A 144,179-nucleotide genomic window follows, 5' to 3' on the forward strand; every position below is an offset into this window, starting at 1 on the left:
TACTCAGGATACGTTTGGTGAATAAATGGCTGAACACGACTCCAACAGTTGGAAGTAAACATCAATCTACTTGCTCCAAATACGTTCATCAGGTGTATTTCTCTGGGATTGGAGTAGCCAGGGGGCATAGGGGGTTTGGGGACCCTGAAGGAGCAGAGGAGAGGACAGAGCAGGGGCTGAGGCGGCCACGCGCCACAATTCACCTGCCTGGCAGTGGGCCAGGACCAGGCCTGGTCATTGTGATCAATACTAGGAGGATTAAAATAGCAGGCAAGGGGCGGGCCCGGTGGCGCAAGCGGTTGGGTGCGCGCGCTCCGCTGCGGCGGCCCGGGGTTCGCTGGTTCGGATCCTGGGCGCGCACCGACGCACTGCTTGGTAAGCCATGCTGTGGCGGCGTCCCATATAAAGTGGAGGAAGATGGGCACCGATGTTAGCCCAGGGCCGTCTTCCTCAGCAAAAAAAAAAAAAAAAAAGAGGAGGATTGGCGGATGTTAGCTCAGGGCTGATCTCCTCACAAAAAAAAAAAAAAAAAAAAAATAGCAGGCAAAAGAGAGAGGACTGGAGAGGGAAGGGATATCGCTGGATCCTGGATCACTTAGATGACTTCTCTGTGAACAAATACATTTTTAAAAAATAATTGAGGTGAAATTCACATAACATAAAAGTAACCATTTTACAGTGAGAAATTCAATGGCATTTAATACATTCACATGGTTGTGCAACCAGGAGTGTTGGAAATGTTTGGGACCTAGAGAAACACATATGTTTCATCCTTTCCTCCGACCACCATTTCACAAAATATCCCTTCAGTAAATGAATACGCTCCACGGCTATCCCCACTCTCAGTCTGGAAGCAAATGTACAGCCTAAGTTTGAGAATTGTGTCCAAATGCCTGTGAGATTTGAATTCCACCTCGTATAATTCTGATATAATTGTGTGATGCTGAGAGAGGAGTTGGAAAGGCAGATCAAGTGGACGACAATAGACTCAGACTGAAACCCACATTTCTGTTCTGAAGTTTGGGACAAGAAATACTTTTATGGTGGCTCTTCTATGTTTGACTTCAGGTGAGAGAGAACACACAAAGAAATTCCCTTATTTAAGGGAGTAGCAATGAACACACACCACATGAATAGTGTAAGATTGTGCCTGATTAACCTCCACTTGACCTCCTAGGGGAGTGTGTGTGTGTGTGTGTGTGTGACAATATATATCAATGTGATATCTTCAGAAAAAAGTGGTAGATGTTGGTAAATCTTAAAATATGTAGTTATGATTCTATTTTCTTCACATTCTCTTTTTTTTTCTTTTCTTTTTTGTGAGGAAGATCAGCCCTGAGCTAACATCCATACTAATCCTCCTCTTTTTATTTTTTTTTTTGCTGAGGAAGACTAGCTCTGAGCTAACATCTATTGCCAATCTTCCTCCTTTTACTTCCCCAAAGCCCCAGTAGACAGTTGTATGTCATAGTTGCACATCCTTCTAGTTGTATGTGGGACGCGGCCTCAGCATGGCTGGAGAAGCAGTGCGTCGGTGCGTGCCTGGGATCCGAACCCAGGCCGCCAGTAGCAGAGCATGCAAACTTAACCGCTAAGCCATAGGGCTGGACCCACATTCTCTAATTGTTAAAATACCCAATATGGTACCATGCAGAGACCAATATTGGCTAGGGAAAATACAAAATTACAGTCTAGAAATCTGTCTAAATATCTGACGTGATTGACACAAAGAACGGATTTCTCTAAAAATATTGAGACCATGTGACTATGGATTAGTTGATGAATTATAATGAATGCAATGAATGCTCTAAGGGGAGGTACCTCAAATCTGAAAAATTACAATTGGCAACCCATGCTAATATATTTTATTATTTTACTCTTTTAAGCTTTATTTTTAGATGACATTTCTTCTAAAAGAAATTTATGTTTTTATTTCTTTAGAATTAGCCACAGGTATACACTCCGAGACATGGAAATACCTCTCAACCTGCCATGACCATCCTGTCACCAAGGTAAGGCTGTCCTCACATTGTTCACAAATGCCTGGTCCAGGCTAATTTTAAGTGACAAAGGAGAAGAGGCTGCCACCACCCCCATAGACAATGCTCTATTGTGATGGAACGAACAGACTCTTAGGAGGTTTATCCTGATACTCAATATATGGTTTCCTTCCAATAACATTGTCTGTTGCTTGCTCATTTTAAGGCATGACTTAAGCGATGCTGTGAAACCAAACCACATTTTCTAGCTCCTGTAAGAATTCAGTGCTTCTGAGTATTAGCTTTGTTTTCTTAGTGACATCAGTTTGTTTTAACACTCCCATTAGGGATTCTCTTGTGAGAAGAGACGTAAATTAGGCTTTACTTTGTTTATTCTGAGTTTGTCATAAGCAGAGTTTTGATGAAACAATCTTTGAAACTCCAGAAGACCCTACACACTATGGTAGCATAATCCAGTTTCTCCCGCACTATCGCATCTGACATCCCTCTGAAAAAAATGACTATTTTAGGCAGGAGACAAACAGGAGGGAAAGAAGGGGTTTGGGGGTGAAATTGGGGACAAATGAGAACTCCAGCGCTTGGGTGAAATGTATCTGCTCGCTCAGTGTACCGATTCTCAATCTTCCAGCTTCCTCTACTTTTCCACCCCATTTGACTGCCCCACCTGCAAGGTCAGGGGCTCTGAGGAGCAATTTATAAACTTGCAGCTCATATTGTGGTTGCAGCTCCAGGACTGACACGAAATTAAATCAGTCTTGAGTGCTGTAGGATACAAAAGCTACCTTCCGAGTGTACCGAGCCCTCCACGGCTCCTAATAAATCTTGGAAAGGTAGCCTTCCACCAGTAACCGCCCAGGTTCTCCCCTCACAAAATGACCTTGAAATGGAAACAACGACGTTTTCTTTGAGCCCATATTTCATACCATGGAGAGACAGACGGACATGGAAACCGCGTTCCTAAGCACCCTTTTCCAACTCTGGAACAAACCCTTTGTGAGACAATGTTAAATGAGCCCTTAACCTTCTCCTCCACGTTTCCAACTGTTGGGGTCACGTGGTATGAAAACATCCATGAAAAGTTGACTGTACCCACAAAGTTTCTTTATTGTTTTTCAAGAACAGAAGGTAAGCCTTTAAAAAGTCAATAAGCGTATAAATATGCCTTTGCTACAAATGTGTCACCGCTCAATTTCCCAGGACACTGAAGCTTATTGCTGGAGACTCATCAGGGTGGCTAAGAAGGAATCAAAGTGGATGCTGTCAGATGGTGACGTTGAATTATACCAGATGATAACTCACATTTTATTTATTTATTTATTTATTTTGTGAGGAAGATTAGCCCTGAGCTAACATCTGTGCCAATCTTCCTCTATTTTGTATGTAGGTTGCCACCACTGCATGGCTGATGAGTGGCATAGTTCTGTGCCCAGGATCCGAACCCGAGAACCCGGGCCACCGAAGTGGAGCTTGCTGAATTTAACCACTACACCATGGGACCAGCCCCCTGTGATGGTAATTTTATGTGTCAACTTGGCTAGGCCATGGTACCTGTGGTACCCAGTTTTTGGCCAAACACCAGTCTAGATATCTTTGTGAAGGTATGTTTTTAGATGAGATTAACATTTAAATCATTAGACTTTCAGACTTCTTTTGGACCCAAGCTTTAACATCAGCTCTTCCCTGGGTCTCCAGCCTGCAGGCAGGCCCTGCAGATCTCAGATTTGCCAGCCTCCACAATTGCATGCACCGATTCCTTAAAATAAATTGAGAGAGAGAGAGACTGAGAGATAGATAGATAGATAGATAGATAGATAGATAGATAGATAGATAGATGGATGGATGGATGATATTTCTCTGGAGAACCCTGACTAGTACATCTCCGTTTTACAAATGATAAAACAAAGCCCTAGAGAGATAAAATAATTTGCCATGGGCCACACAGCTAGTCAGCACCAGAGCAGAGTGCGGGCTGCTCTTTCTGGCATCCTCCTTCTAGTCAAACTAGAGCCCATGTGCCTCCTAGCCTGTGGCCAACAGCCACACGAGGGGCACGTGAAGAGTTGGTTGTGTTTAATCCTGTCATCGGTTTATTGGAAAGCTTTTCGCTGCAGCCTGTGTGAGGGAAAACGATTTGCTCGGGATGAATGTGGCCACCAATGCATTCCTTCCCTTAATCTAAACAGAGCCTCAGACACACTTCATTGATCATGCCTCTAAGCTGAAAGGTCGCCTTAATGCTGGCCAGCAAATATTATGTTTCTCAGGCAGCCCTATGCTGTCAACCACATTTCCTGATCTACTCTGATTAGATATATAAACAGCTTCAGTAAAACAGAGCCCAAGCTTTGCTGTTAAAAATATAAGATAAGGCTTCCATAAAGATTCATCAACAGCAGAGACGCTGTCTAAGTTAGGCCTGAACCCTCAGAGCTCACAGCTTCTTCTTTTGGTATTGTAAGAAGGTCAGTGGGCAAATAACCATGATTTATAATCATGTTTTAATAGGGGCTGGTGCTCCGGCTAAGGGACACACTGGGGAGAAGAAAGGGTTAAAATAATTGAGCAGGGTCACAAAGTGGTCTTGCATTAACGACCCAGCACATGATCGACATTACTAAAAGTTACTTAGTTATTTTGTGTCTGCTAGCAAGTGTGACCCTGTCCCAGCTAAGAACAGGGACGAAGGGGCTGATGCCTGCATGGTGCAAAAACATGAAGGAGGAGTAAGGACTTCTCTGAAACTCCCAACAAACTAGTCAGTTAGGGAAATGAAGCAATCAAAACCACACATTTTAGGGGCTGGCCAGGTGGTGTAGTGGTTAAGTTTGCACGCTCCACTTTGGCGTACCAGGGTCTGTGGGTTTGGATCCCAGGCGTGGACATATGCACCGCTTATCAAGCATGCTATGGCGGCGTCCCGTATAAAGTAGAGGAAGATGGGCACGGATGTTAGTCCAGGGCCAATCTTCCTCAGCAAAAAGAGGAGGAGTGGCAACAGATGTTAGCTCAGGGCTAGTCCTCCTCACACCCAAAAAAAAAAAAACCACACATTTTATACCTTCATCCATCATGCCTGCTTCAGATACATCTCGTACCATAGACACGTGCGAGGCAGGAGAAGTTTCCGGCATTTTATTATAGATATGTACGTTTAATTGGTATGCGTTTCAAAATACTCCTCTAACATTCGTCCTGAGGGTGGACTCGATGATCTAAAGGATTTTTCCAGCTCCAGTTCCTTTGAATGTGAACATGTGCCTTTTCCAGATAATTTTTTGTATTTGTTTTCCAGAAGGCAAAAAAGGGTTGTCAATATTGGTTTTAAAGAGGAAAAAGTAAGATGAGACTATCCAAAGTTGCTTGGTGCGAAAATGTCAGAAGTTAACATACTAGATGAAGTTTTAACGTGCTCTGATATTTATAGATAACTTCTAAAAGACATTTTGCTCACATAAGAGCTGACTACTCCCCACTTTAATGATCACTTGCAATTTTCCGAAACTAACCAACACAATCTCTACTCAATACTAAACATAACCAATGACAAACATTGACGGTTACTATGTACCCAGCACTGTTCTTTACACAAATTAGCTGAGAAAATCCTGTCAGCAACCTAAGAGCTCGCTGCTTTTTTCTCTCTTTATCTCAGTCTATGAAATTATACATGGTAAATTTATACCTTTCTCGAATTAAAATAATATTCTTCCAGGCTGATGCCTGGTTTGGGTTAACGTCAAATACAACTGTATTTTATTTTCCCAAAATAATAGGTTTATTTTCTTGGAATTATTGTAACCAATGGTTCCTATGTCTGGCTGTGCATCAGGATCACGTGAGGAACTTTCCAAAAACGCAAGTTCCTGGGCTTGACCCGGACTGCTGAACCTCTGCGGGCGGGACTCAGGAATCTGCATTCTAACAAGGAAGTGATATTTTTATTCCCTTCTCGGAAGTAACCGAGTCACATAAGGTTAAATAACAGCCTGAAGTTACACTGAGAGTGAGTGGAAGAACTAAATGCAAACAGAAGATGACCGTAGGGTTTTTTTTTTATTATTGTACTTCAGTTGGTCTTAATACTGTTTGTGTTTTTATAACAAGCAACATATTTTCTTTGTACAAGGTACTCAAACACTAAAAGCTAAAGTGACGTTAGGCTGCACTGAGGGCACATTTGGGGAACTTAGGCAACCCCTCAGAGGCTTCCGGAAAAATGAGCACCTGTGGACTGTCTTTCATTCTTTTCTTTAGGTAGAATATCCTTAGACTTGGGTTACACACGCAAATGGGTTTCCAATATTAGATTGACCTGGAGAACCCCTCAGACAATTGCGAGTCTACGAACACAGCTGTAGAGAGATCTGGGATCATCCGTGTTTGGGAGGAACAGACATAACCCTGAACCTAGAATTAGAAGCCCAGGGTGCCAGTGCTGTTCCATCACTTCCTATCTGCTCAACCCTGAGCAAATCTCAGGACTGCTTTGAGATCACTTCTAGTTTTTCCTTTGAAGTTTCAGGGGCACCCTGAGACTCAGGGCTCCAGGCATCCTCTGAAAGGAGGGCAACAACTTCCCTGAACGAAAGCTCAGAACAGACGTTCAGGACACGCTTTCATGAGCCCATTTCTGAATAAAAGCACATTCTTCAAGAGGGACAAAACGTGAATCTCTGATAAAATCCAGGCATGGAGAGCCTTAGAGAATGTTCTCACTTGTAGTTCAGATTGGCTTGCTTGACAGGACACCACCTCTCCCGGCCTTAGGTGCTGGGGAATGACAGGGTGCGTTTAGCTTTCCATCTGCGGAATGAACGTTCTGTTCTGCGTGTCATTTTAAAAGTTCCTGCAACATAGTTCCCCACATTTTCTAAGGAAAGGAATTTTATATTATAAACGTTACACCCGGGGCCTTTTCTGTAACAGTAAATTATTTCCTTAATTTTGTCTTAATTCCTAAGTACACAATGCCGAGATAAACAGATTCGGCCTTTTACTATTTAAATCTCTGAAGTATTTATATATAAACCCAGGAGCACCGCTATCCATAGTGTGCAGGGTGATAGGGATCAGGTTAGTCTGCCTTAGAGTGCATTCTTTGGTTGTAATTTCCTGTTTATTCAAGGTAAAGAAGGGTCTTGCTACCACAGACTGGAATCAGACACAGGCCATTTGCACCCACGAGAGCTGAAGTTACAAGGACCATCTCTGTTTTTTAAACAAATTGTTTTGACTCTAACCTCTACAGGGTTTAGCCCTGCCCATTTCCTCATCATGTTTATGCTCTGTTGCACTATTTACATATTTCTCCCAAAACCCTATGATTGCAGCTGCACACATTGTGATTTCTTTCCACTATAATGTAACACCTTTTCCTTCTATATCACATCCCGCAACTGCTACCTATGGCATTGCCAAATCCATTCTCCTCCGCTGTTCGCTGTCTGTTGATTACCTAGCAACATCTGCAACAAATGTGAAGCTGCCAATGATTCGATTTACAAAATAAAGAAATAGGACAATTCTTTGCATCCCTAGCTTCATGAAATGCAATTTATCCTACCATACCTGTTAAGTTTAGTTAAACTGAAAGAAATGTTAGTCTCCCAGACTGAAGTGTGAGCAACTCAACTAACGAGGCTGAGCCTTGCAAGTCCTCTGGGCCTTCACCATTATTAGCACAGTTAGGGCCCTGCATTGCTGACTACTGCCCTGCCTTTGTGCCCTACTTCTTGTTGGTAAGGTCTTTCAGAATGCAACTGCGATTGGTGATTAAGCTCTTTGCCTTCAAAGCAAATACCCAAGAAACACTCATTTTTGGTTTCTGACTAATCTTCCTATTTTCAGATGCAATGCTGACTAATCTTCCTATTTTCAGATTCGATGCTGAGTGGACTTACAGAAATGCAAAGTAAGTAGGTAGTTTAAGAATTAGCAAAAGTTCCTTAGTGAGAAATTGATCTAGCATCGAGCGACATCCACGTGGGTCACTAGAACACATTTCGAGAATATCTTATAATCTTACAACTAGATCTACGAATGAGCCCATGCACAGTGCAGGAGATAAATAGGCTAGATCTTCTGGAAATTCTAGAGAACAGTTAAGTGATGACCCTTTTCATTTTCTGTTTCTGTTCTGATTCAGTTTTAACTCTTGCAGGGTGTTAGAGACTTTTATAGGGTCCTGAATATTGCTCTTCTAATCCGATGTTTGTCAACCTCTGGCTGTTGACATTTTGTGAATAATTCTTTGCTGTGGGAGCTGTCCTGTACATAATAGGATGTTTAGCCTCATACTCATTAGATGTGAGTAGCGTTCCCCCCGCCCCCACTGTGACAACCAAATGTCCCTGTCCCCCATTCTCTACCCCCCATTGATTACCACTGCTTTCATCCTATACTCCTCAAGTCATAGAGGGCAGAGTAGGGAGCAGGATGCAGCTCCACCGAGCGGGTAAGGGTAGGTACTTCCAATGGGCCACGTGGAGACTCTACAGAAGGGAGTCAGCCACTACCCATCTTGTAAAAGACCCCTCCCTAGAGGACTTCCAGCCAGGGATGAGGAACTTAAGCCAAAAAAGGCTGGATATATGATATTGAATATAAAAGGTGGGGAGACAAAAATGACCAGCAGAGGAGCCATAACTTACACAATTTGAGGTCCCCAGCAGAAGACTCAAGAACTCACAGTATCATCCCGTGAGAGAGTCTGCTTTGGAAGTCTGCCATACCCAAGGGCATCGATATTAGATTAGAGCTGCACTAATCAATTAAGACTTCTCCTGCTTTCCCCTTCCTGTAGGAACCAGAGGCAGCATACTGAATGTGGAAGGAGGGATTGAGGAGGAAAGAGAGGAGGGGCCAAAGTATGACACATCCTGTCCACACTCCAAGCTTCTAAGGCAAGCCAGGCTAGGATAAGGGAAACGTTAAATTAGGTGAGAACCTTTCATTTTCAGAGCAAAATTTTTGTTACCTAAAAGTGACTGGAAGATTTTCACTAATGAGTGAAAAGAAATGAGTCCTCAGAGTACGTTTGTAGAGTCACACTTAAAATTGCTTCCAGCTTGTAATTTACCAAGTATTCAATACTATAACAGGCATATTACCAACTTTGAGATCTTCAAACTAAATGAAAGCAACACACATTCTGCATTCAACTGCCATTATTCATAGGAAAATAAAATGGCCTAAAAGAAGAAAAATATTGGTTTCTGTTCACAGAAGGTTGTGACTCGAACGTTGTCCCATCTCTACCCTGTTTTGGCTTTCTTTCCTGTAAACAGTCAACTTTCCTGGGTATTATGTTCTTGCTTCTTATGTTTCTTTTCATGTCTTTAGCCTGTATCCCATAGTGATGAGACACATTGCTGCCTACTCTCCTCTGTAGATGTGGTAAGGGAACAGCCACAGAGCTCCTGCTGCCTCCAAGCCTTTTAAAGGACACCTGAATAGGTGGGGCTGTTTTCCAGGAAGACAACCAAGGTGTAGAGAGGTCTAGACAAAATATTTCACTAAAAATATTGAGGGAAATGGGCTTATAGAGAGAGAGAAGGGAATGAATTGAATAATAAAATGCCCAATAATAATCTTTCAATTTATAAAATCAAACTGGAAAAATTTTGTGCTAACCAAGAAGTCTAGTTAGAGCAGGAGTTAGAAGCAGCAGATATAAAGTTAAACATGAACCACCATTCTAAGACTTTGCCTGTGCTGGTGATTGGATGGCTATTCATCAGGAAAACACTAGAAGAGATCTTAAATTGGGCAAAAGAAAAAAAAGTAGATGAAAGTGTCATTATTGTAGTCAATTCAGTTATTGGTGGTATTTATTGGAGGCTGCTCTGGGGCAGCCCTGAAGTCGCTGTTCATTACCATCCTCACCGGCATTCCCTTATTTCTGGCTCTGAGAAGGGCTAGGCCTGCTTTGTCCTCAGACTATGCCCTACCCTTCACCCTCAACCTTGGCCTGTACAGGAAGGCAGAACAGGGCCCCTGAGTGTAGATGATGAATAAACTCTGCCTTTGCATTGAATCACTAAAAGATTTTGCCTTTCTTCTGTGCTATCAGATACTGGACAAGAAGAAAATGGACTTTTTCCCCAGGTTTATTGAGATATAATTGACACATAACATTGTGTAAGTTTAAGATGTACAAGGTATTGATTTGACACATTTGTAAATTGCAAAATGATCACCACCATAGCTACCACATCCACCCTATCACATAGTTACCATTTCTTTCTTGTGGTGAGAACATTTAAGATCTACTCTCTTAGCAACATTCAAGTATATTAAACAGTATTATTAGCTATAATCACCATGCTGTACTTCTTTTTATTTATCTTCCCCTTTTGGAAGTCTAGTCTCTCGATCATGAACTTCAGCCCCTGGCCTGCCTTCTGTTCTTAAGCAAACACTTTCAGAGAACTAATGATATCAGTGTAATCATTTGCTGTGTCCACATTCTGGGAGAGACAATAACTTCAGGAGCTCCGGCTGGACCATCAACCAGGGAAGCTCATGCTCTGCACCCACGTGCTGTTCCTTGTAATAGGCACTCAATAAATATCTTTAGAATAAATCAATCAGTCAGCCAAGAAAGCTTAATTTTATCTTATTTTAATTTCTGGGGAAATAATTTTGTTGTTGCATTTTTGTCAGTAATAGAATGAAAATATGTTTTTAAAATAATGTCTATCAGTTAATTAGAAGGATTAATGTTGTGCTCCTTAGCTGATAACTGTCACAGTAGTGAATTGTGTTTGCCAACAGGATCTGTAGAAAGAAAATCAGTTGAAGCGTTGTAAGTAGAAAAAGACCAAAGTAGAATTGCAACACAATTTGCAGAGGCTGAACAAAGGAGAGCTCAATTTACATCCCGTTACTATAGAAAACTGAAAGTTACTTAGAACAGCCTGGCACATACGAAATGCTCAGTAAGTGCATTACTGAGCATTGATAAGATGATATCATTATCATCATCATCATCCCGTGGTAACAAGATAATTTTAAGCGGCATTCAGATAAGACATTAAATAATGTCAAGTTACACATTGATGAAGTTATTTCCTTTTTAATTTGATTTCAGTTATTCTGATAACCTCCAGAAGAATGTTGCCAGGTGGTACTGGTATATCTTCTACACTAGACCTCAAGCTCAGAGCTGGAATTTAATAACATTGTATTGTTTTCATTGTATTTATTTATTATTTTTATTGAGGTAACATTGGTGTATAATATTACATAAATTTCAGGTATACATCATTATATTTTGATTTCTGTGTAGAATACATCATGTTCATTGCATTTATTTTTATCACCGCTTTCTGTTTATTACAAACAATATTGATTTTTATTAATGGTAGTGTTTCAAGTTTCCTTTAAAATAATACATATTTATGGGCCGGCCCTGTGGCTTGGTGGTTAAGTGCGTGCGCTGCCATGCTGGTGGCCCGGGTTCGGATCCCGGGTGCACATTGAGGCACCACTTCTCCGTTCATCCTGAGGCCGAGTCCCACATACAGCAACTAGAAGGATGTGCAGCTACGACACACAACTATCCAATGGGGCTTTGGGGGGAAAAAATAAAATAAATAAAATCTTTAAAAAAAATAATACATATTTATGTGTATAAAGCAAGTCGATTTAAAGAAAATGTGAAGTTCCTGTTAGGACAGGAGGTATGTAGATCAGGCAAAATCCTGATGGTGGAAGGCATATGTCTAAGGAGTTCCCACAAAGGCCCCAGTCCGTTCAATTTTGCAGATCTCTTAAACTGAGGCAACTTTGAGGTGTTTTTTTTTTTTGGTATTCTTTTTCTTTGAGCAGCTGACCAGCGTGGCTCCACCATTTCACAGAGCAAGTGTATCTTTATGGAAGCCTGAACGGAGCTGGAGCTGGTGGGAAGTAGAAGAGGGCTGAGCGGTCAGATCCCCGGTTCAAGAGGTGCTGCCCCCCGCAGCCCGCCGCACTCGCCAGTAAGAGCACCCCGCCAAGCCACCCGCCTTCCTGCTTAGGGTCCCTCGACCTCTCCGAGAGTCAGGGGAGTCTGGGCTGGCGGGCTGCCCTGCGAGAGCTGGGGAGCATCACTCCCGCGCCACCCGGGGTGCGGGCGGCCGGTGGGCGAGGGCTGGGCGGGTGAGGCGGGCGGGGGGCGCGGGCGCGGGATGCTCGTCCCCCGGCGCCGACTCCCGGGTCTGCTGCGCGTGGTCGCCTCCGGACGGTGGCGGCGGCAGGCTGAGTTGTGCGCAGCTTCACAGATAAGAATCCCGCACCGCCCTCCCCTTTGCAGGTTAGGATTGTGACCCCCTTTCCTCCTGCAGGCAGCGACCCTCAGGGGCCTAGGCTCACTCTTTGCAGGGGGCTGTTTCAGTGGCTTAAAGGGAACCTGTCCTGCGTATCCCACCTGTCTGAACATCCTGCCCCTAACCGCGGTGTGCAGACCCTTCGCGGGACTTCTGTCCCATCTCTCTCGGCTTCAAAGCCACGGAAGCCGGCGAGAGAGGAAATGACCGTGGGCAGGACGTTTCCTCCAGCCCGGTAACCCAGCCTGCAGAGAACCTGCTTCTTCCATTCAGCGCCTTCGGCCTGGGCGCTTAAAAAGTAATAAAGAAAGTATGCAGGCCAAGATGTCTTGGTTCCATTTCCAGTGCCGTCACGAAGGAGCTGCGTGACCTCAGACGAGTGAGGTTACACGAGTAACCTTCTCTGGACGTTAGTTAACTGCATCTGAAAACGGATGGAGTTGGACCACGTGACTGTTAAGATCCCTTTCAGTTCTGACGGTCCCAGATGCTAAACTTCTGCTTCCTGAGGATTTTTAAAAATATAACACAATCTCTTCCCTTAGGAATATTATACACTTTTAGGGAACAAGACTAACAATTAGAAGACACATACCACAGACTTGTTTCACAAATGGCAAAACGAAAAGAAAAACTAATAAAATATATATTTAAAAGACTCAAAAAAAAATAAAAATAACAGACAATATTTATTGAGTCCTCCAAGTGCAAAGCATTTGACTAGGAATTGATGACAACGACAACTAAATAAATACAAGTATGAACTATGGCCCCTGTCTTCAAAGAGCTTATATATATGTGACATTTCCATTAAGGCATATAAATGTGAAAGAGCAGAACACAAGGCAGCACTAAGATGAAGACTAGAGAAACTGAGTGTTATGCACAAGATAGAGCCAAAACTATAGTTGTGCTTAGAGAAGGAAAAAAATAATGCATTTCATATTTCATTTGGATGATAACTAAAGCAGGGAAACAAGGCAAGAGCGGATCAGCTGATTTTTTTGGGGTTCTATGTCAAGACTCAAGACAGTCCAAATATGTCCATTATTAATGACACCCAAGTCCTATTTCCTAATAACTGCTATCATTCACTGCCATCTAGTGTTAACCAAATGAATCTTTTCCATATTATTTTGTTTTCCTAAATTTCTTTCCTAGCCCTATGTATTCAGCTTAAAATGGAGCATGCAAGCCGTCTCTCCTGAACAGCTAGTCTAGTGGGGTGAAGTCTGTGTCCTGAAAAAACCATGTGTTTCCTGCCCACCCAGAAGCACCCTGTGGCTTAGGGTCTCCAGCTTATTCTCTGTTCATCTTCCCTGGACCACCGTCATTGGCACCAGCCTTCTTTCCATGGCCTTTGTTTTCAGACACCATAATCTCATAAGACTAGATGCATCAGTTGTTAGGCAGAAAGTTTCTAGTAGAAAGAGAAAGTCTATAACTCACAAATACATTGGAGAGATGACTAAGAAAAGTACCTCTCCATTTTTGCAAGTGACTTTAAACTTTTACTCTAATAAAACTCCACATCAAGAGAAGGCTCTTAACTTCACATTTTAGAAATACTTGTGTTCCAAAGGCTCTGAAATATTTTCTAAAAACCAACTAAAGTTTATTTAGGTAAACATCAAATTGCTTTCATGTTTGTCTTATAACTTAACAATAGTAAATACATCTCTGGGCACGTATGGAAATGACCTTTGTTTCAAATGTCTCCAATTACTTTGTCCAAATGTCCCCAATTTGTTTCAAATACCTCCAATTGCTCATATAAAATTCCTATTACAGTTGTTTTAGTGAACTTGTTAAACAACAAAATACTATCCTTAGACTATTTAGAAATAGAATAAAAAGAAAATAATTTACTCATAATATTAAAATTGAAATCATCTATATTTATAAAACACTATCTTAAGTATTGTAACTCTGTCAAGCTTCATTTTGAGTAATTTGTATAATCCCTTAACAATAGTGAAACTAAAATATAGAAAATTCAAAATCACAGTTTATAAGAGAGAAAAATTATTGCTATATTCCCAGATCTTCAGAAGTAAGCATATTTGGAGGTTGCATTAACTTCCACTCTCAGGTTGTAGAGATAGGAGAATGAACCCAGCATTTGGTAGAGAGACATTTTATATTGGTAATGGAAGATATGCTGGAGCAGAAAAATCTCTTGTTCCCTTCATTTAATTCATTCACTCTTTTCCTCTCTGTTTCAGTTTCTTGATAAGGCAGTTTTATGCTTACCTGAAGATGGAGATTTTCATCCAAACCCTTAAGCTGTTTTTCATTCTTCTGATATATTTGTAAGGCTGTTTTGGCTCTAGCCGCTTGAGACTGGATTTTGATGCCACTTCTGGAATCTAGAGTAAATCCTTCTTGTACTGTCATCCGTTAGTTCAGCAATCAGTGGTGTGCTAGGCCTTCCCACACCAGCTTGAGAGACTAATGTCAAATTTTCAGGAATTTTGCAAGTACCCACGTATCTCTTTTTTTTCCTGAAGTTTTTTGATTCCTGAGGTTATCAGAGCAGGAAGAAAGTTGCTAACTAGTCCTTATTTGATTAAGCATATTGATAGCCAGGGACCAGCAGCTACTGAATTCAGGGAATGAACAGAGCATCAGGAGACAAGAGGAGAGAGAGCTCTGGAAGTGAAAGTATAGGCAGTAGGCTATGGATGCTGTCAACTCACAAAGAGGGAAGGTAGCCTTCTTTAATAAAACACACACACACACAGAGTCCAAACTTCCAAAGTTGGCTCTAGAATAAGTTCTGCTAGTTGGGAAGAAGAGAGTGATGGACCCTGCTCTGTGATGTCTGCCATTAGAGTACGTACTGCTACCTCTACCATATTGGCCTTAGGCGGGATCTGCTTCATCATTTAAATATTCTCACCTAAGTGTGCCCAAAATCCCTTGACTCAATAACTGGCCCACAGCCTGTTTCACAGGAATAAAATGTTCAAAAATAAACTATAGTAAATTCTTGAGAAAGAGGAGAAATAAACACACAGAGTGTCAGAAAACTAAATAATTTGGCTTGCAAAAAAAGTGTTTCCTCTCTGGGGGCCTTCAGCTGTTATCCCATTCCCCATGGACCTCCAGAAGGAGAAAGAAGGCCTTGCCTGAAATACGTCATTAACTAGTTTCCAGCGTACTTCCTTACCAACTGGTTTTCTCTTTAACACTTAACCTCTTGCAAACCCTCGTAGATATTTGTGCCATTTCAAAGACTAGGTTGAGCAAGGTTCTCTCTACCATTTAGCTAAGACTCATCCTCAATAGCTACATCTGGAGGATGAACAAGCCATTGGATCTCTTTAAAAAAATTGATTTAGCTGCCTTAAAGTTTGGGGGTGGTACCTTACTTAAAGTGCCAAGTTTCACAGTAGCATTTCCCACATTTGACCATAAATTTTTCTTCAATGACATATCCAGCGGTAATAGCGAAACAATCACTGAAGCAGTGCTTCTCAGATTGTAACGTGCATACGAATCATCAGGCAATCTTTTTATTTTTGTTGAAGTATAGTTGACATACAATATTGTGTTAGTGTCAGGTGTACAACATAGTGATTCAACATTTATTTACATTGCAAAATGATCACCTTGATAAGACTAATAACCATCTGTCATCATACAAACAATTACAATATTGTTGACTATATCGCCGATGCTGTATGTTATGTCTCCATGACTTATTTATTTTATAACTGGAAGTCTGTACCTCTTATCCCCTTCAGCTATTTTACCCTTCCCTCCATCCCCCTCCCTTCTGGCAACCACCTATTTTTATTCTGTATCTATGAGTCTGTTTTGTTTTATTTTGTCTGTTCATTTGTTTTGTTTTTTAGATTCCACATGTAAGTAAAATCAGGTAGTATTCTTCTTTCTCAGTTTGGCTTATTTCACTTAGCATAATACCCTCTAGATCCATCCATGTTGTCACAGATGGCAGGATTTCATTCTTTTTTATGGCTAAGTAATATTCCATTGTATATGTATACCACATCTTCTTTATCCATTCATCTACTGATGGACACTGAGGTTGCTTCCATATTGTGGCTATTGTAAATAATGCTGCAATGAACGTAGGGGTGCATATATCTTTTCAAATTAGTGTTTTTGTTTTCTTCAGAAAAATACTCAGAAGTGGTATTGCTGGATCATATGGTAGTTCTATTTTTAATTTTTTGAGGAACCTCCATACTGTTTTCCATAGTGGTTGCACCAATTTACATTCCCATCAACAGTGCATGAGGATTCTCTTTACTTCATATCCTCTCCAACACTTGTTATTTGTTACCTTTTTGATAATAGCCATTCTGACAGGTGTGAGGTGATATTTCTTCTTTTTTTTTTTTTTTAATTTTTTTTTTGTGTGTGAGGAAGATCAGCCCTGAGCTAACATCCATGCTAATCCTCCTCTCTTTTTGCTGAGGAAGACCAGCTCTGAGCTAACATCTATTGCCAATCCTCCTCCCCCCGCAAAGCCCCAGTAGATAGTTGTATGTCATAGTTGCACATCCTTCTAGTTGCTGTATGTGGGACGTGGCCTCAGCATGGCCGGAGAAGCAGTGCGTCGGTGCACGCCTGGGATCCGAACCCGGGCCGCCAACAGCGGAGTGCGCGCACTTAACCACTAAGCCACAGGGCCAGCCCGTGAGGTGATATCTCATTGTGGTTTGATTTGCATTTCCCTGATGATGAGTGATGCTGAGCCCCTTTTCATGTGCCTGTTGGCCATCTGTCTGTCTTCTTTGGAAAAATGTCTATTCAGGTCTTCTGCCTATTTTTTAACCAGATCATTTGTTTTTTGGCTATTGAGTTGTATGAGTTCTTTATATATTTGGACGTAAGGGAGTTACCCTTCTTATATATTCGGATATATCAGACATATCATTTGCAAATACAGTCTCCCACTCAGTAGGGTGCCTTTTTGTTTTGTTCATGGTTTCCTTCACTGTGCAAAACCTTTTTAGTTTGATGTAGCTCCATTTGTTTATTTTTGCTGTTGTTGCCCTTGCTCGAGGAGACAGATCCAAAAAATTATTGCTAAGACTGATGTCAGAGAGTTTATTACCTATGTTTTCTTCTAGGAGTTTTATGGTTTCAGGTCTTACATTTATGTCTTTGATCCATTTTGAGGTTTTTGTATCTGGTGTAAGAAAGTGATCTATTTCATTGTTTTGCACATATCTGTCCAATTTTCCTGATACCATTTATTGAAGAGACTGTCTTTTTCCCATTGTATATTCTTGCCTCCTTTGTCATAGATTAATTGACCATATAGGCATGAGTTTATTTCTGAGCTCTCTATTCTACTCCATTGATCTATGTGTCTGTTTTTGTGCCAGGTGTACATACTGGATATATGTCTTGGTTACCATATCTTCATAGTATAATTTGAAATCAGGAAGCATGATACCTCTGGCTTTCTTCTTTCTCAAGGTTACTTTAGCTATTTGGGGTCTTAATTTTAGGATTATTTGTCCTAGTTCTGTGAAAAATGCCATTGGTATTTTAATAGGGATTGCATTGAATCTGTAGATGGCTTTGAGTAGTATAGATGTTTTAACAATATTAATTCTTCCAATCCATGAGCACAGTATATCTTTCCATTTATTTGTGTTGTCTTCAATTTCTTTCATCAGTGTCTTGTAGTTTTCAGTGTACAGATCTTTCACCTCCTTGGTTAAATTTATTTCTAGGTATTTTATTCTTTTGGATGTAATTGTAAATGGGATTATTTTCTTAATTTCTCTTTCTGATAGTTTGTTGTTAGTGTATAGAAACACAACTGATTTCTGTATATTTATTTTGTATCCTGCAACTTTACTGAATTCATTTATTAGTTCTAATAGTTTTTTGGTGGAGTCTTTAGGGTTTTGTATCCTGTTGTCTGCAAATAGTGACCATTTTACTTCTTCCTTTCCAATTTGGATGCTTTTTATTTTTTATTTTTTTCCTTGTCTGATTGCTGTAGCTAGGACTTCCAACATATGTTGAATAAGAGTGATGAGAGTGGGCATCCTTGTCTTGTTCTTGATCATAGAGGAAAAGCTTTCAGCTTTTCAACGTTGAGTATGATATTAGCTGTAGGTTCGTCATATATGGCCTTTATTATGTCGAGGTATGTTCCCTCTGTATCCACTATGTTGAGGGTTTTTATCATAAACGGATTTAAATTTTGTCAAATGCTTTTTCTACATCTATTGAGATATATGATTTTTATCCTTTGTTTTGTTAATTTGGTATATCACGTTGATTGATTCGTGGATATTGAACCATTCTTGCATCCCTGGAATAAATCCCACCTGGTCATGGTGTATGATCCTTTTGATGTGTTGTTGAATTTGGTGTGCCAATATTTTGTTGAGGATATTTGCATCTATGTTCATCAGGGATATTGGTTTGTAATTTTCTTTTTTGTGATGTCTCTGTCTGGTTTTGGTATCAGGGCAAGGCTGATCTCATAGGATGAATTTGTAAACAATCCTTTCTCCTAAATTTTTTGGAATGGTTTGAGAAGGATAGGTATTAACTCTTCTTTAAGTATTCAGTAGAATTCACCTATCATACCAAGCATCTTTTCTGACCACAATGGTGTGAAACTAGAAATCAGTTACAAGAAGAAAACTGGAATAAACACAAGCACATAGAGGCTAAACAACATGCTACTAAACAACCAGTGGGTCAACAAAGAAATCAAAGAGGAAAGCAAAAAATACCTTAAGACAAATGAAAAAAGGAAACACAATGGCCCAAAATCTTGGGGACACAGCAAAAGCAGTTGTAAGAGAGAGAAGTTTATAGCGATACAGGACTGTCTCAAGCAACAAGACAAGTCTCAAATAAACGATATAACCTTACGCTTAAAGGAAAAATAAGAACAAACAAAGCCCAAAGTTAGTAGAAAGAAGGAAACAATAACGATCAGAGTGGAATAGAGACTAAAAAAACAATAGAAAAAATTAATGAAACTAAGAGCTGGTTCTTTGAAAAGATAAACCAAATTGATAAACCATTAGCCAGACTCATCAAGAAAAAAAGAAAGAGGGGTCAAATAAATAAAATCAGAAATGAAAGAGAAGTTATAACTGATACTACAGAACTACAAAATATCATAAGAGGTTATTATGAACAATTATACGCCAACAAACAGGCAATCTTGTTAAAAATGTAGCTTCTGCTTCAGTGGATCTAAGGTGAGTTCTAAGATTCTGCATTTCTAAGAAGCACGCAGGGGATGCCCCTTCTGCTGGTCCACAGACCACACTTTTAGTAGCAAGGCATCAGAACATTCAAGAGTCAAGAAGAAATATTTGGCATCTCAGTGAAAGAGCAAATGACACCATTGAAGCATATCCTATGCACCACGAGGACAAGTTATTTAAACAAGTATTCTGTTTAGAGGGAATGAGGGAATATGAGGCAAACCCATATGAAGAGCAAGTTTTAGAGGGAGCAGAGAGCAAGACTAAATTTAAATAGCTTAACCAGGGCAGATCTCATTCAGCTGAAGTTTAGGTGGTAAATTAGCTGGGGAAGGGACACAGGGATGATTAAACAGCCCTTCAATTGGCATATGGATTAAGGTAGCTTCATTTTTGTCATTAAAACCCTGGTAAGAGGGGAAGAAAGCCAGGCCCAGGATTGGTTCAGATTTAGTTATTATTTTCTCTTTCTATCCACAAACTCAAGCTCCCTGGCTTGTAAATTTTTTAAAACTCTTTCATTTATTATTGAAAATGGGATATTAATGTTAGAAATTGGAGGGGGAAAAATGGACTGGGGTCAAAAGACCTAACCTGAGTCAGGTAAGGAGCTAACACTACAAAATATAGTCAGATACGTAAAGGCTTCGTCAACCCTCCTATCTCCAAAGACCCAGCTTTCTGACCAGGCCCTGTTCTAGTCTGGGAACTTAATTTTGGCACCTGTGCTAGTCCAGCAGCTGCTCATCTCTGCTAGCTGCCTTGGCCTAGCAGCCTCTTCTCTCCTGGTTCCTTGGCAACTGTGTTTTAATAACCTTTGTGGGTCACACAATTCATAAACGTAGAGCTGGGATTAGGCTAATGGAGGTGTGATAAGATTCTCTCATATTTCTACCAATGATTCATTTCTACCAGTTATAGCTTGACATATTTTGAATAACTTATTTGAAACAAAAAGGTTAATAACTCATGACTTCCTAATAGATCAAAACCTTATCAGTGTAAAGCAATATTTTTGCCTAATTTTATAATTTTTCTCTTGAGTTCTTTGCGTTAAGTTTATTTTATCACTCCTGGTGTTTACATTTTTAGATTTATCTTTGATTATCTTTCTATAATGCTAGTTTAGATTATTCTCTAGTAATTACATTTCTTAACCCTCATGGAGAGTATTTTGCCTTTTACTGATGTTTATATTTGTGGTCAGAATTGACAGGTTTTATTTTATTTGTGTAGTCCTGTTTATGTTTTTGGATTTTTGTGGATTTTGATGTTTTCTTTTTTAAGCTCTTTTTATATTGCTTGTTTTGTGCATTTTCTTCTTCTTTTTTAGTGTACTGATAGAGATTTATTCTGTTTAAATTAGGTTTGTGGTTACTTAATTTTTAAAAGAAATTATCTACTCTATATTTCTTTAGTTTCAAATGTCAGGTATGAAACAATTTTTTTCTTTGAATAGAATTGACTCCTTGCTAAGAAAAATGAATGATTTAGTATGTTTACCATCCCCTGTTCGCCACCCATAACCGTGAAATGCAAACAGTTTGACATTTTTTCTAGCTGTCAGAGCTGTCAGTGATCAATTCTGAAAGTATAATCTACAGCTAGGTAGCACTGGTTTGGTATTTGAAATGAACGCAGTGGAAATTTACGAATGGGTTAGTCATTTTCCCGTAAACATCTGTGTCCTATGTCAGACACATCTACGCGATAACCTTCGTGATCTCTTGGAACATTGGTTGATTAGTGAGAAGTCATAGGTGTCTCTTGTTCCGGAGTTTGGGCTCAGGCATGATCAGTTAAAAATAGGTTATAAAATATCATAAAACAACTATCCCGTGCCCAATAGGACCTTAGAAAACATTCGTGTCTTCATGTTTCAGCCCTGTGTTTTGTTGTTCTTGTCTTACCTAGTGGAATTGTTGCACATGTCAAATGGTGCCCCTCATTATAGTGAAAAATGAAACAAAAGATGCTTTTTTTCTGTTACTTTACATCTTGAAATAGCCAAAATATATACACAGGGCACCACAAGAACAGAGAGTTTGCTTTTTTCTAACTTGTTTTAAAAGTGCAGTGCAGACAGGCTAAATCCAGCTGGGAATTCTGTGGGTCACCAGTGTCATTAGCAGTGCAGAGTTGAAACCCCTGTCTAGAGCTGACTTGGTAGAATATTTACAGGAAAAAGTTAAACTGGAAGTGTATTTTTGTTTGTGTTGCCTTAAATCTTCTCCTTTGAAGGTTATGATAGTTGCTTAATGACTAAGTGGTTACTTTTTTCAGTGATACATTCCTTGTTTAATTCAAAAGCATCTGATACTTCTCGTCTTAATAAAAAATTTTGTTACACACATAAAACTGCATATTAATAGAACAGCCCAAATGTGTTGTCTTAGTATGCTATTTACCCATCTGATTTGTGTCATCTGAAATACACTGTTTAAATAAGATTTTACATTTGAAAAATCATCTTCAGTAGTAACCCTCAGTATATTCACTTGTAAATAGCTTGTAGAATGTCATTTTTCAGGATATGAATATATATGTCTATACCCTTGTGAGCTTAAAATCTGCAGCTAATTACTGTTTTCTGATACTTTGTGTATATATACGTGCAATATTTTTCTCTGATAATGATTTCCTAAAATATTTATTTAAAAGCAAATATTAGCAATAAATGAAAACATTTAAAATTGTACTTATTTTTGCAATTGCCATTCTAAATGGTTTAATCAAAATACCCATGCTGACTTTTCCCCCACTTTTTCCCACACGTCCTTTCCAAGCAGGTAAGGACCTGCCTCTTAGGAAACATTTTACCCCAGCAGCAAAGCTGTGCCTAATCTGAAAGGCCTACCCCACGTCTTTGCTCTAGTAGCGTGCTTTTCAAACTAAACCACCTTACAAACTAAAAATAGAACAAAATGACTACTTTAAGCAACTCAGCACTTTTTTGGCCCTCTTTTATTCTGTTTTCGAAGTGGGTTATGGTAATTGTGTACCAATCTTGGGGAAAACTAAAAGCAACAATTCCGTCTTTCACAGATTCTTCTCTTGCTGGATCTCCAAGTGCAGAACTCTAACGGCCCCAGATATGGGGTTCTGCTCATGTGAGTAGAAGAACCATTTGGTTTCATACGTTTCCCATCTTATTCAAATTTGGATGAACAAGTAATTTTTAGCAAATTTATAATTGGGAAAGTTTTTAAAGTGACACTCGATGGTGGTAATTGCATACATTTTCACAGGTGGTTCAGTATTGCAGTTTTCCGGGATTTTTCTGGCTTCTGTAGCACACTTGGCATTTGAAAGGTAAAAGTATCTGGGTCATCGAGCTGCCTAAGGACCACCTGCCATGCTGGGGTGGAAGAGACTTGAGTCCCTTGCTGAAGACTGCAGTTTGGCTGACTGGTGTCATTCCTTCACAGGATCTAACCAGTATCTCAAGGGCTGAGGACACCACCCAGCGTCACAGTAAACTTGGGACTTGCAGGTTTATCTGGTTGTAAAAGATTTTGCATCTGCCTAAGGTGTCCTGAAAGTAAAGACGTCTGCACTCTCCAACCCCAGCTCCTGGATTGTTTCCACGACGATTTCCTCAGACCGTGTTGGCTTCTTCAGAATCAGCGCTCTGTGCCTGCCCAGCGTTTGGTTCTTGACTGATCTGGAGTGGTTTTGCCATTACCAAGTCGACTTCTAGACAGGAAAACAATTGCCTTTGTTAAGCCACTTGGTTTTTCCCCCATATTTTCCTCTTTTTGTGGAATTCCTTAACAGGAGACCTAAACTGAGGATCCTACTTTGCCTTGTACCATGCCTGCAGCAGGTCTTGCTGAGAAATTTGAGTTCTGAGACCAAGTGTTTCTGTGCGGCTGTAGAAGATGTGGTTATTATTCTAACAGATTACTGAGCCTCAGTATCGCTTCCAAATTAGATCTTTGCAAGCTTGTTTAGAAAGTGCAAGTGAAACCTTCCTTTCTGGTTTTGCTGGTACTGACACACTGCTGAGACCCTTTCTGTCCATAATAACTTTCTGTCCAGCCATAATAACCCTACTCCTCCTCTTCTCCATCAATTTTTAAATACAACTGAACAATTGAAGTTACCACTGATAACTTTCTCCTCTGAGAGTTTTCTTCCTCAATACTCATTTTTTTTTCAGATTTGGTTCTAGAGAGGGGATTATATCTCCTTTAAGCTGCTAAGTACTTCTAATTCACATAAAAGGACCATTTTATACACCTGATTTTTCTGTGTACCAATTTACTGGCAGCCTAAATACTGTAATGCTACAATTGCAATTGAAGCCTCTTTAAATTACCACCACCATCTACCTTTGCCTTTGCAAGTGACCAATACATTTCAACAGAAGAACGAGCAGAATCATATGTAATTGGCACTGTAGGTTTTCCTGAGATAAAGATCCTCCTGCACAAAACGGAAGTTGCTATCAATGAGGTCTTCTGTTCCGGCTCAGTATCAATCACTCCTCTAGAGGGCGCTGGTGTCATTGTTGACATTAGTTGGGTTACAGCTCAGTTATCTTAGTTCTCCTTTTGCCTCCTAAGAACGTGTGGAAATGCTCTGATCCCTGTTTTAAAGTTAAACGTTTTAAAGTTAAACGTTTCTTAAATGTACTTTGATAGGTTTTTTGTGTGTGTGTGAGGAAGATCACCTCTGAGCTAACATCCATGCTAATCCTCTTTTTTTTTTTTTTCCTGCTGAGGAAGACCTGCTCTGAGCTAACATCTATTGCCAATCCTCCTCCTGTTTTTTTTTTCCCCCAAAGCCCCAGTAGATAGTTGTATGTCATAGTTGCACATCCTTCTAGTTGCTGCATGTGGGACGCGGCCTCAGCACAGTCAGAGAAGCGGTGCCTGGGTGTGTGCCCGGGATCCGAACCCGGGCCGCCAGTAGCGGAGCATGAGCACTTAACTGCTAAGCCACAGGCCGGCCCTGATAGGTTTTTTAAAAATCACTTTCTACCATGGCCAATGATTATTTGTTTTGGAAGGATGCAACTAATTTCCAGGATGCCTTTTAAATCTCATCACCCTTAAAAATCAGCCTTTAAAATAAATCTGTGGCCTAAACACATTTAGCAGATAAAAAGAGAACCTGGAAAATTCCTATATGTACTAATATTTATATCTAGTCTTCAAATGATATGTTTTATTTTCACCATCTTCTTATAAATCACCATCTCTTGAAACAGATTTCAGACCAGTGGAAGGACTGTCTAGATATACAGTATCTAGTCAGATTAAAAGAAGCAATTTTCCCGTTGAAGTTTTTACAAATTACAATATGTCACTTGTGATCTGCTAACATAGGGAGTCATGTCAAGTGCACAAATTAAACTATATTTGAGAAATTTTGGAACCAAACTGGGAAAAAAATCTGAAATAAGATATAATGGCTGAATTTTTAAGATAGTCCTTGTATAATTCTTACATTTCTCAGTTTGGATAAAAAGGAAAAAAAAGCTTTAAATAAATGATTGTTCTTCTAGGTCTTTGCAAATGCCTTACTCTTCTACAACGGCTAGTATTTGTTGAGTGCTTATACTACGTGCCAATTCACTCTTCCAAGCATTTTACCTGCATTAATTCATTTAATCCTCAATGCAACTCTATGAGGTATGCACTTTTATTATCCCCATTTAACAGAGAGTTTAAGTATCTTGTTCAAGGTCACACAGCTAGAAAGTAGTTTGACTTGGAGCTGACTCACGCAGCCTGGCTTCAGAGCCTACACACTTTCTTTCATTATGTCTGTAGTGTCTCATGTCTCCTAACCTTCAAATGCACTTACCTATGAATGTTACATCGCAAATATCTACTCAGTAACCCTTCAAGTATAAAGTGCCTGAAGAAAGAATTATCTTTCATTTGATTTTCATTTAAAAGACAGTATAGCTTCATGAGAAAAACACAGAATCCACAAGTAGATGGCTGAGTTCGCACCCCAGCAATGTGACTTTGAAGAAGCTACTCAACCTGGAGGTGTCATGATTTCTTTCATAAAACAAGGCTGATGATAGCAATGGTACCTATCACATATGGTTGTTTTGAGAATCAAATGAGTTAATACATAGCACTTGGAGCAATGCCTGATGCAGAGTAAATACTTTATAAGCCTTTTTCTTGTTAGCGTTATTTAATCTGCTCATATCAAAATGTCTAAAACGGTTTAAAAATACTCAGTGACAATGAGCATATAACTTGATGAGCAGATAACTGGTGCTCTGTTGATGTTAGTGATTTGAATCTGAACCAAAAACAAAGGTAAAAAAATATTTAATCAAATCAAATATTTAATCAGTTTCTCTAAATGTGAGATTTTTATTGTAGTATACACATTCCAAGATTTGTTTGGCTAACGAGATCCAGAAATACCTGGGAGCTTCAGCTTATATCAGGCTGCCAATTAATTAACTTCTGGGGAGAGTCCATAAGTAATTGTTATGGCATGAAAATTCCAGTGTTTTATTACCCACTCCACCTCAGGTAACTCAGTTCTCCTAAACACACTGCAGCATTTATTGATGTAGGTACTCCGCATGCATGATATTGTCCAATCCTACCAACACCGCGGGGATATATGCTCTTATCACTATTTTAGAGACATGGAAGCATATCCAGAGTTGCTCAAGCAGCAGTAGTTAGGGTCTGCATTGAGGCTCAAGTTATCACAAAGCACAAACTCTATTGCCCATGCTAACCACAGTTAAAATCCATAAACAAACAGATCGAAGCAGTGGAAAAAGGAAGAAAAGTGGTGTTTTAGGGTCTCTTCCACCAGTTCGAGGCAAATCATTCAAGTTCTCAAGGGCACAGGGTCAATAGAACAGGGACACCGAACTACTTTTCTGAGACAGGCTGAACTTGCAGTATCTTTCAGGCCTATGATAGTTATTATTTTCTGATTTTTCTTGTTTATGTATATGTATTCATTGAGCATCTAATATGTGCAAGGCCCTGTGCCAGGAGTTACAAAAGATGAACAAAAAATGAAACAGGGTATAATTCTTTGGATCATTTGAGACTAATGATGATAGTGAACCATGGACCACAGAAGTCTGCCCCCTAGTGGCAGGCCAAAGTGCCAGAGGAGAAATGCAGCGGGGCCAGTTCAGAGGAGGCAGGGAGAGTCATCAACTGGGGCTTTGGGGAAGACTTCATGGTGGAGTGCCATTTGAAGTGAGCTTTAAAGGAGGTGGAGAGAGGACATTCTGGGGGGAAGAGAGCACAGGAAGAGGCAGGGAGGTGGCAAACCATGAAGTGTTTTGATGAAGTAGTGATCTTTTGATTCGGGTGAAGTGCAGAATACTGAAAGATAAGGCTAAATTAGATTGCAGTGCCAGGTTAAGTAGATTAGGTTGCTTTTGAATGAAAAGGAAAGTCTTTAAAGCTTTTTAGCATGGATGTGAATGCTCAGAGCTGTACTTTAGGAAGATTAATCCGTACGGTAGGTCAGTTTCGAGTCTAGGGGCCTGAGAGAACACTGGTACCATTGATGGAAAACAGGAAATCAGAAGGAGCTGGTTTTACCACCTCCCCATTCACAATTATATGTATTTCATTTGAAAACTACGGAAATGCAGAACTGGACTTTGGGAGAAGGGACAGACGAGATCATATCAATTTGTCAAACATAAGTGAAGCTGTGCTATGGTGATTGCAAAGGAGTGTGCCAGGGAAGGTAAAGGACAGATCTCAGGGATGTAAACATCTAGCTAGCAGGCACGAGAAAGAAGCCAGTAAGAGGAGAAGTAGAAAAGGAGCAGTCAGAAAAATAGTGGAAGCAGCAGGAGAATGCAGTGTTTGGGGGTAATAAGAGAGAATTTCAGAAAGTAAATGATGACTCATTAAGTTGTAAGATACAGGTAAGATAACCTAATTCAATATTCCCCACAACAGGTGTGGTGTGGTGTTGCACACATTCGTGGTGTTCAATAAATGTTGAATGAAGATCTATATTGTGCAATGCTACACAAAATTTGAGGAGTGTAAAGACTGTGGAAAGACCATGCATTTTCATGATCAGGACATCCCTGGTTATTGCCAACCTTTCTGTTTTAAGGAAAATAAAGGACAAAGATCTTCTTCATAGCAAAGATTAAGGCAGGTACAACACTGCCTCTAGGCCATATGTTCTGTTGGACCACGAATGTAAAAATGTCTGTTTTGTTCATATTACATATTGTCACTCAGAATTCTGCCTGTTTGTATGGGTGAGTGTGTTTGAGAATATGTGTGATAGTGGGAGGCGGAGACCACCAAGATGTCCATCCCCAGAGAAGAGATGAGCCCAATGTGAGGGTGCACACAATGATAGTATGCAGCTGTCAGAAGCCTTGTATGAGATGGACTGATGGTACCACAGTTGTATCTTGCAGATATAGTGTCCAAGGGAAAGAAATAAGAAAGAGAACAAGAACCACAGCACAATAACACCTATGTAAATAAACACACACATGAAACAACGCTGTTCAACATAACCCAAGGATACATGTGTGGGCCAAGACGTGCATTAGAATGGATGTCTCCTGGGGGTAGTGAGGGAATAGACATAAGAATCAGGGTGAAGGGGAAAATAAAACAAGAGAAAGACCTTGAAAAGATCAATCATGAGGTGTTTGATTCGTGCTTTGTAGTGGACATCAAAAGAAAAAAGGGGACATATGAGGGAGGCACTTTTTGCAAATTTCAAAAAACTAAATGCAATAAAAGGCTCACACAATACGCAGTGGAGTGACTACATAGGTTTTACATTTATTATGATCATCGGCAAACAAAAAAATACAGAAGTAACATATGCTATCTATAGTAAAATTCATGCATATCACAAAGCCTATTAACTTGGGCCTCAATTCAAAGTGACATCAGGTGTGTTGGGAGCAGCACGAAGGGTGGGGAAATGTATTATGGTCAGAACAGGGTACACAGGGTTCCACCCACAGGATCTTCCAACACAAAAAAGCATACCAAATGGTAGAACCCAATCTGATTCTTTATTGTCTAATACATTACATATTATATAATTATCAAGCAGGAATCCAGTATCGACATTTGTATTCTAGCTTAACAGTTACAGTTATTACTCCTTATCATTAAAAATGTCATTCTAGCAATTAGTTTTCTACCCATTCAAACAATGAGAGGTAAAGTCCAACTTGAACATGTCAGCAAGTATATTCCCAATACATAGTGACTGGCAGAAAATATGAATATATATATATAGAGAGAGTTTATTTTTATATAGAATGCAGGAACCATGATTTCACATGTGGTGAAATCAGAATCAGATTTCTGCTTTTTCCTCACTCTTTCCAAATTGGAAATTAAACTCCCGCAAACCACCCCCGCATCAGAAGCCCTGTTGCATTGGGTAATTAATGCTAAGGGCAGTGTGTTTTTGCCTTTACTGCTCTCAACACAGAATTCCATTTGCTGTTCCTTTGTTCTAACTGCTCTTTTTTAAACCTGTCTTGAAAAGAACTATGGTTATCTTCATCCTCCGTCTCAGAGATGATTTCCATCTTCTGAATGATGAGTTTAATGAGTTCATGCTGTTTTTCCAGAAGAGAAGTGAGATCCTTCAACCTAAAAGAACATACACATTTCAGGAATTCATATTCAATTACCCTTTTAGATCTTTTGAGTGCAGAAAGGCATAGGTACTAGAAGTGTTCTGTATCAGATGAACTGTGCTCAGGTTATAGCCTCACAGTAGTCATAATCCTTCTAAGGAATACATATTTTTAAAGTTTAAGTGATTTTCCTAAGGTTACATTGTTAGTTCATGCCAAGTTTACTTTTGTTACCATTTTAAAGATTAAAACACTGTTGTGCAGAAAGGTTACGTGACTTGCCCAGGGTCATACAGTTAGTAAACAGCCCAGTAAGCTTTTGAACTCAGTAAATAAACCCTGAAGCACTCATGCTTAACCACTGTACACTATATAGCTTATCGAGGGATCCTCAAAACCTTTTAGAGCTTTGATGTATGAATTCCAATGGCTCACGAAGAATGCGGTTCACTGATGGGCAAACTCACTGGTGAACAGCAGCAAATAAGTTGTTGCGTCTAAAAAATGTCTCATGATTTCCAATATACTAGCAACATCAGTCAATTAAAGCATGACAATATATGAGATATGTAAACACAGATATACAGTATAACCTTACACTATGCATCAGTTAAGAGTTTTAAGTTTCTCAAATACAGATAAAAGGAAAAATACCGGTATTTCTGCTTCAATATTTCTGTTTCTAAAGATGTATCAGCATTTGGTATTTCTTGTCTTGCTTCTTGGGTGCAAAAGATATAACAATACAAACGCTATGGGATAAAAGATTAACAGTTACTCAAGTTGAACTCAATTCAGGAACCAGTTCTTGGACTTGTGCCATAAATCAGCTCCCAAGCCAGGCACGCTGGCACCAACACTCTAAGTCACAGCCGTGGCCCTCAAGGAGCTCAGGCCATTGAGAGAAACAGACATGCAAAGAGCTAGAAACAAAGTCATACACATTATAATAGAGGAATGCACAAGATGTATAAATAATATAGACGAAGGAGTAAACCCAAGTGTGGGACTGTTTAGGAAAAGGTTTAACCAAATCATTTTACATTTTCTCATGAAAAAATGAAAAATTATAAGCAGTGGTATTCCATACAGGATTAGTTGTTAATCCTCTAAAACTGCTCTGCACCCTTAATCAGCACAATGGAATTTTACATGGAGAAATTTCCGAAATGCTATTTTAGCATTTTTTCAAATTTAGTGTCTTTTAAACCATTGGTGGACTGGAGAGGGTCAAGGACAGATGTGAAATGACCAGGAACGAGGTGATTCTAGAAGTCCAGGCAGGAGAAGATGACCGCTTGCAGAGGCCACCCAGGAAGTGGACCAGACACGCGTTGATTAGGTGTGAGGAGAGAGGGAAAGAGAGAGGATATGTCAAGAATGACATCTTACACAGGCACATGGATGACGTTAACTGAAATAAGAAACTTTGGAGAAGGATGGGGCTTTTTCACTCTTTCCCTGTAGGGTATGTCAGGAGGGTGGAGGGAGGACCATGAGTTTGTTTTGAACACACTGAATCTGAGGGACCTTTGAGACACACCAGTGAAGCTGTCAAAGAGACAGCTGGATACAGGAGCCTGGAACTCAAGGGAGAGCTCTAGGCTAGAGAAACAAGCTGTGGAGCCTTCTGTATTCAGGAAGTAACCGCAACCACAGATATGAGTGAAATCAGATTGGAAGACAGTGCAGACTTACAATGAAGCCTAGGCTGATACTCAGATTGACTGTATCATTTTAGGACTACACAATGGAAAATTAACCTACAAAGAACTCAGAGAGACTATTCACAAGCACGGGAGGGAGCCCAGGCAAGGTTAAGATTAGCATCCAGTACTTTTGACTCTTAGTAGGGTCCCTTTTCCATTATAACACAACGGCCTTGCTTAGTCTTTGACACTTTGTATATTTTCTATAATGTACACTCCCCACGTGTGTGTGTGTATCTGTGTATATATACATGTGTGTTCTATATATGCACATACACACATGTATATCTGCACATATATGTGACATATGACTAGGAAAAACAAATGAGGTGTACTTGCACTATAAAAAAGATACTTAAAGGGTATGGCTGGTCCACCTGCCCGTCTGCTCTCACAGGGATACGGTACGTATTTAACACGATGCTGTGGATGAGCCACTTGGAAGAGGAGAACAAATGTCTCCCTCCCCACTGTCCCTCACTTTCACATTGTGGGGAAATCATGCACTTTTTTTTTTTTTAAGGCACAATTATTTTTTTCCCAGAGGCAGAGTGATTCAAGGTCTATAAAAGAGCACCCTGAGGGATAACACGATGAATGAATGCCAAGCAGACCCATGGTATTTATGTCAGTATTTGTTACATATACTTACTAATAACGCTCCACCATATCGGGGTCTGTTGGGATACACAACAATGGATTTCTGATCCACTTTGTGTAGGAACCAGAGCGGCAGCTTCTTCTCTAAGCTGGTATGAAGTTCCACCTAAAGTGCATTTTGGATTTATTGATAGGAATCATTAATCAGCATCTGGAATTCTGACACTGCACCGAAGCAACTGTTAGTACAGCAAACTGAAAACAGACTCCTGTGTCCTTGGTTCTGCACAAGTAGCTGGGCTGGCCAGGTTTCCTTCCTCCCTAGCTCACCATCACCTACATGCCCCTACCTCTCACCTCGTCCACTCACAAGACTGGGACAGCAATCTGCAGGCGGGGGCAAGCTGTTTAAAGAAGGAATTCAATTTAAGTCAGCAGATGTGTACTGTTCAGAGACTGTGACTGACACTGGGGCTATAAAGAATAAAAAGACTTAGTCCATACTCTCGGGTGTTCTAATACTACAGAATGTGCACAGCTGGGAGGGTGGATGGCATGGATGTATACCTACGACAGGAGAGAGGGAGGAGTGCGTAAATGGAGGAATACAAAGGTAAGCAGTGAAAGAATTAGAAGCTGCATGTCTAAGAGTATTTTATAAATTTTTCACGCTGTGCTATCTGGTGGAAAATGGTTTATCCATGACGTATCTTGAGTATAATTTTTATTTTCACAGATAGATACAATCTTTTGTCTCCCTTAATGTTTTTACCTTGAGTTTATATTTAGTTTAATTCTCATATTTTCAACTTTTCTTTTTGTTTGCATTTGCCAAATTTCCTTTGACTCTTTTTGTATAGCCTTTGTATCTGTTGTTTAGCTATGTTTATTGTAATTACCATGTAAGTGAGATTTTGCTTTCTAATCTAAGACCATATTTTTTTAAATGTTCGGACATTTAAGTGATTTACATTCATAAATGGTGAGATGGTAGGAACTTCCCCACCACACTCTTTAAAATCGTAGCCCCGGGGCCGGCCCAGTGGTGTAGTGGTTAAGTTCGTGCACTCTGCTTTGGCGGCCCAGGGTTCACAGGTTCAGATCCTGGGCATGGACCTACACACTGCTCATCAAGCCATGCTGTGGTGGCGTCCCACATACAAAACAGAGGAAGATGGGCACAGATGGTAGTTTAGGGCCAATCTTCCTCAAGCAAAAAGAAGAAGATTGACAACAGATGTTAGCTCAGGGCCAATCTTCCTCAGCAAAAAAAGTAAAACAATAAATAAAATTGTAGCCCCCTCTCCCACATAACACACTCCCTATCTTGCTTCCCTGCTATTTTTACAGCACTATCATGACTTAACATACTACATATTGGTTCCAGTTTCAAGAAAAGCTATATTTTCCTGTATCTTATTAACAATACCAATCAGATATTTTCTCTGTAATAAATAATTTCTGTAATAAATGAGTTTCTGTAATAAATAATTTTCAGGGCTCCTTTTGTCCCTTGGGTCTTTAGGGCAATATTCCTCTCCCCCTGCTATATACGTTTTTCAGAGGTCACATGTTATCATTCACTTACTCAAACTTGATTGAAAAAGATTTATTCAAGCCTGGTGTTTGCCAACAGACAAAGCACATGGTATGTCTTAACCTTGTTCATTCTCTCCATAGGAGCTACCAGATTTCCTCTCTCAAATATGGTCCTGGGGGAGGATGGCAAGCAAAGCCTCAAGTCCACTCTGAGTGGGTCTGGTGGGACCCACCGAGCGTGGCTCCTCAAGGATAAGGGAGCGTCTTCACCTGCTCTGAAGGGTAAGATGCACTCCTTGGGTTGCCTTTCCTAATTTGCAGCAGGTATATAAAAGTTTACGGAGCGTCTACAGCTTCCAGCTTGTGCTGGAAAGTGGGGACACCAATGTTAAACACAAACAACTCTAAGCCCCTTAAAATACTCCCAACTGTCCTTGAGGGACTAACTATAGTTTGCTTAATGAATACATCTCCCAGCATGCCCTGTCCCAGCGACCCTTCTGTCCCCTTCTGTGTTTGAGATGATTTTGTTTGAGGATCAAATGTCCCTTTATGAAATGCTACCTGTCCCCTTACGTCCCTGGTTCTGTTATGGGCTCAGACTTAGGTTGTAAGTCTGATGTAGGGAGTTGTACATGGATACAGAGTTGCTTAAAAAACAGCCCAGGGGAAATAGGAGAATGGCTTCCTGGTTTTTCTAGTCGATTCTGTTCTTGATCCAAAACGAGGACAAATAACATGGGTGACCCTGCTTTGCCTGCTTCCTTTATAGGCCTTTGTGTTGTTTTGTTTCTGGGAGCAGAACAAACCTAATACAGGACTGTGCTTTTCAAATCAACTGCACTGCCACCGTAGTTTAGCGGGCTTCCCCCCAGACATCTGACCTACTGCTGTTGCTTATATTGTTCTTTTTACTTATTTTCCCTGGTATTTTCAAGAGTTATTAGTTATGAAGTTCTGTTGACATGCCCGCCAAGAGGCTTACGCATCCCTTCCCTCCTCATCCAGCTACCTGGAGTCCCACACTCCATCTTAGTCACGTAATAACCAGTCCTTAGCTCTTCCTTCCTCCAATCTCTCCCCACTAGACCAAGATAATGACAGATCATCTTAAATACCACTTTCATTTTGTCCCCATTCTTCAGAAGAGCTGATAATAACTTTCCACTCGCTAACAAAATAAGTTGAAGCACTTCATCCTTTCCTGCCCTTTCAATGCTGAAGTTTTTGTTTGCTGTTTTTGAATAAAACCTTCTATCATCTGAATCAGCCTTATCACCCTCTACTGAGCCGTCCTTCCAGCCCAGGGGGCCCTGTCACACCTCCTTAGCCATTTCTCCTTGTTCTGCCTTCAGCTCTCTGCTCCTGCTGGGTCTCTCCTTTCTGGAACAGCCTCTCTGCCTTCTAAATCCCACCATCTTTCAATGCCCGCCTCACATCCCAACTCTTTCATGTAGCAGATCCTTAATTATTTTGCATTTATTTTCTCTACCTGACATTTTAACTATTTAATTCACATAGTTTTGTTCTTTAATGTTCCCAGCTCTCTGTATAATTCATAGCTTAGTCACAGAGTGCAGAGTTTAAGGATGGTTCTGAATTTTGATTTTTTATACTCTGTTTAGTTGGTGTGCTCCCTAATTAGACTTATTTTACTTGTTAAAATCAAAGATCACATCCCTTTAATTCCTCTGAGGTCTCATGCTAAGTTGTACTGTGCTTTGCATATACCATGTACTGGAGCATTTTTAAAAACAAATATATGCTAATGTATAGCTGAATGAATAACAGAGAAGAAAGTAGTGTGAGAAGAAGAGTAAAGACGAAGTTACATCTTAGCATGAATTTTTCTTTCTCTTAAACTGGCCTAAGTTTCTAAATGCATATATTCAACTGGTCATCAGATATTTTTAAAGTATCAAATATTCTCATTCAAATTTGAAATTTAAAGACAATGCAAATAAGAGCATACAAATAGCTTTGTGTTGTATAACAAGAAACTATCTCACATGGTTCAACAGCCAAGGGCCTATCCAGAAACCTTTGACTCTAGCAAATTTTACACCAAATTATCTAGAAAGGTTAGAAGGATGTCATAAGGGTTCAAAACCTCATGGATGCAGTTAAAACCTCAATATAAGACATGCTGTGGGGACCCTGTAATTCTGTGCCCGGAATACCAAGAACTCCTTCGAGCAGTTAGGCTGTGACAAGACAGACTACCTCACAGCTGTGATGTTCTTGGTCCCGGAGCCAGCCACATGCTTGACTACAGGTTGCCAGGAAATTTATCAATTTCTCTTCTGGGATTGTTCTAGGAATTTTTTTTCATCAATTCTGATTCTCTGACTACAGCAGGTATACCAGGGAGCACGCACAGCAGGCACAGTATTCTGCTTCTCAGGGCTGGAAAATACTCGTATTAAATAACTCTTCTCAGAAATCAGCTCTTCTTATACATGAATAATTAGGGTGGTGCTAATTTCAATAAGTTTTCAATAAATACAGTACTTACCTGCATAGCAATCCTCTTCAACAACGCATGTTTCTGGACCTCGGCAATGTCCCCAACTGCCAAACCAATCTGAAGTACAACACAGCATTGAATCACTACCAGTTTAGTGGCTCACCTAAGAATGCATTAAGGTCTCTCTGGCTACAGTGGACCTGTAATTGCCTAGTGGTGGCCTCAAAAGACTTTGCTTATGCGTCTTACGGAAACTGCAAAGCCTATATACACCTTTGCAACAACGATGACCACATTGGTGGGTCCAGTAACCTGAAGTGAAATCATGAAAAATTAATACATCCAAATTACCTTGGAATTGATTTTAATTTAAAATTAAAATATGTTGTTTTTGGAGAGGACAGGGGTGATGTGACATCAAATGCTGTTGGTATAGCCATGCAACACGATTGCAGACCCCAGCAGTTTAGCATCTAAGGTGAACAAGAATGACTTGACAACACGGAAAAGCGAAAAATTAACGCAATGAAGGAATTTATATCTCACATGTTTGGCAGAAAAAGGTATACTTTAGGGGTGAGTGCAACTCTGGTAAAAATCTAGAAATCCATGGCTAGAGAGAATTAGGTGACGGGAAGCTATCAGCTCAGCTCCACTCAATCCAAATTAAATCAGCTAACAAGCACTCACTCTTGCACTATTTGTTAGACACTCAGGACCTGTCGATGCTGAGCCATCACCCTGCATGCTGCAGCCAGAGAGGAAAAGCCAGCGCAGGCTCTCAAGGAGCTCAAAGTCAAGTCAGCTCCACGAGAGAAGGGCTCTGTCTGTCTGGGTCACCACTGTACGCCCGGTGCTAGATTAGAGCAGGGCACCTAGTAGGTAACAAAACAGCCACTGAATGAAACCACAGTGAAAGAGTATGTTCTACGGTGTGCAAACTAGCACTGAGAACCATATATAGTCAGCAAGTAGGTTTTATTTGGCAGGATAATGTTTTTTGCTTTTTAATTTGCAAGCCTTGAGATGGGCATTCTCTCTACTTTAGATCAGCCCCATCAAAACCAACTGCCTCATAACTGTGCTTCATGCACTAAAGATACTGGCCTGGGCTCTGAAGACATCAGAGCTTGTGAGTCACAGAATGGATCAATTACTAATATTTAGTAGTAGCTAACACTTATTGAAGCTAGCCCTGGCGGTCTAGTGGTTAAGATTCCATGCTCTCATCACCACATCCAGGGTTTATTTTCTGGTCAGGGAACCACACCACCCATCTGCCGGTTGTCGTCCTGTGGAGGCTGCATGTTGCTGTGATGCTGAAAGCTATGCCGCCAGTATTTCAAACACCAGCAGGGTCACCCATGGTGGACAGGTTTCAGTGCAGCTTCCAGACTAGAGACTAGGAAGGACCCAGCCACACGTTTCCAAAACAACTGGCCATGAAAACCCTATGGATATCAGCGGAGCATTGTCTGATAGAGCACTGGAAGGTGAGAGGATGGCGCAAAAAGACGAGGCAGGGTTCCGCTCTGCTGTCCACAGGGGCGCTAGGAGTTAGAATTGACTTGACTGCACTAACAACAACAAACATTTACTGAATGCTTATGATGTGTCAAGCACTGTTTTAAGTGCTTTGTATTAGCTCATTTCATCCTCACAACAACCTAGGAAGCAGGTTTTGTTATTATCTTTCTTTGATTTGTGTCATCAAAACTATGATAACACAAGAAAGGGGCACCCGATGCAGACTAGAGCGATTTGGGTTAGGGGAACTGGTTAAGGAAGTCTGCCCAGGAGAGAGGGTGCTTGAACTGAGTGTTGAAAGCTTAGAAAGAGTTAACCCAAGGTGGGAGGGCTTTCCAGGACAAAGAACAGCCCGTGCAGAGCCCAGGAAGCAGGAAAGAAAGCCTGGCACACCCAGTGAATGTGAGTGGTGCATGTCTGGGCAAATCCTGGGAACAGTAGGGAGATGGGTGAGATCTGAGTAAGATCCAGATCACAAGGACCCTGGCATGCTATGCTGACAGGTTTAGACTAGACTGAAGCTTTTGAAGAGTCATAGAAAAAATTTCAAAGAGCCACTGATGGACCCAGCTTTTCATTACCAGGACATCACTGGTGACAGTTTGCAGGAAGGATTAGACTAGATTAGAGGAGTGAGAGGAGACAGATGCTCTTCAGTCTACTGCAGCAATACAGATGAGGAACAGGAGGGGCATGCCAACAGGAAGTAGGTTTAGGAGGCAAACATTTTTTGGAAGAACTGAGGAAAAGCGGGTGGGTGGATCTAGAATATCTTCCAATGGTCTGAGTCAGATGAAAGTGCTACTGTGAGGCAGTAGCAGAGTTTGAAGGAAAGAGAACATTGTCAGTCTTGGCTCTGTTGGTTTGATTTTTCTCTGGAACATGCAGGTACAGATGCTCAATGGGTCCTGGATATGTGGATCTTGAGTATGGCACCAATCTGTACTACTGCTATGCCAAATTCCCTTCTAGATACTTAACTTCCAAAACACAAGTGATTCTAAGAGAAGAATGTGGGCTTTATGTCCTTCTTTATTATTCTCAGTGCTATCTTTTTATTTTTCTAGGTCACCAAAATTAAACTCTGGAGTTGTATCAAGTAAGTCAATCAAAAAATTAAGTAGTCTGTATAATTTTTTCTTTCCAGAAACACTGTCTAGCACAGTCCCTGGTACATAGTCAGACTCAGAAAAAGTTTCTTGAATATGTGCATGTACACATAAATGAACAAGGAAAAAATATGCACTGTAATGCCAGCTAGGGCTCTCCAGGGACCTGGGAGATACTTCTGCCTGCATTGGCCAAAACGCTTATGGCTGAAGCAAGTTCTCTGTGGAAGGGTACATTCACATCTGCTGAGGGGGTCCAGCCTTTGACTGGTTTAGAGGTGGCACCTGAGGGCCAAAGATGCCCTCTGCATGACATGCTCTTCCCCACTTGAATCTCTGGTCAATGAGAAATTCGAGGGCAGAGATGAGGTCTTAATCCTTTGCTCCATGAAGGTCTCTGCCTAACCTTTGACCCCCACCCCAACCTCAAAGCAGCACACACCATTCATCTTTATTTCCTATTCTGCTCTGTGGTTCTTCATAGCATTTATCACCCCCATGACATCATGCTACACATTTCTTTGTTTACTACTTAACTTCCTGACTAGTTTATAATCATATAAGGACTGGGTATCGGTCTGTTTCATTTTCCACTGTTTCCCAGCACCTGGAGCAGCGTCTGGCATTTAGTAGATCCTTGATAAGTATCCGCCAAGTGAATGCATCTTTGCATCCCCTGTGCTTCATGCCGTGCCTGGCACACCCCAGGCACTAAACAAATGCTAAATGAATGAATTTCATAGCAGTCCCTTTTTCCCTTCATGGAGGGAGATTAAGGAGGCTAAGAATAATTATCATTATTAAATGCCCCAAATGATCAACAAACAGAAAATATAGGGATAAATTACTTACAAGTAAATTCATGAGAGCAATTGGGACAAACATTGTGAAGATAATAAGTTGTGCAAAAGACAGAACTGGATATGTCAATTCATTTCTCAAAAACGGTTCTAGGAAGGCATCGCGATAATTGATATCTCCTAGCATCATGCTGAAGGTCTGGATTATAGAAAGCAATGGAGAGCTGAAAGCATCCTGAGAAAAGACAGTAAGGTGAAAATGAAGTGCCAAATGCAGGTAATGAAAAAATGCTTCCTGGAGAGTAAAATGATAAAAATCATATTTAAAATATTTTTTAAAAGTCATAGGACTATGGCTACTGAAATACAGTGACAAGAACTACTAATAAACTGGTGGTAAAGTCATCAAAAAGATCATGTCTGCACATATAACAAATCATGCATTATACATAAACTTTTTGACAATAGGAAAAGCCACTTAGTAAGACCGGCCCCGTGGCTTAGCGGTTAAGTGCGCGCGCTGCGCTACTGGCGGCCTGTGTTCGGATCCCGGGCGCGCACCCATGCACCGTTTGTCCGGCCATGCTGAGGCGACATCCCACATACAGCAACTAGCAGGATGTGCAACTACGACATACAACTATCTACTGGGGCTTTGGGGAGAAAAGGGGGAGAAAAAGGAGGAGGATTGGCAATAGATGTTAGCTCAGGGCCAGTCTTCCTCAGCAAAAAGAGGAGGATTGGCATGGATGTTAGCTCAGGGCTGATCTTTCTCACAAAAAAAAAAAGACTATATGTTTTCCTGCTATTATATCAAAATATTAAAATATTGTTGTATTATTAATTTTCTAGGCCATTAAGATTTAAGTATAAATATATATTTCCAATATTCACAGCAACAAAATCAACTGCTGATTCAACCGCCTCACCTGTATGCCCAGGAGCACATAAAAAGTCAGCCCGAAAGCCAGAAGAAGGAAGATAAATACGAATGTAGACCTCAACAAAGTCTTCATAATTACCTCCAACATAACGATGAAAATCCCACAATTTTCAAATCTAGGAAATTTTAAAAATTAAAATATTTATTCACTTTTCTGGTCAAAATGTATTTCATTCACTGTCAATGTTTATCATGTATGAGGTACCAGGTTTCTCAGACGAGATAATTGAGGCTAGTTACTCTTGAAATGGAGCCATGAGACTTCATGAATAGTCAAGTCTCATTTTCAAGCTGTTCATCCCATTGCTTTGTTTCTTCTGTTTTTCCCCTTCTTGTTAATGTTTATCTTTAACTGTTTCACCACTTGACCACTGGACATACTTCAACCAAAGTAGGAGAGAAAAATCATAGCTTCCCAGTATCAAAGATAATGCTGCAACATGCTTGATAAAGGGATTAGAGATGAATTGTGCGATGCATCCAGTGGAGACTGATTAAATGAGCTCATACGCCCAAAGGCTCCTATCACAGGGCACCTACATATGACTTACCTTCCCCTTCCTCACAGCTTCCTGAGGTTTCCTTTTCGTCCCCCAGCAACCTACACTGTGATATGTTTGGGTAGATAATGGGTGTGTCATCTGGCCACTAACTCGTAGTTTTCCTTTGGCAAACACAATTTGTTAAAAGAGGAGTCACAAGACTTTAAAGCTGAAAAGGGCTTCAGAGGTTGCAGAAACTAAGTTCCCAGAGATTTCCAGTAACTCTCTAAGGTCACTGATAATGACAAAACCAAGGGAGTGGCGGCAGTGCCTGGACCTGTTTTGAAGCCCCTTGACCTCCACGCCACTGCTCTTGCCGCCATATCAAGGGGCTTTCCAAGGGGCTGGGCTCAACCCCACAGCACTGTGCTCGTGACACAGCAATGCGGACAATACCGTGGGAAAAATATGGTCCCCGAAGTTGAAAAGACTTGGGTAAACTGCCTATGTCTTGACTTACTAGCTGGGATCTTGGGCAAGTTACTTAACTCAGTGACTCCGCTTCTTTTACACACCACAGGTAATAACATTTACCTCTTGTTATTGTAAAGCTTATGTGAAATAACGTATTTAACTCAGCATCAGCAATTGTGGGAGGTAGGGGAGTTTAGCCCCTTTCCCTTCTAGAATTAGATTCTTTGGGCTTATTTCTTCTCTTCTCTATCACTATTATTCTCCATACCTATCATTTCATTTTGATTGTTTTAATCTAAAGTAAATGCTTACCACATAATACAGATAAAAGAAGAATAGCCAATACTTTTATTGCTATTTACTCCCCACATTTAATCTAGATTGGTCTAGACCAGCGGTTCCTGACCTGGGGTGATTTTGCCACCAGGAGGATATTTGGCAGTATCTGGAGACATTTTTTGTTGTATCATCGATGCGGACAGGTTGCTACTAGTATCTAGTGGGTAGAGGCCAGGGATGCTGCTAAATATTCTACAATGCACAGGATAGCACTCCACAACAAAGAATTATCTGGTCCCAAATTTCAATAGTGCCAAGGTTGAGAAACCCTGGTCTACACTCTGAACTCCAAACCTCCCTCCCCTTTTCCTTAATAGTATGTAAAAGACATCTTTACAGCTTAAAACAATTAGAGAAGGAAGAAGCCAGTTATACATTTACGGTACTTGTAACAGTTCTTCTTTTGATATTAAAAATGCCTAAAGGGGGCCGGTCCAGTGGCGTAGTGGTTAAGTTTGCGTGCTCTGCTTCGGCAGCCCGGGGTTTGCAGGTTTGGATCCCGGGTGCAGACCTACACACCACTTATCAAGCCATGCTGTGGCAGGCATCCCAAATATAAAGTAGAGGAAGATGGACATGGATGTTAGCCCAGGGCCAATCTTCCTCAACAAAAAGAGGAGGATTGGCAACAGATTTAGCTCAGGGGCTAATCTTCCTCACCAAAAAAGAAAAAAAAAAAGCCTAAAGGACGTAGAAATCATTCAAGCTGGTTTTACCTCTGAAGGTACATTAAGAAGTTTATCCAAGAGAAGTATATAGCAATTGCTCCACAATGCCACTGCACATGAGCTGGTATACCAATGAACAAGGGTGACACAAAAATGATGCTTGTCGTGTAGATAATCCATTCAAGTACATTGCAAAGATCCAAGAAGTAATTCCTTTTCTAGAGTTGAAAAGAATGAAGAATTACCATATGTAGACACTGAGACCTGGCGTCTTATGGATGGTTATATATACGTAACCAGTAACAACATCTTCCTGGCATTGTAGTTGGAGAGGAGTTTAGGACCAAGGGGCCAGCTCCTGCCATTCTGGACTGAACTCAGAGCTCTGAGTACAGATCAGTGTTGGAAGTGGCCCAACAGCCTCTTCTGTTGACCTGGCACTTTGGGAGTCTGATGTCTAAGGAAATCCTACAAGTTTCTGGGCTTTCCTCATAGAGTCCACTCCATCTTAAGGAAACTCCTGGGGGGCTACAAGTTGCTTTACTAATTCCTTTCTGCCTATACACAGACACGCATGCGGATCTCTCAGGATACAAATGAACTAAAGCTGCTTCTAAGAAGGTTTGAGACGTGCTAAAATTTAATTACCATAATGATACAGTGTCATTTCCTATTCTTAAAGATGTCATGTTTTGGACATTAAATTTCCTGCAGACCGTTTAAATATCAGCAAGAAAGTGTGGTGATGAAATCTGAGAGAGAAATCTTATAACTTGATAGTTCAATTTAGACTATAATCTGCAATTGTCATCTTAAGAAAATGAAAATAATGACAAGAGAGTAAATAATATGCCCTACATCATTTAAGGTACAATGGAACAATACAGTCTAACGCTCAGAATGGTGACAAGTTACTGAAAAGTATATACAAAAAAGTACTTGCAATGTGTCATATCAAACAAATGCAAAGCACTATTATCATCATCAACATTCTTTAATGCAAATATTCATCTGGCTCTATTAATTTTCACAGGATGTAAGGTGTTGTATAAAAGGTGTATGACTTATAATAAATAACCACAAAAAACATACCAAAAAATGAATAATAAAAGACTTTAAACCTCCACACAGAGAAATAAAAGATCGATGCCATTTATCAACCAAAGCAAGAGCCCACAGATAATTTACATAATTCTTGTGTCTGATCTGAACTTGGTTCACTCATTAAAAAAAAGAGTCTGAAGTAAAAATTATGCTATAAAAAGTTCCCAAATTTTATTATAACTTGAAATTTCATCCAATAAAGAAAAGCATTTCTTAAAAAAGGAATTCAAAGAAAGGCCTATAGAAATGGAGTCTTGGGCCAATAAGTTCTTTTATAAACATTTACATTCAAAACTATCAAATCCAGGTGTCGGCCCCATGGTGTGGTGGTTGGGTTCGGTGCATTCTGCTTCGGCAGCCCGGGTTCCCAGGTTCAGACCCCGGGCACAGACCTACACCACTTGTCGGCCACACTGTGGCAGCAACCCACATATATAGTAGAGGAAGACTGGCACAGATGTTACCGTTAGTTCAGGGCTAATCTTCCTCAAGCAAAAAAATGAGGAAGATTGGCAACAGAGGTTAGCTCAGGACTAATATTCCTCAGCAAAAAAAAAAAAAAAATCAAATCCAAAATCTAGCTATTATGTTAGCAAAATATTAAACTGATAAAAGAAAACACAGAAAAGTCCTTCACAAATTCATTTGTAGCTAGGCAGACCCATAAGGACTAGTAAAACTGGAACATCTCTGCTTCAGATATATTAAATTAAGTAAGTACCATCCAATGCATGGACCTTATCTAAAATCATGTGATTTCTACATTTTGAGAAGCTTATGCTTGATATTTCCAATCTATACATTCATCAAGATATGTGATTTTATTGACATATATTATTTCAATAATAGTTTAGCAATTAATTTACATTCTGCATATTAAAATATTTGCAACTTTAGAGATATAAAATGTGTGTGTACCTGTTGGAAAATTTGGGCCACTTCTTTGCAATATCCAAATATACTTGATAAAAATACTAAAATCATGCAAACTCTTATAGAATATGAATTCTGAAACAAAAAATGTGTAAGACAAGCAGTTATGAGGGACATAAAACAACACTTTAACTTCTTCATAATTTCCACTATTAAACATTTATTTTGTTTTTCTTTTGCTTCATTTCTACGTACTGTCCATATCTGCCTGAAAGAGAAAACTACTGTGATGTCAATATAAAGATGACACACACTTATTTCATAACGTCCTTATTAAGAGTGGTTTAAAAGTGACAAATGGAAACCAGACTTTTGGTGGTGAACACTACGTGGTGTATACAGAAGTCAAAATATACTGATGTACACCTCAAGTTTATATAATGTTATAAACCAATGTTACCTCAATAAAAAACTGCCAATAGGATTCTAAAGGAATATGAATCTATAGACTCACATAAAATTTTTTTTATTGTGGTAAAATACACATAACATAAAATTTACCACTTTAGAAGTTTTATATTTTACTTATACATTTGCATTTTATAATGTACAATTCTGTGGCATTAAATACATTCTCAATGTTATACAACCATCACCACTATCTAGTTCCATAACTTTTTCGTCAACCCAAATGGAAACCCTGTACCTACTAAGCATCACTGTCCTCTCTCCATAATCCCTGCAGCCACAAATCTGCTATCTTATAGAACTATTTTAAACTTTTATACTTCAGCATTCAAGCTAGCATTGCCTACAAGTCAATTCATTTTAAATTAGTTTACAAACTCACTTCTTGACCTATTTATTTATATTCTCTGTCATTCCACAAAGAATTTTAGGAGAAATTGCTACCATATATGAATTCTGTAGGCTATTTGTAATCATAAAAGTCTTGATAATTCAGATTTATTATAGGATTAGTATCCCAAAGAAAAAAAACACATTTTTGATAATCCTTTATTTTAAAAGTTGAAATTTGAAAATACCTTAGTGTCTAATATTTCTGAATGATCACTGGTTTCGTTGATGATTCCAGTTGAATTGAAAGCCACACCTGGCTTTATATTGACAATAAGAAAGGTCATAGGCAAGAGACCAAGACAGTAAGATCCTAGGTTCATAAGATGGGCTCTAAACCCATAGGCCATCCTACAAAAAATAAGCAAACCATAATTGAGTAATTTCAACCAAAAATATTTACTTAAGATAACCGTTGAAAAAGTAATTATAATCTCTCTCAGAAATCTATGTGGTAAATTCACTGAACTTTAGAACTAAGATCTTCGAATTCACCTTTTTTATTTCCAGAAAAGGAGTCTCAACTTCCAAGCAAATCATTACTTATTTAAAATCTCGTGAATTATTGGAAGAACAGAGACTTAGTTCACACCTTCTGACTCTAAGTTGAGTGCTCTTCCCAGGAACACACCTGTCACTTCATTGTCCCCCACACTGCAGGGCCCAGCAATGCGTCTTCATGTCTTATATAACGACTCCCCCCCCCCAAATATTTCATTTAATGTCAAAGATAAATCGATGCGTTTTCAATACCAAATTTGCCATCAACACGTTTCTTTTTCAAAGTGTAAAATATTAAAATAACAAAATCTGAAACATTAAAATACCATTAAAACAATTATTTAGAAGACTTTTAATAAATTTAATGGGGGCATCATTAAAAAGAAATACTCCTTAATACCCACCATTTCATAAGTAAATATTCTTTACACACAGGATGGTTGAGAAGCTCTATGCGGTTATGTTGCACCATTGCCTGAGAAGTAAGGAAAGAGCAATAAAAAGACAACTATATTAAACTTTTAAGAATAAACTAAGTTTTTGTTTGCTGGTTTTATAACTTTATTTTGATATTATAAAAGTAACACTTATTTAAGAATATTTGAAAAATGGAAAATTATATCAAGAATATATTTTTTTAAAAAACACAGGCTAGGGTCCGGCCTGGTGGCATAGTGGTTAAGTTCCTGTGCTCTGCTTCGGCGGCCTGGGGTTTGTGGGTTTAGATCCTGGGCATGGACCTACACGCTGCTCATCAAGCCATGCTGTTGCAGGCGTCCCACATACAAAATAGAGGAAGATGGGCACAGATGTTAACTCAGTGACAATCTTCCTCACCAAAAGGAAAAAAAAAAAAGAAACACAGGCTAGAATCAATCATTTTATACAGATGCAAGTATTTGATCAGTTTGTTTTATTTCAATTTCTCACTAGTGGAGACAGCATAAGCTTTTTAATCTTACACAGAGTTACACTGGAAAGGACATTAAAGATAAATAAGCAAGAGCTATACCCTTGTTCTTTCCTTGAAGAAACAGGCTTATCTTTCTAGAAGGATTTTAAATAGTAGAGCACCCAGAAATAGTAGTTAAATTAGCCTGTGGATTATAAGGTTTCATGAGTTATTGGGAACTACTAGTATTTATTTCAAAATTAATTTTTAATTATTCAAAAACACAGAGAGGGAGTGACGTCAGCAAGATGGGGGAATAGGAAGCCCCAGAAGCTCCTTCCTCCACAGAGACAGGAGACATCAACTTAACAACAAGACACGGACGAACTGCCATTGTGATAAATCCAGAAACCGGTTAAGAGGCTCCTGCAACCCAGGTGAGCCTGTAGCCCAGAAGAACCACATCAAAGACAGTAGGAAAATTCATGGCATTTACTAGTCATAGCCCCTCCCCCAGGACAGAGAAGAGAGACCAAGAGAAAACTCCCAACCCAGCTTCTCCCTGAGGAGGGAAGGAGTGGAACATATGTCCAATGTTCTAACTTTTCAGGGGGGCTGGTCCATCTAGACTTTCAGACTTTGGTGCACAATAATATTCTGTACCAGATCAGCTATCCCTCCAGAAGAAGCCCCCTCAGCTCCTCAGATCTAAGGTGAGGTTCTCTATGTTATTAAGACACTACCCGGGACCAGCCTGGTGGCACAAGCAGTTAAGTGCGCGCGCTCAGCTGCGGCGGCCCGGCGTTCGCCGGTTCGTATCCCAGGTGCGCACTGACGCACCGCTTGGCAAGCCACGTGTGGCGGCGTCCCATATGAAGTGGAGGAAGATGGGCACGGATGTTAGCCCAGGGCCAGTCTTCCTCAGCAAAAAGAGGAGAATTGGCAGATGTTAGCTCAGGGCTGATCTTCCTCACACACACAAAAAAAAGACACTACCCAATTGTGTGCCGATATGTCGCCCACTGAGTACAGTGTACTTATTCAAGTCAGCTGTTTCTTACAAATTATACTGAGTCTATATTATATACAGTCTATTTCTTTTTAGAAGCTACAAAGATTTTATTTCCTCCTGTTCTCATTCTGGTAGTGGAGAAAATAAACTCTTTCTGATAGAAGTTTAAATTACAATTTAAAGAAAAAACCCACATACATACACAAAATTTCTCCTCAGTATATCTGTAGTGTAGTTACTTTTAGGTCACTTGGCTACTGAGTCTGAACTATAATAACAACTGCAAAGCCTCACACACTCCAGTGGAGCTAAAATGCTTTACATGAGCAAACGTGAGAGTCAGTTGCCATCGCCAGCCTCGGGGGTGTAAAAATTCACATGACTCTTCACCCTTCACGTTCCAAGTACTCAGTAGGCCTTCTAGATTTCACTTTAGGTGATGGTTGGTACCATGGTCTACACCAAAGGCTTCCATGTAGGGAAATGAATTCATTTAAGGTGGATGAAAATTTCTAATTGCTCTAGACCAGTGCTGTCCAATAGAACTTTCTGCAATGACGGAAATGTCCTATAACTGTGCTGTTCAATAGGAGAGCCACGAGCCACACAGGCTACTGAGCACTTGAAATGTGGCCTCTGCAAATGAAGAAATGAATTTTTCACTTTATTTAATTTTTAATTAATTTTAAGTAGTCACATGTGGCTAATGGTCACCATTTTAGAGAGCACAGATCTACACCCTAGACCACATTCTGCAAATCCAACCATCCTATACGTTTTCTTTTGCATGCACACAATTTTAATTTGTTGCCAATATTTATACAAGCCTGGGCTCCCATTCTCACATGGCAACAATTTATGGCAATCAGTAGCTGCTATCCTTTTATACCAGGAGCCATGTTTCTCACCTGTTACCTGTTTCCTCTGCGGTTATGTGATAGCCCTGCTTTAGGCCACAGTGGATCATCTGCACAGACTCTATTGCCTCATCTAGAAATATAAAAGTACTCTTCGGAATAGAGCTGGTTTAGAGCAAGTCTCTCGGAAAATTTGGGTCCATACTGTGCATTTAGGGCCTACATTCAGATTGGGTTCACTCTTCCAGAAGGATCAAAGAACTTCTGAAAGGTCAGAGTTGACTGTGGAGCCCAGTGGTTGGCTGAACGTGCAAGCGATGACTGTAAAATGCCACCCCCTGCATTTTCCTGTGGTTTACACTGGAGGAAACCCTTCAGTACGTATGTCTATACTTAGGTGGTCGGAGATGGGGAGCAAGTGCTGACTGTCAGCCTGTGTTGTCCACGGTTTACTGGTTTATTGTCCAGGTTTACATGACCATTAGGACGAAAGTAATCAAGAGTGTAGGACTTTAATGGGACCAAATTATAGCAATTGTAGAAAATGACTGCTTTCTTTACTAAAAAATAAAGGTTTGGGCCACATGGCATAGACATAAAACTATAAACCTGGAATTCTCTTCAGGCCCCTTCCTAGAACTATTGTACCAAAACACTACGGAACCTGTGTAGAAACGACCCGGATAATGAAAACACTGGACTTACGTTGAGAGTTGAAAGAGGCTCATATTTAACATCCTGTACAATTGCTACTTTTTTGGTGAATTCTAATGGACACTGAAGATATCGGAAATTATACTCAATCTGTAGGAGATATAATTTTTAAAAATTACAGACTAGTACAGAACCCAAAAGTAGTTCTGGACAATCAAATACACAAGTCTACAATTCTGCTGAAAATTAAGTGATTCAAATAAAGTTGAGTCATTTCACGTGGAGAAAAGTAAATGAAGTTATTGCGTATTTGTTTCAAAAAATAAATATCCTAGAAAGCTGTTATTCGATTGCTTTATAACGCATAGTCATGGAAAAAGATGAATTCTCAAAAGATCACTTAGACTTTTTAGAACTTCATTCTTCAGGCATATTACCCAAGAAAATATAAAGGCTAGAAATGACCCTAAATAATGCTTATAAGGAACAATTAGAATGTTGGGGAGAACCAAGGATCTAAGGAAAAAATTCTCTCACAAATAGATAATATAATAATATGACAAAGGAAGACAATAATAACCATCTTTTGAGATTGTGGAACTCTAGTAAGATTATTTTTAATATATTTTTTAAAGAATTATAATAAAATAAACTTCAAAGTATTATGATAAAATAAACTTACATGGTAGTCTCGGCAGGACTTGTCTTCAGTGGAGGGTATTATGCAGCAATCTAAAAGTACCTTTGAGAGAGAAAAAATGGCTAAGATACTGGGCAGGAGACTACATAGGAGATAGGATTTGATCCCATTTCTAAAATAACACCTGAGATATTCCCTTCCCCTTCCTTTGCTTTTTCCATCTCAGATAAACTATAATCCATATCATTCAGGAACAAAATTTAAAACATAAAATGTTACAACTACTACTGGGTGCCTCAGAAATACCAAGTGATTCAAAAAATTACCATGCACTTCAGAATGAAACTGCATTTACTAAAATTTGAGTAAGAAATATTCCATGAGTTTTGCCTAAGATTTGATGTCTTTCTGGGCTTGTAGAGAATATATAGATCACTAAGGATTCCTTTGCTCAGTATCTTATAGCGATAATTTACTGTCCCCAGACGAGATCTTTCAGTTGAGCAATGGGTCTTTCTTTGGTCTAGGTCCCGTCTCCTGTAATGCTCGAGCCTGGAGTACTGTGTTTGCTTCTGGACCTCGCTTGCGAAGCAACACTGACAACTATTCATCCAGAGTGGTGTAGACAGGATAGCAGGGGACAGACGTTACAAGGAGAAATGCTGAAGGCTCTCTAGTTGCTTAACAAAGGGAAGAACACTTAAGAGGTCATTAGAGCTGCCCCTAGAGTGTGTCGAGATAAATATTTTTGAGGGGTCCCTGTCTACACAAACAATTTGAGTCACTCCAAATCTGTGTGTTGGCACAAATTCATGATCCCAAGGAAGAAACACAGCCCAGTCAGGCTGCCCTCCTAGAACCGAATCTGGACACATGGCCCCAGGTGATCCCATCAGTGTGCCCCAGAGCTCCTGGGGCATCTGGTCAAACCCCCCCCGCCCCCCCCCCCCCGCACGCAGGATGCAAGGTAGAGGGTTGGAGAGTACCCTGAAGGGGAGAAATAAGAACCCAGACCCCACTCAGAGGGCACTGCTGTCCTGGCTGGTCTCAAGCATCAGAGGGACTTAAAAAATTTCAAGAAGTCTCTGTTGGTGATCAGGCAGTGGTACCAAGGGTCATAATAGATATCATGAAAAATAAAGACAAAACTAGTCAGTAGGGCTGTGCAAGGCAGAACCAGAGAGGCAGGTCTGGTTGTTAGAGTTTGAGAGCTTTGTAATAATCAGCATAGGCAAAATAAAGGACGGGCTGCCTGGGGAGGGGGCTGGGTACAGAGGGAGGAATTATGTAAGTCATTCAAATGTGTGATGTGAGGCTCAACTAAAGACCTTTAAGTTCCCCTATTTAAAAAAACTTCACAATACTAAAATAATATAAAGTCATCATAGAAAATGAACTAGAAATATATAGTAGCATAAAGAAGAAAAGAAACACCGATCATAATCCCACAACTGTGATAATTCTTATTAACATTTTGGTATTAGTTCTTCAATTCTTTTCTATGTTTTCCATATGTGCATATTTCTAACATATTTTTTTTACTATTATCAATAATGCTGTAAGAAACGTCATTGTATATAAATCTGCCTCTACCTCTGATTCAACAATTGGAATTACTGAATAAGAAAGTCTGAGATCGTTTCAATCCTGAATATTTATGTGCCCTTCGACGAAATTTATGCACCTAAAATGCTAATCTATGAACTGGACTGGCCCCAATTTCCACTAGATATTATAAAGAAAAAATGCACTCTGAGCACTTAGCACATACTAAATGCTTACTGAACCCATAAAAACAGTAAGTGTTAGTAGCAGTAGTACTAATAACCACACAAGCAGTATAAAAATAGTAGGACGTATAATACGGGCCAAGCACTATCCTGAACACTTTATATAGTTTACCTCTAATGTTTGTAATCACTTTGCAAGATCAGTATCAGCATCACTGTCTTAGAGATTTTAAAGAAAATAGAAAGCTCAGAGAGGTAACATGTCTTGAAAGCAGCACAGCAAAAGGCAGAGCCAGGAGTAAATCCCAGGGCCACCAGGCTCCAAATCTAGACCTCTGTCCCCTGTGTCACTATGTCTCACGGCCTCCTCCAGTATTTGAATGTACTCTTCCCTATGAATCACATTCGAAGTCATTCCTCTTTTCTTGATTATTCTATGCCTGTCCCAATCCTCAAATCTCAACTTTCCCAAGAGGTCTTTCATCTGCATCCTTTAACACTCACGTGCTCAACAGTGTGTCAGTGTTTCTCTTGTGGTGGATGTCAGACACGTGCTGGGTGTATGTTTAATCCAGCACAGAGAATCACACATTCAGAGGCCCACAGGGACCAGGCACATAGTGTAAACGTCTAAACTGTGCCAGCCTTAAGAGCTCGTTCCCAGTGTTCTTGAAATGTTGGCTCTCTTGGGCTGGCTTTTATCTTCACAGTTTGGATAGAGATAGAGGCACATATAGAGAACTCTCTCTCTACTACAAGGAAAGCAATTGCCCAAGCATGACAGTATGTGTCAACTAATGCCAGGCATTTGAGCTAAGTATACAAGAGGAAGAGGTGGGGTGCGCTTGCCCCATCTAAAGGAAGCAGCTGCTCCTCGCCCAGCGATTCCTGCCTTGCGAGAAGGTAGGCCCAGTCCCCAGATCTTCTCATCGTTACAGGACGCCAGATATCTGGATCCTTAAGGGAAGCATCCTGGTTTTAAATGTTAGCAACTAATGCAAATTTGAAACAATGACACACATGCCAAAAAAAACGAATCTAGAGGTTCTATTCAGCCAGCAACCACCATTAGCAGCCTCTGCTCTAGACTTGGATTATTTAAATAAAAAAATCTGTTGACCATTTTTTCCTATATTCCACATAACAACTAATAGAATTCTTTAATTGAAGTAGGTCCTTATTAAATAACTGTTGGGTCACTTCCTTTATAGCCTATGGAAAACTAGAAATTTTATTTAAAGATGGAAATAACTATTATTTAGGTTGTGATTACAACAATAAATCCTCACATTATATATTATATGCCAAGCATACACTCAGAAGCAGTTTTGTTTGGAAAACTTACTTTCATGCATTCAGGGAGGTATTCTACCATTTCTCTGACTGGACATTTATTGCTTGGAGAATAATGACTAAAAACTTTCAAACAGTCTTCCCATCTGTAAAAATATATACATATATAATAATAATAAAACAAACACAAGTCTTAATCCTTCTGTTCTGCACAACAGCAAAACTACCAGTTGAAATTCCAAATTATATCTTTAGGAGAAACCTGAATTGGTTCCAGTGGAACCAATATGTGAACCATGATTAATCCATTAATAGGGTCTTTGTCCATTAATGGAAATTAGAAATGTAGGCAAATTTCAGTATGGCTGTTATAATCACTGTTCTCTTTCCCTAAACGCCTTCTAAAGAAGGAAGGCTTTTACCTTCTTTCTCTCCTGAAATCATGAACTAGTATGAGGTGGTCATGTTGGGTAGGGATATCCACATTCACCTACAAAAGCAACATAGTACTGGCACATGACACTTAAGATTTAATCCATGCATATATCATGTATTGAATTAAACTACAAAAATAACATGTGTCAAGTACATTAATAAGCATGAGTTCAGCCAGAACATTGCAGAGTCTGCCCCTTTCTTCATTGCCATCCAGTTGGATGGGATAAGAAGATGTTTATGATGCCAAGGAGGAACTTTACTTCCTACAACAGGAAGTAAAGAAGAGCTCATTTACCTCCAAGATTCTATCTATGTAAGAGGAGACTACTTCTAAAAACTACCCAGACAAATTTTCTGTTAACCCTACTGGTAAAATCCATCTAGAATATCTGCATAATCAGCAGAAAAGTTCTGGTTGCATACTTGCATTGACTAGTGTTTCAAAGGAATGATCAGCAGGGAAATCTGGAGACTGTCCATGCTCAAAAACAAAGGCTTGATCTGCTTTGAATATGAGATTGTTCACCTCTGTGTCCACTACTGGGTGATACTGGGTCCTTGTGAACATCTATCTGTGATTAGATAGAAAAGTTTATGTTCAAGATATGGGACAAACTACCCTCCAACTTCATCATTCAAACTCATGGGAGCATGATTTAGAACTACCATATGATCCAGCTATTCCACTGCTGGGTATTTATCCAAAGAACTTGAAAACACCAATGCATGAAGATACATGCACCCCTGTGTTCATTGCAGCGTTATTCACAATAGCAAAGACTTGGAAGCAACCTAAGTGCCCATCAAGGGACGAATGGATAAAGAAGATGTGGTATATATACACAATGGAATACTACTCAGCCATAAGAAACAATGAAATCCAGCCATTTGTGACAACATGGATGGACATTGAGGGTATTATGCAAAGTGAAATAAGTCAGAGGGTCAAATACCGTATGATCTCACTTATTAAGTAGTAGATAACAACAACAACAAACAAACACATAGAGACAGAGATTGGATTGGTGATTACCAGAGGGGAAGGGGGGGGCAAAAGGGATGATTAGGCACGTGTGTAGTGATGGATTGTAATTAGTATTTGAATGGTGAACATGAGAACATGATGTAATCCATGCAGAAATAGAAGTATAATGATGTACACCTGAAATTTATACGTTATAAACCAACGTTACCACAATAAACAAAAATAAAAAAATAAAAAATAAAAACCCACAACCACAAAAGATTACGTGCTAAGGGAAATTCCATTGCATGGCGCTAGTAACAACATGGATTTACCTCGGAGAATATTTTCACCAACTTCCAGTTTTGGAGGTTCTGTTGATAACAGAGTGTCAAGCAAGTTCACGCAGGGCAGGGCAGAGTTTGCTTGACAAAGACCATGGTACCAGACACAGCACATGCCTGAACCCTGTGAGTCTTACGAGAGTTCTAGGAAGGTTGTCTGTGCTCCCATGATTTAGAAATGGAAACTGAAGATCAGGGAGGTTAAGCAACATGTCTGTTGTCACCCAAAGAGTTCATTAAAAATTTTATGTAGGGGCCGGCCCAGTGGCACAGAGGTTAACTTTGTGTGCTCCACTTCAGTGGCCCACAGTTCACGGGTTCGGATCCCAGGCATGGACCTACACACCACTCATCAGGCTGTGCTATGGCGGCATCCCACGTACAAAATAAAGGAAGATGGGCACAGATGTTAGCTCGGGGACAATATTGCTTACCAAAAAAAAAAAAAATTTTATGTAAACAACTGACATTTTAAAAATGTTGATTAACAGCTGAAACTTATTCTTTTTCTCTTTCTGTTTCCTCTCAGGTTGTAAATCCTGCCTCATGCCAGAGGACACTAAATGATAGCAGACAGGAAGACGGCATACCTTTTGTTCCTGATGGTCGTAAGAACCACCTCCTTCCTCTTACTGTGAATTGCAACGTGCAGAAAGGAGGCTTGCTGCTTGTTCAGGACGATGTCCGCACCGTAGCTCAGAAGAAGTGCGACGGCTTTGGCGTGGCCTTCCCTTGCAGCGAAATGAAGCGCAGTGTTCTTTTAGAGAAAATAGAAGACGGAAAATCCGGTGACAATGGCTAATCGTCCTTCTGCTGTTTTACAGCTGTGTTTCATTGTTGAACTGCTTAAAAGAAATTATTAACAAAACTAACCATTTAATACCAAAATACATAAAATTTAAAACTGATGTTCAGAATCAAGTTTCAAAATAATGAGTTTATAGTTCAAAAACCTTGTGTGTGTGTATGGGGTCGGTTGGGGAGGTCTATGTGTGTATATGTAAATTCCGAGTGGCTTGTTTTGCTTTGTTTTTGCAGTGGGATGATTCCACAAAGACAAAGGACCAGATTTCAGGGTCAGGATGTTGGAATGAACACAGAAGAAAATACTTCAGGGAAATGTATCATCTAGCAGAGCAGTGGTTTCTAGATTTTGGATTTTCATAGGCTTTTAAAATTAGTGAAAAAATCAGAGACTGCTATATGGTTGCCAATCTTTAGTTTTGCCACATAAAGACATTTTTAAAGGCAATTACAGGAGGAAGTCAAGATGGCGGCGTAGGCAGACTCTGAACTCACCTCCTCCCGTGGACACAGCCAATTTACAAGTACTCATGGAAAAATTACCCCTGAGACAGAACTGAAAACTGGATGAGAGGAACTCCTGCAACAACGGAAAATCCCAACTGAGGTGGAAGAGGCAGAGACTCCTTCCGGAGAGGAAAACGCCGCCTCCACAAGCCGCCAGCTTCACGGCCGCCAGGAGCAGCGCACAGGTCCGCAGCCTCCCTGGAGGAGTGGGGCCCTGAGCCGGGGAGCGCCCCCGCTGTGGGCATTTTGTGGACCCAGCACAGTCGAGACGAGTGGCATAATATCTGACTTTGCCTGCTGCTAAAACATTGGGGAGTACCCCCAGAAAACTCGGTTCACAAAGAAACTAAAACCGGCTCTTAAAGGGCCCACGCACAAACTCACCCGGTTCAGAAAGCATCCTAAAATCACCAGAAAGAAAGGTGCACAGTGCTTTGGTGACAAGAGATTCACCTAATAGGTCCTGAGTGCATCTCGGTGAGAGGCGAGACCTCTCCAGGGACTGGGACATTGGCGGCTGCCACTGTTGTGGCCTGGTGTGGGGATGCTGACACAGAAGCCTTTGGAGTTCTCCCTGGGGTCTGCTAGCCCAGGGTCTGCCCCACCCACTAGAGCACCGATTTAATCCAGCTCAGCCAGGGCAGGCAGCCCACCCTAGATACTGGCCCCACCCAACAACAAGCCCTCAGGCAACTTGTGGGCCTGCATAGATTGGTGACTGGATTCTCTGCAGCCTGGTAACTGAGCCAACTTTAGCGGGGCAGGGTGTGCACAAGGAGCAGGTGGAGAGTGTGGGGCGGTGGTGGAGTGTGTGGGGTTCCCGCCGTGGAGAGACTGGGTCCGCTTCGGGAGGTCGGGGCACGCACACAGAGCAGGACTGTGTTGACTGTGTGTGTGGACCTGTGGGGAGCAGGGCTTGTCAGCTGCAGAAGACTTGTGCTTCTCAAAGACCCACATAGGGTGTTTGCCCCACCTTCCAAAGCCTGAAACAATTGGGTGCTCCTGTGCCTGAGGCCAGCCCCACCCAGCTGCAATCCTCAGAGAGCTGACAAGAGACCTAAAGGCTGGAGGCTTACAGCAATTGTAAGGCCCTAAGCCTAACAACCTGCCACGCTGGGGGCCTACTCACTTAAAAGAAATACTGCAACACAAATGTGGTATTAGAACTTGCAGCCAACTGTCCTGGGGCTCCCCACACCTGATAAAGAGACTGAAGGGCCCACAACAACTACAAGCAGTTGAGCATTACAACAGCTGGCCAGGAGCATAATTCAGCCTCCCTGGGCGCCTACAGGGAGAGCAATCAGGCCACAACAGAAGGACACACGTAGCCCACATAGGGGTCACCCCTGGAACATTTAGAACTGAGGGAAGCACACTGCAGGCCACCTAAGCCATCACTTACATAAGGTCACCTATCCAAGAGCAGGAGACGTAGCTGACCTACCTAATACATAGTCACAAGCACAGGGAAAGAGGCAAAATGAGGAGACAAAGGAATACATTCCAAGTAAGGGAACAGGACAAAACCCCAGAAAGGAACTAAGTGAAACAGAAATGAGCAACCTACCTGACAGAGAGTTCAAACTAAGAGTGTTAAGGATGCTCACTGATGTGGGGGAAAGAATAGATGAACTCAGTGAGAATGTCAACAAAGAAATGGAAGATATAAAAAAGAACCAATCAGAAGTGAAGAATACAATACTGGAAATGAAAAATTCCCTAGAGGGACTCAAAAGCAGAGTAGAGGATACAGAAGAACGGATCTGTGAGCTGGACGAAAGACTAGAAGAAATTACCCAAGCTGAACAGGTAAAAGAGAAAAACATTAAAAAGAGTGAGGACAGTCTAAGGGACCTCTGGGACAACATCAAGCGCACTAACATCCGTGTTATAGGTGTCCCGGAAGGAGAAGAGCGACACAAAGGGGCAGAGAATCTATTTCAAGAAATAATAGATGAAAACTTCCCTAACCTAAGGAAGGAAACAGACATCCAGGTACAGGAAGCACAGAGAGCCCCAAACAAGATAAACCCAAAGAGGCCCACACCAAGACACATCATAATCAAAATGTCCAGAATTAAAGATAAAGAGAGAATCCTAAAAGCCGCAAGAGAAAGTCAAGTTACATACAAAGGAAACCCCATAAGGCTATCAGCTGACTTCTCAGCAGAAACCTTACAAGCTAGAAGAGAATGGCATGATATATTTAAAGTGCTAAAAGGAAAAAACTTACAGCCAAGAATACTCTACCCAGCAAGGTTATCATTCAAAATGGAAGGAGAGATCAAAAATTTTCCAGACAAGCAAAAATTAAAGGAGTTTGTGCCCAAGAAACCAGTGCTACAAGAAATGTTAAAGGGACTGATTTAAGGGGAAAAGAGAAGACCACAAATAGGAAAAATTATCTATTTCCATGATAAGAGGGTAATGGATACAAATGCACAAAAAAGAGGTTAGATATGATATCAAAAACATAAAAGGAGGGAGGAGGGGAGTTAAAGAGTAGAGCTTTCAGACAGAGGTCAAACTAAAGAGACCATAAACTAAAGTCTGTACAGAAGGAGAAAGGAACGGAGAAGGACTACTAAAACACTGAGAAAAAAAAAAAGTTAGAAAATGGCAGTAAGTACATACTTATCAATAGCTACTTTAAACGTCAATGGACTAAATGCTCCAATTAAAAGGCATAGGGTGGCTGATTGGATAAAAAAACAAGACCCATATATATGCTGCATACAAGAGACACACTTCAGACCTAAAGACACTCACAAACTGAAAGTGAAGGGATGGAAAAAGATGCTCCACGCAAATGGCAATGAAAAGAAAGCTGGGGTAGCAGTACTCATATCAGACAAAATAGGCTTTAAAACAAAAACTGTAAAAAGAGACAAAGAAGGGCATTACATAATGATCAAGGGAACAATCCAACAAGAGGATATAACACTTGTAAATATCTACGCACCCAATGTAGGTGCACCTAAATATATAAAGCAATTATTAACAGACATAAAAACAGAAATAGACAGTAACACAATAATAGTAGGGGACTTCAACACTCCACTTACACCAATGGATAGATCATCCAAACAGATCCATAAGGAAACACTGGCCTTAAATGACACACTAGAACAGATGGACCTAGTAGATATATACAGAGCATTCCATCCAAAAACCGAAGAATACACGTTCTTTTCAAATGCACATGGAACATTCTCCAGGATTGATCACACATTAGGCCACAAAACTAGTCTCCATAAATTTAAGAAGACTGAAATAATACCAAGCATCTTTTCTGACCACAACGGTATGAAACTAGAAATCAACTATAGGAAGAAAATCAGAAAAGCCACAAATACGTGGAGATTAAACAAAACGCTACTGAACAACGACTGGGTCAACGAAGAAATCAAAGAAGAAATCAAAAAATACCTGGAGACAAATCAAAATGAAAATACGACATGCCAGAATTTATGGGATACAGCAAAAGCGGTTCTAAGAGGGAAGTTTATAGCAATACAGGCCTATCTCAACAAACAAGAAAAATCTCAAATAAACAATCTAACAATGCACCTAAAGGAACTGGAAAAAGAAGAACAAACAAAGCCCAAAATCAGTAGAAGAAGGGAAATAATAAATATCAGAGCAGAAATAAATGAAATAGAGACCAAAAAAAATAGAAAAAATTAATAAAACCAAGAGCTGGTTATTTGAAAAGATCAACAAAATTGACAAACCTTTAGCTAGACTCATCAAGAAAAAAAGAGAGAAGGCACAAATAAGTAAAATCAGAAATGAAAGAGTAGAAATTACAACAGATACCTCAGAAATACAAAAGATTATAAGAGAATACTGTGAAAAGCTATATGCCAACCAATTCGACAATCTGGAAGAAATGGATAAATTCTTAGAATCATACAACCTTCCAAAACTGGATCAAGAAGAAGTAGAGAATTTGAATAGACCAATCACCAGTAAGGAGATCAAAACAGTAATCAAAAACCTCCCCAAAAATAAAAGTCCAGGACCAGACGGCTTCCCTGGTGAATTCTACCAAACATTCAAAGAAGGCTTAATACCTATTCTTCTCAAACTCTTCCAAAAAATTGAGGAGGGGGGAAGCTCCCTAACTCATTCTACGAAGCCAACATTACTCTGATACCAAAACCAGACAAGGACAACACAAAAAAAGAAAACTACAGGCCAATATCACTGATGAACATTGATGCAAAAATCCTCAACAAAATACTAGCAAATTGCATACAACAATATGTTAAAAAGATTATACACCATGATCAAGTGGGATTTATTCCAGGGATGCAGGGATGCTTTAACATTCGCAAATCAATCAACGTGATACACCACATTAATAAAATGAAGAATAAAAATCACATGATCATATCTCAATAGATGCAGAGAAAGCATTTGACAAGATACAGCATGCATTTATGATAAAAACTCTGAATAAAATGGGTATAGAAGGAAAGTATCTCAACATAATAAAGACCATATATGAGAAACCCACAGCTAATATCATCCTCATTGGTGAAAAACTGAAAGCTATCCCTCTAAGAACAGGAACCAGAAAAGGATGCCCACTGTCACCACTCCTATTTAACATAGTACTGGAAGTCCTAGCCAGAGCAATCAGGCAAGAGAAAGAAATAAAAGGGATCCAAATTGGGAAGGAAGAAGTGAAACTGTCACTATTTGCAGATGACATGATTTTATATATAGAAAACCCTAAAGAATCCACCAGAAAACTTTTAGAAGTAATAAACGAATATGGTAAAGTTGCAGGATACAAAATCAACATACAAAAGTCAGTTGCATTTCTATACACTAACAACGAAGTAGCAGAAAGAGAAATTAAGAATACCATCCCATTTACAATTGCAACAAAAAGAATAAAATACCTAGGAATAAACTTAACCAAAGAGGTGAAAGATCTGTACACCGAAAACTATAAAACATAGCTGAAAGAAATTGAAGAAGACACAAAGAAATGGAAAGATATTCCGTGATCTTGGATTGGAAGAATTAACATAGTTAAGATGTCCATACTTCCTAAAGCCATCTATAGATTCAATGCAATCCCTATCAATGTTCCAACAACATTTTTCACAGAAATAGAACAGAGAATCCTAAAATTTATTTGGAACAACAAAAGACCCCGAATAAGTATAGGAATCCTGAGAAAAAAGAACAAAGCTGGAAGTATCACACTCCCTGATTTCAAAATATACTACAAAGGTATAGTAACCAAAACAGCATGGTACTGGCACAAAAACAGGCACACAATTCAATGGAATAGAATCGAAAGCCCAGAAATAAACCCACGCCTCTATGGACAGCTAATCTTTGACAAAGGAGCCAAGAACATACAATGGAGAAAAGAAAGTCTCTTCAACAAATGGTGTTGGGAAAGCTGGACAGCCACATGCAAAAAAATGAAAGTAGACCCTTACCTTACACCATACACAAAAATTAACTCAAAATGGATTAAAGACTTGAATGTAAGACCTGAAACTATGAAACTTCTAGAAGAAAACATAGGCAGTCAGCTCTTCGACATCGGTCTTAGCAACATATTTTCAAGCACCATGTCTGACCGGGCAAGAGAAACAATAGAAAAAATAAACAAATGGGACTACATCAAACTAAAAAGCTTCTGCACAGCAAAGGAAACCATCAACAAAACGAAAAGACAACCTAACAATTGGGAGAAGATATTTGCAAACCATACATCTGATAAGGGCTTAATCTCCAAAATATACAAAGAACTGATGCATCTCAACAACAAAAAAACTAACAACCCAATTAAAAAATGGGCAAAAGACCTGAGCAGACATTTCTCCAAAGAAGATATACAGACGGCCAACAGACACATGAAAAGATGTTCAAAATCATTAACTATCAGGGAAATGCAAATCAAAACTACAATGAGATATCACCTCACGCCCATCAGAATGGCTATAATTAACAAGACAGGAAACAACATGTGTTGGAGAGGATGTGGAGAGAAGGGAACTTTCATACACTGCTGGTGGGAGGGCAAACTGGTGCAGCCACTATGGAAAACACTATGGAGATTCCTCAAAAAATCAAGGATAGAACTACCATATGATCCAGCTATTCCACTGCTGGGTATTTATCCAAAGAACTTGAAAACACCAATGCCTAAAGATCATGCACCCCTGTGTTCATTGCAGCATTATTCACAATAGCCAAGACTTGGAAGCAAACTAAGTGCCCATCAAGGGACGAATGGATAAAGAAGCTGTGGTATATATACACAATGGAATACTACTCAGCCATAAGAAACGATGAAATCCAGCCATTTGTGACAACATGGATGGACATTGAGGGTATTATGCAAAGTGAAATAAGTCAGAGGGAGAAGGTCAAATACCGTATGATTTCCTTCATTAAGTAGTAGATAATAACAACAATAAACAAACACATAGAGACAGAGATTGGATTGGTGGTTACCAGAGGGGAAGTGGGGAGGGAGGAGGGCGAAAGGGATAATTGGGCACATGTGTATGGTGATGGGTTGTAATTAGTATTTGGGTGGTGAACATGATGTAATCTGTGCAGAAATAGAAGTATAATGATGTACACCTGAAATTTATACAATGTTATAAACCAATGTTACTGCAATAAACAAAAAATTTAAAAAAAATAAAAATTAAATTAAAAAAATAAAGGCAATTACAATCCACCATTTCAAGAAAGAACGTATATTTCAATACTCGCTCTCCAAAAAAGGAGGAAGAACATCATAGCAGAATAAAGGACAGTCCTTCAAATCAAATACACTTAGTTTTATGAAAAGTTACCCATGCCCTCTTTATTTTTCTCCCTTCACCAAGGAGTGGTGAAAATTTTATCATCAATCCACATAGGCCTGTGGACCAGCCTCTGCGAAACTGAAGAGGTGTCTTCAACATGCACCCATTAAGTAAGTATTAGTAAGAACCCAATAAAAGGCTATGAATGAGGCACGGAAGGGAAGAGGGTAGCTGAGAAGGCTCTCTTGCAACTCTGGAAGTTTCTTCTATGCCAAGATTTTAGGTAGGTATGAGGAATGCAGTACATACCCCTTCTTCATCTAGCTGATCTGTGCACTTGAAATTAGTGTCAAGAATGACCTTCATGGTCTGAGTGTACCCGCCCAAGGAAGCATGATGCAAAGCAGTCCAGCCATTGTGGTCACTGTTAAAGAGGTAAGAAAAGACGTGTGCATTCAATCTACAGAGAAAAGTGGGAAGGGTTGCCATCTGGATCATTAATCTGAAAGGTGGGCTGATAATTAAAAAAATGGATATCTGAGTTCTAGCAACTAAATATTTATTACATATTTATAACAAATGAGCTAACTTCAAGTCTAGTGGTGTTAAATGATCTACCTATAATGTGATCCACACATACTTTTTTAATTTAGCAGATTAAAATATAAAAGTATATAAACACATTATCAAATACTTAGGGGTGTGTGAAACTAGAGTTAGTATGTCTGTGTCATACATATTTTTCTCAAGGCTGTAATGTACTTAAACACGCTATTTTAAATCTTGTTTTATTCTTTTACTGAACATTGTATCAAAAAATTTCCATGATGATGGTATCAGTCCTCATGGCCACAACAATAATATCATCTTACAATACATAGCTATAAGATACTTAGCTTAGTGCCGTTTATTCTTCTAAGAGCTCAGGTCTGAAGAGATCTTTCCTCTCTGCTCTCAAAGATGCTTACTTAATCCCTTTGGAAAATGTTTATACTTACAGAAATTAAGATGTAAATACAATGAAGGCTTGGCATTTTTCCAAATTAAACATAGGAAAAAAACAGAGATCGTGATACAATTTAACTTTAGTGCTAGTGAGTAACTGTCTAAGGGTGCAAGAGCCACCTCGCTATTTCAGTGATGGTGCAATTAAGCAACAACTCTCTGGCCTGGGTGCACTGGAGTCCCTTTTACAGGTCTGCTGCCTGGTGATGCCTTGGAAGCAGGAAGGAACTGAGGGAGTATTCATTTCGCAGCTGCCTCACTACTTTGATGGGATTTGTACTCTGATAAAGAAATGTGTTTTTGAACATTAGCCTAATGAGCTCTTTGCTACCACCTTGGTGAAATTAGAAAATAGCTCATCATATCTCTATGAAACTTTTCTGAGTTTTCCTTTTCTTTTTACAAGGATGTCATTTAATTATGCCATCTTTTTACTATGCTTGATTATTTCAATTTGGTTTTGCTCCTAGAGTTATATTTCCTTACGTATAATAAAAATCAGGAATTTTTTATGTCTCACGTTGTAGCTTAAAGGGAGCTTTTTACGTCCATCATTCAACAGATTGAATGAAATATCGAGTCTTTGAATTTGTATGGTGTGTGTGTATGTACACGTTTTGTATCTGCATAAGAAGATGGCAGCATGATGAAGTAACATATGAGGAACTGTTTTACAAAGGTTCTGGGAACTACTCTGCACAAAGCTACTTATTCTATGACCTTGGACGAGGTCTTCAACTCTACAGAACTTGATGTCTTCATTCATCAGTTGGGAATAATACTGACTTCTCTTTCAATATTTGAGAAGTCATATATGTTTTGAGGATTAAATGAGATGAATAAAAAGCACTTAGTGAGATAGAAACATAGATATCATAATTAAAAATAAAATAGAAAACCTGAAAATGGCTAACTAATTAAAAAGAATACATAAATATTCCAATCATATATCCTCACCTGAGAAATAATGCGCCTCTTTTCAGAAGAAGTTGAACTACTTTATCATGCCCATTTTTTGCAGCCAGGTGGAGTGGAGTCATTCCATGAAGGTCACCTTCATTCAAAAGCCTCGTATCACTCATGTCTTGCAGGAGCCTCTGACAGGTGTTGATACGCCCGTAACTTGAAAAAATTAGGTTTCATATTTTTAAAGTAAATATTAAACAGAAAGAAGACGTGCTCATATGGCACATAAACTGACCCTTACCTGGCTGCAAAATGTAGGGGTGATTTCTTATCTTTGCTTTTGGAATAAATGGACACATTAAAGCCAAGGAGGTTATTTACAGAGACAGGGACCCCCTGTCTACATGCATAATGTAGAGGAGTACACCCATCATTGTCTTCATCCATTACCACCTCTTTAATATGTTGCATCTATGGGAAAAAAATTAATATTATAAATATAACTCTATCATGCTAATATAGTGTGTTTTTCTAACTATTCTGTAGGACAGTATTTTCCAACAAGGGCCAATATATATACCTTGAAGGCAAAAATATAAATAACCTAAAGGGGACTAGAGTAAAATAAATATGGATGATGGTTCATGCTCTGTCTCCCTATAATGTACATTACCATATTAAAAGCTTTGAGAAATCCTAAGAGTATGAAATGTACTTAACATTTTTAACCCAGCATTTCCCAAATGTAGTTGACTACACACCACCACTCTCATGCCGTCACTTTTTTCCTACACATAACACTTAAGAGTTTAATGCTAATGTGTTCTGTTGGGTGAAATGGATGAGATGTTAAAATTAGTTTTACTTTATCTTTTATATGAATATTAAATAAAAAACGAATGGCAAATGAGCAGCATAATCCAATCAACAAATATATTTTAATTTTTGTTTAAAATATTCAAATACAAATATATTTTTGATTCTTTATTAATGATATTGTCAATATTAGAACTATTTATTATAAAAATATGATATATACAGATACACCTAATAGTCACTCAGTAAGTATTGGTTGGTGAATATAAACATGGAGATAATGTTTTTAAACCTGTCAGCAAGTTAAGTATGTTGAGAAGTTTTTCTTAATTGATGGAGTATTGCTAATTCACTCATGTACTTGGCTTTTCCACTGATATGCAATTCGTAAAGGTCAGAGTGAAGGAAAGTTGACTTCTTATAGATGGGATGTATGGAAACCTCCTCTGTAACTTGGAAAATTCAATCCCAACGTAATTTACCATCATCATCATAATCATCACGACTGTGTTGTAAAAAAATACTCAAATATGGCATCGTTATTTTAAAATAATTTTTAAATCCCAGAATCAGTCTTCATAATAATAAAAATCGTAATACGCAGAATTGCTTTACTCTTTGTTGAACCCAACTCAGTTTATGGAAATCCAGACATACATATTACCTGCATAAACTCAGGTCGCAAATTTTTTAATCCATAAGGTTGCTGTACAGTCAAATGCAAAAAATTACGTCCAAGATGATCTTTTATGTCTACGTGGGCACCTAAAAAAAGTACAATATAAATATAACTTCTATTCATTTATTTAAAGCATGGCCTATGGTGGATTTTCAATTTAAGAAAAGATTTTTGATTTAAAACTTTGCCAACCTTTAACTTACAGGAAACTTTATTTAGATAAGAAAACTAAATATATTTAAAAATAGGTTTACCTTACAGAGTGTGTGTGTGTGTGTGTGTGTGTGTGTGTGTGTGTGTGTGTGTAAGGGGGGGTAGAGAATAGGTAATTTATTAGGTTAATTAATTAATATATAAGGTCTTACCTTCTAAAGCATAAAATACAAAGACGGAGAGATTAAAGATCAAGCAAGAAGAGGAGACGATACTTCTCTTACTTGTTATCATACCAGGTTAGTATCTAAAATGGGGACAGTTATAGTACCTACATCACATAGTATTAATCATTGAGAGAACGCAGATAAAATGTTCAGCAAAATACCTGGGACATAATAATTGCTTTATAAATGTCATCTATGGTTGTTCTGAAATTATCTTTTTAAGTATTTCTCCCTTACTGGACTGAAAATTATTCTAGATGTGAGAAGTATTCTATTTATCTTTGTATTCGTAGTACCTGGCTCAATGCCTGGCACACCATAAATGGTTAATAAATGTTTATCTAGCCAAATGGAGTATTAGTTTTAAAAGCTTGTCTTGGGCCTTCATGGTACCTTTAGAGAGTAGCAAATTTACAGTATTCCAAGATGCAGAAGCAGTTGCTAATATAAGTGGAGAACGTCCTTCAGAATCGGTGCTATTAATATCCGCTCCCTAAAATAAAACAAGTCATTCAACAAAGAGCTATAAACAGACAAATCAGCTTACATTGCAATCTGTAAATAATGTTAATTCATTGGGATAGAGCGTCCATAATATGGCTAGCATTCAAGCATATAACTTTAGAACTGCTTGAAATTTCCCCATATGAATTATATGTTGTAACATGAGAAATCAAGGCATTCTTTTATAATTTCAACAATAAAACTTATCCTCACATGTTAATCTTTTGACTGACATCTGGCAATAGATCTATATTACTATCTAAACCATAAAAATAAAATCCTTTAACCTACAGCAATAGTTTAGTTCCCACTGGAAGAAAAGATTTTTAAATGTCCATAATAAAAAAATCTTCCAAATTTATTGCATACGTGATTTTAAAACATTCACAAGAAATTGTTCACTTTTTAAAAAATCTACTCCATCTTAAACAGATGAACTTAACTGAATTGAAATAATTCAAATCCTAAAGTAAAATTTTAGCCAAATATTTGAGAAAATTTGTTCACGTCATACATACATATTAAATGAATAAGTCAATATTTACCATTACCTGCTATGGTTATAATATTGGATATGACAAGAAACAGAGGCTTTTAAAAAGTTCCTGGAAAGAATTCTATCTAGTGGACAGGATAATAAAATAGCTTCAACTCCAGTTGTGGATGTTTCCCTGTTCTTTGGGGATCCACTGAACAGGGAAGATGATGGCAGCCGTATTCCCTTTGAAAGCAGCATGGTGGTGAGGTTCTGCTACAGTTCTCCTGCCAGGGTAAGAGATGGCTGCGTTTGCAGGAAGCCAGGCATGACAAAACTATGGCAAATAATGAGTCTTCCCAGGATTCTTCTAGGTAAATATCACAATTTCAATAGTTGCTATTGACAACAAACACGTGTTAAATACTACAAATGGAACTACATCCGCTGATGATATGGTGGGGCTTAAATAAATACATCATATATTCATCTGTCTAAATGGCTTATTAAAATTTAACTCAAAAGCCAACTGATTCCACTCTCACAGTGAAAAAGATCTCGTGCTTTCACTTGTAACAAATCTTGGACAATATATCCAATTTCTCAGTTTTTCATTGTTTGAAAGATGGCACTGAGGCAGCTGGGGCAGAAGCTTACAATGAAGGGCAAAGGTGACATGTGCTGCCTCCACGTCAAAGCCACCTGCGCCCAAGAAGAGTCAGTGGAGTCGCCAAGCCTAACACTCTCCTAGGACCAGTTCACAGAAAAGCTTTCCTTGCCATGTACCCACCAACCCCCCCGCCACTAAAAACACTGGTACAGCTATCAAAAGTACACTTTGGTACTTCTAACTTCATGGCAATGAGGTTTGGCCATTGTGCATTCATACGCAACATACTCTATTCGCAAATGTGTCAATTATCTTCTCATAAACATTTTTACTGATAAGCAAGAAATTAAAATTTGGTTTCTTTTTGAAAATTCATATTATGTAATTACATGATTTTTTTAATTATGCCTAATAATAAGAAAAAACTTGTCAATGGAATAGTTACCACTGAAATTAAGTAGTCTGCTAGTTCATGGTGATCAAATAACGAGGCTCTGCAAAAAGAGAACCATAAGCATATTAAGGTACTATTGACAAAATATATAAAATAAAGCCACTATACTCAGCATGGCAATTTAAATGATCATTTCATAGCATGATAAAATGCTGGAGAATTAATAACCTTTCGAAATCTAGAATTAGTCTTTTGTATATAAATTTCAGAAATAGCTTGCCAATTTTCACCCCAAATTCACAAAAGGTTGCATTATACTTAAATTACGTTAAATATACCTAGTAATTGTAGGAAATAAATAATAATATTAAAGTCCCATTTGATGGTTCTTATATCTCCCCAGTCTAGAGCTTTGCTACTCAAAGTGTGGGCTGCAGATCAGCAACACTGGCACCATCTGGGAATCTATTAGAAATGCACGTTCTTAATAGATCTGGACATTGAGGCTTGGAGAGGTTAAATGACTTGCCAAATGTTACCTAGCCAGGTAGGGCTGGAACTCCATTCCCCTTACTCCAAAGTTCACTATTTCAGCCAGAACAATGTACTGAGGTCTCTGCACTACAGTAACAAAAGGAATTCTAGCCCAAAGAGCAAACTTCCCTTTGAAGCTCAAGAAAAACTCCAACAGTCACTGGCTATTGGAAGGACATTCCAGGACTACAGATTAGTGTTAGATTAATCAGAATTAGACTGAACTGGTCCAAGAAATTTTCAGCCAATCCAAGTTCAGCATGTCCAGTTAGAGTAGTCACCAGGCTAAGGTGATGGGTCAGGGGGATGGGTCTATTTTCCTAAAATAGTTCCTTTTTATGCATATTTGTATATTAAGCTGTGTTCTAAATGGACACATTTTACCTATACCCAGATCATTGGGTTTCTAAATTAGCTGAACACTGAAATCACTTAAAAAGTTTTTAAAAATTCCTGAGACACATCTCAAAGACTCTGATGTAATCTGGAGTATGAACTGGCATTGGGATTTTATAAGCTCTCTACATGATTCTAATGTGCAACAGCTTGCGAATCTCCAGTCTAGAGGTTAGTCTATCTATTGAGTTTTTGTTTTAATTCAATGGCTTTTTTTTTTTGCATTTCTGGGGTTTCCAACTGGATCTTTTTCATATCACCAATCTTTGATTCTTAAATGCCAATTTGTTTTTCATAATCTGTTATCCTAATCTACTTATTTTTACATTTTTACATAACTGACTATTCCTTCCTTTAAACTTCTGAACATCTTAATTATCCCTAATTTAAAATTATTTTCACATTGCCCTATTATTTCTTATTTCCCTGGAAGTAAATTAGCCTTTTGTTGATTTTGCTGTCTTTTATAATTTTCTTTTATTCTATGAAATTTAGTTTGCAAACTCATCCTAAGTGGGAGTTCCTTTCTATTCACATATATCCCACTGTGGCTGGTTGTTTTGTTATTGTGTACATTCACGCCCCACTTCCCCGGCTTAGATCCAGATCCTATGTTGGTAGCTAGAGTTTCTTTTTCCCTGAGACATATTGTAGATTTCCAGGTTCAGTTACCTATTGGGAATATCTCAGCTCTTTTCTGCCATTCCAGGCTTCCAGCATGCTCACAGCTGCGTGTATGTGTCTGTGTGTGTGTGTGTGAGAGAGAGAGAGAGGAGACAGAAAGAGGAGAGAGGGAAGACAGACAGACAGGGAAGGCTCATCTCAGCTACCTCTGTCACTCACACAGGGAGCATTTAATCCTTGTCTTCCCAAAGGTACAAACTCAAGTCTACACTGCCTGTTCCCTGTCCTAGCATCTAGTAGGCCTATAATTTCAGACACTTTTTTCTCTGATGTGTATTTCTGTTAAACTCCACAGAAATATTTATCTTGTTTGGAGCTTGGCTATCATTTCTTAAAACTACATGTTTTGAAAACATTTACCTATAATTGTGGTGGTGAATGGAAAGGGGAACAGGATGGGGAAAGGGAAACATTCATATGTATCTGCTCCATTATCTTCACTAAAATTGAGGATAAGACACACATGAGGAATTGGAACAGATTAGAAAGGGCTTGGACACCCATGTATGTTGACCGCCCAAGCATATAGGAAATTAACCTTGTGCTATCCACCGGACTAAGAATTGATCCAGAATATGCCACTGGAGGTTTTATTCTGTGAAAATCTATTTAACTTTCTACTTTGATTCCAGAGGAACACAGATTTCAGTTGAACCACAGGAGCTTTGTTATCTTTGTTCTTTTCTTTTGGACTACAGAATTTCTGCCATGATAAGGGCTAACTTTTTCTTGCAGGGTATAATTTAATACGTGAAGACTAAAAATCTGTACACAGAATGATAGGTAGGAAACTTGCCTGTGAAGCAGTGTCTCCTGATTTCCATTCACTGCGTTAACAATATCGCTGCTACCAGAATAGGAAGATATCATCAATTTAACAATCTCAGTGGCTCCCTGGGTGGCAGCAAAATGTAGGGGTGTGCACTTTCCATTCTGTAAAGAATTTTGATACCAGAATCACTGTTTAAGTCCAATTTTAACCTAAATTCAGCTGTGAATTTTTTCTTCCCAGGTCAGCACAGTCAAGGAATATGGAATTTAAGATGACAAATCTTAATCAGTTTCATCTATTGAAAAGTATCAATATAAAAATCATAACCAGCAATTTTGCTTCCTTGCAATGTGACAGCTCTTGTTAGCTCTGACAGTACCTCCACTATCATTATCAGTATCATTATCTTTACTGTATCTGTATTCTTGTTTGCAATTGTTTTTGGTAGCTCTCCAAATTCCTTAGATTGAAATTTGGGATACTCTCTTGTTCTGCTTCTACATGACCTGAAGGAAATAATACCTATTTCAATCTAAATTAACTATAAAAGAGCTATAAAGCATTTTGGAAAATAACTTGACAATTCTAAAATAAAAGTACCACATAGAGTATGAACAATTACCTCCATCAGCTCCAACTGTGCACCATTGTCCAGGCACATTTTAATCATTTCCAGGTCACCACTCTGAACTGCCATGTGGAGAGGGCTAGCTTTTGCTTTATTCACAAAGTTAATATGAGACTGTCTGCTATATCCGTGTTTTTCACCTTTAGAAGAAAATAAATTCAAGATAACAAATATTATAAATAAAAGGAATTTTTAAAAGAAAGGATGTTTAGACTTACATAAAAGCCCGTGTATAAATTCTATTAAATATTTTTTTAATTAATACCATCCACCAGAATGGACTTCTTTATAGCATATAATGTAGGAAAACCTCCACTCACCAAACTTCAATATTATTTCCATGCACTTTTTGGCACCGAAAAATGCAGCCTGGTGAATAGGGAAACACCCCCATTTATTTGATTTACATGGCTTAGCTCCTTTATTGAACTAGTGGAAGAAAAAGAACAAAAAAAAATCCAATGACACAAGTTAAACCCCAAGCATAAGGATGGACAAGAATTTATACTCCTCTCCCAGACCACTTCTCTAGTCTGTGCCTATGTAAAACTACATAGAAAAAGCTTCATACGATACGAAATCTAGGCAGGAAGGTAATTTTGGAACTAGGCTAAGATTCTGAAATAGAGATACTATATTTTCCAAAGATGAAGTGACAATGTAGAAACAAAAATATCAATCTTGATGCCCCAGCAAACTAAAGTCAACACATTTTTCAATGGGATTAATGAGATATTTTTAAACATTACTCCTACACCCATTCTCAATTCCTTATACAAATAAAGTGATAATATTTCCCAGATTCGTTTCCTCTCATTTGTGTAAAATTAATAAATGATTGGACCAGCACTCTTGTTAAACTAGGAAAATTAGGTATTTTCACTAATGGAAGTTCTCTATTAAAAAGATGCTAGAACTGAATCATATATTATCTTGGCTTCTGAGTCAATCATTTTCAAGTATCATCTTATAGATCATTGGACTTCAGTTTGTTTTAAATACCTTTTATTTTCACAGAGGAAAGACTTTGAAAAAGCAGAAGTGTGAAGAAACAAATATTACCTGTAATCGCACGTTCTAGAGACAGCATTGGTTTGCACTTTAGAAGATTTTTTTTGTGTCTGTATTTCTTTGCAAAAGTAATTATTATGCCTATATTTGGCTTTCTATCTTGCATTTTACTTATAAGTCAAATTGACTAAATTCTCCAATTAGTGTGTAAACTAATTGAAGACAGAGGGGATATTTAAATTCTTCACAAATAATAAGAGTTCAGAAATATGTATCAAGATGTGAGTATAATTTAATTGTTCCCAATGTTTGTGTGGTCAGATTCAGGGTAATATGATGATAATCAGTCTTTGATTACTCAGAGTTGATTACATATTTACATTTGATGTGAGAAAATATTGCTTTCTTTGCTTTATTGAATTACTTCTTTTTTACCCTGAGAGTATTTATTCTAGTTTCAAATCTGTCTTTTAATTTTAAAGGTTTGGTATCTTTATTTTTTAGTTATTTGGTTGACTTAAACATTATTAAATATATGGGTTTTTTTTTTTAAAAGATAAAATGGAGGACAAAATAATAAACATGAGCCAATTATACTGTGTCATCATACTGTTCAAAAAATTTTTTACTTAATAACATTTTTTAGATATGAAAAGTACATATTCCATTTTTGGGTACAAAAAACTTTATACAATGAATCCCTGTTATTGAACTTCAATTTTTTTTTTCAGTTTTCTCCCTCTGATATATAACATTGATGTTAATATCAGTGATAGCTTTAATTATCTCCGTGGGATGTATTCCAAGAATTGGACTTGATGAATCAACAAGTATTCACACCCACAGTGAATGCAATTCCCCTACTCACCAAAATTTCTCTAACACTGTATATCAACAAGGTTTTTTTCATCCTTCCAATTTAAGAGATGAAAAAAACGATCTCATTGTTTTAACACGTTTCTCTTTGATTATTAGGGAAATTAATAATCTTTATGTGTCCCTTACTAATTTTCTATAGAGTGTTGTCTTTTCCTTATAGATTTGTAAGAATACTTTACAGATAAATTCATATCCATTTAAAGATAAATAGATGGACATAATCATATGCTTTGTCTACTCAGGCAAATTGATGTGCTATAATCTGATATTGAACTATCCATACATTCCCTGGATAAGGCCAACATGGTATTCTTGGTTACTCTTTTAACTTTTTGGTTACTCTTTTAACTATTTCAATGAATTAATTTGCTAGTATTTAATATTTTGCATCTATGTTTATTTATATGGAACACTGATCTACATTGTTCTTTTGAGAGGAGCTGTGAAATTTTGGAATTATTATGTTTGCTTCATAAAATTAATCTGGATGTTTTTACTCTTCTCTCATGCTATGAAAAGATTACCTGAAATGGAAACTTCTTCCTTGAAAGTTTGACAGAACTTGTAAAATCTATAAAAATAGGTAATATTAGTGATAATGTATTCTATTTTTTTTTACTTTTTATAGTTCTCTACACATCTTTAATTTTTTAATTAATTTTGAAATTTTAATTGCTCTCAGGTATTTATCCATTAAAAAGGATTTTCAAATTTTTTAGGATAAGATTGTGCAGAATAATTTTTTGTCATTTAGAAATTCTCCATCACATCCAGGTAAATCTCTTTGTTACTTCTAATTGTGTTGATTTGTACTTATCTTTTTCTATTTTAGGTAGACTTACCAATACCATGTCTAATTTATTATCTTTTTCAAAAGAATAACTTGATTTATCAAATTATTCCAAAATTATTATTTTTTGTGTTCAACTTTACTATTTCTTTATTCCAATTTTCTTTTGGTTTACTTGAGGCTTTTTTTCTAAATTCTTGAGTGTTAATTTATTTTCATTCTCTTTTTAGTCCAATCGTGACAGCTTTGTCCAAGACATCTAGTAAATATTTGTAAATTTAAATATCAGGACGATTTTTTTAACTATTTTATTTCATTTTCCTACTGTCTGGGACGGTGGAAAGGGAAAATCAAGTGATAAAAATCTAGAGCCTGGCCTAAATAACATACAAGTGGTTATGGGATATTTGAAAGAAAGCTATTTACTGGAATTCTGGTACCACACTCAGAAGAGACTCTATGGAGCAGGAGTCAGTCATTTAGATGGGCATCTCCTGAGTTTCAGTGGATCGCTCCAGGAAATCTCACCAGGACAGAAGTCTGGCTCTAGACCTAGGGCTGTGGCTATGGACCTCAGTCATTATATCACACAGGGCTCCCTTTCCGAGAACGCATGGTAGCAATTTCTTCTCATCTTAGAAACACGAATGCCTATGTTCTTCTTGGCTTTTCTTTCATGGGCCCAACAATAAGTCTGAAATTGACTATATTTATCTTTCTTTTGACTATTCAGGAGCCCAGAGTCAAAAGTATGACCCACCTTTATTAACATACAGGCTATTATACTTTGTATTTTGTATTCTAGCCTGACCACCAGCTGCATCCTAATTTTTCCTGTCTATACTTTCTTTTCACTTTGATCTTCTCACATTTTTTTTAATGCTTTCCTGTTAGTCTTCTGTAAGCAATCTCAGATCCACTTAAGAGTTACGGGGTGTGTCCATCTACAAAAACACACAGAAGTATTTTTTTCTGACATATTTTCTGCATTTTTTATTTTGCTAAGAAGAGAAACTGAGAGTTGTTGTAAATAACAATAATTCATGCTGTACTAATAAAAAGATAAAGAAAGCGGGAAAAATATGATTAAAATACAAACCAGAATCTGCAGGGCTTCGCTATTATCTTTGGAACACGCAATTAGCGCGGCTGTGTTTCCATTTTCTCCTTCCAAATTAATATCAGTACTGCTGTGCTCAGTCAAGACCTACACAAAAGAGGGGAATAACTGTCAAAAAGTTAACGTGCAATTTTCCAAATAGAGTATTTGTCTTCCACTAGATTATAAGCTCCGGAAGCCAGGGCCCATTCGTCTTTTTCATCCCTCTCCCATAGAATCTGGCAGAAAACCTTGCACATAGAGGGCACTACATAAATTTCTCAAATAGATGAAATAATGGCAATTTCTAAATCACAGCAATTAAAGCAATATGGAGTTGTGGAACTAGAAATAGAATGAGCATTGTAGAAACTAGTTAATACTTCTCACTTGTATTAAGTGAGCCCTGTTAACTAATATCTTTAAGAAAACAAATTTGTGGAGGCATTTGGAATGTGTGGGTGGTGGAGGAGGAAGGGAGGGAAAGAAGAAGGGAGGGGGGAAGGGAGAGACGGAGAGGGAAGAGAATGGCTTCCTTTTCCCTCCTAGTCATTTTTCCTTTGACCTAGATCGCAAGTATTCTGGGAAATGTCAATTAAAACTCCATTCTCTTCAGCAGAGAAAAGAGAGTTTCATATAACCCTGGTACAGCTTAACTCAATTAATTCAAACTTAGTCTGGAACGTGATTTCTATGATGTAACAAATTAGCATTCCTGATAAAAATGCTAAAGCAACTTTTCTGATGGAATTTAATTGAAGACTTGTTACCCCTTTACCTGGTTGACTTCTGGCTGATTATTGGCCAAGAATCTATAGATCTTTAACCAGGCTTTATTTTATATTAAATCTAACAATAATTATCTCATATAAATGCCTCTCCCAAGAGAGAAATCTTTGAATTGGCCTACTAGAGGCTTTTTCTCTGGCAGCAAGACTGTGATAAACCTATAATATGTGCTAATAATTAAATTGTTTAAAAAGAATTTATTAAACAAGCTGTTTCCTAAAAACTTTGACTTCAAAAAAAAAGTACACAACCTCCTATCAGAGCCCCTTGTTAATAGAATGTGTGCTGATGTGTCAGCAAATGAATTAAGCTCACTAACTAGCACTGCTCATAAAAGAAAATTAAACTGAGATTTTAGTACATAAGAACATATAGGGAAAATATTGATGGATGTGGGAAAATATTGATGGATGTAGGAAAATGAGAAGACAAGGCTCATTCTACGGACTTGAGGCACTTCCACATTCATTTCCTAACACTCTAGATTGACATGCAAATAAACTTATCAAACTCTTTAAGAAGAGATCTTTCTCTCTTTGCCCTCTTAGAGTCACAGATGATAGATTTCTAGCATTTATAAGGGTATTATTGTTGTACTACCATAAGCACAATCTTTCAAAAAGCTGTGTTACATTATATGTGGCAAGGGTTCCAGAGAGAACAAGTAAACTGTGCACCCACTTCAAATTCGGTCATGACCAGGCAAGTCTGGAAGGGTTGCAGGTGAGGCCTCCAGAGGTCCCCCTGATGAGAATCCAGGAAGCCTCATGGTAGGGTCAAACCACTGGATACTGTGAGGTAAAGCCCCAAGGACCAAGGCCTGCAGGCTATTGAGAAACAAGGCCACCTCCTTAACCCCTAGACCATTGTGCCCCAGGGAGCACTATGCATACCGTTGGTGTCTGTGCAAGAACTTGAGGTGACATGTGGGTAACAATTTTTTACTTTACAACCACATAGGCAGTGATGGAGGTTTGGGGGAAGGCTGGCAGAGCAGTCAATGGAGGAGCATTCTAAATTGTCAAGAGCTGGTGGGGTATAGGCCTGACCCACAGGTATAACTGGCAGAGGAAGGCCATGAGGACTGCTACTTGCAAACACATGGGAAAACTCCAAAATTTCTCCTCCTTCTATTCTCTTCATCTCTGGTGAAGCAGAGGGGTTAAAAATATTTTTTAGAGAGTGACGTCAGCATCATGGCGGAGTGAGCTTTCCTGTGAATTCTTCCCCCACAAGATACAACAAAAGCAACAGCCACAGACCAACAACGGAATCCCAGACAGTGAAAAGCTAGAGCGGAGGGATCCACACTGCCGCACATCTGAGAGCGGAACGTGCTGGGCCCCCGGAGGAAGTGGGGAGAGGTAAGGAGAACTCCGCTCCCTCCCCATCAGATCAGCGATCCGGTCCGCGCGGCTCCCAGAGAGGGGGGAGGGGCGGCCCTCGGCAGGAAACTGTAGCTCTTCGGGCTCTCTCAGCCAGTGGGAAACTCCCGCACAGAGGACTCAGAGGAGCCACAGGGCTACCATCAACATCTGAGCAACCCAGAGAGCGGATAAAGAGGGGCAAACGAGAAGCCTCCCACGTCAGGGACCCAGAGGGCAAAAGAGAGAGCTCCCCCCTCCCCGCAACCCGGAGTCTGCAGCTCGACCAGATCTAGCGATCCGAGGCAGACCTGAACAAACTGGACTGGACCCGTGGATCGCAGTGGGGGAAAAAACAAAACAAAACAAAACAAAACTGCGGATCGCAGCAGAAAAACTGGGGCAGAGCGCAGGGGACTTAGACTACACAGCCCTTTACCACCAGACAGTGGCGGCAGGTGGAAATTGCAACCAGAGACTTCCAGGATGAGGAAAATCAGAACCAACACAGGAACCACAATGCAAAAATATATGAAATCACCAGACCAGAAACAAAATGACAAGCACCCAGAAATCAACCCCGAAGACACAGATATCCATAAACTAAATGACAGAGATTTCAAAATAGCTATCATAAAAACCCTCAACGAAATACGAGACAACACAGACAAACAATTAAATGAGATTAGGAGTTTCTTCACAAAAGAGATTGAAATCATAAAGAAAAACCTATCAGTGCTGATGGAGATGAAGAACACAATGGAGGAGATAAAGGAGAATCTGGAATCTTTAAAGAACAGAGCTGACAATATGGAGGAAAGAATTAGTACTTTAGAGGATAGGAATACAGATATACTCCAGATGGAAGAAGAGAGAGAACTAAGACTAAAAAGAAATGAAGAAAGACTCCGAGAAATATCGGACTCTATTAGAAAACGTAACATAAGAATTATAGGTATTCCTGAGGGAGAGGAGAGGGAAAGAGGAACAGAGAGCCTATTCAAGGAAATAATAGCTGAAAATTTCCCAAATCTGGGGAAGGAGCAGGAAATACCAGTAAGCGAAGCCAACAGGACGCCTATATATATTAACAGACAAAGGCCTTCACCACGACACCTAGTGGTAAGGCTAGCCAGGGTCAACGACAAAGAAACAATATTAAGGGCAGCTAGACAAAAACAAAAAATAACGTACAAAGGAACTCCCATCAGGCTCTCAGCGGATTTCTCAACAGAAACTTTTCAGGCTAGAAGAGACTGGAATGATATATTCAAAATACTAAAAGACAAAAACTTTCAGCCAAGAATACTCTACCCAGCAAATATATCCTTCAAATATGATGGAGAAATAGTAACTCTCCCAGATAAACAAAAGCTAAGGGAGTTCATGGCCACGAGACCGCCACTACAAGAAATACTCAAGAAGGCCCTCAGGCCTGAAAACAAGAAGAGAAAGGGAACACAAAGCTTGGAGTAAGGAGAAAAGTAGGTAGACAAAATCAGAGAAATAGTAGATCTTTACCGGAATAGGTTAGCAACCACTTAAATACTAAACTCAAAGATCAAAGGAAGAAATTCACCAAAAATAAATTTAACCTCATCACTGTAAACACACAGCCACAACACAAGATAGAATAAGGTATAACAAGAGCAACTTAGAACGGGAAGAGGAAAGTGACTGAATTGACTTAGTATAAGGAAATAGGAGGCTATCAGATAATGGACTATCTCATACAGAAGATTTTTTGCCCAAACCTCAAGGTAACCACTAAACAAATAATCAAATTAAAACCACATATGATAAAAAAAGAGAAAACTAGAAGAATCATAAGACAGAACAACCAAACTGAATTGGCAGTCCAAAACAAATGGGACAAGAAACAAAGGAAATGCAAAAGAACCAGAAGATAAGTGACAAAACAGCAACATTCAGCCCTCATATTTCAATAATTACCCTAAATGTAAATGGATTGAACTCTCCAATCAAAAGATACAGAGTGGCAGGATGGATTAAAAAGCAAGACCCAACAATATGCTGCCTTCAGGAAACACATCTTAGCACTAAAGACAAGCACAAGCTCAGAGTGAAAGGATGGAAGACAATACTCCAAGCTAATGGCAAACAAAAGAAAGCAGGTGTTGCCATACTCATATCAGACAAAGTAGACTTCAAGATAAAACAGGTTAAGAAAGACAAAGAAGGGAAATATATAATGATAAAAGGGACACTCCATCAAGAAGACATATCACTTATAAATATATATGCACCCAACATAGGAGCACCAATGTACATAAAACAACTATTAACAAACCTAAAAGGAGAAATCAACAACAACACAATAATAGTAGGGGATCTTAACACCCCACTTACAGCAATGGATAGATCATCCAGACAAAAAGTTAATAAAGAAATATTAGACTTAAATGAAAAACTGGACGAGATGGACCTAGTAGACATATACAGAGCACTCCACCCAAAAACAGCTGACTACACATTCTTCTCAAGCGCGCATGCAACATTCTCTAGGATAGACCATATGTTGGGAAACAAAGCAAGCCTCAATAAATTTAAGAAGATTGAAATCATAACAAGCATCTTTTCAGACCATAAGGCTATGAAACTGGAAATGAACCAGGAAAAAAAAACTGGGAAAGTGACAAAAATGTGGAGATTAAACAACATGCTACTGAACAACCAATGGATCATTGATGAAATTAAAGGAGAAATCAAAAACTATCTGGAAACAAACGAAAATGATAACATGCCATATCAAACCATATGGGATGCAGCAAAAGCGGTCCTGAGAGGGAAACTCATAGCGATACAAGCCCACCTTAACAAACAAGAAAAAGCCCTAATAGGCAACCTTAAATTACACCTAACAGAACTAGAAAAAGAAGAACAAACAAAGCCCAAAGCCAGCAGAAGGAGAGAAATAATAAAAATCAGAGCAGAAATAAATGATATTGAGACCAAAAAAACAGTAGAAAGGATTAATGAAACAAAGAGTTGGTTCTTCGAGAAGATAAACAAAATAGACAAACCCTTAGCCAGGCTAACTAAGAAAAAAAGAGAAAAGGCTCAAGTAAATAAAATTAGAAATGAAAGAGGAGAAATTACAACGGATACCATGGAAATACAGAGGATTATAAGAGAATACTATGAGAAATTATATGCCAACAAATTGGACAATCTAGAAGAAATGGATAAATTCTTAGACTTATACAACCTCCCAAAATTGAACCAAGAAGAAATGGAGAATCTGAATAGACCAATCACAAGTAAAGAGATTCAAATAGTAATCAAAAACCTCCCAAAAAATAAAAGTCCAGGACCAGATGGCTTCTCCAGTGAATTTTACCAAACATTCAAAGAAGATTTAATACCCATCCTCCTCAAACTATTCCAAAAAATAGAGGAAGATGGAACACTTCCTGAATCATTCTATGAGGCCAACATCACCCTGATACCAAAACCAGACAAAGACAATACAAAGAAAGAAAATTACAGGCCAATATCGCTGATGAACATTGATGCAAAAATCCTCAACAAAATATTGGCAAACCGAATACAACAATATATTAAAAAGATCATACACCATGATCAAGTGGGATTTATACCAGAGACGCAGGGATGGTTCAACATCCGCAAATCAATCAACGTGATACATCACATCAACAAAACAAAGAATAAAAACCACATGATCGTCTCAATAGACGCAGAGAAGGCATTTGACAAGATACAACATCCATTTATGATAAAAACTCTCAATAAAATGGGAATAGAAGGAAAGTACCTCAACATAATAAAGGCCATATATGACAAACCCACAGCTAACATCATACTCAACGGGGAAAGACTGAAAGCCATTCCTCTGAGAACAGGAATGAGGCAGGGCTGCCCACTCTCACCACTCCTGTTCAACATAGTACTGGAGGTTTTGGCCAGAGCAATTAGACAAGAAAAAGGAATAAAAGGAATCCAAATAGGTAACGAAGAAGTGAAACTCTCACTATTTGCAGATGACATGATTGTATATATAGAAAACCCTAAAGAATCTGTTGGAAAACTGTTAGAAACAATCAACAACTACAGCAAAGTTGCAGGGTACAAAATCAATCTACAAAAATCAGTTGCATTTCTATATGCTAATAATGAACTAACAGAAAGAGAGCTCAAAAAGATAATACCATTTACAATTGCATCAAAAAGAATAAAATACCTAGGAATAAATCTTACCAAGGAGGTGAAGGACCTATACAATGAGAACTACAAGACATTATTGAGGGAAATCCACGATGACATAAAGAAATGGAAAGATATCCCATGCACGTGGATTGGAAGAATAAACATAGTTAAAATGTCTATATTACCTAAAGCAATCTACAGATTCAATGCAATCCCAATCAGAATCCCAATGACATTCTTCACAGAAATAGAAAAAAGAATACTAAAATTTATATGGGGCAACAAAAGACCCCGAATAGCTAAAGAAATCCTAAAGAAAAAGAACAAAGCAGGAGGCATCACAATTCCTGACTTCAAAACATACTACAAAGCAATAGTAATCAAAACAGCATGGTACTGGTACAAAAACAGACACACAGATCAATGGAACAGAATTGAAAGCCCAGAAATAAAACCACACATATACGGACAGCTAATTTTCGACAAAGGTGCTAAGAACATGCAATGGAGAAAGGAAAGTCTCTTCAATAAATGGTGTTGGGAAAACTGGACAGCCACATGCAAAAGAATGAAAGTGGACCATGTGCTATCGCCATTCACAAAAATTAACTCAAAATGGATCAAAGACCTGAAGGTGAGACCTGAAACTATAAAACTCATAGAAGAAAATATAGGCAACACACTATTTGACATTGGGTTTAAAGGAATCTTTTTGGATGACATGCCTACCCAGACTAGGGAAACTAAAGAAAAAATAAACAAGTGGGACTTTATCAGACTAAAGAGCTTTTATAAGACAAATGAAACCAGAATCAAGATGAACAAACAACCAACCAGCTGGGAGAGAATATTTGCAAAACATACATCTGACAAGGGGTTGATCTCCATAATATATAAAGAACTCACACAATTGAACAACAAAAAAACAAACATCCCGATCAAAAAATGGGCAGAGGAAATGAACAGACACTTCTCCAAGGAAGATATACAGATGGCCAATAGGCACATGAAAAGATGCTCAACATCACTAATCATCAGGGAAATGCAAATCAAAACAACACTAAGATACCACCTCACGCCCGTTAGAATGGCTATAATCACCAAGACAAAAAACAACAAATGTTGGAGAGGATGTGGAGAAACAGGAACCCTCATACACAGCTGGTGGGAATGCAAATTGGTGCAGCCTCTATGGAAAACGGTATGGAGATTCCTCAAAGAATTAAAAATAGAGATGCCCTATGATCCAGCCATCCCACTACTGGGAATCTATCCAACGCACCTGAAATCAACAATCCAAAGAGGCTTATGCACCCCTATGTTCATTGCAGCATTATTCACCATAGCCAAGAAGTGGAAGCAACCTAAGTGTCCCTCGACTGACGATTGGATTAAGAAAATGTGGTATATATATACAATGGAATACTACTCAGCCATAAAAAAAGACAAAATCGTCCCATTTGCAACAACATGGATGGGCCTGGAGCGTATTATGTTAAGTGAAATAAGCCAGAAAGAGAAAGACAAACGCTGTATGATCTCACTCATATGTGGAATATAAACCAACACATGGACAGAGAAAACTGGACTGTGGTTACCCGGGAAGTGGGGGTGGGGGGTGGGCACAAGGGGTGAAGGGAGTCATATATGGGGTGATGGACAAACAAAAATGTACAACCCAAAATTTCACAATGTTAGAAACCATTAAAACATCAATAAAAAAAAAAAAATACCAAACTCAAAAAAAAAAAAAAAAAATATTTTTTAGACTAAGTTACCTCTGGTAAAACCAAGTAAAGGAGACACAATTATTTCAACTCTCTTATAACCCTACTTTTCTTCTTGTTCTGAGGTCATCCAGGAAAATCTTTGTTTTATCCACCATCCAGTTTATAAACCAGTTATGGGTTTATTTCTAAACTTATTTTCTATTTCTACGTGATATTTACCTTTTTGTATTTCTTAGTCTGAAGATTTCTCATTTCTAATTAACAGTAGCCTTTCAACTGTTACCTGCCTTTGAATTCCCAAACCACGCTTTCAGAGCCAAGATTAATTAAGTCAATGGGCATTTGTTTCTGAAAAGAGCCTTCAGAGGAAGCACAAGAGTTCCAGGGGAAAGATGTGACATGGGGGGTGAGGGGGGGATGTCCTTGTGGTCACTATGACCCAATCTAGATGATACAGAAGCAGCACCTGGCTCATGAATAATGCAGACACTTAAAAAGCAAACTGCCGACTGCCAAAGGCCTTTCCAATAACTTCCTCAAGGGGCTGTCTTGATCCATCTTCTTGGGTGCTGATACCTAAGCTCTTCCCTTCTCCTTTAGCCAAAATGCCCATTATGCATTCATTCATTGAAGAGCCACCACTTACCAGCAGTGCTGAGGACTGGAGATATTTAGATTAGCCACACACAGTCCCTCCTTCAAGGATGACCAGCCAGAGGGGGAGAGAAGCCCAGGGATATTTGATTACAATACCATGTGCTAAGAATTATAATAGAGCTATATACGAGGTACAATGGGAAAGCTTAAAAGATCCAAGGACTCAGAGGGCTGAGAGGAAGGTGTCTGCACTAAAGGAAGCACAGAGCTCGTGGACACCCCAGAGAGCTCTTTGGTGATTTATAGATAAAGTAGGTTTTGGTGTGGTGCGATTGACCCAATGTTTTTGTTATGTTGAAATTCTAACACTCATATGTTGAAATCTCCCCAGTATGACGGTATTAGGAGGTGGGGTCTTTGGGAGGTGATTAAGTCACAAGGGTGGAGCCCTCATGAATGAGACTAGTACCTTTATAAAAGAGACCGCAGAAAGCTCTCTTGCCCCTTCTGCCATGTAAGGGCACAGCAAGAGGATGGCCATCTATGAACCAGGAATCAGCCTCACCAGACATGGAATCTGCCTGTGCCTTGATCTAGAACTTCCCAGCCTCCAGAACGCTGAGAAATAAATGTCTGTTGTATAAGCCACCCAGTCTATGGTATTTTGTTATAGCAACCTGAACTAAGACATGTGGCTTAGCACAATAGCCAAGTCATTATTCAACATATTGTTTCTACAGGAAAACATATTAAAAGTTCCAAATTGCCTACCTTAGAAATGAATCTGGAACACGATCCATTTGTAAATTACATTCCTCTTTAAGTAAGCACCTGTGTTTTCTAGTGTGTCTGTGAGACTCTGAGATGTCGTTTCAAAGCCACAGCCTAAACCTTACCCTTTAGGCATTTACCAGGGTTTCCTCTATTTGACTAAACTCACTCTCAAGCCTTGAATAAAAGAAGAAATTTCCCAAGAGAATAATTATGTGTTCTAACAAAAACAGTAAATCATAATTGTGTTTTCTGTCTTCACTGAGGCACTCATCACCTTCTTCCTTTTAATCATTAAATCGGTCAGGTACAAGTGGTAAAGCATTAACTTGCAAACATCAAGATGAGAACAAAATTCCTAATTCTTGTTTTCACCAGTTATGTGACATTAGACAAGTTATTTAATTCTCTCTCTGCTGTGGCTTCCTCAGCTATGAAATGGGGATAATAATAGTCTTACTCCATAGGTTTTTTTTTTTTTTTTTAATGAGGATTTAAAAAACTAAAACATATAAAGCTCTTAAAAAAATGCTGGTACATAAGTACTCTTCAATAAAGATAAGACTATTGTTATCATCATCATCTTCATCATCATCACCATATAATCAGCTGATCAGGAGTAAAGTTAACGTTGTAATCATTACATTTCGTTCACCCTGGCAGCTTAGACTGGCCATCCTGGCCCAGGCAGAGATAGTTGGATGTGGGTCCCAGCCCACGCTACGATGGTCAGTGCCTTGGAAACCAGCGGGCAGGCTTACCTTCATCACCTCGTTGTGCATTCCCTGCACAGCTATGTGAAGGGGTGCCATCATGTTGTAGTTTCGGATGTTTGGGTTGGCTCCTTTGCTAAGAAGAAACTTAACACTTTCAACCTGGTTTTTTTCTGCAGCCCAATGCAGAGGAGTATTTCCATAATCATCCATCCCATTCAGCACTGGAGAAAGGCACCAAAATTGGGTTAGATTTTGCTTGGACTGTATTCAGTACCTGCTGCATGCCTATTCACTTCAAAGCCCAGTGACAAGTGCTATTGCAGTAGGCTTCACCTTCTTTACGAAAAAGAAAAACATAGCTTCAGTTCTCAAGACACATGTAATGAACACCTATAGGGGATGCCCGGAAGTATGGCACTGACTTTGTCAAATGAGCTAGATGTCTATCTATAGCATCCGTAAGAAATAGCTCCTCTTATTGTTACATGTTATCTGTGGTATGAATTTGAGGAGGGTTATAAAATATTGAGCTTATATAAAAGCAATAACTGTATGCCAAGCACTCTACTAAGTTTCATACAACCATTATTTCATTCAACCTTCCAACAGCCTACAAGGAACCAGGAAGGTTTTTCAGAAAGATGAGGCCCAAAGAAATTCAAAATCTTGCCAATGTTACACAGCTAGTAAGGAGTTCTGTAAGTTGCCTTAATTCTTTGAACATCAGTTTTCTCGTACTCAAATTTGGTTAAAAAAAAAAAGAAAGAAAATAAATATATATGTATACCTTGCAATGTTCTTAGGAGGAGAAAAAAGACACCACTAATAAGCCACAAGACCGGAATTAGAGCTTGAGCCCCTGACGCCACACATGGTTTCCATGTATTTCTACAATACGATACAATTTCCATAGCCTCACCTACTTCCTATGCAACAATGGCCCTTGGGGGTGGCTCCTTTCCTTCTATATTTCTAGTCTACCAGAAAACTAGATATCAGTCTACTGGATATTTCCAAATGGATGTCCCCTGGGCCCTTCAAACTCAGCATGAGCAAAACCAAATTCATTATCCCCTCACACCCTCACACTCACTTTTCTTCTGTTTTCTTACACGCCTTCTTTTCTGGATGATTATACTATTAGCCTAATTTCCTAAATTGGGAATCTCAAAGTTAGTTCAACTCCTTGCTACTTACTCCTCACATTCAATCTTTTATCAAGCGCTGTCCACTATACATGGAAAATAGCTCTTGAATCTCTCCCTTCTCCTTATTCCAACCTCAAAACCCTGGTGGGCTCTCATCTTCTCTTTACTACTAAAATAGGTTTTTAATCAGGCTTCCACTTCCAATCCATCTTCCACAATATTGACAGAATTATCTTAAATAATAAAGGTCTTATCACACCACCTCACTGCTTAAGTCTTTGTGGTATCCCTTTTCCTTAGCTGACTACAGTTGAGTTTCTCAAACACGGCTGGGGTGAGGGAGCATGTTACATCTTCTTGGAGTCTCAACTGTATTCAATGATAAGCAATTTAAGTGTAGAATGACCTCAATGGAAATAGGTCCATGGAAATTTTATGATCTATCATAAAACTTCAAAGAAAATCTGTGCTTGTTATGGGGTGTCCCAGATCGCTGCACTATCTTGGCAGAATTTCAGTGGGAAAACTTGAAGAGCACTACTGGCCTGTAGCGAAAACCACACTCCTGAGTGAGATATTCAGGCCCTTTATAATCTGGAACTAATCTACCGTTCAGAATCACTTCCTACCACTCTTCCCAGTGAATCTAATGGGATGATGGATTTATGGAGCACTCATTGTAACATTTTGTTACCTTCACAGGAGGAGTCATTGATGATCATCTCCATCAATTCTACCCGACCCTCTTCTGCAGCATGATGCAAAGGGGAGGCATTCATATCATCATATTTCCTTAATTTCTTTGGTTTCTTCACAAAGTTTTGTAATCTACATGTACTTCTTTCACAAACCACCTAGAAGCATATAAAAAATTATTGCCTCAAACAAGTGTATGTAAAACTTATCAATATAAGTTAATCGTTAAAAAGTTATCATCCAATGACAAACCCACAGCTAACATCATACTCAACGGGGAAAGACTGAAAGCCATTCCTCTGAGAACAGGAACGAGGCAGGGCTGCCCACTCTCACCACTCCTGTTCAACATAGTACTGGAGGTTTTGGCCAGAGCAATTAGGCAAGAAAAAGGAATAAAAGGAATCCAAATAGGTAACGAAGAAGTGAAACTCTCACTATTTGCAGATGACATGATTGTATATATAGAAAACCCTAAAGAATCTGTTGGAAAACTGTTAGAAACAATCAACAACTACAGCAAAGTTGCAGGGTACAAAATCAATCTACAAAAATCAGTTGCATTTCTATATGTTAATAATGAACTAACAGAAAGAGAGCTCAAAAAGATAATACCATTTACAATTGCATCAAAAAGAATAAAATACCTAGGAATAAATCTTACCAAGGAGGTGAAGGACCTATACAATGAGAACTACAAGACATTATTGAGGGAAATCTACGATGACATAAAGAAATGGAAAGATATCCCATGCACGTGGATTGGAAGAATAAACATAGTTAAAATGTCTATATTACCTAAAGCAATCTACAGATTCAATGCAATCCCAATCAGAATCCCAATGACATTCTTCACAGAAATAGAAAAAAGAATACTAAAATTTATATGGGGCAACAAAAGACCCCGAATAGCTAAAGAAATCCTAAAGAAAAAGAACAAAGCAGGAGGCATCACAATTCCTGACTTCAAAACATACTACAAAGCAATAGTAATCAAAACAGCATGGTACTGGTACAAAAACAGACACACAGATCAATGGAACAGAATTGAAAGCCCAGAAATAAAACCACACATATACGGACAGCTAATTTTCGACAAAGGTGCTAAGGACATGCAATGGAGAAAGGAAAGTCTCTTCAATAAATGGTGTTGGGAAAACTGGACATCCACATGCAAAAGAATGAAAGTGGACCATGTGCTATCGCCATACACAAAAATTAACTCAAAATGGATCAAAGACCTGAAGGTGAGACCTGAAACTATAAAACTCATAGAAGAAAATATAGGCAACACACTATTTGACATTGGGTTTAAAGGAATCTTTTCGGATGACATGCCTACCCAGACTAGGGAAACTAAAGAAAAAATAAACAAGTGGGACTTTATCAGACTAAAGAGCTTTTATAAGACAAATGAAATCAGAATCAAGATGAACAAACAACCAACCAGCTGGGAGAGAATATTTGCAAAACATACATCTGACAAGGGGTTGATCTCCATAATATATAAAGAACTCACACAATTGAACAACAAAAAAACAAACAACCCGATCAAAAAATGGGCAGAGGAAATGAACAGACACTTCTCCAAGGAAGATATACAGATGGCCAATAGGCACATGAAAAGATGCTCAACATCACTAATCATCAGGGAAATGCAAATCAAAACAACACTAAGATACCACCTCACGCCCGTTAGAATGGCTATAATCACCAAGACAAAAAACAACAAATGTTGGAGAGGATGTGGAGAAACAGGAACCCTCATACACAGCTGGTGGGAATGCAAATTGGTGCAGCCTCTATGGAAAACGGTATGGAGATTCCTCAAAGAATTAAAAATAGAGATGCCCTATGATCCAGCCATCCCACTACTGGGAATCTATCCAACGCACCTGAAATCAACAATCCAAAGAGGCTTATGCACCCCTATGTTCATTGCAGCATTATTCACCATAGCCAAGAAGTGGAAGCAACCTAAGTGTCCCTCGACTGACGATTGGATTAAGAAAATGTGGTATATATATACAATGGAATACTACTCAGCCATAAAAAAAGACAAAATCGTCCCATTTGCAACAACATGGATGGGCCTGGAGCGTATTATGTTAAGTGAAATAAGCCAGAAAGAGAAAGACAAACACTGTATGATCTCACTCATATGTGGAATATAAACCAACACATGGACAGAGAAAACTGGACTGTGGTTACCCGGGAAGTGGGGGTGGGGGGTGGGGGGTGGGGGGTGGGCACAAGGGGTGAAGGGAGTCATATATGGGGTGAAGAACAAACAAAAATGTACAACCCAAAATCTCACAATGTTAGAAACCATTAAAATATCAATAAAAATGTAAAAAAAAAAAAAAAAAAAAAAAAAAAAAAAAGTTATCATCCAAAACTATTTATCACACTTACAATAAAGTAAATATTTTTTTTGAAAAACACAAAATATTTACAGACATATAGAAGGTACGAGCAAATGCCTAAACACTGATAAGTACATTAAATAAATGATTTGATTTTCTGATCATAAACTCATATATGCTGTAGGAATAAAGGCCTTGAGAAAAGTTTTGAAGTAAATGTAAGGACGTGATCTGAGAAATAATAAGTATAGCAAAAATAAAGAGGAATTTTCTTTGTCGGGTGAAAATGTACTTAAACTACAGCACAAGGGATTTTGGTTAGATAAAAAGATTTTCAAGAATGCCAGGATTAAGTCCAGGAATCTAAATTAGTGTTCTCTCTTTGGCCCTCCTGCCAACAGTCAATTCCCACCCAATGTTTCCTTATATACCGGAGCTAGAATCATACCGAAGCACTGTCACCTAATTCACTTGATCCACACTCTAGAATGGCTGCCCACTCACCCCCAAGAAGGAGTAAGTCCTCCCGTTTTGACTACTGGAATCCTGCACCAGGCCAAGTTAGGTCAGGGTCGCCCCTCATTCCTCTCTGCACACAGGAAATGCCAGCATTACTGTGCATTTACTCAGGGCCAGATATCAGGACACTGAGAGGTTATGTCATTCGCCCAAAGGCACACAGTAAGTGGCAAAGTCAGAATTTGAACAGGAGGTGCGTGGAATACATATTTTGGCTGACTGAAGAATGCTAAAAACCAACATACAGCAGAAGCTGAAGCTGAGGTCAAAACCATCATTATAGAATAAACTGTGTGATAGACTAAGACACTATACAGCAGAGGAAGAGACTTTGTAGGGCAGGCTTAATAAGTTTTGGCCCAGTTGGCTGCTGTCACCAGCCTGCAAAAGTGTCATTCCAACAGATGCTCACTTCCACTAATGTCACTGGAGGAACAAGAGCTTTTCTGACTATCTTATTTTTCTCTAACACTTCGTTTTCTTCTTCATGCTCTTTATAATCTTGATTATGCCTGGACTGAAGATGATTGCTCGTGGATGACATGGGGTTTCCTCCTGGTGAAATTCTGAAGTGACAGTGTTGACATTCTGCTTTTGATTCATTCCCACACAATATGAAAAATTCTCAAAGAGGACTTTTTCTTGAAAAGCTCATGGCCTAAATGGAATAAACTCACTAAAAATAAAATAAAGCTTTAAAAATTATTTTATTTAATGTTATTAATGTTACTACAGTAAACAAAATTTTACAAAAGCCTTCCTGTCATAAATTTGCTTCTATTATCCTGCCTTGCATTATTACTTAAGTTCTTATAAATATTTTGGACCAAAAAGTATATTCTGTTCTTCCTAAAATTAACTAACACATCCTCTCTTAATATCCATATTAACTGACAATCTAGTTCTCTATTCAACTACTTGAAAATTCTTAACATACAGAAAATTAAGAATTTTAAAAATCTTTAATTACAGTTATATTTAATTATACTTCAATTAACCGACAAGATTTTTATTTAAAGTTGCTTCTAGAATTCCTGCCTGTATTTGAAAGTGAACCTTTAGGTAATATCAATAAACATGAATGACATACCTTTTCTATTGCTAACATTTTTACATTGTTTAGATATGATAGTACCACTGATCACACACCAGTTCAGAGACGCCAGAAATGGCACTGAATTAGGTATTCTGATATTTGGTCGCCAAAGCTGAATTGCAGATTTTGGCCCCAAACTGAGGCTGAAGTCAGACTCCAGCATTTCCCTGAATTGCATGCAAGTGTTCTACTCCGGAAGCCAGGCCCTTCCAGCACCTGCTGTGCTACGTGTTAGTGTGATCCATCAGCTTTACCCGGCTTTCCACTTGGATGATGGGCATCCTTCTCTCTCTCCTAGTTTCCACTCCACCTATCTTCTTGTAGCTGTCCTACATCTTCCCTCCTCCTCAAGGCCTCCGTGATAGCCACAGTATGCCATCCTCTAGTCCGGCCTCTCTGTCTCTCATGAGTGCACACTTGAGTCTTCCAGAGGCCACAAGACGTGTGGTGACATCACAGAGCTGACGCTTACCAAAATGTGTGCTATGTATTCTCATGCTTTTAAATTTTTCCCCACTTTAACCTCTAATATAGTAAATATTGGCAGCTATAACCCCATAAACAAGCATTCTTTGGAATCCTCAATATTAAGTTTAAAGAGGTCCTGAGACAAAAAAAAGTTTGAGAAACACTCTCTAGTTCTCACCTCACAGTGTCTATGTGAAATGCCTGCTACACACTTTTATACTTATTTTCCACGAGACTTGCAGGTATGTAAATAATTTTTCCAGAAAGAGAGAGTGCAAGAAGGAAAGAAGGAAAATCCAGAGGCCTTACAGAGCAGCAGGTGAGGCCATAGGGACTATTACACACACTAGAACTTCCCTGAACTGTTTGGTGAATTTTAATTCCCTAGAGGCTTAAAAAATAAATGGGAAAAATTAATGGAACCTCATTACAATCCTATGGCAATATGTAGACTAAAATTACCTCTCGATGTTTCTTCCAGCTTTGCAAATACATGATTAAATAATACATCTGTCTGAAATTTTTCCAAAGCTATTTCTTAGCAAATATTTCATCCCATGGACCAAAAGCAAAATGTTCTACAAGACAGTAGCTTATCATGGAATCCATTGTAAAATGACTATTTTCTGAACATGCAGAAACCTCCCCCAAACAAATGATCCAGGCACTTGCTTTAACTCTACCTTTGACTGTGACTGGTCACATTTTACACACGATAATACATGTGTCAAAAACACTAATTTGTTAGTTTAAAGATAACCAGAGCATTTCTCACTACTGAAATTAAAAGTGATCATGAAATAAAATGAAGTGTTACAGTATTTAATGTATTTTAATACAGTGAATAAAGAATTGAGTATATTAGGATTCATTCAGTAAATGTCAAGTTAACATAAATAAAACAAAATCTTAAAATTTTGAACTTTGGCTTTTGCTCTGTTATCATAGAATAGCACCTAAGAAATCACTTCTCTATGGCGGTCCCTTAAATGGAGATGTGTCACTTTTCAACAACAAAAGTCTATATAGGCTACATATAGCTTTGATGAAGGCAGGATATGACAATGAACATACAACCATTTCCAAATTTACACATATTCAGGAATAGATTAAAAAATGCACTTCTTACAGATATTGAGGCTCTTTCTCAATGTCTCACCCTGTCAAAGAAATTGTTTACCTAAATTCATTTGGAAGTATTTTAGCTCTTGAATTTGATTTCTTCTTCCAGTGATAATAAAGGGATTGTATCGCATACCCCACAGTGACAGAAAGCGCAATGTATAGGTCTGTCCAGTGATGTGCTGTCAACCCAAACCCAACTACACACTCTTGGGAGCAAGTACTAGTTTCAGATGCTCACAAGGTGCTGCTGAATTCACAATGACAAAAGAGCATCTAAATACTTCGTACAAGCTCATCAGATGTGCTCAACAGTCTGAAACTAAAGAGTACATGACCTGGTACATCAGGCTTTGAAAAGGTTTCTTAAGAAAGCTCTGAAAGTAAGCCAAGGGTGTCATTTAGCCAAATTATTATATACTCATTCTACGTAGTTTTCTACTATCACAGGGTCACTTCGGATTCTTTTGCATTCTGAACTATATCACTAGACACAGAACATAATAGACTACATCACTTTTAAAGAAGCTCATTCTAACTAAGCCTTTTTAAATGGAGATATCAAATACATTTGTTTTAGGTTGCTTTTATGACATGCATGTAAGCAGGAATGGGGCAAAAAAGAGGGAAAGTAATGAGATTATAACAAATGAGAGGTCAAATGCTAAAGTATTAACTCCTTTCACAGGAAGTCACTGGAAAAAGCTAAAGGCATCAGTTAGACGGTTCTTTTTCCACATTTCTCATCTTCTAAGTTTTCTCAATCCTTCAATCTTGTTAGTATTCCTGAGATAGCATGTGTGTTCTGGACAAAATACTATACACCTTATCTTTTTAACCAGGAAATCCTTAGAGTTCACAACTCTCCACGGTGTTATACGTATTGATTTGCAATGAGTCTCACCACTGAGATTCCTACAGAATGATCTGGAAGTACTGCAGGTAATAAAAGAAAATATATAAATCCCTCAATCTACGAGCTCTACTGTGGCTTCTAAAAGGCTTAAATAACATAAATGGCTTTATTTGACTTAGGCAATGAAACTAAATAAAGACAGTTAAACAAAAACATGAAGAAAAATAAGTTTGAGACTTTGTGCTGCAGATATCTTTCAGCAAATATCTCTAGAAAACAAAACAACATCAGTAAGTAAAGGACACATTTCTGGTGTGATTTTCGAAATTTTAAAATTTCTTCCTGTCTCATAATATTAATTCTAAAGACACTATCTGAGTGTTTGAAACCCACTCATGACCTTAGTTCTTTGGGTTAAGCCAAAAGACTTTGGTTAATATGCTAATACTAAGTAGGAGAAAAAAAGTCAGTGTTTAATCTGGATGTGCAAATAGACTCACCTTGGGATGCCTGGTTTGTTGGTTTATGTGCTTTACTACACACGCCTGACTCACACACATGACAGACAACAGTGTCAATTCATGAAACTTGTTTAGAGGGCAATTTGGCAATTTCTACCAAAATTAAAGCTATACATACCTCTTGACCCGGCTAGGACTTTAACATACATACATAGTCACTAAGGTACCAGTGGACAGACAGATGAAGCCACATCCACACTCACAGACACACTCAATCACGTGCGTAATAGCAAAACAAAACAAAAACACAACCTAAGTGTCCATTGATGCAGGACTGGTTAAATAAATCATAATACATTCATACAAAAGAATACTATGAAGTTGCTAAAAAGAGTGAGGTACACCTCCAGGTGCTGATTTGAAAAGTATTCTAAAATATATTTCGTGAGTAAATCAAAGTGCAAATCTCTGTGACTTCATATTTTGTAAATAAAAAACATATACGAACGTGTATTTTTATAGGCATTTTTTCCCCTGGAAAATACATAAGGAACCGTAACAGTTCCACTGTGGAAAGGGATCTATGGTGGGGGTTTGGAGAAACTCTTTTAATGATATTTTAACGTTTAAGAAGAGACCCTTCCTCCTGCTGGCAATGTGAGGAAACCCATCGGCGGGTTTTCTAAGCACCCAACAGCCTCTGCCCTTAGACGGTAGTGGTAGGTAGTGCTGCCTCTGGGTGAGAATGTCCCAGGAACTGCCTAAGAAATAGAAGCTCCATCCTAGCCCTTAGGAGCTCCGGGGAGACCACCTACCCATATTCAAAGGGTCTCTTCCTCCACAGAGTCTTTCCCGACGCCCGCATTCCCTGCAGGAATTTACCAGTCCTGCCATTCCCTGTAACGCTTCCATCAACGCAGGCGCTGGTTTCTCTGTTTCACTCCACGAGACAAGAACGCTTCCCAACTCCACCGCCCCTCTTGAATAGCCATGCAACTACCAGATACAGCCATTTAACTGTTTGGTTCTTAGCTACAAAAGGGTCAAGCGAAACCGCACACGCCCCAAAACTGTCTTGATTTTAGGCAGTTGCTAATTCTGCCAAATGCCGAGGGTGCTTTCTGGGTAGGTCTCCCTAGGCTGCAGTTGCCCATCCACGCGCAAGAACAGGGTGAACAAACAAGCAAACAGAAAGATCCAGCAGGCACTGATGAACGCGGCCCCGCAGCTCCCCGCATTCTGGGCGGGTCCCCTCCTGCACCGCACACACGCCCCGAAGCAAACAGCCCTCATCCCGCTGCCCTTCCTGCCCTCCCATCCCGGGGCTGCCCGCTGGGAAAGCTCGCACCCCGGAGCGCAAAGTTCAGATGAGCCGACCCCCGCCCGGACTGGGGGACCCCTCCCGATCGCCCCGGGTACCTTAAAGGAGTCCCGGGAGTCGTCCATGTCGTCCTCCACGCCCTGGTAGACAACGCCCTGGGGCTCCTTCTTCTCCCCGAGGCGCAGCATCTTCCTCAGGCTGCGCTTCGTTGACCCCACCCCGGACTCCTCCAGCTGCTCCCCACGTGCGCGGGCACCTGGGGCGAGAGAGCGCGCTGAGCAGGCGCCGGGGGCCGGGGTGCCGCCCGGGTCCGCGCCCGAGTCCCGAGCTCCGAGCGCTTCTGCACCGCGCACTTCCCGGGGTGCGAAAAACTTGCTTTGCGTGAGGCCGGGAGAACTTCTGGAAGGAGTCCCTGCCTAAGCTACTTGTCGCGCGGGAAGTGGGAGGGGCGCAGGGAGGAGGCAAGGACGCAGACCCCGCGTCCCCGCGCGGCGAGGGCCCTCCCCGCTTTAGGCGGTGAGCACGACTTGCTTGTCTGGGCTGCAGCTGCAGCAGCGCACCCCGAGACTCTAGGTATCAGGTCAGGGTGGTTCCAGGGAATCTGGAATCTTTTATAATAAAAACCCTAAGAGCTCCTCCCCTCCATCCTTGCCCACAACCAGAGAGGGAGAGGGAGAGGGAGAGGGAGAGGGAATAACTGGGTATATTCGGAAGATTTTTACTCTTCAGGATTTTTTTTCCCCAGCTAAAAACCGCTGGGTCTGGGTTTCCCAAGTCCACTTCATTTTAGAAGCCTCTTTGATTTGGAAATAAGGTATTTAGAAAAACTTCTCTTTCCAAAAGAAAAGGGAGAATGATTAAAGCCTAGCGCGGGTCTGAGCTAGTAGGCCAGTGCGCTTTGAACCTCAGTTCCCGTTTCCTGTGGATGACAATACTAAGCCCCTAGGGGTTTGGTGTCTCAGCATGGCTAATAAAAGGACTGTTGCGTTGAAGGTTAGTCGTATTGACCGGTGTGGGCTTGTTTACCCTCGGCTTTGAAAGGCTTATCTTCACGGACCTGTGTTGCTACGTTTTTCTTAATCAACAGCATAGGTGTAAATTGTTGCGTGGAAGCCATCTCCTCTCAGCTGGAGAGGCTAGTTCACATTTATGTAGGGACAATGGAACCTCTGAACCTGTTGCCACTATGTTTAGGCCACAGGGTTAGAAAGCAAAAAACTTCCTTCCAAAGCTAATGACACTTTGCACAGTATAGAACTTAGCTTTTACTGTCTTCTGTTTGGACGATCTGTCTGCTCTTTTAAGGCCCTAGGTTGTCATATTCACCTGGTGATCTCCAGCGCCTAACGCAAGACCCGTGTAGATCCAGGACCTGGTATAGAGCCAGCACTAAATAAATGTTTGTGGGCTGCCTGACCTAGTGGCCACACTGCGCTAAACTCAAGGGTAGGTAGAATGGTCACGATGATATTGAGGAACTATGGGAAGGTCCCCCAGATCTTCCAGTAGATATGTCAGGTTGCCATATCCATGTCAGTTCCACCCCTGGAATGGAATTCCTTGGAAGGATGATATTGAAGTTATCACCAGTCATCAGACTATGAATGTGGCCTGCTGAAAGCTTGGCGACAGATACCACGTTCAACTTCACCACCTGCTCAGTTTTCCCATCATCATCCGCATTGAGGAGTACAGAACAGGGATCGGCTGCATACCTTGCTATTATTTGGTTGAGGTAGGTAATGTCTTTGGAAAAACCAATGAAGAAAAGAAGCAGAGGGAAAGGGAAAGAGAATAACTTTGAGTCACTGCTATCCACCTGGAATTTTCCATATATTAGGTCCTTCTTTTAAAAAGGAAACACTTCATAAGAATATTAAGATTTTTGTTATCGTCAATTACTTAGGTCAATTGCTTTTCTCCTAACACTTAGCTGAAAAGGGTCACTAAGGCAAACAAAGAATAAAGAGAAGTCTGGAAGCTGGGCAGAGGGCATGTCATGGTGGCAAGCATCAGTTGGCTGTGTTGGTCTTAGAGAGAAATGTGGGGGTCAGGGAATTCCAGGGGTAAATTGGGTGCTGGGAGGAGGGTCACAGGAGGCCAACACTCCTCCTGTGTAATATTCACTGGCTTCAGCTGCCAGCACGGAATCTCTACAGAATGATACCTTCTGCATTTTTGCTTCTGTACCCCTTTTTCATCCCCCAAATCACATATTCTTTTTAATTTGTCCTCTCCTGTTTTAACACTGAAAAATAAAGATGGCTGGTGTTATAGATCGGACCTTTTCCCCCCACTTTCTGCTTATGAAAACAAAGAGATTGAAATATTATTATGTTCTTTTATCTTTTGCTGGACTTGTCCATTTCAGGCACTTTTCAGGAAGTATCCTCCTAAGACCTCTCAGGAATTCCCATCAGTGTCTCTTATTAACAGTTAAATTATTTCCTATCCATTAAAAACATCATTTTCATAAGCAGGGCTTCTTTTTTAAAGTTACTGCATATCCTGGTTTTAAAATGCATAATGCAGACTGTAACCACATGGTATCTAGCCATTTCCAATCAAGATCTTATTTCCTTTAACGTTTAATTATTGGTGGATAGTAATAAAATGCAATATTTTTACACCAATAATTTCAAAATATGGATAATCATTAGAGAAAATAACTTTTATAGAAATTTCCAGAAGGTAGTTTTTATTATCAAATTACTTTTTGTTGTTACACAGAACTTTAAGAAAATGAAAAATATAATAGAGAGAATTTTATTTAAATTCTCAGGGAAAATATAGTTATATACATATCTCAGCCCAGTAACTTTTAACAAAAAAATATAAATTATTAAAAATTATCTTTCGTTATTTGATTCCTCACGTTTAAAAAATTGTTTGTTTATTTGTTCACAAATTAATTACAAAAATACTTATTTTATAAAAACATCATTAATCCAAATATATTATTAGTAGTACCTATAACTGAAGGTCAAAATGTTTGGTTACCTTACCTTAAGTGCCTTAATGAAATAATATAATGAAAAGGGGTCCAATAAACCCACTAAGGAACAGATAATTTGTATTGCATCTTTTTTAAAAAACTCACCCATGGTAAGTGTACAGTTTGATGATTTTTTAGTACACTTATACAATTTTACAACCATCTCCACAATCCAGTTTTTTTTTTTAATAATTTTATTTTTTATTTTTTTCCCCCAAAGCCCCAGCAGATAGTTGTATGTCATAGCTGCACATCCTTCTAGTTGCTGTATGTGGGACACGGCCTCAGCATGGCCAGAGAAGCGTTGCGTCAGTGCGCGCCCGGGATCTGAACCCAGGCCGCCAGCAGAGGAGCGCGCGCACTTAACCACCAAGCCATGGGGCCGGCCCACAATCTAGTTTTAGAATACTTTCGTCACTCCACAAAGTTCCTTTGTGCCCAAATGCAATCAATCCCCTCTCCCATCCCTAGCCCTTAGCAATCTTTGATCTGCTTTCTGTCTTTATGGTTTTGCCTTTTCTAGAAATTTCACATACATGGAGTCATACACTATGCAGTCTTTTGTCTCTGGCTTCCTTTGCACAGCATAATGCACTTAAGATTCATCCATGTTATAGTGTGTATCAGTTGTTTCTTCATTTTTATTGCTCAGTAGTATTCCATTGTAAGAATATACCTTATTTTCTTTATCCATGTACCAGCTGATGGACATTTGGATTATTTCTAATTTTTATCTATCATAAATAATGCTGCTATGAACTTTTTCATACAAATCTTTTTGTGGACACATATTTCCATTTCTCTAGGTTAAATACCCAGTAGTGAAGTGTTGGGTCATATCATAAGTATGTGTTTAGCTTTGTATGAAACTGCCAAACTGTTTTCCAAAGTGGTTGTACTGCTTTACACGCCCACCAGCACTGTATGAGGATTCCACTTTCTCTGTATCCTTACCAAAACTTAGTATCAGCAATCTTTTTGATTATAGTCATTCTAGTGGGTATATAGTAGTATCACATTGTAGTTTTAATTACTATTTCCCTAATGGCTAATGATATTGTCCATGTTTGCATTCCTTATTAGCCATTCATATGTCTTCTTAATGAGATGTTTATTAAGTTCTTTTGCCTCTTTTTTAATGGACTTGTCTTCTTACTAATGAGTTGTAAGAGTTCTTTATTCTGGCTACAAGGCTTTTATAAAATAAATGATGTGCAGATATTTTCTCAGAGTCTGTGACTTCTCTTTATTTTCTTAACGGTGTCTTTTGAAAAACAAAACTCAAATTTTGACAAAAATCTAATTTGTTAATTTTTTATGGATTGTGCTTTGGGTGTCATATTTAGAAATTTTTGCCTATGCTAACATTAAAAAGATTGCCTTCAATCTTTTCTTCTAGAAGGTATATAGTTTTAGCTCTTACATAGATGCATTTTGAGTTAATTTTTGTGTGTGCTGTGAGGTAGAGGTCTAAGTTAATTTTTATTGCATATGGATATCCAATGGTTACCATTTGTTGAGAGATAATATTTTCTTCATAGAATTGCCTTGGAACCATTGTCAGAAACCAATTGACCATAAATATATGGGTTTGTTTCTAGACTCCCTGTTCTATTCAGTTGGTCAATATGTCTATGTTTAAGCCAAAACGGTAGTCTTGATTTTGTAGTTTCATAGTAAATTTTGAAATCAGATAGTGTAAGTCCTCCAAATTGTTTTGGCTATCCTAAGTCCTTTCCACTATAAATTTTAGGATCAGCTTGTCAATTTCCATGGAAAAGCTTGCTAGGATTTTGAAAGGAATCACATTGAGTCTATAGACAAGCTTGGTGAGATGTGCCATCTTAACAATATTAAGTCTTCTAGGCCATAAACATGGTATTTTTCTCCATTTGTATAGATTCTTCTTGATTTCTCTCAGCAGTGTTTTATAGTTTTCCATGTACAGGTTATATAAATTTTTTATTAAATGTGTTGCTAAGTATTTTTATTAGATTTAAATAATTTTGAGTGGAATTGTTTTCTTAATTTCACTTTCAGATTGTCTGTTGTTAATAGATAGAAATACAATTGAATTTTTATATTGCTCTTGTATCCTACAAGCTTGTATCTTGCTCATTAACTTTAATAGTTTTTTCTAGATTCCTTATAAATTTATACATATAAGATCATGCCTTATGCTATAAAGACAGTTTGCTTCTTCCTTTTCCTACTGTATGCCTTCAACTTTTTTTTTTTTTTAAAACATGAATACAGAGGTTAGAAGCTCCAGAACACTGGTGGATAAAAGTCCAGAGAGTGGACATCCTTGCCTTTTTCTCAGTCTTAGGGGAAAGCATCCTCTTTCACCTTTACCTATGATGTTAGTAGTAGGATTTTCATAGTCGCCTATTACCAGGTTGAGGAATGTATCCTCTCTGCTTACTTTGTTGAGTTTTTATCACAAATGGGTGTTAGATTTTTCTCTGATACTTTCTCTACAACTGTCGAGGTTATTGTGTGCTTTTTCTTATTCATTCTATTATTTTATATTAATTGATTTTCTAATATTATATCAATTTTTTATATGTTGCTGGATTCAGTTTGCTAATTTTTTTGTGTTTATGTTCATGAACTATATTGGTCTGTACTTTTCTTTCTTGTGTGATGTCTCTGTATGGCTTTGGTATCAGTGTAATAGTGCCCTCACTGAAGGAGTTAAGTGTTCTCTTCTATTTTCTAAAGTAGTTTGTACAGTATTGGTAGTATTTATTTCCAAAACGTTTGATAGAATTCACCGGTGCAGCATTCTGGGTCTGGGCTTTTTATTTTCTTTCTGGGAATATATTTCATTACCAATTCTCTTTTCATATCTTTTATAGATTTTTTTAAATTTCGTATTTTTCTTAGTAAATTTTGGTAATGATTATCTTGCAAGAATTCAGCTAAGTTGTCTATTTAATGCAATAAAGTTGGTCATAAAATTTCCTTACAATCCTTTTAATTCCTGCAGGGTCTGTAATAATGTCTCCTCTTTCATTCCTGATTTTGGAAATTTGTGTTATCTCTCTTTCCTAGCTAATAGTTTTGTTAATTTTCTTGATGTTTTCAAAGAACTAACCTTTAATTTCATTGATTTTTCTTTACTGTTTTTCTGCTTTCATTTCCATTTTTTAATTTTTTTTCCTCCATTTTTTCTTTCTTTCTAATTACTTTGGGTTGGTTTGCTCTTCTTTCTCTACTTCCTTGATATATAACCTTACGTTATTGGTTTTAGATTTTTCTTCCTTCAAGTGTAAACATTTAAAGCTACAAAATACTTGTGTTAGCTGCATCCCATAAACTTTGGTTTGTTGTGTTTTCATTTGTGGTTTCTTCTTTGACTCACAGGTTATTTTTTGGAAGTGTGTTGTCTAATTTCCAAGTATGTGGGGTTTCCCCAAATTTCTTTCTGTTGTTGATTTCCAGTTCAGTCTGGTTGTAGTCAGAGAGCATACTTTGTATGATTTCAGTCCATCTAAATTCAAATGTAGACTTATTGAAATGTGTTTCATGGCTGGCATATGGTCTATCCTGGAGATTGTTCCATGTACACTTGAAAAGAATGTGTATTCTGCTGTCATTTGGTAAAGTTTCTGAATATGTTATTAGGTCTAGTTGGTTAATAGTGTTGCTCAAGTCTTCTAGATTCTTGGTGATTTTCTGTCTATTTTTCTACCAGTAACTGAGAGATGAGTATTAAAATCTCCAATTATGACTATTAAATTGTCATTTATTCTCTCAAGTCTGTTCAGAATTTACTTCATTTTGGGGAGTGTCTGTTCTTAGGTGTATGCATATTTGTAATTATTGCTGTTCTGTTATATTTTCCCTTTTATCATTATGAAATGTCTTTCTTTGTCTTTAGTAATATTTCTTGTTTTAAAGTCTATTTTGCCTGAGATAATTACTCCAGATCTCTTATGTTTACTGTTTACATGGTAGATCTTTTTCCATCCTTTTATTTTAAGTCTATTTGTGTCTTTAATCTAAAGTGTCTTTCATATACACAGCATAGATCTTGCTCTTTTATCCAGATTGACAGTCTCTGCCTTTTGATTACAATGTCTAGTCATTGACATTTAATGTAATTGTTGCTCTGATACTGCCATTTTGATATTTGTTTTCTATGTCTCATATCTTTTTCTGCCACTCTGTTCCTCCTTTACTGACTGCTTCTATGTTCAATAGTTCTTTTAGTAAACGACTTTAATTCATTAGTAGATTTTTTATAAGTTATTTTCTTAATGTAGTGATTACAATGTTCATGTCTAACTTATCACAATCTACTATAAGTTAACACATTTAATTCCAGTAAACTATAGCAACTTTGCTCTAATGTGACCCATTTCCTCTCCCTCCTCTATACTATTATTGTCATATGTAAGACATTTATACACATATATTATATCTATGTATGTTATATAGTTCAAAATAGTGTCATAATATTTACCATATCCAGTGCTCTTCATTTATTCCTGTAGATTTGAGTTACTGTCTGAGTGTCATTTCCTTTCAATCTGAAGGACTTCCTTTAGAATTTCATGTAACGCAGGTCTGCTTGAACAAAATATTAAGGGATATTATTGCTGGATATAGAACTTGTATTCGACAGGTTTTTTTTTTTTTTTAAGCACCTGGAATGTTATTACACTGCCTTCTGGCCTCTGTTGCTTCTGACAAGTCATCAAAATATCTTATTGTTGTTCCTCACTTAAACTTAAGATTTTTGCCAACCTCAAAAGTTAATGATTGTCTGTATCTTGCCCATTTACAATATAGTAAGCTTAGCATGAGTGCATTTCTCTCCTTCATCCATATTAAAATATGCAGTATTTTAGTTTCAGATTTTTAAAAATTAAACTTTATAAGCTATTTAGACAATTGTAAATTGTGTTGTTATATTTTATATTACTGTTTCTCACAATCTTTATCATTCTTTTTCTTGGATTCATATTAATTTTTCTGGATTCCATACATAAGTAGTTCTTCCGGAGAAGGTATATTGGTGGTAAAATTTCCAGGTCCCTGAATGTCCAAAACTGTCCTTATTTTGACTTCCTCATGGATGGCAGTTTAAATAGATATACAACTCCTTGAAAGTAATTTTCTCTCAGAAATTTGAAAACTTTACTGCTCTCTTTCATCATCCGTTTTTGCAGATAAAATGTCTTATATCAATCTGTTTCTCATTCATTTCTTGGTAATTTGTTTCATTTTCTCTCTGGAATCTCTGAGGATTTTTGTCTTGTTCTTGGAGTTATGAAATTTCACCATTATACAACTCAGTGGGGGATTTCTATTGTTTACCCTGTTCTTTACTCTGTGGTCACTTCTAATCTAGTGATTTTCTTTGGCTCTGGGAACTTTTCTTCCATTTTATTTAGTGTCATCATTTATTTCTACATAGGTTAGGCATCTTTTCATGGCAAGTAAAACACAACCAGAACTGGCTTAACCAAAAATGGAATTGATTGGCTCACAGAACTAAAAAGGCTTGTGATAGTGTAGTATTAATTTAAGTCAGAGATTGATCTGGGCCTCAATGTCATCACAGTTGTTTCTCTCTTTCCTTCTATCTCTTTGTTCATCGAGAGAGAAATTTCTCTACTTCTTTGAAGGCTCACTTACAGCAGCACCTGGCTGAAATCTGCCAAATTTATGTCCATTGGTATGATCACTTAATTTTCTACCAGCTCTACAGGATTTCACAATGTACCATTGACTCTAGTTGGGTTATGAATTCAATCTTTTAGTCAGTCACCATGGCCAGAAAAACAATGATCTGATTATCCAGACCTGAGTTACATGCCTTCTGTGGAAGTCAAACTTGGAAACAACTTTGCCCAAATTGCATAGACTGAGAATGGAGGAGGGATGGTTTCCAGCACCCTGAGAGAAATTGGAGTATTGTTGGTAAAAGAAAGAGGAATTGATGCTGAGTGTCTATTTCCAGCTGGATATACAGATATTTATATACTTTCTTTCCATTTGATTTTTCTGGATACATATGAAAATTTCCTAATCTATTTTCCTTGCATCTTAAGCTTACTATCGTATTTTTTCACTTCTTTGTTCTTTTACACTGTATCATGGGAAAATTCTTTGCCTTGATCTTCCAATTCACTATTTTATTTTTCAGTTATATCTATCTATCAATTTTTTTTTTTTTTGATTTCTTGAAGAAATTTTTATTTCAAAATCTCTGGTTAAGCCTCTGTAAATGCCATATATTCTTACATTTTTATTTTATTTTGTTCTAAGTTCCTAATCTGCTTGCCCTTTTAAACCTGTTAAATGGCACACACCATTGGTCTTTGTTGCTTTTACAAATCAAAGAGGGGAGAGGTGCTGACAAGCCTCATCCTAACTGTTGCTTCCCAATTAGTAACCACTGTAATGAATGCCTGAAGACCACCTCTATATTCCTCTGGTCAGTGGCTTCCCCACCATTCTTCCCATCACAGTATTCTTTTGCCTGTGTTTAACTTGTGTTTTCCTTCATTTTTATATCTCTGTCGATCTGGTCCTGTCTACCTTCCATCTTTCCAGAATTCTTGAACATTTCTAGACTGTTGGTGGCATTGTTTTTTTTTGTTTTCCCATCTTGGTTTGGATTTACTCTTTATTAAAAAAAACATTTTTTTGCCATTTCATAGGTTTTCAGATGGGAAGGTAGGTAGATATGTGTGCTCAGACAACTATCCTAATCCAATCATTTTTTCTTATTTTCTGTGTAATTTAAAAAAATTCTACCCTGTTTCTGCCAAATTGTATAGAAAGGAGAAATTTTTAATATTGCATGTCTTGAAATATTTACATTGCATTAGAAAAGGATTGGGTTGAGGAGGAAGGGAGGAAACTAATGTTCATGAGATTCTACCACTCACCAGGTCATGTTTTGGTTTGGTGACAACTGAGTACTGGATGGAAAATTCTGCTTAATATGGATAAATAGTAAGATAAATTACACATACACACACACACACACACACACACGCGCGCACACACACACACATCACTGTGGACACCTGTGAAATGCTCTTTCCTACCAGGGAATCAGAGAAACTCAGTGTACTTTGCTACAGAGAAACCTGAAGCAGATTCTATCGTGTCTACTACCCAGAGGACCAACTGATATACTCAGATTATCCAAACCAGCACCATGCCCAGGGCCCTTGGCAACCACAGCCTACAGAGATGGTTGGAACAATTAATAAAAATGCAAATCTGATAAGAGTATTTAAAATGTCAGATACAAAAAAAGCTAATTAAGTTGGCTCCTTAGATGAGAAAAACCTTGTTAAGAGTCAATTGTGTCATGGCAAATAGGATTTCAAATTTTAGAATAAAGCAAGGTATATACATTTATTTTATTTGAATTAAATTCTTATAAATTTGCACATACTTTACTCCTTTACTTAATCAGATGATGAAATTAAACTTTATGTTGTGAATTTTTATTTCTGACTATTTAACCTAAAGCAACATCCAAAATTATATAATAGAATTAATCTTTTCATTGTGAATTTTTATTTCTAACCTGAAGCAATAGCCAAAATTTAAAATACGTTTCCATGCTATCTGCCAGTGAATGAGAGATAATGGCAGATTTCTCATAGTAGCAGTATTACTTTATAGGATTTGAAAGTACAATTGAAGCTACCTGCTAATTATAAAAAGCCTCTGTGGTACAATTTCACCTGCTATGCTCTTAATTTATACCCAGATCATTTTAGACTGGGGCAGTAAGACAACAAAAGAAAGGTCTTTTCTCTTTAAGCACCTCTGCTCTTTACCTTAATAACTTTATTATATATAGAACTTTTTGAGCACAAGAATATTTTAAATTATTATTATTTAAATTATTTAAATTTTTGTTATTATTACTTAAAATATTTTATTGAATTTATCTTATGTAGCTAACACAAGTAATATCTGTAGTTCAAAGTCTGTCTTCAGTATATAGAGATATTCTTGTTTCACTATTTCAAGGATCTATTAACTCATCCCAGTCTGTGAAGAGAAAACCTTTTTAGGTTTTCAATTCTTAAGCCTCTCAGTGAATTCTGGACAACTATAGCTCAAATAATTCCAATAGAATTAGATGTAAAATAAGGTTTTTATTTCATCCAACTTATGATGGGAACTAGGTCAGACTGACCTAGTCAACATCAAATATAAAATCAGAACCTATATTCCTTATAGTTGAAACCCAGACTGGCATTTCAGATATTTAATTAGTATTATGATTATACTAATTTCTTATATCAGAAAGCTTGACTCATCTAACATCTGAAATATATGTATTATCCTTTAAAAATATGAAAGTTACAAGATATTGAATAAAAATTATGCTTACCTTTATTCATGGAAATTGACATCCTGTTTCTGATGTTTCATGGGCATAAATATCCACTTAAGAGAACTGTTCCTTTTCTCGTACGGTCAATAGGTTGCACCCACTTTTATAGTCCCATATAATTATACAAAGGGTGGTTCATTCTAAGAGTCAATATTATGCCTTTTTATTAGACTACCTTATATAAATGATGAGTGAACACAGTTTTCATAACTTGAGCTTTGAAATTTGATTACTGGCTACTGAAAAGGAATCACCTAATTTAATTATTGCTTATAAGTTTATCTCCCCTACATGGCCCCTTTATAATGCAATACCCCAAATCAAAATAGTTAGCAGTGGTAGCCTAAGGAGAATTATCTAGCTTTTGTGGAAGACTAACATCCTCCTACTGAATAAAAGACAGATTACCAACAAAAGTAAAGGATTGCAGCATTGTCATTTACTTGTTAAAATCTGTTATATTCCAGTAAATTGGGGCCAAAACTGAGTTATCCAACAGAAAATTTTCCAAAATAAGTGACAAATGCCTCAAACCATAGGCATGTATCTGTGTCTACACAGATACAATTTGAAGAAAAATAAATTTTTAAAGAGAGTAACAAATTACCTTGCAAAAGCTGTAATGTTTTTTAAAGTAAGCTAACTTTGGACATCAAATATGACGATTTGATTGAAGATACCCCATCCGAGGCCTTCTCTGTTTTCTGTCCCTAAAGGATTTTTATTCACTCGTTGAATTACTAATTCAGAAACATTTACTGAGCAGTAACGACAAATGAGGTAGTGTATTAGGATTTCCCAAGGAGCTGCCAGCTTCATGAGAAAGAGAAGTAGGCATTCACAACAGAGTGTACGGAGTATATTAGCATTGGCAAACTGCTGTAGAAAGAGCTGGTACCTCAGCTATGCAAAGTCCAAAACAGGTATTCTTAATCAGCCAGAAACTTTTCTTCAAGGGCTGGTTCAGAGACCAAGGATCCTACGTTGTGGTGACTGTCTTCTTCATCTCACGGCTTCCCATGCTGCCATGTTCATTTTATGAGGAAAAAGCATGGGGCAGCTCTAGGGGCATTGTTTTGGGCCAGAAGGCCCATTGTGGCCACAACGCCATAAAAACAATGAAGGAGGCTGGGAAATGTAGTGTCTAGGAGGAAGTGTTTGTCGATAGTCCCTCCGCAGGGGCTGTGGGACCACAACTATGGGTGGGAGGTTGGTCAGGGAAGGCTCTCTAAAGGAAGCAAAGCCCATGCTTTTGTAATTGGGTTTGTCCATACTGTAGGATTTAAAACTCCATGTTTTTTTTTGAGATCCCTCTAATAGCATTGTAGGGGATGAAGCAAGCAAGCCAAAAGTGGGATCAGTAAAATCAATAAGGATGACCCAGTGGTCATGAATTCAGAAAGGATGAAGTCCTGAACCTTGGCAGTGAAAATAAAGAGGGAGGAAGGATTTGTTAGACCTCTAGAACATGAACACTACGGAAGGTGGAGGACAATTGGAAGGTGAGATGGTGAAAGTGGAATCTAGAATGCTTTGGGATTTCTGATTTCCTGGGGAGGGGAGCAGAAGAAGGGAAAAGTGGGGTGTGTTCAGAGAGGAAGGAGGGAAAAAAGATTGTCACCAGAAAGCCATGAGGTAAGAGAATGTCAAATGGTAGAAAAATTTAACTTTGCAAAATCTGCAAAACAGTAAATAAAATGAGGACCAAAAAGTATCCTTTCAACATGGAAACTAGAATCTTGCTGGTGACCCTGCTAAGAGCAGTATGAGAATTTAAATCTACTATTGATTAATAATACACATTTCACTAACACTGGCGGTAATAGAACTGCATTTGTTATGATAAATAATGGTACCACTTACTCTAGTGTTTAAGTGATTCAGTTATAGATAGAAGGAGCTTTGATATTTATCACAATGATAGTTGGGCAAAATTTAAAATGAATCTGATTACTCTCTGAACATAAAAAAAATTATCTCTAGTACAGAACTACTGGACTCCAACCCTGATATTTCTCCATGCAAAGACTTCGTCTCTGCCTAAATTTGTTGGGAAATTTGATGATGATGATGAATATGATTATTATTAGTAAAACATCATGCTGAGTGATGCAATTTGAGATAACATGTTTAAAAATTCAGTATCAAAATGACAGAAAATTATGCTATAAGCAAGAGTGACCACTTGTGAGTGATGACAACAAAATTTCAAGATATGCTGAGTCAAAAAGGATTTTTTCAGATCCTCAGACTGAACAATAATATGCTTTAGTTATTTACTTGTCAAAAGTAAACATTTTAATAACAGACATTTTATATGAAGTACAAAATCTCTGAAGTAAAAGGAATAGCTTACAGAACTGGTAAATTGGTAGAATAGAAAATTGTGGTTTTACTAAGAAAATAACCTCTCAAAAATTAAAGTGCAATACTGCATTATCTGGAATAACAAAATCTCAAAGAACAAAAGTGATGCAGAAATTCACCTATAAAATATATTTGGTTATACAATCCTTGATACCCTTAAAAACTGAAATGGTGTACCTTTTTCACTACATATTCTATGAGAAGCTCAAAAGCTTAAGTGGAGAATGATCTGCATTTATTTTAAACTTATGGTGAGTTATTGCAAAGAAAATAAAAGAAGCAATCTGTCTTTTAGGTTTTGTTATTTTTGCTTTTATTTTTGTATGGACTCTTATATGGACAAGGATGAAGTAAATACAATACTTCCATATTAGGAAATAAAACAGCTATAGACCAACATAGAAAACACAACAAAAATTGGTCGATTGCCCCTGTAGGAAATCAGCAAACCCACGCCCAGATTACCATCTACCCATAGAAGATTCCACAAATGCTCTGCTAAACCAGACTTTTCCAGGCCACGAGACCAAAAGGTCGTGCAATGACATGAAATTCAAAATAAGAAGACCAAAGTTTGAGTCCCAAGCTGCCATCTGGCAATTTTGTAACCTGAAGTTGGTCATTTAGTTTCTCTGAATTTCTAATCATTTATGCACAAAGTAATAAAACCATCTTCAGTAGGATTATGTTAGAAACAAATTAGACAATGTATGAGAAAATGCTTATTAAACTATGAAGTGCTGTATGGCATAATCATCTGGGTTTTACAAGCAGCATTACAAAATGCTTATTTATTATGCTGATAGTCATTTCAGTAATATGAGAAAGCATTAGGAGCACAGAACATTTATGAACCTTTCAGGTGGAGAGACATTAAATCTTGAACTCTTCTAAAGTCAAAGGTGCTTTTTTGTGGTTCTTGGGAATAAGATAAACATTTGGGGAAATAAGTATAGAGTAATTTTTCAATTAAGTCACTGTAATAAAAGGCAAATAATGCGTCGTCTTTATTCCAGAGTCGCCAAGATACTTAGAGTAATTACTGGACACTGTTCGCTATATTGATGGCTGACATTTATGACTGATCGCAGTGAGCCAGGATTCATACTTATTATCTCATTCAAGTGCTTTACATTTATTGTCTCATTGAATTCTCATGACAACTTACGAAGTAGGTCCTTTATTTTCTCCATTTTACAAACAAGGAAACTAAGGCATAGACTGGTGGAATGACTTTCCTAACATCAATGTAATATGGCTTTTAAGGACTGTTCTAGATAGAGATTCTGTAACATCTTTGGTTGTCAAATCTAACATTTAATAATCTCCGTGCGTCAACAAGTTGCCTCACCTACTCCCTCCACTGCTCTGCTCATATGATTATTATTTTTATCTGTAAACATTGAGACATGGGAGTCTGATTCATCCTGACTGTGCTAGGTAAATACTTCCAGACAAATTGCTTGCCCCAGAGGAAATCCTTCCAGATATAAATTTCCTGTGCTGTGGTTAAAGAAAAGGAAACAAATTACAATTACTCACTTGCTCAGTGAGGTACAAAATTATTCCAAATTAGGATTAATATAGGACAAATGGTTTATCACCCTCATTGGGAGATTCCAAGCACAGACCCAAAGGAGATAACCAGTTAATCTCTAATAAAGGGAAACTGAGAGCCAGGATGAACATAATCACCCCCTTTCCTTAAAAATTGCTGCACTACTATTGAAAACATCAAAGGAAATATCACCATTTTCTTTTATATCTAACAACATTTAAAGTAAATCTCAGTGTACAAATTGAAATAAAATATTGGAATGACTACATGGCCAAACATCAATCTCCTATTTTAAATGATACATTCACTCAGTTAACATTTGCTGAGGACCCTCTGGGCTAGATGCTGGTGATATAAAAAGAGATGGAATTGGGGGAAGCCCCATGGCCTAGTGGTTAAAGTTTGGCATGCTCCACTTTGGCGGTCTGGGTTTGCGTGTTCAGATCCCGGGCGCAGACCTACACCACTCATCAGCCACACTGTGGCAGTGACCCACATACAAAATAGAGGAAGATTGGGGCTGGCTCGGTGGCGCAGCAGTTAAGTGCGTGCGCTCCACTGCAGCAGCCTGGGATTCTCCAGTTCAGATCCCTGGTGCACACCAACACACCGCTTGTCAAGCCGTGCTGTGGCAGCGTCCCATATAAAATAGAGGAAGATGGGTGCGGATGTTAGCCCAGGACCAGTCTTCCTCGGCAGAAAGAGGAGGATTGGCATCGGATGTTAGCTCAGGGCTAATCTTCCTCACAAAAATAAAAAAGAAAAGAAAAATATATTTGTTATAAAAAAAAATAGAAGAAGATTGGAAACAGCTATTAGCTCAGGGTGAATCTTACACACCAAAAAAAAAAAAACATGGTTTCTGGCCTGAAGACCTCCTTGTAGAGGGAAAAGCACTTAGATGTGTTTACAGGAGTCAAGAGATGGTGGAGAAGGCATTTCAGGGAGAAGAAACAGCAAGAACAAAGGCTTGAGGGCCTGAATGTCTGATATAAGCTTTTCAATGCCCTTGGAGCATAAAACTGATAGGTGAGTGGCTGCATAGGTAGGTAGAAGTGAGATTGTTGAGGCCTTTATCTCTCATCTTGTAGGTTGTGTGAGACATGAAAAAAGATGGAGCAACATTCAGTTTGCTTCTTAGAAAAATCAGTCCAGTGCTGGTCTGAGGAGTAGTTGGAAGGCACAAAACCTAAAGACACGGGGACTAGTTAGGAGGTCCTAACAGGCCCGCAATGATAAGAGCCTGACTGGGGGCAGTGGAAATGCAAATGGTGAGGTCTGGTGGATGGCAAAGATTTATAGGCGATGGAAACAGTAGGAACTGTAAGCAGTTCACTGTGGGTACATGAAAGGGGACTTCTCCTTTCTGAGATGACTCTGCTTCAGGGTGGTGGGTGGTATCATTCATCTGAAGATCAAGAGAGAGGTCTGAACTCGAGGTACAATTGAGAACATCAGAGTAAATGAAATCAACCAAAATGAATAAGCAGAACAAGATTGCAAGCCAGACTAGTATCATAAATGAGTGAGGGTTGGTGGAAAGAAAAAACACTGTGCAAGTGACATAAATGGGAGTGGCAGACTTGGGGTGCTATGTCCTGTGTAAAGCCTGCTACTCAAACTGTGGTCCATGGAACCATCAACATTGCCATTACTTGAAAGCTTATTAGAAACGCAGAATCTCTGGCCCAGCCCCAGAGCTACTATATCCAAATATTCATTTTAACAATATTCCCAATTGATACTCAGGCAAATTAAGTTTGGGAAGCACTGGTCTGAAAGGTACAATTGTTTTTCTGCTCTAGACAATTGTTTTGATGTGGGAATATGGGCCCGGTATTGTCAAGTCTTCTGATGTCTCAAGAGGCAATTTCCGAATTTTAGGAGATAGCAGGTGGCCAGGATCCCAGAAGGAAGCAGAATTACAACAGATGATTCAAATATAGCGACTTCAATAAAAGGCCCTCTTGTAGAGGCTGGTTAGGATTAAGAGAAGGAACACTGGATGGTGAGGCTGTCCATGGCTAGCAACAATGCAGTGGGAAGCAATACAGCTTGCTGGGGCTAAAGGAAAAGCGGAAGAAATGGAGTTATCAGATCACTTTGAGAGCTGGAGTGCTAGAGGAGGGGCTGCCAGCAGGAGCAAGGCTATTGCCAGAGACACAGCACTGAAGGAAGGAGGAAGTAGGAAAGAACCACCTTGACTTCTCTCTCTTGTTACGTTCAATGTTCTGCTGGTGTCTCTGTTGGCCAAACCCATGCATTAGCAAACTGCAAGGGAGCCCGCAAGAGTCACCTCCCAGGGCGACTGAGCAACACAAAAACAGGTAGAGAAAGAAGAAAGACTGTGCAAGGCAAACCAAAAACTCTTTGGGTTGTATCTAAAATAAACAGAGAGGAGAGTCAAGAATGATGTCCTGGGGATTACCACCTGGACCCCACCACTTGGGTGCGATGCATTGCCTTTTTAAGTGGTACCATGGTGAGTTAGGAGACAGAATGTGCTACGAAGGAGTATCTAGGGCTACGAAGGGGCCCCAGAAACCATCCAAGAATCTCCACAAGTAGGAGCTGCCATCCTCAATTTATCTCTGCTAATCCTCTTCCTGTGGCTTTTAAGTGCTATCCTGCTTTCCCTTTTTCTCCTGCACACTGCATTTCAAGATTTCTTTCTTTTTTCTTGGGTGAGTTCCCTTTAATGAAGATTCCAGTCCTGTTCGTGGGAATAATCTGATCCAATTCCATCCATCTGTTCAAACAGTAAAAAAATCTGCTCCCCTTATAGACCATGCTCCCACAAGATGCGGGCCACCACAGGTACAGAGGCACACAGGATACGCTGCACACCTCAGATTTGGGCGCACACTGTTTGAGCAGCTCAATTTTCTTTCTGCACGGATGTTAATCATCCATCACGATCAGGTGTTTATGTTACCAAATATTGCCTGATTTTCTGTAAAGTTGCCTCATCGCTATTTTAGAGTGTTGTTGCCTAGTCACAAGGGTGTCTAGGCGTATGAAAAATTCAAAACATCAGGAAAGCTATCTTAGCAAGTGAAATAAATATTTGGGGAGAAGATAAACTCAGATGTGTTTGTTCCCAAATAGTAACCGCTATATAATCTCCCTCTTTATTTGTTGATTTTTCCTTCCTTTGGTGAACTTTTGTGCTATCTTTTGGGGTTCTTTGATACATTTTCACAGTGTTATTTCACAGTATTCACAGATTTCTCAAAAATAACTTGGTGATCTGGTGTATAAAGATGAAATGTCATCAGAGGTGCATACGCTTTTAATTATTTTTGCATGGTGGTGATGAACTTGCATTCCTCTATTAGCACTCCTTTCTACCAATTCTTTGTAGCGTTATTGTAGGATTGAAAATATCTGCTTAAATATTATCCTCATCTCAACTTACTCACTTAGCTAGAACAAGTTTACATTCCAATATGTGACCTGACTTATGAGCCTTCCATTAAATACGTGTGTATTTTCGTATCTGTGCACTAAAAGTATTAAGAAATAATTGTTTTTAATATTTTTTCTTGCTTTTCATGTTGATTTCTGTTGACCTACATTTGGCATATAACACATATGAGAGAATGCAATGTTGGAAAACTCACGTGAGGACTTTTGTTCAAAATGGTGCAGGGTGGACAGCCACAGTGCAACCCAAGACAGGTGTTATTCCTTGCCGACCTGAGGTCCATTTCACCTTTTTCTTTGAAAATACTGATTTTGGGCCGGCCCGTGACTTAGCGGTTAAGTGCGCGCGCTCCGCTGCTGGCGGCCTGGGTTTGGATCCTGGGTGCGCACCGACGCACCGCTTCTCCGGCCATGCTGAGGCTGCGTCCCACATACAGCAACTAGAAGGATGTGCAGCTATGACATACAACTATCTACTGGGGCTTTGGGGGAAAAAAATAAAATAAATAAAATTAAAAAAAAAAAGAAAGAAAATATTGATTTCATGAGCCCTAGGGACTAAGCCATATTAGGTCTAAACTGATCATGGTAATTCCGTTCCACTTTGCCAGTGATCCGTCTGGGTATCAATACCCAGAATTTGAGACAGAAGGAGGTTGGCTGGGGGGCAGTGGGCTTCTGAGAATAATTTTTCTCCTTGATTAAAGGAGAGAACCATATCATGAAAGGCCCTTTTCTTCCTGCCCACTTCCTTCCTTCAGCTTTGGACATTGTCATGTGAGAATTTGATGCTTGGATCTGTGCCAACTATTTTGTGACATAGGGCAAACACCCTGAGAAGGGAGCTGGCAAGCTAAGAGTGATACAGATGGGTGAACAGATTCTATGTCTGTGACACTATCATAGAGCTACTGAGCCAACCCTGCAACTCCTTTTCTCTATACTTTTTATTAATGAAACAATAAATACTTTCTTTTTCTTGCAGTTAAAAATATTCCTTCTAATAAATAACCTCTCCAAATTTCTCATTGAAATGCCCATGATGACACAGGCAAAATACTAGCAACTCATTCTAAAAACAAAACAACAACAACAAGCCCTTATCATTATTTTTTCTCCTTTATTAAAAATGGCACAAATTTTGGAGGTGTCTCTTGAGCACCGGAAGAAGAGAAAACTAATCAAAACCAAGCAGAGATTAACCCAAAATTTTGGCTATATTTCTTATGGGGGGCAGGGGAACTCATTACCCATATTTTTCAGAATAAAATCAACAGCAGGAGTTTCTTCCATATCCTGCTTATCTGTTGTGGAGGCCAATTACAATGAGGGAAGAATCAATATTTATAGCTTTGCCAATGTACTCCTCTCCTTTTGTCACCGTAAAAGTTTATTAATTGAAAAATTGTCCAGGAAAGCACCATCATATTTCAAAGGCTTAGACCAACATCCTCAATGATGACTCAAGACTCCTAACATTAAGACATGCTGAGTAAATATAGGCTGTGGTAATATAAATTCCTTTTGCCATCATAAAAGAGAGTATCATTGGTTTAAACATCCTGTGCTCAAGAAATACCATAATTCCTTTATATAAATATCCAAACCAAAGTGATAAACACGGCCAGTCTATTATCATACGTCACTTGAATCCACAAAGCTATAATTTGCTGGAAAAAGCTAAATTTCCATTTTCTGCCACTTGAATTATTCCATGAGCCTTCTTATAATTGTAAATTCAAATATTGATTTTTAAAAAGCAATTTCATCAAACATATTTGCTCATATGCATCATTCCACAGATAGAATATAATAAAAAAACATTCAACAAAACTAGAAAACTCTATCATAGAGATCCATAGGAAATGGGAGCATTTTAAACACAGAGTTTCAATGTGTGTGTGTGTGTGTGTGTGTGTGTGTGTGTGTGTGTGTAACATTCAGGGAACATTGTCATTTCTTGATTAAACAAACCATTAGTAACTAAACTTGCTTAAACGTATATAGATATTCATAGATTTGAACTAACAGGTGAAAAAAATAAGTCAGGAAAACAATATAGGAATCAGATCTGAAATTGAATGAATTTCAAGAAGAGTAGACTTCAAGTAGAGTGAGTGAACTTCTCTAGCTCTAAAAAACTGTATATGCTGTTTGGAAACTTGAAGGCTGGCTGCATTTTTTATAAGATAAAGGGATTATCACCAATTTTTTAGTATAATAATGTTATTGTGGCTATGTTTTTAAGAGTCGTTATGATTTAGAAATGAAATATTTCTTATGAAATATTTACAGATGAAATGAATGATACGATATCTGGAATTTGCTTCAAAACAATAGGGGAAGTGGGAGTATATTTGAAGTGAAATTAATCATAAGCTGAACATTGTAGCTGAGTATGGTTACATGGATACATGGCGGTTGATTCTACTGTTTTGTCTACTTTTTAAACAACTTAGTGAGAGAAATCTCAACTAATTTTCACAAATTGAACATACTTGTGTAACGGGGACCCAGATGAAGAAAAAAAATATTACCAGAACCTCAGAATACCCCACAGGTGCCCCTTTTAGTAACACCCCCACTTTCCCAAGGATGATCACCATCCTGGCTTCTCACATTGTATCTTTGCCTATTTACGTAATTTATAAATGGACACTCCTTTGTGACTTGATTTTTCGTTCAATATTAGGATGAGATATTTTGGAATTGTTTTACACATTTATTCTCATTGCTGCATATATTCTAATGTGTGAATATTCCACCATTTACTTATCCATTCTATTATTGACTGACATTTGGAATTTTTGGAGTTTTTTGCTGTTACAAATAGTGCCACTATGAAAATTCTATTTCATGTCCTTTGGCAAACATGCATTCATGTTTTTGTTGTTGTAGTTGGGTATACACCTGGAATTATTGGGTCATGGAGTATGTATATGTTCATTATAATAGATACCACTAAACTGTTTTCCAAAAGGGTTATACCAATTTATATTCATACCTGCATTACATAAGTGTTCCAGTTTGTCCACATCTTTGCCACCACTTGGTATTTTCCATCTTTTTCATTTTTTATTTCTGGCAGAAGTATTGTGGTATCATGACGTGGTTTAAATTTGCAATTCCCTGATAACAGTGAAATTCAGCAACGTATAGGTTTATTAGATATTTGGATATCCTCTTTTTTGATGTATATGTTTAAATATTTTATCAATATTTTTGGGATATCTATGTTTTTCTTATTGATTGTAAGAGTTCTTTATATGTCCTGGATAAGAGTCTTTTTATCAGGAATATGTAAAAGACTATCTTTTTCCACTCTGAGGGTTGTCTTTACACTCTCTTAGTCGTGTCTTTTGATATATAGAAGTTCTCAATTCAACATAGTCCACTTTATCAACTTTTTCTTTTATCTTTAATGCTTTACGTGTACTATTTTAAACAAATAAATCTTTGCCTACCCCAAGTCACAAAGATGACTTCTTATATTTCTTTCTAAAAGATTTGATATTTTACCTGTCACCCATAGATCTACAGGGAATTGGTTTTTCATATATGGTGTGAGATGGGGGAATCAAAGTATACTTGTCCCTCATATGAACATCTAATTAACCCAGCACCATTATTAAAAAGCTATTTTTGTCTAGCACGTTGCTAGGTCAACTTTGTCATAAAGCAGGTGTCTAAATATCTGTAGGTTTATTTCTGGATTCTCTGCTCAGTCCTCCTGTTTGGTTTGCCTGTTTCTAGACCATTGAAGCACTGTCTTAATGCTCTTGATGCAATTTTAATATCCTTATCTGTTAACCCCAATATCTGTTTCATTCATGGATCTGCTCTCGTCTAGTAATTGCTGATAATATGTGAAACAGAAAGAACCATAGAGAACCATATAGGCTCTAGGATAAAAGAACCATACATCTTGTCAGTGTAATTTCGCATTAGGGAGGTTTCCATATTTCCTTTCTTAGGAAGAGAGGGAGAAAGGATGAACATCTCAATTAGTCAAGGATTGTCCTGAGTCAGAGCTGGGTTGCAGTTTTATTAAGACTCATTCCAGATCTGATTCACATCTATTTTAAAGCTATGTCCTTTCTAGGATTTTAACTGAGATATTTTCGGTGCTTGCCTCCTTAGTCTTGAAACATTGTAGGAGAATTATTTCTGCCTTCAGAGGTTCTAAGGTGATCTCTTTAGATCCTCATCCACGTAGCCTTAAATTTTGGCAAGTATCTTCAGAAGTACTAGCTGTTGTTTTTAGGGATTGGAACTACCCAGGATCCTACTCTGCCCTTTAGAAGTGTTTTGCTTTCCTCCTCAGCTGCCTGTACAGACGTAGAACTCAGAAAATGAACTGTGGAGAAACTTGCCATGCAATGGAACCCCTTAAGTCTCCAATTCATTGCTCTAGCACCATATAACCACTAAAAGCTTTGCTGGTCTCTCATTCCTCCTGTAAAATCCCTCTGTGTGTTCTGAACTTTATCTTCAGCCCATGCTCAGAATTTTCAAATACTCCCAGAGGAAGAACATCTGACTATCATCAGTTTACTTTGGAATGGACTCATCTCTATAATTTCAGTTCACTTCATCCTGTTGCTTTCACATTTCAGTGATACCTTTAAAAATCTGGTTTGCACAATTTATCTGACTTTTTCTAGTTGTTTCAGTAGGAGGGTTAGTCTGCTCTTACTACACACTATTCCATCTACTTTTCAGAATGTGTACAATTTCCCATAATAAAGTATAAAAAGAAAAAGAAGTGCCCACAGAAGAGTTGGGCTAAGTCCATCTGGGTTAACAATGTGTTTGTGAAGAGGGTTTAAATAACATGATCGAGGGGTAATAGCCAGTGCTTCATTCGTATAGTTATTGCGAATGGTCTTCTCTATCTCTCCCAAGAAGCATTAATGAGGGACCAGTCTGTAGAACAAGAGTTGAATTTCAAAATCCTTGTTTAAGAATCTTCCCTTCCTAGGGCAAGAAGCCAGAGAAAAAAATGGTGGTACCCAGAAGAATGCACTAGAGAAGGAAGGCAAAAAGTGATCTCTCTTACTCTCCAGGAAGGGGTAATGTTAAGTCTGCAATGGCAAGTAAGCAAAGCCCAGCCACTGAGGAAAGGAGGCAGCAGCAGGGAAGGTCATGGTTAGGATGACAGCAAAAAAAGGCAAAATGCTGATGACAACAAAACCAACTGATGGAGACTCAACTCCAGCACAAGGTTGATATTTCCCCATGTATAATCTGTTCCAGCAAATGAAAAACAGAGCAAATTCTCTCAGCCAAAGTTGTGTCTTATCTGTAGCCAATGTTTGGTCTTGTCTGCAAAAAAGCAAAGCCAAGTAATTGAGGACAAAGAATATATGGTTGATAAAGTGAGTTGTTGGAGGGTTTTGCTTGCAAGTTGCAGAAACTCCAACCTAAATTCTCTTAAGGAAAAGGCAATATATTGGCTTTAGCCAGAGGAGAAACTAGTTTCAGGCATGGACTAAGAAAAGTGGAAAATGGATCCTCAAATAAAAGTTGCGTCTATCCCTGAAAAAGTAGACAATGGATGGTGGGAAAGCCAACCGCAAATGTCCACCTCGAAATATGTCAAAGAAACTTAATTGCTCACTGGCTAAAATAGTTATTTTGAATTTCACTTGAGTCATGGACTCCCCTGAAAATGTGATAAAACCTACACGCTATTTCCCTAGGGAAAAAATATATATAAATACGTTAATAAAATCATACCATTTTAGGCGGTTCTTAGACTCCCTGAAATCCGTTTTGGTCCCATGAATCCATGGGGCAATAACTACTCAAATTGTATAATAACATGAATGAGGTTGTTACCGCCCAACGTGGGGCCTTCTGTTCACTGCAAGACAAGCCAATAGTCAAGAGGCAAGGTGGTAGGAGAAAAATGACTTTTTATTACAGCTTGCTAGCAAGAGGGAAGATGGCCGACTCATGTCCAAAAGAATTATCTTAAGGGGGCACAAAATCTTACAGCAGTCATATAAGCCATTGGGTTATTGGGGAAGGGGTTAGGAATGTTGACCTTCTGGTGTTACAGACTGGGAGTGGCCACACCAGGTCTTTCGGTTTTCACTGATGATGGCTATCAGCATAGACTCTCTGTTCGGGGGTCATCACATTCCTAAGGAACTCAAAAAAAACAAAGTTATCATCTTATCGCAGCTGGGGGGTATGTGCACAAGCAGGGGTCGTAAAATCTACAGAGCAGTTAGATCTCCTGGAGGGTGCATATCCAGCTGGGTTAGTTTGTCAGAGATCATTCAAAGTTACAATAGAGTTTTTCTTTTCTACAATATGGCTTCCCTTATGTCAACCTTGTCTTGAGCCGGTATCAAGGTAACTAGAACCCGTCACAAATAATTTATTTGGCATCTCTGATTCCTATAATAACATGTGTTGTACTAAATTATCTCCTAGGGACTTCTGTTATCTTTTTCACTCTAAAAACAGGTCTGTTTTTATGATGTAGAAACTATGTAGTAATATTCTAAAATTTCCTCTATTAAAAATGCTTGATTTTATTTAATTATTAATAATTTTTTCCGAGAAAAATAAAAATGAGGAAACTTTTAACACTTTTAGGAAATACTGAAACAGTTTATAGTTGTACCATCACTCAATTGACTATATCAGTAGGATTTTGAATGAAAAATTTCTCCCCTGCTATCATTTTAACTTTGCTAAACACTTTTTGGTACACATAGATTTTGTTTTCTCAAAAAATTCAATATATTGCATTAGGAGAAAATAGTTGCCAAATACACTGACTCATACAGTAAAGTTACAATTCGGCTTTAGAAAGCACACATGACACGTAGATCAGGAGGGATGCCTGCCACACCTGGGGCACTTTCAAAACAGCCAAGACTTGACCTATGTACGCCCTCTGCCATTACAGCTCATGGGACTAGAGAAAAGAATTTAAGAGCGATGAAATCACATGCTATAAGAGGAAAAAATGACTGTGTCCATCATATTGCTTCTTTCAAAAATGAGAATTACAAAATAAATACTGGGGCCAGCCCAGTGGCATAGCCGTTAAGTGCGTGCACTCCGCTGATGGCAGCCCAGGTTTGGATCTCGGGCACGCACCGAGGCACTGCTTGTCAGGCCATGCTGTGGCGGCATCCCATATAAAGTGGAGGAAGATGGGCACAGATGTTAGCCCAGGGCCAGTCTTCCTCAGCAAAAAGAGGAGGATTGGCACAGATGTTAGCTCAGGGCTGATGTTCCTCACAAAAATAAATAAATAAATAAATAAATAAATAAATAAATAAATAAATAAATAAATAAATACCAAGAACATGAGATATTGAGCAGTGGATGCTGAAACCAAAAATATGATTAGAGTAAAATCCTAAAGTGAAATTTGAGATATCATATCAATGGGTGAAGATTTGATTTAGCTGTGAGAGGCTGTTGAGAAACAAAGATATAAAACAATAGAAACTATGAATAAGCGGAGGTTGCTTAAAGGTTTTCAAACTTTTTTTTTTTCAGCAACAATCGTCCTTCTAACAAAAGTTTGCCCAGAATCCCAATATGTACCATGCGTAGACCTAAAACTACTGTAGTTGAATCCAAGGTAGGGGACCTCAAACTCTCTTTCAACATCTTCCAACTCACTATAGCAGCCCCTGCAGGGCAGCAATGGAAACTTACAACTTCACAAAGAATATTTTGAATATCATTTAGGTGGAGAAATGAAATACAGAGAAAAGTATTATGCTAGTCATTGCTGACAGAGTATTAGGGAACAGAGTTGATGCTAAGAGAGAAGCAAAATACAGTGTGAGAACCTACAGGACAGCCCAGGAAGTTGCTGGAGAGTCTCTGGTCTCCCAAGAGACCCAGGTTCCCACTGGCTTTCTGGTTTCTGCTTCACTTCCAATCCAAGAGTGTCCTAAAAGACACTTCAGTTTGCTTTTATTTATCTGAATGCTTTTAGTGATCTGAGTGATTTTATGCATCTTACAGAATTGGAACAGATTTCATCTTTATTGTCTTGGTCACTGATTCAAATATTTGTCTTTGGTAGGCTGTTTCAACCTCATTGTATCTGTAACTCTATGACTGAAAAATTATGAGCAATGTAATTAAAGGTGACAGATAATATAATGTATAAAGAATATATCATTATTATTATTCATTCATTCATTTAGCCAACATTATTTGGGCCAGTTCTGTGCTAGGCCCTTTGCTAGATGCTAGGTATACAGTGGCATGCAATTAAGACATTGTCCCTGCCATGATTATTTTCATTATTTAAAAAAGAGGGTAGAGGAAGATTGGCACAGATATCAGCTCAGGTCCAATCTTCCTCACCCCCACCCCCTGAAAAAAGAAGAGGGGAGGAGGAAAGACAGGAGGTAGGGAAATCGTTTGACATTTGACATTCTTAAAATTTCGGAGAACATTAATTTCCTATATTCATCTTTATAATCACAATAGTGTAAAGAATATCATCAGTGTGAGACAGGATTGTGCAGAGGTGACAAATGTGGTCTCTGAAGCCTGAGTGCCTGGGTATAATCACAGCTACTACTTCTTAGCTGTGGACCTTGGGCAAGTATCTTAATCTTCTGTTCGCCTCATCTGAAAAATGGGTAGAATAATAGTACCTATCTTATTGGCTTATAGTCATGATGAAATGATTTCATAACCTATGAAGTACTTGGAATAATAAATGGTCAATAAATATTAACTATTCTAACTTTTCTTCCACTTTTATTGATTGCACCAGAATAATTAAGGAATTATTTTTTTAAGTCATCCAAAATATATCTACCCTAATCCTATCTTTCCAGGCTTGTTCTTAAACAATAGTTTTTACATAACTTCAATGAAATATAGATTCAACTTCGTAGTGTATTTGTTTTTTACTTAAGACTGCCTCAGAGACCTTTTCTAGCTTCCTGCATAATTTTTATAATTATTCATTTTTACTGGAACTGCAACTCCAGCAAAAATATTTAGTTATAATTTATTTTATCCTGTCAAAAAAACCATGCAAATGCCTCTTTCAAATAATTGCAAGTGCTCACTAAATGAATAAATATACGATTATTTCTCATGCAGAATACATTGCTAGACCCACTGAGGAAAAACCTAGAAGTATTCAAGACAAATCCTGCCCTTGTGGATTTCACAGTCAATTTGAAGAAACAAGATTTGTAAATAAAAGAAAATGAATAACCCAGGGAAATGGCACTAAAGAAATGTTACTGGCTGCTGTAGGCCTTGGACAGGGTAAAAATCAGTTGATTCTTGAAAGATTGAGGCTGTACTGGCCCACACAGTACCACTATCATATGCGGCTAGTGAGAGTTTGAAATGTGTCCAGTCTGATTGAGATGTTGCTGGAAGTATAAAAAAAAATCACACCAAGTTTCAACCACTTAGGATGAAAAAAAGAAATTAGAATACATTATTAATAAATTTTGTATTAATTACATGTTGAAATGATAATATTGTGGATATGTTGGATTAATTAAAATTCATTATTAAAATTAATTTCACCTTTTTTAAACTTATTATATTTCTATTAGGCAATGTTCGATTAGAGAAACAGGTTGGTGAATCAATATAGCTGAGGTGAAATTTTCCAGTGATCTAGAACTAGTTGTTTAACTTCCTTAGGACTGCAAATGAAGAGGCAGAACAAAATGATGTTGTTACAAACAGATTGAAGCCAGTTTGGCATTGTGTAAATCGTAGGTCCTTTCTGGTGGAGAACCAGAAAGTTTAGTAGTCATAATGAAGACTGCTAAGGTTTAGCCATTCCTCTGCAATCTTTTTACCAGATTATAACGCAAGGAAGTCTCAGACCAAATTCTGCCTACAGACATTCATTAACAAATTCTTTAAGGTCTACAAAATCCATCTCTGTCCACCATTCCCGTATTAGCATCCTTGAGGCAGACGTGCGAACATTCTAGAGGCAAGATTTGATCAACATGAGGAAAACAGAAATCCTCCTAATGAATGGTTGGCCGCAGGACTATTTAAGGATCAATCCATAAGAGTTATTCCTAAGAACGCAGGGTACAGGCCTTGTTAGATTCTTATCTCCTCTTCACATAAGGGTAGGAAATATTTCTCGGATATTTTAGCCAGTCTACATATTTTGAATACTTTTCACCAAGGAGATGGCATTTATAATAGACAAGTCACAAATTTCACCAGTAAAAACCTATTTCTGACATTCCCTAAGCTAAACGAATAAAGCCTCAGATGTTGTCCAAGATACAGGCAACAGAAGTGCTTGTAGAAGTCACTTGTGGAGTGTAGCCTCTTTGATGTAACTCAGGTTAAGTTTGGTAAAATGTCTCATCAACACAGAGTGGGTGATGCCATTCTCTCCATTGTTCTGAAAACAAGGAAAATAATCTGCACCACTTTTAGTGCAGATTATGTTATTAATTTTGTATTTATAGTTATATCATACTATATTCCTATATAAACTTATGCTAAACGTGTCTTCATGTATTTGGTGTTCAACAAATATAAAGGTAGTAACTGAACACAATTGAAGTTAAAAGTTTTTTAGCTGGGCATTCCCCCGTCCTCCTTCCACGAGCTTCTGCTGTGCAGCATCCAAGTGTGGATCTCTGATAATTGGAGAGGTGACATAAGCAACCTAATTCCCTTTAAAACATCCCTTTCTGCTCAAATTAGGTTGAATGAATTCTGCTGTCTGCAACTGAGAAATCTCATGGATACAAGGTCCAAGGGAAGTACTCGGCATCACTTTATTAAAGATCTCCATTCATTTTGGCCTTAATCCATTTATGTACCTTCACTGAGTACATGTAATAAATCAGTTTCTACTACACTTAAGGAACACAAATACATAATATTATGATATACTATTGTTCAGACCACATTTCTTCAATATTACAAAAGACTGGGTCAAATGCTTCCCTGGATCAAAAATATACTTTCAACAGTATTCTCCCGGCCTACCATTTGAGTGACCCATTAAGAAAGCAAATTAACAAGCAAAAGTTCTCCCTGAACTCTGACAGACTCCAGAAGATCACCATGCCTGTTTCCATAAACTATCCATTTGATAATCATTCTACAACATCTGTAGAAATCATCTTTATCCTTCCAACAAAATCACTTGAGCATGTGTTTGTACTCAGTCTTCCAGAGCTCCTTGTAGATTACCGTGGGTGATGTGGCATTCTTCCCTGTGAAGATTTTCCACACTGAGACAGAATTATTTTGGAAAAGGAAACATAAACCTAATTTTAGAACTTCTAGAAACCTGCTTCCAATCTCTTGACCTAATATCAGCTTTTAGTTTCATCTTGTCCTTTTTAGTTCAGAGGATCATTTTCCTAGCCAGAGAAGCTAAGATCAAAATAGCATTTCAGCACTTCTCTGTTGAAAAAAGTATCAATAAATATTTATAGCATTTGTTCCCGATATTTATAATACATAAACAGTTATGACTGGACTTCCCACTATTTCAAGTTTTGCTAGCTTAATATAGAGAGACAACTTTGTTATTCTTCAGTATTGTATCGACTATGCTAGGCCTTTAGGCTTTCCACATAAACTTTAGAATAGGTTTGTCAATATCTACAAAGTAGCTTGCTGGGATTTTGATTGCATTTAATTTACAGATTAAGTTGGGGATTTGAATCTTAATAATACTGAATCTTCCAATTCATGAACATGGACGACATCTCCATTTATTTAGATCTCCTTTGATTTCATTTATCATAGTTTTGTACTTTCTCACATATAATCTAATACTTATTTTGTTAGATGTGTACCTAAGGGTTTCATTTTTTGGTCTATTGTAAATGGTATTTATTTATTTGTTTTTTTATTTTTTGTGAGGAAGACTGGCTCTGAGCTAACATCCATTGCCAATCCTCCTCTTTTTGCTGAGGAAGATTAGCCCTGAGCTAAAATCTCTGCCCATCTTCCTCTATTTTGTATGTGGGATGCTGCCACAGCATGGCTTGATAATCAGTGCATAGGTCTGCGCCTGGTCTCCGAACCTGCCAACCCCAGGCCACCAAAGTGGAGCACACAAACTTACAATGGTATTTATTTTTAATTCAAATTCCAGTTATACATCTCTGGTATTTAGGGAGGCAGTTGATTTTAGTATATTAACATTATATCCTGCAATCTGTTATAATTGTGTATTAGTTCTAGGTGTTTTTTTGGTTGATTACTTGGGATTGTCTACATGGACAATTACATCACCTGTAAATAACTGTACTTCTCCTTTACCTATGTGTATACCTTTTATTTCCTTTTCTTGTCTTATTACACTAGCTAGAACTTCCAGTAGAACGTTGAATAGGAGTACATCTTTGCCTTGTTCCAGATCTTGGGGGCAAACCTCCAGTTTCTCACCATTAAATATGATGTTCTCTGTCAATTTTTTGGTAGATGTTCTTTATTAAACTGAGGAAGTTTCTCTCTATTTCTAGTTTGCTGAGAGTTTTTACCTTCAATGGGTATTGATGTGATCATATCATTTTTCTTCTTTAGTCTGCTGATGTGGTAGATTACATTGACTAATTTTTGAGTATTGAACCAGTCTTGAATACTTGGAATAAATCCCACTTGACTGTGGTATATATTTCTTTTCATATATTATTAGATTTGATTTGCTAATATTCATTGAAGATTTTTGCATCTATATATATGAGAGATATTGATCTGTAGTTTTCATTTCCTGTAAGGCCTTTATATGATTTTGGCATTAGAAAAATTCCAGCCTCGTAGAACGAATCAAGAAATGTCCCCTCCTCTTTTATTTTCTGGAGTAGATACTGGGGAATTGTTATCATTGCTATCTTAAATGTTTCGTAGAATTTACCAGGGAAACCATCTAGGCCTGATGCTTTTTCCTTTGAACATTATTAATTATTGACTACATTTCTCTAAGATATAGGCTTATTCAGTTTATGTATTTCTCCTTGTGTGAGTTTTGGCAGTTTGGATCTTTCAAGGATGGGTCAGTTTCATCTAGTTATCAAATTTGTGGGTATGGAGTTGTTCATGATTTTCCTCTATTAATCCTTTTAATGTCCATGGGATCAATTTCTTTCATTTCTGATGTTAATTTCTGACATTAATTTGTGTTAATCTATTTTTATTCTTGGTTAGCCTGGATAGTGCTTTCTCGATTTTATTGATCTTTTCAAAGGAGCAGATTTTGATTTCTTTCATTTTCTCTGTTGTTTTCTTGTTTTCAGTTTCATTGATTTCTGCTCAGATTTTTATTATTTCTTTTCTTCTGCTAGATTTAGGCTAAAATTGATCTTCTTTCTCTGTTTTCTAAATATGGAAGCTTAGATTATTAATTTATGTCCTTCTTTTCTGGTATATGTATTTAATGCTGTAATTGCTCTATAAGCACTGCTTTCACAGTATCCCACAAATTTGGTCAGTTGTATTTTAATTTTAATTTAGTTAGAAATATTTTTTAATTTCTCTTGAGATGTCTTCTTTGACCCTGTGTTATTTAGAATGATGTTGTTTACTCTCCAAATATTTGGGAATTTTCCAGATATCTTTATGTTATTGATTTCTAGTTTAATTTTATTTGATCAGAGAACATACTTTGTATGATAACTGCTCTTTTAAATTTGTTAAGCTGTACTTTATGTCCCACAATGTGGTCTGTCTTGGTGAATGAACCAGGTAATCTTGAAAAGAATGAATATTCTGATGGTATTTGTTGGAGAATTCTAAAAATGTCAATTAGATCAAGTTGATTGATAGTGCTGTTCAGTTCAACTATATCCTTATTGATTTCTTGCCTGCTTGATCTATCCATTACTGAAAGAGGGATGTTGAAGTCTCTAACTATAATAATGGATTTGTCTATTTTTCCTTTCACTTCTATCAGTTTTGCCACACATATTTTGACACTGTTGTTAGATGCATAAACGTTAAGGATCATTATGTCTTCTTGGAAAATTGACCCCTCTATCATTACAGTGGTCCTATTTTATCCTTGGTAATTTTCCTTGTTCTGAAGTTTGCTTTGTCTAAAATTAATATAGCTACTTCTACTTTCTTTTGATTAGTGTTTTCATAGTTTATCTTTCCCCATCTGTTTACTTTAAATCTATCTGAGTCTTCTTAAAAAAAGTATATTTCCTGTAAACAACACATTGTTGGGTCTTCTTTTTTTTAATCCACTGGGACAATCACTGTCTTAATTGATATATTTAGATCATTTACATTTAAAGTGATTATTGATAGAGTTGGATAGATATCTTCTATGTTTGTAATTGCTTTCTATTTATTGTTCTTTGTTTCATTTTTTTCTTACTCTATTAGTTTGCTAGGGCTGCCATAACAAATTGCCACAAACTGGTTGGCTTAAAACAACAGAAATTTATTCCTTCACAGTTCAGGAGGCCATGAATCCAAAATCAGGGTGCTAGCATTGGGTTCCTTCTAGTGGGAGAACCCTTCCCATGCTCTCTCCTAATTTCCGGCAGTTTCTAGCAACTCTTGGTGTTCCTTGGCTTGTACGTGTGTCACTTCAGTCTCTGCCTCCCTTTTCACATTGTTGTCTTCTGTGTGTGTCTCTCTGTGTCCTCTCCTCTTCTTAGTGACTCTAGTCATCGGATTTAGGTCCCACCATAAGTCTAGGGTGAATTCATCTCAAGATCCTTTACCAATTACATCTGCAAAGACCCTATTTCCAAATAAGGTCACATTCTGAGGTTCTAGGTGGACACTAATTTTGAGGAAACACTATTCAAACCACTACAGTCCACTGTCTACCCCCATCCCCCAATTTATATCCACCGGGGAGAGAGGATTAACCTGAATGAACTGTCTTAGAGTTCCCAGGATGTGCATTGAGTTGGTGATGGGTTGGGTCATGCCCTGAGGCTCCAGGGTGTCACCTTTGACCTCCTGCAGCTTGAAACTGGTTGGAAACTGAAACTGGGTGGCAAGGACCTGAAGGGGTTTTAGAGGTTTGAATCAGGAGAGTTTGGTTCTTTTTTTTTTATTGTATTTAAGTTCTAAATGGGGATTCTTTGCATTTTCTCTAGGAAAGGACAAAATGGAAACACATACCAAGCCCCATAAAGTGGCAAAATAATGACGTATAAATAAAAGGTAGTCAGGGAGTGGGGAATCCAAGTGAAAATTCTATGCTAGTTCTGTCTGCCTTGAACTTGTATAGAAATATCTCACATAAAGATATATATTCTTAAATATGCCCTTTTCAGCCTCTTTTAAGTATAATTCTTTGTGAAAAGGTTAAACTGCTTTAACTCGTGTTGGGAAAACAAGAAAAAGGATTTAGTATTCTGGGGCTAGTAGTTTAGAGGAGGGATGGTGAATTCTGGGGAACTAGGCCTAGAAGGCCTCCTGGGAATCAAGGCAATCTCTTGGGGTAGGTACAAAAATGCCCAGGGCAGGAGGCCTGGTCTGCACCCGTGACTGCCACATTCCATCCAGAGACCCTTTCCAGTGCCCTGGCCTGTTCAAACTACAATTACCATTGTACTTTGTCTGAATAAGGAATGTCTTTATCTTACACCATTAAAGAATACTTACTGGGAGTGCTTTTTATGAAAGTAAATATTCTTTTTTCTAAAGCATTGGAATGTAATTTAATATATCGAGAAGGGATATATTTGCTTCTACTGTCTTAGAAGACCTGATTTGCCTCAAATAACAAAATATACCAACAGCAGCTTACAATGGTGCAGTTACTGCTATTGGTTGGGATTAGCCAAAGGACTCTTGGGGATCCCATCCTCATCTCAAACAATCTTGAGAAATCTCTTCCCCCTCCTTTGTTATTGCTGTTGACTCTGTAAGGTGAACCTTTTCTACTTCTCTGCTGCATAGCTTCCCATCACTATTGCACCACCCCCACCATGTTTCTACATTATTACTACTCAACGTGGTTGAGGTTTTCTTTAGCACTTTTCTGAACAAGAAACCTCAATTCACTGTGAGAAACTTAATAATATTAAAACTGTGCTCTCAGAGAGCACTTTTCATCTTGCAGATGCTTAATGATGCCCATCAGAACACTCACTAGATGAAGATGATGAGGCTTTTAAAACCCATTATCTATCCAAGAGCATTCCCCCCTCTTTCTTGAATTCAGATCATTTTCCCACTGTTTTCTTCTGGGAGTAACACCAGTAACAAAGGAAGCAGCTCTTAACTGAGTTCTTGAAATTAAGCTCATTAGAAGATTCTTCTCTAAGTCCACCTTGATCTCAGGTCCAACTCTTTACAGAAATCTCAATTTAAGCTGTTGGATTCCCAAGGGGAAGGGGAGGGAAATCCCAACTCACCAGGTCTCGGGATGACGCGGGCCCACAGACACAGAAGACCGAACTTGATGCAAACGCAAGAGGTTTATTGAACGGAGCTCCGGGTCGACTCGTGTCTCTCGCAGGAGACAGAGGGGTCGACCCCGAGCCTTAGGGGGCAAGTTCTTTTATAGGATTTGGGAGCATAAAGCGGGAAAAGGTTGGCGCGGTTTTACATGATTGGTTAATTCAAAACATTCAGACAGTTACATTTTATGGCGCGAATTGCTACGGCGCGAAACAGCTATCAAGGTGCACACACATGTCCCCACCTGGCCCCCCTCCACCCCGACCCTCCCAAACTTATCCCTCTGTAGCACTCCCTTGTTCTCAATTTTCTCTGAACAGTTTAGGGTGAGTCTTCCGCGAACTGAGTCAGTTGGGATCGATAGACTCTATTCACAGAAGACTCGCCCCAACTGCCCCTTAAGGTGTTAACATATTAAATTTTTAACATAATTTACATCCTTCAAAGCCTTTCTCAGACACAATTTCTATCAAATTCTAGTTAGAAAGACACCTCATCTAGACATTCAGTGACATAAATTAGGTTATAGTAGACATATTGAAAATGAAAGAGCATTTTTTTTGCAGAAGTTAAAACTATGTTTTTAGAACATGGAGTTTAGGAATATCATAATAAAAGAAATAGGTTTATTGTTAAAGATTATAACTAAAGATCTATATAAAATCTAATTAAATATTTTGCTGTGACTTCCAGTTGTCTTTCATATTCGTATGTTATTTTACTACTTGTGTAAAGAGGTCATATTGTCATGCTAAATAACTGAGGGATGATATATTATACTGTTTAATGTATAATATGACTGCTAAGACTCGTGGACATTGATCTTGAGACTCTGAGTGCAGTATGGAGCGACAGAGAAATTCTGAGAGGAGAATGGAGAAGAAAGAGAAAATTTCAACAAAACACCATTAGGAAGAAATGTGGAGACCTTTGAGGAAGGGTCTGAGCAAAAGCAGCATAAATTAGAAAGGATTATATTGTATACCCATGTTCATGTTCATAGCAGCATATTCGCAATAGCTAAAAGGTAGAGGCAACCCAAGGGTCCATCAGGATGAATGGATAAACAAAATATGGTATATACATACAATGGAATATTATTCAACCTTAAAAGGGAAGGAAATTCTGACACGCTACAATATGGATGAATCTTGAAGACATTATGCTGAATGAAATATGCCAGTCACGAAAAGACAAATATTGCATAATTCCACATATATGAGGTAGATAGAGTAGTCAGATTCATAGAGATAAAAAGTAAATGGTGGGGGCCAGCCCGGTGGTGCAAGCAATTGGGTGCGAGCGCTCCACTGCGGCGGCCTGGGGTTCGCCAGTTCGGATCCTGGGTGCACACCAGTGCACCGCTTGGCAAGTCATGCTGTGGCAACGTCCCACATAAAGTGGAGGAAGATAGGCACGGATGCTAGCCCAGGGCCAGTCTTCCTCAGCAAAAAGAGGAGGATTGGCAGATGTTGGCTCAGGGCTGATCTTCCTCGCACACACAAAAAAAGTAAATGGTGGTTGACAGGGGCTGAGGGAAATGGGGATGGGGAGTTGTTGTTTAACAGGCTCAGAGTTCCAGTTTTGCAAGATGAAAAGAGTTCAGGAGACTGGTTACACAACAGTGTGAATGTACTTAACACTACTGAGCTATAAAGTTAAAAATGGTTAAGATGGTACAGTTTATGTTATGTGTATTTTACTGCAATTTTAAAAAGTGAAAAAAATGGATTATAGTATTAAGGAAACCTTAGGTACGAGAACAATGTTTTTTGTTTGTTTGTTAATAATAGCTCCTTTAAAGTGCTAGAGATATATATAATGCCATATAGCAAGGAAAGAACCGGATGAATGGACACTTCTGCTTGGAAGTGTCCCAGGGGACTATATAAACAGATCGTTTATTTTGGTTGTCAGCACCCTTTGAGATCCCTGGGAATTATTAAATGTTCCCTTGGCTGTGACACAAAATATCCTCTTTAAGGCTCTCTAGTGGGTAAGTATATTAGCGTGCTAGGGCTGCAGAAACGAAGTCCCAGAAACTGAGAGATTTAAACAGCAGAAATTTATTCTCGCAGTTCTGGAGGCCAGAAGTCTGAAATCAAGGTGTCAGCAGGGTTGGTTCCTTTTAAGGGCTTCTGGTTGTTTGCTGGTGATCTTTGGCATTCCTGATCTCTGCCTTCATCTTCACGTGGCATTCTTCCTGTGTGTTTGTGTGTGTGTCCAAATTTCTCCTGTTTATAAGGACGCCAGTCATATTAGATTAAGGGCCCACCCTACTCCAGTATGACCTCATCTTAACTGATTACATCTGCAAAACTCTGTTTTCAAACAAAATCTCATTGTGAAGTACTGGGAGTTAGGACTTTAACATATGCATTTTAAGAGAAACAATTCAACCCATAGTATAAGCAATGCACACAAAGAGATAAATAACTTCTGGGAAACTACTCAAGTCCTAGGGATTATGTAATTTTAGAAAATTGGTGAAGTAAAGCATATAATATAGTAAAAATTTATTCCCAACAAAGCATATAAAACAGTAAAAATTTATTCCCCAAGTGTCACCAGCTAAATATCATGCTCAGGCTGATCCTTGTGCTGTCAAGTGTCACCACATATACTTTTAAAGATGGGCTGACGTTTGTGCATAAATAGGATTGTTTGAAAGTCTGTCTGAAAAGCAAATCCACCCTCCAGATGCACCACAAACACACACACATTTCATGCAACCAAGTAATTGTTCATTCACCATCCTAGAAAAAATATGGGAAATTTATTCTCTGGAGGTGATAAAACAGAGAGATGTGGATCAAGCAGAAAAAAAAAAACCACAGTTGAAGGTGAAGATAAAAAAAAAGTGGTTAATTAAGTAAATTTTTGCATATCAAATTTTGAGAGCCAAGCTTTCTTTTCCAATGAAATCCCAGATCTCTGGCAGCCAGAACTATTCCCCCCAAGCAGGAGAATAGAAGATACTTGTTTTAAATTATGTTCCCTGGGAACAGACTCTGAGACAGATTTGCACACAGAAGGTGTATTGGGGAGTGCTGTCATGAGGTACAACTATAAGAAAATGAAGAAGGCAGGATGGGGCAGAGGGAAAGCCAATCCTCAATATGGTTGCTACTGAAGCTTCATCCAATCTTATGGGCAACTCTGTTGCTAGGATGTCCCTTCAGAATTGCCCCATATTGAGGAAAAAGGTCAAACATTTGTGTTTCTGCAACAGCCAATCATTTACCAAGATCTGCCCCCTGGCATGGGGCATAACCTTGAGTGAGGCAGCTCCCTGTGGCATAGGGCAATTCCAGTGACTAATGAAGCCACAAGCTCTCAGCAGCTGATACATCAAGCACCTGGGAGATGGGTGCATTGGCCTTGAAGAAAGGATGCACCACAGCATGCAGTTAACTATTTCTCTGAAGAATCTGACCAGCTCAAAAGAAAAAAAAATTAAAGGCACTGCTGTTGATGTTTGCCAGCAACAACAACAACAATAAACCCAGGCATACCACTCTTCAGTGACGCTGATAATTAACAAGCCCTCCAGCATGCACTTGGCTTCAAGCAGATTTTTAATGCTCTGCTTTTCAATATGAGTGGATAGCCAAGAACCACCAAGAATTTAAGGAAAATTTCTAAATTGAAAAATAGAAGCCAAAATGAACAAATAGAAAAAATGTGAGGCATAGAGGTAAGACAGAGGGAAGAAAAGATTTAGAAAAAGAAAATAAAGGTAACATTAATATAAAGAAAGAAGGAAAGATATCATATCCATGAAACATGAATATTCATAAAAAGTATTGTTAGAATAATATACAATAGATCATTTCAGAAATTTAAAAAATTCAATAGAAAGTTTAGAAAATAAGATTGATAAAGTATTACAGAAAGTAAGGCAGACAAAGAGCTAGATGAAAAATAGCAAGAAAATAAAATAACTAGAGAACATCCAGATATTTGGACTTCTAGAAAAAGGGACAAGAGAAAAGGGAAGGGAGGAAAAAATTAAAGAAATAATTCAAGAAATTTCTGAGAACAGAAAGATATGAATTAGCAGATAGAAAGACCCACCAAGTGCCCAGCAGAATATATAAAAGTGGAGCAAAACTGCATAAAAACAAGCTTCCAAGGAGAAAAAAACGAAAATGATTTTTATAAAAAGGAAGAAAAATGATGTAAAAATATTAGAAGAGATTTCCCAACAGCAACACTGGAAGACAGAAGATAATAGATTAATATCTTCAAAATTCTGAAAAAAAGTTTTTCTCTAAACTAAAATTTTATGCCTAGAACAATTATCAATTAAGTGTTAAGATAGAATAAATATCAAGCTCTCAAAGGTTACCTCCCATGTTTGCCATTTATTGAAGCTAAAAGAGGATGTGCAACACCATATCAAGGGAGAAGAAAGAAAAAGAAGACATGGAATCCAGGAAACAAAAGATTCAGGACGGTGGGGGGAGGCAAAGATAATCACCGGGATGATGGTGAAAGCAGATCCCAAGACAACATGGTACAGTAAGACTAAGAAAAAAATCAGTCCAGACTTAGGCAGGTCAGAAAGCTGTGAGAGAGATTTACTCGAGAAGATACAATTGAGAGAAGATAAAACATCTAAAGTGTTTGAACATACTGAGAGGAGATTTATATAACTAAAGGAGAGTTTGAGGTTAAATAAGTAACAAACACATAGAAAAAGTTAGCAAACAAAAATAGGATAAATGTTAATTCCAGGGAAAATAAAACATATAGAAAAGGAAAAAAATGATCACTGTGTATTAAAAAGTTCAGCTTTCAGGGCCAGCCTGGTGGCGCAAGTGCTTAAGTGCGCGCGCTCTGCTTCGGCGGCCTAGGGTTCTCCGGTTCAGATCCTGGGCATGCACTGACACATCTCTTGGCAAGCCATGCTGTGGCAGCATCCCATATAAAGTGGAGGAAGAAGGGCACAGATGTTAGCCCAGGGCTGGTCTTCCTCAGCAAAAAAAGAGGAGGATTGGCAGATGTTAGCACAGGGCTGGTCTTCCTCACAAGAAATAAATTAATTAATTTAATTAAATTAAATTAAAATAAAAAGTTCAACTTTCAAGAGCATTTATATGGTTCCACCTTTTGGAAAACAAATGTTTCCACCAATTTCCGGAGCCAGTGGATGGTTGCCACCAAATTGACTTCTAAATCCTCTGTCTCTTCTCACAGCAAATTTTCTTTATATAAGAAGACAGGAAATACTAAACATGGGTAATTCGAAATAGAAATAATATAATAACCTGTATATAACAATGATAATAACACAGTGCCAACTGAAATTTCCTGAGAAATTTAAACAACCAGGAACATACATCACAGATCATGTCCTGACAAATTAAGAAAATTCAATCAATATTCCTAAAATTGGTTAATTTCCATGGCAAATGTTTCCATTACATAGGAAGGGTGAGGAGGAAAAAAGAAATAACAACTAAGCCCTGAGCTGTGAGCAGTGATAAATGCTATGCCTCCGTAAGTTGATATTTACACATGTGGAGAGTTTGGAGCTGGGAGGAGCCTGAGAGACTACCTAGTATAAAGCCCTCGTGGAAGAATTCTGAAACCCAAAGTGATCAGTTGACTGACCTGTATTGATTTGACGAAAGACTAATTTTAAAATAGATTATCTCTAGGTCGTGGATCATTTATATTACAGAGATAGAGACTTTACAGAGTACGTATAAAACCACAGCCTAGCTTTCATTCCGCCTCCTGGCCTCCCAGGACTCAACTGCAAGATGGGGAAGAAACCCTAGATAAAGGGGGAAGAAATGGATTCTAGACCAGTTTCAGTGCATCCCGATGGAGGAGAAAGGGGTAATGTAGATATGGGGAAGCAGAATTTCCCAACAACTACGGGTTCTCAAAGAGTCCAGTTATTTTTATCTGTCCCGGAGAAGGACAGGACTTTAGGAGAAGGTCACGGCAGGAACAGCAGCATGAGCTGGCTGTGTCCTGTTGCCTCCAGCCATCCTGGTGAGCTGGCTCTTGGGATCTTCTTACAGACCCACCAGGCCATCCTCCTGCCTCCTCCCTGCAGTGCCTGGCAACCAAGGGCAGGACCAGGTTTTAGGAGAGGGCTACTCATCAACACAGAGGGAGGCCAGACAACTAAGGTCTGGGGCACTCCATGCAAAAGTAACACTAATCCTGTAAAACAACATATGTGAAATTCATCACAACACTTATATTTTAAACATACATCAGATCTAAAAATTCACAATGCTCTATTGTGAAGTTTCATCAGTTAACTTTGTATCTCAAACTTACAGTCTTTAGTCTCAGAAAATCAGTCTGGCAGCCAAAGAATGTTTTCTTACAAAGTGATTTTGGCTTGAAAAGGTGTATGACTCCAAATGGTCATGCCCCAGAAACTCCACTCAGAGATGTTGCCTAAAGTCAGAGAGCTACTTGAAAGAAGTCAGGATTCAAATCCAGACTTTCCAATTCCAGTTTATTTGCCCTCTCCACTTGACCAGTTTATATGTTCTTTACAAAAATACATACACATATGCCAGAAGTATGAAACACAGAATCAATTCCAAGTGACATTAACATACACAAAAATTAATTCATAATGGATCTTGGACCTAAATATAACAGCTAAAACAATAAAACTTCTGGAATAAAATATATGAGAAAATCTCAGTGACCTAGGGTTTCACAAAGATTTATTAACAACCAAAGCGTGAAATATAAAAGAAGAAATCAATAAATTGGACTTCATCAAATTTTAAAATTTTGCGCTTTCAAAGGTACTGTTACAAAAAGGAACAGGCAAACCACAGACTGGAAGAAATAGTTGTGAAACAGATCTCCGACAGAGAAGTTATAACTAGAGTATACTGTTTAAAGAACTCATACAGCACAACAAGACAAACAGTTTAATGTAAAAATTGACAAGAAATTTGAACAGATACTTCACCAAAGAAGATATATGGATGTAAAATAAGCACGTGAAAAACGATTCAACATCGTTAGTCATTAGTGAAATGCGAAATAAGCCACAATGATACATCACTACACCTACCAGAATGGATAAAAATTTAAAGACTGGAACTCTCATATACTCTTAGAAACTATTTGATGCTCAAAACAACAAGGATAAATCTCAAAATAGTTATGCTGGGTGAAAGAAGCCAGGCAATAAAGAGGACATACTATACGATTCCATTCATGTAAAATTCTATTAAATGCAAACTAATGTATAGTAACAGAAAACAGACAATGATTGCCTAGGAACAGGGATGGGGCAGTGAGAAGTGGGAGGGAGTAATTACAAAGGGGCATGAAGACACTTTTGTCAAGGATTTATATTTTCACTGTTTTGCTTGAAGTGACAGTTTCACTGACATATACATATGTCAAAACTAATCCAACTGTAAAGTTTATAATTTTAATCAAACGGGAAGTTTATTTTATGTCAATTAAAACTCAATAAAACTAGAAAGAGATACAGTACACCATAATTATGATAATAAATAAATCAACAGTTTATCTTCTATATCATTTTTCAAAAATAAACATCCCAACCAGCTTGCTGGTTCATAAAATTCCACAACTAGAGGATCATTCTTTTGACCTCGAATAAAATAAGAATAACTAAGAATGGCAACATTTTAAATCTTGCAGCTCAGTTCAAATGCCGTCAAGTGGATCTACCCTGTCTTTCATGATCTGCCTTCTCTCCAGCTGCAGCTTACATCTCTCACCATCTCACCTGTCCTCCAGGCACAGAGAACCACAGTCACTGCTTCCACGCTCTTGTTCATGCATCTCCATGGCTTGGCTTCTGTTCTGCTCTCCACCTAGGGTACCTCAGTGGCCCTTCCATGTCTGGCCACTACCAATCATCATTCAAGATAAGGTTGGTTATCCTCCAGAAGCATTCCTTTACCAACCTCCTTCACCCATCCCCTGCACCCCCCAGCCCATTCAGGACAGATAAAGATTCCTTTTTCTGTTTCCATAGAATCCTGCCTACCTCTCTTATCAGACTTTACTCAATGATTGTATCCTTCTTGAGGGCAAGGAATAATCTTTCAATGCTATAAAGAATGAGTGCCAGGCCTTAATTAGAGGATATAAACCACGACCCACAGTCTGTACTGAACCAACCTGTTTGTAAAAATTTGACATTAAAATCAGGACACCACCCCGGGGAACATTCCTGCTTGGTAACGACCTGCAACTAGAGGCAGCTTTGAGAATCTCCAGCTCTCTACAGCCCTCTCTATTCCCTATTACTCTCAACACTTACTGTCAGCTGTCATATTTCTTTGACTCGTCTGCCACCTTTTCTGGGTGTAAGATTTCCTGGCTACTATGGGCATTTGACCTTGAATCCCTGTTAAATGAACAATAAACATTTTTGCAATGAATGAAGACATTTACAGATGAGAATAAATGATTGCAAGAGAAGGCTTTTCAAAAGACGAGAGAATATATATTATTCTCTCTAATATTATTATATCCCAAGCCAGAGTCTTTAATTTTCATGATTTTAGATGTCTCCAAATATTCTCTACCTTTTTCCAAGGCAAAAATAGTCACTGTGTTCATATGAGCCACTCTATGTTCATCTCAAATATGTTCTATAAATGTACAGTAAGCTAGATTGAACTTGTTGAAAAAATGCAGAACTGTAGCTTACAGGTGCCACAGGTTAAGTTTTCAGTTTATATAAATCTAATTCCAAATATATTCAAATAAGGGGCTCTCATTAATTTGAAAACATTCTATGGTAACCCATTTATAACAAAATCCTGCCGTCTAATGAAAGGATTCAGATTTGATAATCTTTCCATCAGAATCTTAATAATATTTGCTCACTGACTTTATGATTGCTATTTGGCATCTCTTCCCATCCCATCTCTAAAAGAAATTATTTCCTGAAATGATTTCATTGGTGTATAAATCAGGAAGCCACTGCTAATTGTAGTTAAATGGTGCTGTTTAAAAAGCCAGTCTTCAGAGTGCCACTCTGGAGCAGAGAGATGAGTCCCTTTTATCTGATAAGGTTGAAACAGCCTATGTGGGAACCTTTTATTACCTGTGGGCTTCTTGAACACAGGAGAGTATATATGGCATTCAAAGTGTTTCCTAAAATGTCTTGCAGAAAGTCATTGAAAAAATAGAAGCAAATAAGTAGGAAAAAAATTATTGACAATTTCAAAATAAAATTATCTCTAAATACACAAATAAATATTCTTCCACAATATATATGGAAATAAGTAGTGCACATTTTAGAGATTATGAGAAAATTGCCCTTTATAAATAGAAGAGGTATATGTAAATGATGTATTATAATCATACAATAATAAATTATCCTTGACTATATCGACCGTATGTTTCTAGGTGGCAGGGCTTCACTCTGTGAATGTCCAGGAAGTAGGGACCCCTAAAGAATGGACCCCTTTATGAGGAAAAGGGAAGTGCCATAGTTAGTCTTTACCAGAGCTTGGAGGCATAAAACTTATTATAACTTCAAAGGAGTCCTGTGATTTGGCTCTATAATCCAGGGTCTTTTTTCTATCCAAGGTATTATTAATGAAAAGCTGCAAAAAATGATATATGTATTCCTGTTAATGTCCAGCTTAATAGTTAATTATTAATGTATGTATTATCCCTAAAGGCCTCACACTGAGCCCTGTACATAGTAGTTGCTCAAGAGATAGTAGTTTAATTTCCTGCATCTGACTTGTGGCACTCCCAGCAGGAGCATGGCTGAAGTGCCACTCCACGTGAGGCACCATTTAATTGGTCTGGGCCCCTGGGCAACAGAATCTTGAATGCAGATATCACCAATAGTGCTTAGAACATACTATAGCAACAGCAAGAAGCTGAGAATGACTGAGCCCACTGCGTGGAATAAGACTGAGGGACAGCTTTCTATCTAGTTAACTAAATTATGGAGGGCAATTGGGTAGATGGATAGACATATATGTGTAAAAATAAAACAATTAAAATTCACTAAAACCTACCTACCTATTTCTTTTTCCTTCTCTCCATCTGTCTATCCATCCATTCTGAATACAATAATTACAAATACTATACAGTGGTGTTCTGGTAGTTACTTTTTAATTCTGTATAAGGATTAAATGGGTGTATGAGTTTGCTAGGTCTGCCATAACAGAGCGCCACCAACTGGGTGGCTTAAACAACAGAAATTTATTGCCTCACGGTTCTGGAGGCCAGAAGTCCAAGAACTAGGTGTCGGCAGGGTTGGTTCCCTCTGAAGGTTGTGAGGGGAAATCTGTTCCATGTCTCTCTCCTGGCTTCTGGTGGTTTGCTGGCAATCTTGGGCGTTCCTTGGCTTGTAGACGCCTCACTCTGATCTCTGTTTTCCTCATGACATGGCTCTCCCATGTGCCTCTGTCTTTGGGTCCAAATTTCCCCTTGTCATAAGGACACCAGTCATCAAATTAGAGGCCCACTCTACTCCAGTATGACCCAATTTCCAAATAAGGCCACATTCTGCGGAAGTCAACACTTCAACATATGAGTTCTGGGGCGGAGGGACACAATTCAGCTCACAACACCAGGGATGCTTAAGAAAAGTGTCTGTGTTTACCTTTCCTGTACTTCCCACGTCCCTCAACCCTTCTCTGTTTGTCTCACACTATCCCTGTCTTTGTAAAAGTGCCCTGGGACAGTTACTGCTCTGTATCAGAGGCTTTATTGCAAATGGTAATTCTTAGGCCAGGCAAAGAACAGCTTTGAAGAGCAGTCTTCACTGGCTCTGGGTGAAGGAGGGTGCCCCTCAGCCATGAGGTCTGGTGGCCCACCGCCAGTCCTGTGTTGGGTGCAAATGCCGTCTCTGGGTGGTTGTGCCATGTTAGAGTCCTGCTCGCTGTCTGCCTCCACTCTGCTGCCTACTGTCCTGGTGGGTAGTGGCTCAGCAAAGAGAGTAACCACCAGATTGAGCTGGAAAAGCTCCTTCACTGCCCAGAAACACACTCTGACAGGCATCCTGCCTGTGATAATTGATCCACTTCCAAGGACTTGATCATTTAACAACTTCACACCCACAACCACATAGTCTACAAGGATGTTATTCAGTAAAACCACCAGATTGATCACTACTCTTTGGTTAAGACATTCAAAATAAGTTTCTCGTTCACTCTGCAGAGGTTCCATACTTGCCAGGTTGTCATTATGAATATAAATAGGAGGAGAGATTGGGAAATTTTATAAAACTAGGTTAAAGTATGTCACTGGGTTTCCCTTTATCTATGCAACCTATGACCCTGTCACAATTAAAGATAAAATTTCTCATATATAACATTCTTTCCCAAAGGTTGGACTAGCTAGATATAATGAAAGTTTGTTTTACATTAGTCATTTAGGTAATAATCAATAGCATTTATTAAGCTCAAACTAAGTTAATAATTAAACAGCAGAATTTCAGTTATCTAGAATCTTTGGGGGATAAGTCAATCTAAACAGGTAGATTTCTGGATGGCTGAAGGTTATCATTTTCAGTTGTACAACTTAAATAAATCAGTAAATCAACAACCTTTGGATATGATTTTTTTCACGACTAAAATCTGTTTTGCTACTTACCTTAGAAGCTATTTGTCTTTAAATTTCATTGAAAATTTGTTCATTAGTATGAAAACAAATTATTATACTGAATTTTATTATAGCCATTATGCCAGAATCAATCAAAAAATAGAAGACTATTTGTCCCTACACTAAATCACCCAAAATTGCTCTTTTGAAATCTCATGTTGGCTTCTGATTTTTTTTCCTGCCCTTTGTTTAGATGTTGGATCTTTGTATACAGCCATATTACCCCTCTTATTTTATACCTACTTATAGTAACCCTTTTGCTGCTTCTAATCTACTATGGAAACCAAGCACTCAAATTTGTTAGATTTCTATAACAAGTGAGCAGAATTTTTACACCTCAGATTAGGCATCGCATGTGAAACATTTATGAGCATTCGTCTTTGGATACTATGACACTTATTGGGGTTTCTCAGATTCTCTAGGTACTTTTTCTCAGCTTATTTTCTGTTAGTTGTATCCCCCAAAATGTGAGGTTTCCAAATGCCTCAGTCCTGGATAGGAGAGGCATCATTCTACCATTCAATGACAAATACACTTTCACATACGTGGTCTCTTCTTCTCTGAACCCAGCTTTCTTGAGAATAGTAAATCTCCACTTTCAATGAGTTCACAATCTTGTTGGACCACGCAAGGCTCCCAGATGAAGAAGACTGAGAACATTGACAGAGGAGTAGACATTTAAAGGTCTGAATGGAACATGTTTGAGATATTAATGGAGTAATGCATGGGTGAAATTAATCGGGAAAGAAGTACCTGTACCCACGGGACTGAGGAGGAGGCGAGATAAGCGGGCTCTCTAGGGAGTAGGGAGTCAGATGAAATTCCGTAAATGGAAAGAGATCTTGGAAGTGGGCAAGGAGGAATGAAAACAGAGGGCCTAAGACTAAGTCCTAAGAAACACACCTTGGTGATGGCTGAGACAAGTGTTGGGGAAACAGCTGCGGGGCTGGGAAGTATGATATTATTAACTGCTTCTCAATCAATAATCTGCGTGTTTTGTACTCCATTCTCCTGGGTAGAGAATTCAAATGTGTTATTTCTCAAACATAGCAGATTGCCATTATCCTTTTGTCCCCTCCCCAACATGTTTAGGAGGGGGCTACAGTTAATTTTGATGCAACTAGATGCAAATTAGGCAGTGTCCTAGGCCGCCCTGTGTACTCCCCCATGGTTTCATCACTGTCCCCACTCCTCCATCCCCACCAGCCTGGCCTCTGGGTTCCTTTGGAGGTTCCTCTGTGGTCGGGGTTCCTCTCCTGCAGGAGTCCAGCCTAACACTTCTCACAATACCATTACTAAGGATAATGATATTTCTGCATCCTCGGTGCCCTTGCATCACATTCTGGTAGAATTGGTACTCGATACTCACACGTAGGAAGCAGAACTATTATTCCCCCCTCCCCAAAGCCCCAGTAGATAGTTGTATGTCATAGCTGCACATCCTTCTAGTTGCTGTATGTGGGACGCGGCCTCAGCATGGCTGGAGAAGCGGTGCGTCGGTGCACGCCCAGGATCCGAACCCGGGCCACCAGTAGCGGAGCGCACGCACTTAACCACTAAGCCACGGGGCCGGCCCAGAAGCAGAACTATTTGGCTGAACCATATCAAATTGCCAATATTCAGTCACCTTTGACCTACAAAATCTTTCATAAAGTCCACTCTAATATTTTTATCTCTACTTCCTTTTATCCCTACTTCTCTTGGCCATCTGGTATGTGGTTACATAAACCCACTCATCCAAGAAAGAGTTCATGGGGTGATGCCGTTATGCACTTCAGTGCTTTTTCAACCTTATTTCAAGTTGTATTTGTTCTTGAAAAAAACTTGCTTGTTCTATCTCAATGGATGTCTTTTCCTTTTGGCCTTCAACAATTTCCCAGTGTTGTAGCAGCAAGGGAGTTAGGTTTATAAAATTACTGGAGCCACTGGGTGCATTATCACATCTTCAGCTACGTGCTCAAGAAATCCTTTGCAAAATTTTTCTTTGAAGGCATAAAATTTCAACTTGTATTGTGAAAAATTCTTTACTACTTTGGAAGTCAACAAATAGTAGCTGTTACTTAACGGCAATTTACAAATAGGATTAACAAAACCCATGTTGCATACAGTACTACATCCGTTTCCTTTAACGCGAAGATTGCCTCTTTTTTGAGTGTGAGGAAGACTGGCTCTGAGCCAACATCCATTGCCAATCCTCCTCTTTTTGCTGAAGAGGATTAGCCCTGAGCTAACATCTGTGTGCATCTTCCTCTATTCTGTAAGTGGGATGCCGCCACAGCATGGCTTGATGAGTGGTGCATAGGTCCACACCCAGGATCCAAAACTGCCAACCCCAACCTTCGAAGCAGAGTACACAAACTTAACCACTACGCCACCAGGCTGGCCCCAAAGATTCCCTCTTTTAAATGTGGAAATGCTGAAACACATTCCTCTTAGATATCATCCAAGGAATGAGCTTTCATAAACTTCTTAAAATCATAGAATTTTGAACTGAAAATGAGATTAGAAGCTATCAGATCCAAACTTCAGATTTTTTTAGCATACGAAACAGACAAGCAAATAAAGGAATTTATCCAAGATGTATCGCTAATTGGTAGAAGAACTGGGATTGTAATCCAAATTTCTTGAACCCCAGTC

General features: G+C 38.5%; 1 protein-coding gene across 1 annotated transcript; it reads right to left on the reverse strand.

Moving 5' to 3' along the window:
• Window positions 1–28,884: 28,884 nt before the first annotated feature.
• Window positions 28,885–95,934, reverse strand: TRPA1 (transient receptor potential cation channel subfamily A member 1). Its single transcript, XM_058528997.1, has 28 exons — window positions 95,844–95,934; window positions 94,916–95,169; window positions 86,607–86,766; window positions 84,810–84,985; window positions 74,610–74,717; window positions 71,151–71,259; window positions 70,825–70,970; window positions 70,227–70,363; window positions 67,868–67,916; window positions 66,227–66,326; window positions 65,439–65,539; window positions 64,260–64,429; window positions 64,010–64,174; window positions 62,357–62,471; window positions 54,533–54,699; window positions 52,249–52,342; window positions 49,216–49,275; window positions 48,585–48,683; window positions 45,523–45,593; window positions 44,806–44,968; window positions 43,805–43,894; window positions 41,831–42,000; window positions 39,806–39,935; window positions 38,929–39,111; window positions 35,489–35,557; window positions 31,487–31,600; window positions 29,780–29,877; window positions 28,885–29,138 (listed from the first exon to the last, which is right to left on the reverse strand). The coding sequence occupies exons 1-28, from the start codon at window positions 95,932–95,934 to the stop codon at window positions 28,934–28,936; spliced, it is 3,594 nt and encodes a 1,197-aa protein (XP_058384980.1). The 3' UTR covers window positions 28,885–28,933.
• Window positions 95,935–144,179: the final 48,245 nt, after the last annotated feature.

Source organism: Diceros bicornis, chromosome 33 (assembly GCF_020826845.1).
Source record: "Diceros bicornis minor isolate mBicDic1 chromosome 33, mDicBic1.mat.cur, whole genome shotgun sequence".
Classification (NCBI taxonomy): Eukaryota; Metazoa; Chordata; class Mammalia; order Perissodactyla; family Rhinocerotidae; genus Diceros; species Diceros bicornis.

Excerpts from the sequence above, each read along its gene's own strand:
- TRPA1 (XM_058528997.1), bottom strand. The coding sequence starts at position 95,934 with ATGGCTTCCACGCAACAATTTACACCTATGCTGTTGATTAAGAAAAAC. Across the intron at positions 84,986-86,606 it reads CAATGACTCCTCCTGTGAAG|TGCTGAATGGGATGGATGAT; the intron begins GTAACAAAATGT and ends GCCTTTCTCCAG. Across the intron at positions 64,430-65,438 it reads TGCGACCTGAGTTTATGCAG|ATGCAACATATTAAAGAGGT; the intron begins GTAATATGTATG and ends TTTTTCCCATAG.